General features: G+C 41.6%; 1 protein-coding gene across 3 annotated transcripts; it reads right to left on the bottom strand.

Annotated features, from left to right (window-relative positions):
* Positions 1-31,518: 31,518 nt before the first annotated feature.
* DCAF5 (DDB1 and CUL4 associated factor 5) lies at positions 31,519-125,251 on the bottom strand. Of its 3 annotated transcripts, none has more exons than XM_065872207.1 (9): positions 125,038-125,251; positions 100,047-100,190; positions 97,695-97,731; positions 96,675-96,814; positions 94,777-94,906; positions 74,598-74,811; positions 53,910-53,976; positions 39,544-39,671; positions 31,519-33,291 (listed from the first exon to the last, which is right to left on the bottom strand). In XM_065872207.1, the coding sequence occupies exons 1-9, from the start codon at positions 125,249-125,251 to the stop codon at positions 31,519-31,521; spliced, it is 2,847 nt and encodes a 948-aa protein (XP_065728279.1). The 3 variants fall into 3 exon arrangements, with proteins under 3 accessions (XP_065728279.1, XP_065728280.1, XP_065728281.1); XM_065872208.1 differs by having other exon boundaries at positions 96,675-96,811; XM_065872209.1 differs by lacking the exons at positions 31,519-33,291; positions 39,544-39,671; positions 53,910-53,976 and adding an exon at positions 74,067-74,099.
* Between the last annotated feature and the right edge of the window lie 18,928 nt (positions 125,252-144,179).

The raw sequence follows: 144,179 nt of genomic DNA, 5'->3' as shown, positions 1-144,179 counted from the left end.
CTACTCTTTGTTGTGGTGTGAGGGCTTCTCATTGCAGTGGCTTACTCTTGTTATGGAGCACGGGCCCTAGCTGAGTGGGCTTCAGTAGCAGTGGCATGGGGGCTCAGTAGTTGTGGCACATGGGCTTAGTTGCTCCGCGGCATGTGGAATCTTCCCGGACCAGGGCTCGAACCCGTGTCCCCTGCATTGGCAGGCAGATTCTTAACCACTATGCCACCAGGGAAGTCCCTGCATTATACTTCTGATGGATATTCTGTGTCTGCCCCTTCAGCTTCCTCCTTCCTGCTATGTGCTCCCTTGCTCTCCAAATTTCAACTGGATTGGCCAACAGGGGGCACTATGAAGAGATAAGAGGGCAGGAAGAGAGAGGTCAGGTATTTGCTCCCTGGCTCCTTTCTTGCTAGTCCAGTTTGTCAGTAGCTGCATTTCTCCACATAAGCCACAGCTTTTGTCAGGTGGCCCTCTCTTAGGACTCCAGTTCTGGTTGATTCAGGTTGTTCTCGCCACCTGCCCCTCTTGCTAGAGATTGGGGCTTTACCATTCCTTATCGGTTTCCCTGAATCATGCCCATACCTTGACTGAAGACTATCTTTAGTCACCTTTTTTGAGCCTGCATCTGGTTCCTGCAGGGACCCAACTGATGAAGGAATCTATGGTGTACATCAATCACACTTTACCCGTTTATTTCACTGAGACAGACCTTCCCACGCCCCTGGTTCTTCATCATCCTTAAACATTGCTATGTTGAACCACTTCATGCAGTTTTATACAAACTTCTGCAGCAGTTTCAGAATTTACATAGGGTACTTGTGCAGGAGCAGGTCCTAGGTAGGTCTCCACCTCGTTTAACTGGACACCGAGTGGTTATGCTTCAGTAGCAACGTCAGCTGATCTGCTCACCCAAATTTCATGGGAGTTCCCAGCCACCCATGTTGATACCAATGCTGGGTGTCACTCAGCTTTCTAATTTTGCCGGTTTATTAGGTGTAAAGGGAGATCTCATTGTTGTTTTAACTTGCATTTGTCTGATTACTCATGAGTTTCAGCATCTCTTCAAGTGCATTTTTAGTTTTTGGATTTTCTCTTTTGCACATTCCCCATTTGTACTCTATCATTTTCCTCAGGGATTTAAAATTTAAAACACCATGTAGGCAGCAGTGGGCAAGCTTGGCCTTTGGGGAAATCTGTTTGCAGTGTTTACACTTGGCAAATGTTTCCCCTGCCTTTCCTCTACCCCTTACTCCCAACGGATCCCCATTTGCTGCCCAAGCCTCTCCCCGCCCCTCAGCAGTGACCTTACCAGTACAGGTGCAGCCACTAGCTGAAAAGTCACTCAATCTCAGACACTCAGCTTTTTCATCTATAAAAATAGAAATTGACATAATTACCATGAGTAGGTCATTTATTCATTTAAATGAGCTGGACACTAGGCAGGCCTCCTGGTTACAGATACATGCCCTTGAGAAACTCATGGATAAGTATAATCCAGTGAAGCTAATACTACAAAGGCAATCTGGGCTAGATGTGGTAGGTACAGAGAGGTCATTGTGAGATACAGTATGTGAAGTCAATTTGAATAATAAACAGAACCGCTAGCATTTAAGCACTTGGAGTGTGCCAGGCACCATAGCAACTGCTTTACGTACATCGTTTTATCTAATTCTAACAACAACCCTTTAGCAGTGCTTCTGAAAGTGTATTTTGCTGGCCCCTGGGAGTCCCAAGACCCTTTCAAGGGATCCTGAAAGGTTCAGAGTATTTTCATTATAATACTAAGATATTATTTGCTTTTCTACTGTGTTGACATTTTCGTTGATGGCACAAAAGCTATGGTGGGCAAGACTGCTGATGCCTTAGCACAGATCAAGGCAGTGGCACCAAACTGTACTAATGGTCATTGTTTTCCTCACCACCACATAGCTGCAGCAAAAAGATTCCAGTTTCATTGAAGAATGCCCCTGATGAAGCGGTAAACATTACCCATCTTAGTAAATCTCCCCCAAGTACATGTTTTACTATTCTGTGCGACGGTGGGAAGTACACAGAAAGCACTTCTGCTGCCTTCCAACAACTGTCTCAGGGACTAGTACTCATATGACTGTTTGAGTTGTGAGCTAGCTTAGCCACCTTTTTCCTGGAATATCATTTTTATTCTAAGGAATGCTTGACAGACAAACCGTTGTTCTTCATATCTGGATGTTTGGCAGACATTTTGTTGAAAATAGACAAAATGAGCCCTCTACTTCAAGGAAAACAACAGTATGATAGAAGTTTGGAAAACTTGCGTCTGCCACTATGATCTTGACAGCTTCTCATGCTTAAAGACTTTTCTGATGAAATCGGCAGTGATATTAGGCATGTGATTTTTCTAGGTTGATAATGAGATGTGTCAACTTTCGGAAGATTTGCATATTCTATAAAAAATACTCTCCAGATGACTAATGCACAAAGTTATGAAATCATGCATAGGAAAAAGATCCGCTTAAAGTGTAAGATAGACCCATGGATTTTAATATGACAGACTATGAAAAGATTATCGAGTAGTTCAGATTTCATGCTGTAGGAGACCTTTAAGAAACTATCACGGGCTTCCCTGGTGGCACAGTGGCTGAGAGTCCGCCTGCCGATGCAGGGGACACGGGTTCGTGCCCCGGTCCGGGGAGATCCCACGTGCCGCGGAGCGGCTGGGCCCGTGAGCCATGGCCGCTGAGCCTGCGCGTCCGGAGCCTGTGCTCCTCAACGGGGGAGGCCGCGGCAGTGAGAGGCACGCGTACGGCAAAAAAAAAAAACAAAAAAACTATCACTTGTTGATTTTTGGTATAGTGTCGAAGAAGACTATCCACAATAATTTGAAAGGGCCACTAAAATATCAGTACCTCTCCCTTTTCCAACTACTTTTTGCATGAGGTTAGATTGTCTTCATATATTTCAACCAAAAGCACATATTGCAGCATAATGAAGGTAGAACAAATATGAGAATCCAGCTTGCAAAAATATAAAAGAACATTATTTTTTTCTCAGTAAATCTTTTGTTTTGGAAAGCACAAATAACTTTGAAAACTTAAAAATAACCATGTTAACATGTAATGGGTTGGATGTTTAAAATTTTTATTTTATTATTTTTTATTGAGGTTTAGGTGAGTTACAATATTAGTGTCAGGTGTACAACAAAGCTATTGTTATTTTTTAATTAATAAATAAAGATGTTTTAATTTCTCAGCTTGAATGTTTAATATGGTAAATCTATGAGTAAATAAATATATAGGTATAAATAATATGGTAAGTATGTGGATATCTAAATATACAGCTATATCCTACACACATAAAAGTTCTATGGTCTTTATACTCTGTGTTCATACTGTTGTTTCCTTGAAGTGGCAGGTCCTGAGACCAAAACTGCTGCCTTAGAGGTAAAGTTATTAACCAAAATCTGTGGCTGAGGAAACTGAGGTTTAGAGATTAAAGCGCTTGCCCGGGTCACATAGCCCCTAGGTGGTGACACCGAAGTCCAAGCTCTGTTCACTCCACCATCAGGGCTGCATTGCCATGTATTGACAAACAAGAGAAAGGCCTCCAGCAGCACAGAGAGCTCTAAAAGGAGAGACTGTGGGCCTCAAAAACAGCAGGTGCATCTGAGTTGGGGTGAAGGATCCACTCAAGGAACAGGGAAAGCCTCTCAGAACAGGTGACACCCAAGCTGGAATTTGAAAGAGTAGGATGTTGACAGTTCAAAAATTACGGGAAGACTCCATAAAATCAGTTTGTTTTATCTCAACAAAATCCAGACCTGGGATCAATGAGGACAGCCTGATGGACTTTGGTTATTTAAAGTTTCAAAGTCATGCCCCTGGCTTATATAAACTGTCTCCTTCCATTTGTATAGGCTCACAGCTTACTAATGAAGCACTTCTGCTCAGGTTGTTTAATTTAATTTCTATGAAAGCTTTGGGTGGGAGGTTGGGCAAACATCATTGTTTCCATTGTACAGAAGAGGAAATTGAGGCTCCAAAAGATTAAGTAAGAAACTGATCAGTGTGGGGACTGATGACATATGAGACAGGGGTAGGAGGATAATTATTTTTACTCTATATCTTTTTATGCCTATTGAATATTACACATGTGCATGGATTAGCTATTCAAACAAACACATTAAATGTTTTTTATAAATGAGGTCAAGCAACTTTCCGAAGGTCACAGAACTAATAAATGATGGAACACTGGGATTCCAGCTCCAGTCACTGGGTTCTGGAACCACATCTTAACCATAATGCTTTCTGGCCTCCTAGAATATGCTATTTTCTGGCTTTAAAAACTGGGAAGCACAGACAGAAATGGAAAATATTTTTATCATTATTAATAATAGCACTGGACAGAGGGCCTTTGAGAGGCTGAGACTTGGGCCTGTCAGGAGCTGCTTTTGTCTAGTGAATGGTGGTTAGTTAGGCCAGTTAAAAGGGGAGGGGGCACCATCCTTGGACACTAGGGAAGGACAGCTCTTCTCTCTAGCCCAATACTGATCAAGCAGAGAAAGCTGGTCCGCTGAGAGAGCAGGTGAGAGACGATGGACCACTGAGACCTATGGAGGCGGGTCACCCACTGACCTGCTGGTTCCCCAATCCAGATTCCCTTTTGTCCTATTAACCACCACCTAGAACCAACTAGGTGATGGATTTCTGCTCCTGGAAACTAACCCAGTCCTGACAGAGTTCATGCATTAGGCACTTGCTGGGCCATGCTCTTTGCTTTCACACTTGATATGCTTCTCTGGCCAGGATTATTACTATAGCCTCCCAGCTGGTCTTCCTATTTCAGGCCTTGCCCCTCGGTTTATTCTCCACACAGCAGCACACACAGGATGGTTCTGCTAAAATGTCAGTCACTCCTTTGAACAAAATGCTCTAGTGGCTCTATCTCACTCAGAGCAAAAGCCAAAATCCTCTCTACAGCCTGCAAGGCCCTGAACAATCCAGGTCTTGACTCCTCTGACCTCGTCTCCCACCACTCTTCTCTCACTCGACCACAGTTACATAGGCCAGAGAGAGTCCAGACATAAACTCATACACCTATGGTCAGCTGATTTTCTATAAGGTTGTCAAACCATTCAATGGGAAAGAACAGTCTTTAGAACAAATGGTGCTGGGACAACTGAATATCCACATGCAAAAGAATGAAGTTGGGTTCCTACCTCACACTATATTAAAAAATTAACTCAAAATGGATCAAAGATCTAAATAGAAGATAAAACTATAAAATTCTTGGATACAAATATTTGTGACCTTGAATTATGTAATAGTTTCTTAATTATGACACCAACAGTTCACAAGCAACCAAAGGGGGGAAGAGTAAATTAGACTATTATGCATCAAAGGACACCATCAAAAAGTGAAATGAAAAGCCACAGAATGGGATAATGTATTTACAAATCATGTACCTGATAATGGGCTAGTATCCAGAATTCATATTGAACTCTTAAGCTCAACAATAAAAAGACAAACACCCCAATTTAAAAATAGGCTTTGGGCTCCCCTGGTGGCGCAGTGGTTGAGAGTCCGCCTGCCGATGCAGGGAACACGGGTTCGTGCCCCGGTCCGGGAAGATCCCACATGCCGCGGAGCAGCTGGGCCCGAGAACCATGGCCGCTGAGCCTGCGCGTCTGGAACCTGTGCTCTGCAACGGGAGAGGCCACGACAGTGAGAGGCCCGCGTACCGAAAAAAAAAAAAAAAAAAAGGCTTTGAAGGGTTTGACTAGACATTTCTCCAAATAAGATATAAAAATCGCCAATGTCATTAATCATTAGGAAAATACAATTCAAAACCACAATGAGATACCACTTCACACCTACTAGAATGACTATAATATTCATTTTTTCTTTATAAATTTATTTTATTTTTGGCTGCGTTGGGTCTTCGTTGCTGAATGCGGACTTTCTCTAGTTGCTGTGAGCCAGGGCTACTCTTCGTTGCGGTGCGCGGGCTTCTCATTGCGGTGGCTTCTCTTGTTGGGAGCACTGGCTCTAGGCACATGGGCTTCAGTAGTTGTGGCACGTGGACTCAGTAGTTGTGGCTTGCAGGCTCCAGAGCACAGGCTCAGTAGTTGTGGCACACGGGCTTAGTTGCTCCGCGGCATGTGGGATCTTCCCGGATCAGGGCTCGAACCCGTGTCTCCTGCATTGGCAGGCGGATTCTTAACCACTGCACCACCAGGGAAGCCCACTCTTTTTTTTTTTTTCCCACTCTTTTTTAAAGAAACAATGAAAGTGGAAAATAACCAGTGTTGGCAAGGATATGAAAACTTCAGAAGCCTCATACTTTGTCGCTGGGAATGTAAAATGGTGCATGTGGCTACTTTGGAAAACAGCCCTTGCAGTTCCTCAAGAAATTAAAGAGAGTACCATATGACCTAGCAATTCCACAAGAGAATTGAAAACATACGTTCACACAAAAACATGTTCATAGTGGCATTATTTGTAATAGCCGAAAAGTCGAAATAACCCAAGTTTCCATCAACTGATGCCTGGATAAACAAAATGTGGTATGTCCATACAATGGAATATTACCCAGCAATAAAAAGGAATGAAGTATTGATACATGATACACATAGAGGTGCCTTGAGAATATTATGCTAAGTGAAAGAAACAAGACACAAAGGCCACATGGCGTACTACTGAATTTATATGAAATGTTCAGAATAGGCTAATCCATACAAACAGAAAATAGATTACTGGTCAACAGGGGATGGGGGAAAGAGGGAATTGAGAGGTGTGGGGTTTCTTTTTGGGGTGATGGAAATATTCTGGAATTAGGTAGTGGGAATGGTTGCACAATGTTGTGAGTATAGTAAAAACCCAATATATTATACACCTGAAAATGGTTTAAATGGTGAATTTTACGTTATGTGGAATTTATCTCAATATAAAAAATTTTAAGTAAATTGATTTTTTTAACATCTTTATTGGAGTATAATTGCTTTACAATGATGTGTTAGTTTCTGCTGTAAAACAAAGTGAATCAGCTATATGTATACATATATCCCCATTTCTCCTCCATCTTGCGTCTCCCTCCCACCCTCCCTATCCCACCCCTCTAGGTAGTCACAAACCACCAAGCTGACCTCCCTGTGCTATGCGGCTGCTTCCCACTAGCTATCTATTTTACATTTGGTAGTGTACATATGTCCATGCCACTCTTTCACTTCGTCTCAGCTTACATTTCCCCCTCCCCATGTCCTCAAGTCCATTCTCTACATCTGCGTGTTTACTCCTGTCCTGCCTCTAGGTTCTTCAGAATCATATATATATATTTTTAGATTCCATATATATGTGTTAGCATATGGTATTTGTTTTTCTCTTTCTGACTTACTTCACTCGGTACGACAGTCTCTAGGTCCAGCCACCTCACTAGAAATAACTGAATTTTGTTTCCTTTTTTTTTTTTTTTTCGGTACGTGGGCCTCTCACTGTTGTGGCCTCTCCCGTTGCGGAGCACAGGCTCCAGATGCGCAGGCTCAGTGGCCATGGCTCACGGGCCCAGCCGCTCCACAGCATGTGGGATCTTCCCGGACCGGGGCACGAACCCATATCCGCTGCATCGGCAGGCGGACTCTCAACCACCGTGCCACCAGGGAAGCCCTCGTTTCCTTTTATGGCTGAGTAATATTCGATTGTATATATGTGCCACATCTTCTTCATCCATTCATCTGTCAAAGGACACTTAGGTTGCTTCCATGTCCTGGCTATTGTAAATAGAGCTGCAATGAACATTGTGGTAAACGACTCTTTTTTTTTTGCTGGTAGATCTGTATAATTTTCTACACAATTTTCCCTAAAATTTCCCATAGTCTATGTTTTCATAATTTCTTTTTTTAAAAAACACCTTTATTGGAGTATAATTGCTTTACAATTGTGTGTTATTTTCTTCTTTATAACAGTGTATCAGCTATACATATACATATATCCCCATATCCCCTCCCTCTTGCGTCTCCCACCCTCCCTATCCCACCCCTCTAGGTGGTCACAAAGCACTGAGCTGATCTCCCTGTGCTATGCGGCTGCTTCCCACTAGCTATCTATTTTACATTTGGTAGTGTATATATATCCATGTCACTCTCTCACTTCGTCCCAGCTTACCTTTCCCCCTCCCTGTGTCCTCAAGTCCACTCTCTACATCTACATCTTTATTCCTGTCCTGGCCCTAGGTTCTTCAGAACCTTTTTTTTTTTTTAAGATTCCATATATATGTGTTAGCATACGGTATTTGTTTTTCTCTTTCTGACTTACTTCACTCTGTATGACAGGCTCTAGGTCCATCCACCTCACTACAAATAACTCAATTTCATTTCTTTTTATGGCTGAGTAATATTCCATTGTATATATGTGCCACAGCTTCTTTAACCATTCATCTGTCGATGGGCACATAGGTTGCTTCCATGTCCTGGCTATGGTAAATAGAGCTGCAATGAACTTTGTGGTACATGACTCTTTTTGAATTATGGTTTTCTCAGGGTATATGCCCAGTAGTGGGATTGCTGGGTCATATGGTAGTTCTATTTGTAGTTTTTTAAGGAACCTCCATACTGTTCTCCATAGTGGCTGCATCAATTTACATTCCCATCAACAGTTCAAGACTGTTCCCTTTTCTCCACACCCTCTCCAGCATTTACTGTTTGTAGAGTTTTTTATGACAGCCATTCTGACTGGTGTGAGGTGATACCTCATTGTAGTTTTGATTTGCATTTCTCTAATGTTTAGTGATGTTGAGCATCCTTTCATGTGTTTGTTGGCAATCTGCATATGTTCCTTGGAGATATGTCTATTTAGGTCTTCTACCCATTTTTGGATTGGGTTGTTTGTTTTTTTGATATTGAGCTGCATGAGCTGCTTGTATATTTTGGAGATTAATTCTTTGTTAGTTGTTTTGCTTGCAAATATTTTCTCCTATTCTGAGGATTGTCTTTTCATCTTGTTTATGGTTTCCTTTGCTGTGCAAAAGCTTTTAAGTTTCATTAGGTCCCATTTGTTTATTTTTGTTTTTATTTCCATTTCTCTAGGAGGTGGGTCCAAAAGGATCTTGCTGTGGTTTATGTCATAGAGTGTTCTGCCTATGTTTTCCTCTAAGAGTTTTATAGTGTCTGGCCTTACATTTAGGTCTCTAATTCATTTTGAATTTATTTTTGTGTACGGTTTAGGGAGCATTCTAATTTCATTCTTTTATATGTAGCTGTCCAATTTTCCCAGCATCACTTATTGAAGAGGCTGTCTTTTCTCCATTGCATATTCTTGCCTCCTTTATCAAAGATAAGGTGACATATGTGCATGGGTTTATCTCTGGGCTTTCTATCCGGTTCTATTGATCTATATTTCTGGTTTTGTGCCAGTACCATACTGTCTTGATTACTGTAGCTTTGTAGTATAGTCTGAGGTCAGGGAGCCTTCTTCCTCCATCTCTGTTTTTCTTTCTCAAGATTGCTTTGGCTTTGGGGTCTTTTGTGTTTCCATACAAATTGTGAAATTTTTTGTTCCAGCTCTGAAAAATGTCATTGGTAGCTTGATAGGGATTTCATTGAATCTGTAGATTGCTTTGGGTAGCAGTCATTTTCACAATGTTGATTCTTCCAATCCAAGAACATGGTATATCTCTCCATCTGTTTGTACCATCTTTAATTTCTTTCATCAGTGTCTTATAGTTTCTGTATACAGGTCTTTTGTGTCCTTAGGTAGGTTTATTCCTAGGTACTTTATTTTTTTGTTGCAATGGTAAATGGGAGTGTTTCCTTAATTTCACTTTCAGATTTTTCATCATTCATGTATAGGAATGCAAGAGATTTCTGTGCATTAATTTTGTATCCTGCTACTTTACCAAATTCATTGATTAGCTCTAGTAGTTTTCTGGTAACACCTTTGGATTCTTTATGTATAGTATCATGTCATCTGCAAACAGTGACAGTTTTACTTCTTCTTTTCTGATTTGGATTACTGTTATTTCTTTTTCTTCTCTGATTGCTGTGGCTAAAACTTCCAAAACTATGTTGAATAATAGTAGTGAGAGTGGGCAACCTAGTCTTTTTCCTGATCTTAGTGGAAATGGTTTCGTTTTTTCACCATTGAGAATGATGCTGGCTGTGGGTTTGTCATATATGGCATTTATTATGTTGAGGTAAGTTCCCTCTATGCCTACTTTCTAGAGGATTTTTATCATAAATCGGTGTTGAATTTTGTCAAATGCTTTTTCTGCATCTATTGAGATGATCATATGGTTCTTCTCCTTCAATTTGTTAATATGGTTTATCACATTGATTGATTTGTGTATATGGAAGAATCCTTGCATTCCTGGGATAAACGCCATTTGATTATGGTGTATGACCCTTTTAATGTGCTGTTGGATTCTCTTTGTTAGTATTTTGTTGAGGATTTTTGCATGTATGTTCATCAGTGATATTGGCCTGTAGTTTTCTTTCTTTGTGACATCTTTGTCTGGTTTGGTATCAGGGTGATGGTGGCCTCATAGAATGAGTTTGGGAGTGTTCCTCCCTCTGCTATATTCTGGAAGAGTTTGAGAAGAATAGGTGTTAGCTCTTCTCTAAACATTTGACAGAATTCACCTGTGAAGCCATCTGGTCCTGGGCTTTTATTTGTTGGAAGATATTTAATCACAGTTTCAATTTCAGTGCTTGTGATTGGTCTGTTTATATTTTCTGTTTCTTCCTGGTTCGGTCTTGGAAGGTTGTGCTTTTCTAAGAATTTATCCATTTCTCCCAGGTTGTCTTATTTTTTTTTAATTAATTAATTAATTAATTAATTAATTTTTGGCTGTGTTGGGTCTTTGTTGCTGCATGCGGGCTTTCCCTAGTTGCGGCGAGTGGGGGCTTCTCTTTGTTGTGGTGTGTGGGCTTCTCATTGCGGTGGCTTCTCTTGTTGTGGAGCATGGGCTCTAGGTGTGCGGGCTTCAGTAGTTGTGGCATGCGGGCTTCAGTAGTTGTGGCATGTGGGCTTCAGTAGTTCTGGCTCGCAGGTTCATTAGTTGTGGGACATGGGCTTAATCTGTCTGCCGCATGTGGTATCTTCTTGGACCAGGACTCGAACCCATGTCCCCCACATTGGCAGGCCGATTCCTAACCACTGCACCACCAGGGAAGTGCCTAGGTTGTCCATTTTAATGGCATGTAGTTGCTTGTAGTAATCTCTCATGATCCTTTGTATTTCTGCAGTGTCAGTTGTTACTTCTCCAGTTTCATTTCTAATTCTGTTGATTTGAGTGTTCTCCCTTTTTTTCTTGATGAGTCTGGTTAATGGTTTATCAATTTTGTTTATCTTCTCAAAGAACCAGCTTTTAGTTTTATTGATCTTTGCTATTGTTTCTTTCATTTCTTTTTCATTTATTTCTGCTCTGATCTTCATGATTTCTTTCCTTCTACTAACTTTGGGTTTTGTTTGTTCTTCTTTCTCTAGTTCCTTTAGGTGTAAGGTTAGATTGTTTATTTGAGATTTTTCTTGTTTCTTGAGGTAGGCTTGTATTGCTATAAACTTCCCTCTTAGAACTGCTTTTGCTGCATCCCATAGGTTTTGGGTCATCATGTTTTCATTGTTATTTGTTTCTAGGTATTTTTTGATTTCCTCTTTGATTTCTTCAGTGATCTCTTGGTTATTTAGTAGTCTATTGTTTAGCCTCCATGTGTTTGTACTTTTTACAGATTTTTTCCTGTAATTGACATCTAGTCTCATAGCATTGTGGTAGGAAAAGATACTTGATACGATTTCAATTTTTAAAAATTTACCAAGGCTTGATTTGTGACCCAAGATATGATCTATCCTGGAGAATGTTCCATGAGCACTTGAGATGAAAGTGTATTTTGTTTTTTTTGGATGGAATGTCGTATAAATATCAATTAAGTCCATCTTGTTTAATGTATCATTTAAAGCTTGTGTTTCCTTACTTATTTTCATTTTGGATGATCTGTCCATTGGTGAAAGTGGGGTGTTAAAGTCTCCTACTATTATTTTGTTACTGTCGATTTCCCCTTTCATGGCTGTTAGCATTTGCCTTATGTATTTATGTTATGCACCCTTATGTGTTGGGTGCATAAATATTCACAATTGTTATATTTTCTTCTTGGATCGATCCCTTGATCATTATATTGTGTCTTCCTTGTCTCTTGTATTAGTCTTTTTTTTTAAGTCTATTTTTTCTGATAGGAGAATTGCTACTCCAACTTTCTTTTGATTTCCATTTGCATGTAATATCTTTTTTCATACCCTCACTTCCAGTCTGTATGTGTCCCTAGGCCTGAAGTGGGTATCTTGTAGACAGCATATAGATGGGTCTTGTTTTTATATCCATTCAGCCAGTCTATGTCTTTGGGTTGGAGCATTTAATCCTCTTACATTTAAGGTAGTTATCGATATGTATGTTCCTATTACCATTTTCTTAATTGTCTTGGGTTTGTTATTGTAGGTCTTTTCCTTCTCTTGTGTTTCTTGCCTAGAGAAGTTCCTTTAGCATTTGTTGTAAAGCTGGTTTGTGGTGATGAATTCCCTCAGCTTTTGCTTGTCTGTGAAGGTTTTAATTTCTCCGTCGAATCTGAGTGAGATTCTTGCTGGGTAGAGTAATCTTGGTTGTAGGTTTTCCCCTTTCATCACTTTAAATATGTCTTGCCACACTCCCTTCTGGCTTGCAGAGTTTCTGCTGAAAGGTCAGCTGTTAACCTTATGGGGATTCCCTTGTATATTATTTGTTGCTTTTCCCTTGCTGTTTTTAATATTTTTTCTTTGTATTTACTTTTTGATAGTTTGATTAATATGTGTCTTGGCATGTTTTTCCTTGGATTTATCCTGTATGGGACTGTCTGCGTTTCCTGGACTTGACTATTTCTTTTCCCATATTAGGGAAATTTTCAACTATAATCTCTTCAAATATTTTCTTCATCCCTTTTTTTTCTCTTCTTCTTCTGGGACCCCTATAATTCGAATGTTGGTGCATTTAATGTTGTCCCAGAGGTCTCTGAGACTGTCCTCAATTCTTCCCATTATTTTTTCTTTATTCTGCTCTGCAGTAGTTATTTCCACTATTTTATCTTCCAGGTCACTTATCTGTTCTTCTGGCTCAGTTATTCTGCTACTGATTCCTTCTAGAGAATTTTTAATTTCATTTATTGTGTTGTTCATCATTGTTTGTTTGCTCTTTAGTTCTTCTAGGTCCTTGTTAAACATTTCTTGTATTTTCTCCATTCTATTTCCAAGATTTTGGATCATCTTTACTATCATTACTCTGAATTCTCTTTCAGGTATACTGCCTATTTCCTCTTCATTTGTTAGGTCTGGTGGGTTTTTACCTTGCTCCTTCATCTGCTGTGTACTTCTCTTTCTTCTCATTTTGCTTAATTTACAGTGTTTTGGGTCTCCTTTTCTCAGGTTGCAGGTTCGTAGTTCCTGTTGTTTTTGGTGTCTGCCCCCAGTGGGTAAGGTTGGTTCAGTGGGTTGTGCAGGCTTCCTGGTGGAGGGGATTGGTGCCTGTGTTCTGCTGCATGAGGCTGTATCTTGTCTTTCTGGTGGGCAGGTCCACATCTGGTGGTGTGTTTTCGGGTGTCTGTGACCTCGTTATGATTTTAGGCAGCCTTTCTGCTAATGGGTGGGGGTTGTGCTCCTGTCTTGCTAGTTGTTTGGCATAGGGTGTCTAGCACTGTAGCTCGCTGGTCACTGAGTGGATCTGGGTCTTAGCGTTGAGATGGAGATCTCTGGGAGAGCTTTCGTTGTTTGATATTACGTGGGGTTGGGAGGTCTCTGGTGGCCCAATGTCCTGAACTCGGCTCTCCCACCTCAGAGGCTCAGGCCTGAAACCTGGCAGGAGCACCAAGACCCTGTCAGCCACTTGGCTCAGTTTCCATCTCAGAGTCAGCCTCTTCAAGGAAGCTGAATTAAGTCAAGCAGCCATCGTATGGGCAGGGCACTGCTGTGGAGCAGGGTTGGCAAACTTCTTTTGTGGAAGGAAAGATAGTGCTTTTGGCTTTGGTGGACCATATGGTCTCTGTTGCATTTACTGAGCTCTGCCTTTCTAGTGTGAAAGCAGCCATAAACAATACATCAGTAAATTGATTTTTAAAAAAATCTTCCCATAAAGAAAATTCCAGGTCCAGATGGCTTTAATAGTAAATCAGACCTAACATTTAAGGAAGAAATTGAATCAATTCTACACAGAAAATGAAAAAAAAAAAAAAAAAAAAAGGAACACTTCCCAACTCATATTTTGAAGCCAGCACTACCCTGATACCCAAATCAGAAAAAAAGGTTTGATTATAAGATCACAAGAAAAAAAAATGAATCCCTAATGAACATAGACCCTTAACAAAATTTTAACAAATCAAATCTGGCAATAGGATAGAAAGGGAAATGAGGCATGACCAGTTTTATCCCAGGAATGAAAGGTTTTTTTACCACTTGAAAAATTAATCAATGTAATTCACCATACTAGCGCCACTGAAAAAAAAACCAAACAACTATATGATCATCTCACTTGAGTTAAAAAATTTTTTGACAAAATTCAAAAGCCATTCAGTAAACAATAAATAGACAGGAACTTTCTTAACTTGTTAAAGGACGTCTATGAATAATCTCCAGCCAATATAATACTTAATGGTGAAAGACTGAATGTTTTCCCCCAAAGATTGGGTAAAGAACAAAAATGACCACCTCACCACTTCTTTTCAACACTGTAGAGGAGGTCCTAGACAGTGCAATAAGGAAAGTAAAACAAGTAAAAGCTATACAGATTGAAAAGGAAACTACCCTTATTCAAAGACAACATGACTGTCTACTTTGGAAGTCCTAAGGTACCTACAAAAAGCTACCAAAACTAATAAATAAGTTTGGCAAGATCACATGATACAAAGTCAATATACAAAAATCAAATGTATCTCTATATATTAGCAATAAATAGAAATGAAAATATAAAAATACAATTTACAATAACACAAAAACTTGATTTCTCAGGGATAGATTTAACATAATATGTGAGGAACTCTCTACAGGAAACTATAAAATATTCCTTTGAAAATTTTAATAAGACCCAAGTAAATGAACATTAAATGGACAGATACACCATGTTTATGGATCGAAAGCCACAATATTGTTAAGATATCAATTCTCCTCAAATTAAGCTATTTTTCAATTGCAAATTGTTCAAAGCAATCCCAATAAGCTACTAGTTGGCTTTTTTCTTTTTTTTTTTTTTTTCCCATAGAAATTGACAAGCTGACTCCAAAATATATGTGGAAATTTACAAACTGCTATATATAAAATAAACAACAAGGTCCTACTTGTATAGCACAGAGAACTATATTTAATACCCTGTAATAAATCATAATGAAAAAGAATATATATATATATAAAAAACCTAATCTCTTTACTGTACACCAGAAGCTAACACAGCATTGTAAATCAACTATACTTCAATACAAAACTTTAAAAATTAAATAAAAAATAAAATGTATGTGGAAATAGAAAGTACCTAGAATAATTGAAACAATTTTATAAAAGAAGAACAGGGAATTCCCTGGCAGTCCAGTGGTTAGGACTCCACGCTTTCACTGCCGAGGGCCTAGGTTCAATTCCTGGTCAGGGAGCTAAGATCCCATAAGCTGTGCAATGTGGCCAGAAAACAAAGCTGGAAGACTTGTCTGATTTCAAGACTTATTACAAAGCTACATAATCAAGACAATGTGGTATTTCTATAAAGATAGACATATAGATCAATGGAACTTTATAGAGCCAGAAATAAGCCAATACATATATAGTCAGTGAAATTTTTTAGAAAAGTGCCAAGGTTATTTTATGGAGAAACAATAATGTTTTCAACAAATGGTGTTGGAACAACCTGATATCCATATGGAAACAACTAACTTCAACCCTTACCTCACACTTTATACAAATGTTAAGTCAAAATGAATCCTAAAATACAATTGATTTTTGTATATTGACTTTGTATCATGTGACCTTGTTGGAATCACTTGTTAGTTTTGGCTAAGGAGATGGGCAGTTAAGATCGGGGAAAGTGGGGTGGGGGTCATGTGTGAGGCTGGCTAATTTAGAACAGGTGGTCAGGGAAGACTTCCTGGGAGAGGTGACATCTGAATAGATTCAAAAGAGGCAGGGCCACCAGAAAGACAAAAGAGCCAGTCGTGGCGCTCTTTGAGAGGGGGAGTCGGTATCTCCCTGAGCTGCCCAGAATTTGCACTCATGACAATGTTGGGCAGCAGAAGCAGGGGGCTGAGCCCAGGTCTGACTGTGGAAACAGCCTAAGAGAAGAGGCTTCTTTGGGGCGGAGGCTGTAATTGTGGGCATCGACTGATTTAGGTAGCAGGCTGATGGCCTGGGGAAGCGGGTGCCTATTGTCTGGGTGGAGTGGTGCATGGAAAGTCATTTGTCACTTCCCTAGGGTGGCACTGACACCAGCACCCCAGCTGGGGTTCCTGTAGCCTCCCTGATGTCCACTGGGACAGAGCATGTCACAACATGATACTTTATATATTCATTTACTTATCTGTCATCTGTGTCATAAAAACATGAGCTCTGTGGGGACAGGGACCCTCAAAGAACAAGCAGGTGACTGCAGTTTCCAAGTGATGAGCAATCTGGCAATCCCTGCACAGCCCCACAACCCTGTGATTATCCTGGGATTCCTGGGGAGGAAGTCAAAGTGTAGGGCCAGATGGCCAGGCATAGAGGTGGTTCAGGCCCTTGGAAAATACTTGAGCCAGGGGTGATTAATAATTCCCATCCCACACAGTGAAATTGGAGACTAGGTTGCATATCCTTTACTTCATTTAATTCTCACAAATGTCCTCTAAGGTAGATTACACTCTCACCATTCCCAGATGAGGAAGCCCCTCAGCTCAGAGTTTAGATAACTTGTCCAAGGTCACGTAGCTGATAGGTGGCAAAGCTGCTTCTCTCCAGGGCCCAGGGTCTTTCTTTCCACCGAGCTACATACCTTCCATGATGCTTGGCAGGATGAGCTTTAGAATAGGGTTTGAAGCCACAGGTGGTTGATATGGTGATGGGGCGGGATGGTGAAGGTGAGCTCCAATGGGTGTCCTGAGTGGCTGCTGGCACCTGTTAGACACCAGGAACCCTTGGGCAGGAGAGGAGACTTGGGTCAGATCCTGCTTCACTCAGGCAGCCATCTGGCCCTGGAAACACTGAGGATCACGCGATCCTCGGATTTGGCCAAAGGTCCCAGGCCCAAGAGCAAATCCATTCAAATGGAGGGAGAATCATGTGACAAAGGGGATCATTAGCCAAGAGCCTCGCTGGGAGCACCTGTGAATTCACAAGTCTAACAGCGCACACACTGAGTCGTCAGATACAAAGCACCCGGTACTGTGTCTGACATGCAGCAGGTGCTCAATCTCTGGTTGTTATTATTATAATAAAGACAATTTCCTTATGCAGAAATTAAATTGGAAGCTGAAGTTTCTTCTGGGCTGAGAGCTGGAAAGCTCTTCAGGGCCAGGGCTGTGGGAACCAGATGAAATTTGTTCCTAATGAGGGTTCTGTGGAAGCTCAGCAAGTAGTTCTATCAAATTAACAGGCCCGATGGACACAAGGGAGGAGATTTCTTCCTGAGCCTGGGCCCTGCCATCCCTCGTCCCTTGGAAATCAGATTACTGGGCTGGCAGGGCCAGGGAAGAAGCTGAACTAACACAATTACCAGCCCCAGCTTGTCCCTCTCAACCTGGGAAAAGGGCAGGGAGGAGGGGAAGGCAGAGGGGAGTCAGCCTCTCTCAGGAAGTTACAAATCCAAGAAAGCGGACAGGATGAGCCCAGCCCTGCTGCAGAGCCCCATCTCCACTATCCCTTCCTGAGATTAGTTGTCTCATCCCCATGCTGTTCCCACGGAGCACCAGTAACAGAGGCCTCTGTCCTCCCTTGGAAATCAGTGTGGTAATTCCTTTTGTAGCTAGGATGCCATCAAGCCTCGCTCGGCTTGAATCTCCTTAGTGATGGGGTGTTTGCTTCCCATTAAGGTCTTCTATTATTATTGATTCAAAAGCAGCCAACTGTAGGCAAAACCACTGACATCTGGTTCTTAGATTTGCCACAAACCAGATGTGGAGCCTTGGGCAAGCTTTGGCCCCCATATCCTCTCCTGTAAACGAGATCTGTGACCCTGTGGGAAGCACTGTGTTCGTGTTCTCCATGTCCTTCCACGCTCTCCCACTGGGAAGTGAGCTGTGATTTTCCAGGTGGATTCTGACTCATAGAAGCACATCAGCCCATCACGGTCTCAGGAGTTGACATGGGCGTTGCCCAGGCCGTGGTGGTCCAGGCAGAGCCACCCTTTACAGACTTTCCTTCAGCGACTGCAGGAAGCTGCTCTTGCCTTATCCCCAGACGGGAACAAGGCAGTGTGTTGCTCTGACTCATGATGAGGGCTACCTCACCGCCATGGAGGCAGCCAGCCTGAGACAGAGCAGACACACATGGAGGGCAGAGCCGAGAGAACTGCAGGGAAGGGGACAGAGCCCTGATAAACCTTCAGGCCACTCTATCCCAGAACTTCTGAGTTACGGGAGAGCCAATAAGTCACCATCATTGTACCATGCAGTTTAAGCCCCATTTTCTGTCACTTGCCACTACTAGTCTCCTAATGGGCAGAGACTCCTTTCAGGCTTAAAAGTGTTGAGATTTTTCCTGATAGGATATCGGCTTCTCTGCATTTCCATTCGACTGTAGTTACAGCACTGGACATACCCACTCTGTTTCCAAAGGAAGGGAGACTAGGAATCTGCTGAAAGATTCTCTCATCTCCCACCTAGGTCAGTAAGCTAGGAGGGATAGGAATTTTTCTCGGACCATCCACAGAAAATGATGCAGAGGAGGAGAGGAGTCTCTACCACTCAGCTCATTTCTGAGCCACTGCATTCCCTTTTTCTGCTGCTGTCAGTTTAAGCTGGGTTTCTGTCATTTGTACCCAAGATACCTGACTCCTAAAACCATTCCACCCATCTTTGTTTCCCAGCACCCACCACTGTCTGGCACATAACAGACTCTCAATTAAGATTATGCTTTACTTCCCATGATCTGGAGCCTTCTACCAATTTTGCCAAATTCAAGACTGTATTAGTATATGTGGTTGTCTCTTTGGAGGAACGGGTCAAATTTTTGGAAGGCAGGTTCAGTTTACTATCCCAAACTGCTCTAGGTAATTATATGTCCATTTCTCAGAGAGAGAAACTGAGGCTCAGAGAAGTTAAGTATGACAAAGCCAGGAAGGAAAGATATGTCTTCTTAGAATTACACTGCTGACTGATGATAAACTTACTTTTAGTTAATAGAACACCAAAGGCCCTGAACGTCCCTTCCAACTTCCATTGTGAGGAAACCTTCCACCCCAGGCTGGCAGTGAGCCTCTTTGGGCAGTGGAGGACATGGTCTGCATGTAGCTGGTCAGTCCTGTCCTGGAGTCAGCTTTGACTCAGCTCCAGGGAGCCTTTGGCCAGTGCTGGGTTTTTGAGCCAGAAGGGCCAGAGGCAAATGCGCACATCTGAGGGCAATGGCCCATGGGCAGGGTTAAGGTAGGTGAACCTCACCCAGTTCCCTATGAAACCAGAAGCACAAAGAGGAAGGACCCACAGGCAACCACTTAAGCATACCCTCCCCCTCCTGTTTTTCTTTGTAAAAGTCTCTATTGAGATATAATTCACATACCATAAAACTTGCCCATTTAATGTGTAAAACAATGGTTTTTGATATATATACTGAGCTGTACATCCATCACTACAATCTAAGTTTAAAACATTTTCATCACCCCAGGAAGAAACCTTACACCCATTAGCAGTCACTCCCCATTTTCCCTCAACCCCCCCTGCCCCCTAGCGCTAGGCAACCATAATCTACTTTCTGTTTCTTTAGATTTGCTAATTCCGGACATTTCATAAAAATGGAGTCACACGATATGTGGTCTTCTGTGCAGGCTTCTTTCACTTAGCATAATGTTTTCAAAGGTCATCCACATTGTAGCATTAATTAGCACTTTATTCCTGTTTATGGCCAAATATTACCCCATTGTATGGATATACCACTTTCATGTATCCATCAGTTCAAGGACATTTGGGTTGTTTCCAATTTCTGGGTATTAGGAATCATTCTGATATGAACATTCGTGTACAAGTTTTAGTGTGGTCCTGGTTTATTTATATATTCACCTCTGTTCCCCATTCTCATGTTCCTTCCCACATAGGTAACTGTTCCAGTTTACATAATGCGTATCTTTTGTTTTATGCGTTTATGATAAATGTGTGTTCCTCTTGTGTGCGTGCATTTTTAATTTACACGTGGTTGTATTATGTTGCAGTCCTTATTCTGTACTTTCTTCACTCAGCTCTGTGGTTTTGGGATCCATCTATGTTGCCATGAGCAGTACATCTGGTCCATTGCGCCGTCTGCTGTAGGTCCTCGGGGGTGGGCTATTACCACATTTCGGACCTCCACTCCCACTTTATTGCCCACTTCCCTGGCACCACATGCAAACCCACAGTGGAATCTGGTATGTGTCCCCTTCGGAACCTGGGTGAGAATGTCTAGAACGTATGTCCAGGAGAGGATTGCTGGGACATATCAATAGAATATGTGCATACTTACTTTGAGTAGTGCCCGACTGTGAACAGTCTCCACTGCTGGCAGGCAACAAGACTGGGGCTGCAGGGAATCGGAATTGTTCTTTTTCTCCATTTTCCCCACATGGAAATAATAGCCAAAACAGATACTCGCCATCCTGATTTGCAAAGCCTCAGGACACCAGTACTGAGATGCACCGTGCCTACTGAAGGACAGAGATAGACACATCTTTTTATTTCATGTCTCACATCACTTTGCTAAGTTTCTAGGATACTGTCTTCATTTAAACATCCTGGTCTCATAAAGTAAGGTTGTTCTTTATCTATCCCTTGTGGATGAAAATTCTGAAGAAAAACTACTGTTCCAAAAACTTTCTTTTGTTCTTGGGATGCAAAGATCTTTGACCCTACAATGACCATTTTCATGTTTTGTAACTGGGGAGGAAATGCTGGGAGGGAATTGGCTCCTTAAACCCTCCCCAGCACTAGGAGTACCAAGGAACTGGGAAGAGAAGGGAGGATTCAAGGGATCAGCTGGGAATTTTCCCTTGGATTTCTGGTGACTTCCTAGAGAGAGATTAAAATCCTTATGGATAGTGGAAACTGTGAAATTTCTTCCCTGGGGAAACTTCCTACATTTTGGGAGGATCAACCATCTGGGCAAAGCTCAGGGTTAACACAACACTCTGGGTCTCCTGGGGGAGTGGTTTCTCTTTAAGGGACTCGCTCAGAGGTTACCCTACATCCCTACACCCAGGGGTGCCTCTTTTCACACAGCAGCATCATCCGAAGTCTTTTGCCAAGAATCCATTTGTATGTAACGTGAATCCCTTTGTCCTCATTTTGGTTTGCTAAGTTTGGATTTCTCATTATTGTCTTTTCCTAAGTGAAGGCCATACTCCTACCAGACAGATCAAAGCTCGGTTGGACAATCCCAGTAAGTCACTGGAAGCGTGGGGCGGACAGCGGGGAGGAGTCGCGGTGGCTGTGAAGGTCTAGGCTCCCTCTGCCTGTGGCCACTTCTTTCCCCTCACTGGCTTCTGGTTTTCAAATTCTAGCTCTGTGGAGCGGCTTCTGTGGCTGGCTCTATTTGGAAGTATTTAGGACAAAGAAAGAACCCAGCATTTCAAAACACTGAGCTTTATTTCCATGTCACTTTCTCATAAATGCTGAGAGGGAATAGATTAGGAAGAGGAGAGGACACAGTTGGAGAAATCACCAGGACTTCCTACTTCCATTTTTCCTTGACATTTCACTTAATACCGGCATGATGGACATGAAGCCAAAGGTCAGCAGGTCACTGGACCTGGAAGAAGACAAGATTATGATAATAATAGCAGCTCTCTTTACCCAGTGCCTACTTCACGATGGATGTTGTGCTAGATGAGATATATATATATATATATATATATATATATATATATACACACACACACACACACACACACACCCATATATATGTACATATGTATTTATATGTATGTGTGTATATATATATATATATATATTTTTTTTTCCCCCCCCCCACTAACCCAGACAGTAACATTGCAAGGTAAGCCTCATCTCTACTTTGTATAGCCTACAACCCCAGGCTACCCTGGACCCTCACAGTCCCCCCTACCATGGCCCTCATCTCTCCCTGACTCACTGTTCTGCTATTCTAAGGTGGCTGGGCTCTGACTGAGAGCATGGGGGAAGGAGGTTTCTTGGCACCAGCAAGGGACGCAGAGCTCAGGAGACAGTTGAGAGTTAGAATAAGCTTGTTAGTTCCCTCTCTGCTGGGACTGACGGGAAGCAGCAGCAGGAGAGAAATGCCCAGAAGTGGGCGGAAAGGGGCAAAGGAGGGTCTGATCACCAGAAGGCAGGGATGGTGTAGAAGCTGCTTCTCAAATCTCACCCTCTGATCTCACTGCCCCTCACAGAGCAGGACCCACAGCGTGTCCAAGTGGGGAGGACTGAATGTCAGAAGCAGCGTGGAAAACTGGGCAGCTGAAACTCTCCTGGGCCTTGAAGTCACACTGAGGACTGAGAAGACGAAAATCCCTGTGACCGTCAGCTCAGCAGGTGTCACAGATGTGTGCTGGGCTCAAGCTTTCCCTCCACACCCTCTCTGCAGTGACCTGGTCCTTGAGCTAAATGCTGCTCACAAGAGGGGGAAGGAAGGGAGACTGGGGAGGGGAACGCTCTGGGGAGGGAGCCCACAGTGCACTTGGTGTGGCGGCGAGGAGAGCATGAAGGAGGAGACCCCGGGGCTCACATGCCTCCTTTTCTGGACTGGGAGCTCCGCTGGACGGCGCCGGCAGGACCGCAGTGTGCAGCTGAGCAGGCGGCCCCTCCCATCGCGCTGGGAGGGGCCGGTCACGTGGGCCACAGTGTGAATAGCAGCCGCTAGGGTTAGGCACTCCACAGGCGGCAGGGTATAGTGGCCCTGCCCTCTGGGCCTAGAGAACACCTTAAAGAGGCTACCGGCTACTTCAGATTTTGAGGGTGGGAACACTTGGACTTGAGCACCGTCCAGGAATTGAAGAGGCCTCCTGAAGAGGCCGCCATCGGTCATAAGGTCAAGTGTTACTGGCAAGGGCCTGGCCGGAGAGCTTCCTGACTGCCAAGGCCTTGTCCCTGGCCCCAAAGGCACCCAGGGCTGAAATGGTAGAGTCCTTGATCTTTCCCTGCATCAGCAATCACAAGAGCCAATGCCCATTAAAAAGAGAAAATCTATGGACTTCCCTGGTGGCGCAGTGGTTAAGAATCCGCCTGCCAATGAAGGGAAAACGGGTTTGAACCCTGGTCCGGGAAGATCCCACATGCCGCAGAGGAACTAAGCCCGTGTGCCACAACTACTGAGGCTGCATGCTTCAACTACTGAAGCCCGCGTACCTAGAGCCCGTGCTCCGCAACAAGAGAAGCCACCACAATGAGAGGCCTGCGCACCACAATGAAGAGTAGCCCCCACTCACCGCGACTAGAGAAAGCCCGCGTGCAGCAACGAAGACCCAACACAGCCATACATAAAATAAATAAATAACTAGAAGGTCTAAGTGATCTCGGACACACATGAGCCAATCCTCTTGAGTGAAGTCAGAGCTTTGCCTCTTAAGCCTGCTGCTCCAACGGTTTCATCTATTTCCTAAGCTCGACTGTTTTCCAAAGGAGACCCCAGAGGCATGCTAACCAGTGGTCCTCTGTCTTTTCATGCCCCCATCCCTCTTCCTGGTTCCCCCTGGCTCCTGTTGTCCAGGGTACCAACATCAGGATCAACCCAGCCAACCATCCTCTTCCCTCCCTTCTGAGTGGAATCCAAGAACTGTCTTTTCCCCGAATTCTTCATACATATTGACCTGAGAGATGAAGAGGTAAAAATAGCGTGGATGTTTAGCGGGAAGGGGCTCCTAACCCCCACCCCTCTGGGATACCTCCAGTGTACTCTCCTGTCTTAGGGGGAAGCGAGGTTGCCGACTGGATCCCAAATTAGGGGAGAAGAGAAAGGAGGTCAGCAGGTCAGATGTAGCTGCTGACTGGACTCAACTGACCTCACGAGGGAGACACAGAGCACCCCGACTCAGTAGGAGCCCAAGCCTAGGACATCTTCTCTGGTCTCTCGGCAGAAAGACAAGCTGGGGAAGTTGTAGGATTTGGACACTGGCCTGAAGAGAAGGACAAATTTGCCTTTGTGTCAACTCTTGCCCCCATGGTCAGCCAGATCGGAATGAGGCAGAGTCTCTGCCAGCTCTTCCACCTACTGGGGCTGCCCAGCCTTCCCCAGTAAGGCTAAACTAGGTAGCACCTGCCCATGGAATTCCAACCTAGGCAGGTGCTTGAGGAACAAAGTGCTGGAATTTCCTTTGAGCAGGGAAGTTTAAGACTCAGATAAAGATGAAGGAGTCTGAACTGTAAGCTGCTTCTCAGAGCTGGTTTAGGAAAAAGATCTTACCAGGACCCAGGAGCCAAGAGGAACACAGCAATTTGAACCAGTCTTCTTTGGCCTGCAGCTGGGCAGATTCCATTTAAAATTTGTTCCTTTCTCTTCTGGTCCTTGGGTGCTTACAACTGGAAAAGTCTTCTCCCGTTGTTGAGCGCTGGTGTACCTAAAACCTAATGACCTCAGTTCCCACACTCCGGTCCCTTTGATCTTTTCTTCCAGTCTCCCAACATGTTTATTGCTCCCCTCTGAAATTCACCCAAGAGATTTGTTGACATTTCTTGGCGCTGAAACATCAAGACGGCATTCAGCAACCTAGGAGCCTCCAGAGTTGCTGAGAGGTGCAGGGACAAGTCACGTTAGTCTGAGTTTAAGGGCCCTGGTGCTGATTTTCTGGGGGTGAGGGTGGTCCAAGCTCAGCGGACCCTGGTTTCCCTTTGCACAAGGCTCTTCCCTCCTTGCGCTTCCTCCTTACAGGCCATCTTCAATCCCTTGCTACAGCTGCATATTGACATTAGAGCCCCCGCTGGAGTCACACTGGTTGAGGGTGGGAAGATCAAGGAAAGAAGGTAAGCGTCCCCTCCAACCAAAGAACCACCTCTAGAAATAGCAAGATGTGAGGAAAGCACCAGCCTCAGAGGCCAGGCCAAGCCACTCTCCATCTCAAAAACGAGGGCACTGGACGGGATGATACAGCTAAGCACCCCTACCTCCTTCAGGACCACTCTTCCCTACCCTTGTTCCAGCTTCTCTTCTGGCAGATGTGTTTTATTTGAAAAGCTTTCCCCCCCACAAGTATAATTCCACTGCCTCTTTTCCACCAGCAATTCAAACCCCTCCTCTCTCATATTCCTCTGTCTGCCCTCTCCAAGGCCGCACATGTGCTCTTAAATCTCTATTCCAGATCTGTCCTGAGGGTTTAGCGGGCCGGGACTGAACTCTTGACCCTTTTTCCCCTTGGCCTAGTCAGACTTCTGTTGGCTTTTTTACGGTTTAGCTTCTTCTTGAATCAGATGTTACAGAATATTTAACACACATACACATGCAAAACGGTCCTGCATGGAAAACTCCGGTCAAAACTTTTCTCGGGCACAAACACAGAACATTTCCATGGCTTGCCACTTTTCTGATTCTCTAGGGCTGGCCCAGTGCCAGATCGGGGAATTTTAACTCTGAAGGCCAGAGAGAAGTTTGCTGTCCCAGCTCCTGAGGTCTGGGTCATCTCCAGTACTACCATATTAAGACTGCAGTTTAATGAAATCTGCTAGTTCTCCCCCATCCCCTGAAGACTTGCTGTAGTAAGCAAGGATCTGTGGGCCCTGTCAGCCAAGGCTGGCTTTTTTTTTGAAGCTCTCAGACAGAGCCTTTAGACAGTTGGCTTCCCAAGTTGGAGGCGATGTCTAAGTCCCCAAACTCAGCTCCAGTCAGGTCTACTATAATGGGGATAATTTACTCTTTCCTGTGGTTTCAGAGTAAGGTTTGCTAATAACAGTAAGTTCTTTCTCTGTTTCTATATTCCTTGGCAGACCCCATTGAAAAAAGCCTTCTTTGTGGTGTGCACGTTGCTTTCAACAAGCACTGAGAGCAGAATAGAGAGGATATGCTAATGACAGCAAGCACTTTACTTCAGTGTTTTCCATACATCAGGCTCTGTTCTAAGCCACACACACACACACACACACACACACACACACACACACGTGTGCCCACATGTTTAACACTCTTAACAATGTGCTGAGACAGGTATTCTTCCCCCCATTTCACAAATGAGGAGCTTGAGGCTCCGAGCAGTTGTACACTTGCCAAAGATCTTGGCTCACAGACTGGTTCTGGTGGGCACTATAGGGATGGCTCAGGTATGAGAACTCATTGGAACAGGATGTAGACAGGCCATGAGATGGAAAGAATGAGATTTTAGACTTAAGAGGGACCTCCATTTCACAGTTCCAAAGAGTCTGAGTGATTTGCCCAAGGTTCATGAAGCTACTCCACTGAAGAAATCAGTACAGAATCCACTTCTTTTGCTACTTCAATGCCACTTCCATCCGACTCACAGGTCTCTCTTAAGAGGAAGAGAAAAGAACAGACATTAGCTTTAGCAATTTAAGGTGGGGTCTTGGAGAGACTAGAAATGTTAGAAAATACTGACTCTGAGACATGAAGGAAAAATAAGTTAAAAAAGTGGTAGGGGGAGGCCCCAAATAGTGTCACTAGCCATAGTGCCTAGGAATAGTCCAACAGGGAGATGTTTTCCCTTTGAAAGCCTATGCCAACTGCCAACAAACACACACTCACCTGTTTTAGGTACATGTTTAAGTGTGCTGGTGCTCAGGTCATTATATGATTGTTATTTCATGGAATTTATGCATTCCAGCAAAGGGAATTTCTCCCAAACCAATCCTGCAGTTTTATTGACTTCCATTTTAAACTTGGGATTTTACTTGGGGAGTTTTTTTTTTTTTTTTTTTTTTTGGCTGCACTGCACAGTTCTCAGGATCTTAGTTCCCCGACCAGGGATCGAACCCGGGCCCTCAGCAGTGAAAGAGAAGAGTCCTAACCACTGGACTGCCAGGGAATTCCCTTACTTAGGGATTTTCAAGAATCTTTATGACCTAGTGTTTTAAAGGCCAATCCATCGCATGTTCAATACTAGTTCTGTGGATCTGGAAAGCAGTTTGAAGGCACCTAGCATTTCATTCCTTCTATTGCAGTCTTCCTAACCTCCTTCCCTCCAAATGTCTTCCATGCCAGCTTCCCTAGACGTTCCCAAGAACGTCTCTCATGCTTAAGGATCTGGATTGGCACCCAGATATCTTAGTGTTTTATTGCCTTTCTCCAGCCTTGGTGGAGGTACTAACAAAGCCAGACACGGGGAGTCTTGAAAGCTAGCATTCTGTACTTCAGCTGGAATATTCCATTAGCTCATGGCTTTGGGTTCCAGAAAAGAGTCACTTCCCAATTTTAGTAATACGAAATACTAGATATCTGATTTCCTTACAACGTGACTGTCTTGTAGATAAGCACTGCAGGACCCTTCTGCACAGCTCAAGTAAACTCTGTTGAGTGAACAGAACTGAGCAACTCCTCCTGTTGTCCCTGGCCACATTAGTGCTGGCCCCAGTGAAGTTTATCTTTGCCTGTCAGCCTCCATTCTGAGAAGCATCTTATCACCTTTGTACTAACAGTGAATTGCAATCAGGGTGCAGATGGCTTAGATTTTCTTCTCATATACATCTTTCTTCTGCTGCATGTGGGAAGCACTCTGTTCTTTGAAGAATTTCAAATTTACTTCCAAGCCACTTAATGTTATTTTTACTCTAGTATGAGTGCTCAAGGACAAATGAGCGCTTAGACTGAAATACCCCACCTGAGAGAAACCACACAGCTTGTCCGAAGCCCTTATCCTGCTGCTGTGGGCAAGTCTGGACTCACCGAGCCTTACCTCACCTTAGTATTTCAACGCTGGCACATCGTCTTGCTTAGGTCCTAAGGGAAGGACAGTCTTCCTTTGGAAGCATAGATTTTCCTCACAAGAGTCTTGCTTGGCAAGAATTTTTCAGTTAACTGAAGGAGGCAGCTTTACAGACAGGATATATATATAAGGTGGGTTTTTTTTTTTTTTTTCTCTTAAGAAAAAAAGTTTGCAATGCATGTCTGGGACAGGACAGGAAAAGCAACTTGATATTTGGAAACATGAGAAAACATAATTCTTTGGAGGCTGTTTGTAATGTCATTTCACTGCCTCATTCCCTCAGTTCCAGCTAATAAGAGTCAATTCCAGGATTTCACTATCCTGAGTCCGTCTAAGTCTGGTGAAGGAGACCAGTTAGGTACCTCCTCCTACCCCAAATGTTGTTGCCCCAATGTAACCTTTGTCCCAACACCTAGAAGTGACAATGATCATTGGCATAGATGTAGTGCACCACAGTTTTTCTTCTAGTCTTCAGTGTGGCTCTGAATCAAGTTTTCAATTAGGCAAGAATTAAAACAGGAAAGAAATGAAGGAGGAGGGGTGTCTAAGCAACCAAGTCTTCCCTGGAAGAGAAGAGGAAGCCATTAGAAGTGAATAATAGGTTTATTTGCATATACACAAAGGAAGAGCTAGCGTTGCCGGGAGAGAGGCGGGGCTTGTGAGGAGGTAAGGCTTCAGCAGAGGAAGGCACCTTGACAAACAAGGGACTCCGGGCTTAGTAAATCAAGCGCAGTTGCAACCTTCTTTTGCCCCAAGCCCACTACTCATTTAACTCATTTACCTGTTGTCCTAGAGACATGGGAATCATTTACAAAACCAGGTGGAAAATAAAGTGGAGGGAAGGTTTTATAAATCTGGACCAGCCACTTAAAATTTTATGTACAGGATGCAGGAAAAAAACCGTAAGAGGCACTTTTGAATAGCTCATAACCTAATCAGTGCCATCTGCCCTGTTAGTAAAAATACCTATCATGGAAGAATCTGAGGATTAAATGTGCCTCCAAAGTTGGCGTCTCAAGTTTAGGCGAAGGGACCCTGGAAGTGGTAGTTCCTGACAAGTTTAGGCGAAGGGACCCTGGAAGTGGTAGTGGCAGGAACTACCACTTCTGATATCTCCATGATCAGAAAGGAGATTTCTGGAAATGAGAGTGGAATGGCTACAGAGACAAGCATTCCTCAGCCTGCTTCTGTGGGTATGCTGCGGGGCCTATCTCTTGGCAAGCTGAACCTGGGATGTCTCCCAAGGATGGAAGCCATCCTTGCTAAAAATGTCTTTCTTGGACACTAAAGCTGAACCAGAATGAACTTTGACTTCTCTTTTGAGTACCCAAATGAGATAACGGCTCTTAACATGAAAAGACCAAGTTCTGCATTTGGGAACAGTAACTACCAAGTGGCTAGTTCCCAGCGGAACTTTACTTCTTCTCCAGAAAGATATGCGGATTGTCCTTAGAGAAGTCAGAAGTGGCTAGCTACGGACTAGATTAAATAATATAAAACAAAAAGATTGGGAAGGGGAATGCTGACTAGGAAGGGGAAGAGAAACACACACTGAGTGATTGTATCTTTTTTTTTTTTTTGTATATAAAGGATTAAAAAATTCCAATTTAATAAATTTTGGAAAAGCAAATGTAAAATGACTTGGGCTTATAAAACCAGAATTTACAATTATCTGTGAATAGTCAAAGACAAATCATAGAACCGTTTTGATTACAGATTAAAGTAATTCTAATGGTTACAGAATCACTTTCCCACTCCCCGGTGAGATTACAGTTGTTAACTTGTAAGCATCCCCACTGCTACTCACACTCCTTGGTCTCCTTCTCCTAAGCCAATGTTGTTACACCCAAGTCACATCACACACACCAGGCACGTCTTGCTTTTAACAAAGCTTAGCAAGGTGATATCTCCTTTTGGCTTAGATCAACAACCTTCCTTTATAAATAACCCCCCTTCCCCCAGTGACTAAATTCACCCAAGTCATCATCCTCCACAGGCTGTCTCCCCTTGGTCCCAGTTCCAGTAGGACAGGTCCTTCCCTAAAAAGAACGCTGGATCAGTGAGGCCACACCAGTCACATGCTAGGTCCTCTCTAAGCCAGTGCCGCTGGTCTCCTAATTGTCTAGCACCTTCGTGCTCAAGAAAGTTGTAGTGTTCTCTCTCTCCCTCATTTCTTCCCAGTATTCTCCTGCCTTTTCATGACATCCACGCCAACAAGGTATCTGTCATCCTAGGTCTTCCCGTCTTGTACAGGCCTTCATTAATAACCAAGTGAGTATGACCACCACTGCAATGCTGAAAAGCTCCTGGTCTTTTCCTCTCTCAATCTTTACCTACCTTAATGAAACAGAGCCACTGACTCCTCTCTCCATACTCTCTGCCTCCTAACAGACCTACTCAATAAGAATCTGTTACTTTGAGATGCCTCCTGCTCTGCAAGATCCAGTCAGAACACCACAGTCTCTGTGGACAGCGGCAAGCCTGAGGGAAGATGCCAGTTCCACCAATTCTGACCATTTTGGGTTGAACTAAATGAAGGCAGTACCATACTCTGCTCTTTCCTATACTTCTTCATTAACGCACCTGTAACATTCACTTTAGTAGTCTGAGCACAAATCTCTTGAGAGCTGTCTTTCCCCTTCTTTCAATATGCCTAGATGCCACCACAGGAGTCAGGAAGAGCCTGCTGGCTTTCTGAGTGCCTCATAGGAACTAGCACCTAACTTGTTAAAGTGTTACCCACAACTAGTTATATTTTATGGCCTCCCTACAGTATGGTATTGCGCCATCGCTCAATTTGCAACCAGTGAAATTTATCAGGGGTCTATCTACGTTCTCTCAAATCTGATCTTAAGTGCTAACCTCTCATTAGCATTAAAAACGCTCCACTTTTAGTACATCTACATTAAATGATCAATGAAGAAGTGCTACTGAGAAAACATGGAAGATTTCTTTAAGAAAGGAACCATGCTTTCCTTTCCAGCACAGCCAGTGGGCTGAAGGCCTATTTCCATTCTCGTCTCCATTCTTTCCGCATAAATCCACTACTCACTGGCAACACAACCTGATTTAGCAGGCACTCATTATTAAGACCAGAACACCTATGGCATGTAAATGGGGTGAGATGGCAGAAAATACAGATCCATAGATCCTTTCTGATGGAGAAAAGAAAGAAAAGTCTGAGACAATGAGCTCACACATGCCAGCGCACACACACAAGAACAAGTCAAACATCTCAACGAGGATCTACTTTAACAGAATGTGCACAGGTACACTGTGCTCAAGTCTTACTAGAAAGGAGTCACTTGGATTTGTTTCCCTTTCTTAACACAGCACAGCCAGTGGCCAGCTAAACATCAGACCCATTGTTGAATAGAAGGGAGCAGCATCAGACACAAAGCTTCAGGCCCTGGTTTTATGTGCCTTTAATACTATTTTTCCTTTCCTCTGTGTTCACTAAACAGGATTTAAAAATTTTTATAAAGCTACTTTTCATAGCTTTTTGTTTTCCCTTTGTATTTATCATGTTTTTAATTTCTTCTCTGAGGAGGAATTCTCCGAATCTGTGTCTTCCAATTCGATTCGGTGCCTTTTGAGGCCACTATGGCCATGAACAGCCCTGCTGCTGTCTGTGTCTGGGGGGTCAGTGGGGTCCTCTCTCGTTCCAGCACTGGGGGTCTCACAGGCCATTTCAGACCCACAACAATCTTTGTGTAGGAGCATCGCTGTCAGGGACAAGTTATCATGATCAGTGTCCGAACGTCCTGGGGACGAGCAGGCCACCGCCTCCAGCTCCCCAAAGCTCTGCCCATTGCTGTGGGGATGAGGGGGCCGGGGGTGTAAGCGCCCATTGTTGTGGTTGGCACAGATGGTTTCGAGGCTCCTCTCCTCACTGTCATCAGACTGGGTCCTCAGACAGTTGCCAGACCCGCTGCTGAGAGCAGAGCCAGATGCCTTGGGGACAGGAGGGGAGGGTGGCTCCTCAGCCCGGCTGCTCAGGGCCTTGCTCAGGGCCTTTCCATTGAGCTTCTTGGTCTCAAAAGAGTGTTCTACAGAGCCACCAGTGTTACTCGTGTCCTGAGAGGTGTCCTCTGGTGCCTCAGCCCAAGGGTGACCGCTGGGCTCATGGCCTGGGCCATTGCTGGGATTTATGGCAGAAGTCCCTTCTTTAAAAGCGTCCTTGCTGTGGCCTGCGGGGGGCAGGTCCTGGCTCCTCTGGGCCATGGTCGTGTTTAGACAGGCTTCCTTACTGGAAGAAGGGGCTGGGTTGTCTTTGTGGCTGGTTCCTGCTCTCCCTTCATCTGCCTCCCCAGACACAAGCGAGCTCTCTCCCTCTTTGTTATTTGAGTAGGAGATATAGGAGTAGCGGAGCCACTTGTAAGCTTTATAAATCTTGCGCTCAACTGACTCTATGTCGGAAGTTGGCGATGCTCGGCTTGGCTGAATCTCCAGAGTGGACGTGCTCCGCTCAGGAGAGGAGGTGGGGGAAGAAGAGAGGTCATCTACTTTGATCTGGGGGTAATCATAGTTGTCTTCTCCAATGCAGGTGTCAGTGGGCTTGGTCGGGGCACCAGGCCTCTCCTCTCGAGGCATCTTCTGCCGGCGCCGCATGGCGTTCCGCTGCCGGGTGGACGCTCGCCGTTCATTCAGCTCCTCCTCATCCTCGGAGCTGCTGGGGCTGCCGGAGCTGCTGGACTCGTCTTCAGGGCTGGGAGACCGTGGCCGGGGGAAGAGATCTGTGTCCAGTTCAACCTCACAGGCATTCTCTTCTGAATCGGACTCGTTGGAAAGAGCCAGGAGGCGTTTGTCCTGGTAGCGCCGCAGGGCAGACAGGCGCTGCTGGCGAGTGGTGGCATCCTCGCATGTGGGCGGTGGCGGAGTTGAAGCCACCACATTTGTGGCAGTGACCCGCAGGGGCCCCAGGTGGAAGGCGCTGTCAGCAGACTCATCCACTGTGGGCGGAGGGGAGCGGGGCAGCGAGGCCGAGGACTCGGAGTCGGTGTAGCCCGAACGCTCACTGACCCCTGCGTGCAGCTGGAGGATGGTGCTTTCGCTGAGGTCGCTGTCTGAGTCGGAGCTCCAGCCCTCGATCTCGCGACGCACTAGGGAGTCAAAGAAGGCCATCATCCGGGGGTCTTCCTGCACAGACTGGTTGGCGTAGTCGTGGGACAGGCCACTCCCACTGTTCAGGACAAGGCTGATGTACTCTTCGTGGGTATAGAGACAGCGAGAATCATCCTCAATCCGACCATCCAGATCTCCGGTACATCCTGGCTGCTTGTATGGGCTCCAGATCTGCACAGAAGGCGAAAACAAAACCAATGAGGGCTGATTAGAATGTATTCTAAAGCTGTCGGCCATAAAGAACACTAAGGCAGATCTTCCCCAGACCCTCCCCGTCACTGAGCCAGGACTTGGTAACCAACTCTAAAAATATAATCCAGACTGGATTACGTGGGCCACATATGAAAATGGAAGCTTCCAGATTCAAATGTGGGACAAAGCACGGTCTAGGACACAGCATTAGCCTAGTTTCAGGAGACCCAAGTCCTGTCTCTAGGCCCAGGATAAACACACACCCTGTCTGCCACTACCCCTCTTCCCTTTAGCCTCTATTAGTAGCTTGGAAACTACAATAACCCCCTTCATAATCTCAGAGCACAAAGGATGACTTGAAGATGGGCCAATGTGTTCAAAGCTCTCAGAAGACTGGAGAGGTACCACTTTTCCAAAGTGAAAAGAGACCCAGCAGTCAGTCCTCTGCGACAGTTAATATTTCAGCCTATAACTCTACTTCTCCCCAACTGCAACATTTCTATTTTAAACTAATGGGAATTGCTTACTGGAGCTTGATAAGAATAGCCAGCTGCCTACACTGCAGTTCCCTCTTGGACGTGCAGGCATCAGTTACCCAGGAATCTGGGTTCTCTTAACCAGGGAGCTGCTGGCTTGCTCCCCAACTCTTCTGTTAGCTGCAGGAATAGGTAGGACACACCTTCCAAGACCACAGACCCATCCCTTAATACCCTTCCACTCCATGGTCAGAGACATGGGCGCATAGCCAAAAGGTGGCAGAACTAGGATTCAAACTAAGGTCTGTCTGAATGCAAAAGCCCAACTTTACAAGTTGAATAAGTTATGCAAAAACGATATCCAAGGTAATTAAGCTGTCACTGCAAATGAGAACGATGAGCTTCACCTGACTGCCAGACTGGTCCAGAGCAGCACAGAGAAGCTCAGTTACATCAGCTGGTAGTCATGGCAACTCAGATGCAATTCCAGATGATTTTCTTGCCTTGACAGGCTGGTGTCTATATTTAGATAGCACCCAACCCAGAAAACAGTGGCTCCTCATCCCCTATCCTCTATCAAGACAATGGCTTTGTTTCGGCAAAGCTGTCCAAGGACAAATTTGCCTTCTTGTAAGCACTGTTCCTGAGGCCCTTTCCTTCCGTGATTTACTTTGATCTCCTGGGAGACAGTGTTTCTTTGGAGGATCCCCAGTTCAAGAGGGGCTGAAGAAATCTTCTAGGCTAAGTGTCTTCACCAGTTCCCAACTCAGATTCATTCCTCCTTCAACTTTGTTCCCTGCCCACAACTCCTCAGGTGTTCTCCCATCTCCAGCTTCATAAACTTACCCAGGGGAGTTTTAAGGCAGTGGTTCTCAAACTTTGGCATGCACGTGAATTACCTGAAGAATAATTAAAATGCTGACTCCTGGGACATGCCTGGTGGCGCAGTAGTTAAGAATCTGCCTGCCAATGCAGGGGACATGGGTTTGATCCCTGGTCTGGGAAGATGCCACCATGGAGCAACTAAGCCCGTGTGCCACAAGTACTGAGCCTGTGCTCTAGAGCCTGCGATCCACAACTACTGAAGCCCGCGTGCCTAGAGCCCGTGCTCCACAACAAAGAGAAGCCACCGCAACGAGAAGCCCGAGCACTACAACGAACAGTAGCACTTGCTCGCCGCAACTAGAGGAAGCCTACACGCAGCAATGAAGACCCAATGCAGCCAAAAATAAATAAATAAATAAATAAATAAAGGTGTTTTATCTTAAAAAAAAAAAGCTGACTCCTGAGCCCCACCCTTAGAGATTCTGATTCAGTAAGTCATGGATAGGTTACCAGGGCTCTGCACTTTTACTTAGTACTCAAGGGGTAAATGGGGGGACCAACTTTTAAGAAACACTGGAATACAGTTAGCATAAAATAAGTAGCAGAAAATAAAGGCTTAGCCTGAAGCAATTCTCAAATTCTTTGTGAGACTCAATTTTCGGGAAACATTTAGACCCGGCCTTCAGCAATGGCCCAAGCTGTAAATGACTATCTCTCCCAACAGGTGTCTCTGGGAATAAAAGTTTGGTGGCTTAGAAAAAAACTGAGGGGGGGACTTCCCTGGTGGTCCAGTAGCTAAAACTCCACGCTCCCAATGCAGGGGGCCCGGGTTTGATCCCTGGTCAGGGACCTAGATCCCACATGCTGCAACTAAGAGTTCACATGCCACAACTAAAGACCCCGCATGTGGGAACAAAGATCCCGCCTGCTGCAACTAAGACTCAGCACAGCCAATTAATTAATTAATTAATTAATTAATTAAAAAAGAGAGAGACTGAGGGGTCCAATAGGCAAAGCCTTTAGGGTGTTTTGGGGTCTTAGTCTATATTCTGGGCTAAAGTTCTCACGCCCCCAGTTTAAAAATGGAAAATGTTACTAACCATGTTGCATAATATGAAATCTATATGTACTTCCCAGAAGCTCAGAATTTAACAGAATCACAAAATGTTAATGGTGAGATTCTTGCTGGCCCAACTATCCAACAAGCCTAGATTTTAATCTACTACCCAGCCTCCTATATCTTCACTTCAGGAATGAAAATCAAAATACTGAAAGTTGGCATTTATATGCGCTCTGGAATGTATTAAGCTGAGGTAGACTTTCATTCCTGAAGCTTGGAGTAATGGAACAAAACAACGCTGGATCAGGAGGCAAGAGTCTTGAATGTGGGTTCCCACACAGCTCTACTTCGCTGGTGACCGTGGGTGAAGCTCAGCTTCCTCATCTAAACAGTGAAATTAGATGGGTCTCATGCAATCCTAAGATTCAGAGCAAAACAAAACCCCTGTCCCAGACGGCGAGTCTTCAGTCCTCAAGGGACTTGCCACACAGCGCTGTGGGAACTAGGAGAACAGGTAGGAACCCGAGCCTCAACACTTCACGTGGCCCAGAGCAAATGACTTCATCCTTGAAACCTCTTTCTCAGCTGTAGAAATGAGAATGATAAAATGATATAACGTATACCAAAGCACCAATAACTGTGGTGCTTCCTCCTCCGCTTGGCAACTGAATACCTCAACTAGAAGGTCTGAGACTCATCCTCAAAGAGACTTTTGAACAGCAGAAGCATTGACCATCCCGATTATGTTAGTCCTTCCTCATCCCTAAAATATCAATTTCAAACATTTGTGAAATTGTTTGTTATTTTTCTTACACTGAAAGTCAACAACTCAGAAGTGAAGCAATGAAAACACAACTTCCTGTTGCATGTTAAGTGTGGCTAGATGTTTCTCTTCATGGGGGGGCAAAGTAGGAGGGATGAGAAAAGTAGGAGGGATGAGCAGCTTTCTCTTCAAGCCCAGTGAAAAGTTTAGCACAAGAGGCTGCTGAGGAAAAGGATGCAGTTCAATTCTTATTCAAAGCATCATCGAAATGGAAAGCAATTTAAGTAACAAGTGTTCTGATCTACACAGGTGACCATGACATGCTTGATGTAGCATCTCTAAGCCCTCTTCTCTCTTTGTGCTATCACACTAAATTTAGACATTTGCCCACCTACCAAGAAAAACTACACAGATAGAGACTTAAGCTGTTATTCAGGGATGCTCCACACTCTCTAATCCGGATTCCAAGACTTCCTGGGCCCACCTCTGGCCTACCATCCCTGCCTTACATCTTAGCCCTCCCTTTCTGTGCTCTTTACTTTGGCCAAATGATCATTTTCTAAACTGGTCCTACACTTTGCTGCATCTGAGCATTTATTCATGAACACACCGCCTGGAATGCAGTAGGTGATCAATAAATATTTATTGATTCAGTGAAATAATTAAATGTCCATTCTCTCTCCTTAGAATGGTCCTCCCATCTTACTCCTTTCTTTTCTTTTGCAGGCTTTTTCCTTCAAAATCTAGTTCAAGTATTACCTACACTGAGATTACCCCAGATGGGGAAAAAAATTTCCCCCTCCCCACACAGCACTGTTTCTATCTCTTATGTACTTATTGCATTTTTCATTACCTTTATTTCTTGTCTCTCCTACTGGGTCACCAATTCCCATGGGGACCTGCATTACCTTTCTTTCTTTGTGTTCCTCACAGGGCCTAGCACAAATTGCACACAGTAGGTATGGTTCACAAATACAGGGCGAGTAAATGAATATTGGTCTTTGAGGAAAAAAATGCCAGCATTTGCTCCATCTTGCTATCTCTTATACAAAATGAACCCCCTTTTTTGCTAAGTGTGGGCATTCAAGGGGATAGAAGACCTGTTATGGGTGAGAAGAGGCTGGCCCTGACAATAGGGACTCTTCTCCTCCAGGCCAGAAAGGCATCAGTAAAGGACAAGTCAGGGGGAAGGTGGAGTGAGTAGAGAGAGAGGTGGAGAGAGAAAAGCAGGCTGGACTAGAATATGGTGGAATGATGCTCTTTGAGCCATTGATCCTCTCAGAAACAGCAAACAAGAAAGTGACTTTTATTAAAATAGTCAGAAATTGTCAGGCACAGGTAACTTACAAGGCACTCTTAGGTGTCAAGTCACTGTTAGCGCCCTCACTTGACAGATGGGAGACAGACTCGAAGGGCTGCCCAAGGGTACTAACTGTACTGACTTAAGGTTTTAAATGGCTAAACATGCCTACTGGTGAGGCAATGTTCAGACCTCACTGGAACCTGAAAGCAGTGAGCTCCATAGTTTAGTCTGAATATTTTCACAGAGAAAATATTTTCTTCTCCTTCTTCTCTGAGAACTTGGCTAGTTTCCAACCTATGACCTTTCGGGTAAGGACTCCGGTTGATTAAACAATAATCGGGGAGACTTAGCACAGAAGCATCCCAGAGTGTACAGCCAAGCAGGAATCTCTGTTCTAAAGGAGATGCTCAAGCAGAGCTCCCTGAAAGAATGATGTCAATGGGCCTAGAGAGGACATGCTACTGTGCCAACCCATGAGTCACAGGCTGAAGGAGAAGGGAAAACAATGCAAGGGACAGGGGCAATTCAATGACTGCCCAAGTGAAGGACTACTGAGATGATCAAACCCAGCAGGGGCATCAGGCTGCCTGCTGTCTTCCCGCTAGCATGGTAAATGTGGCAGTATACTAGGAAGAACAAAGAACAGGGCTCTATGCTAGCCTTACCACTAATTAGCTGTATAATTAACCCCAGACAGTAAATTTACAATTTAAACCTCATCGTCTACAAAAGGAAAAGTCAGTAAAAATGATCTAGAAGTCCTGTTCTAGCCCTGTTTATTTATGGGTAAATAAATGTATGCAATCTTGAAAGTCAGCCCTGATCCACAGGACCAATAAAATCTAAATAAAGGAAGTTGGAATAAGGACAAATAAAAATATTGACCCATACTCCAACATTACATTTTTGATAGCTTCCTCTGCCTCAGATACAAGTTGTATAGTTTTTTGGGTTTTTTTAAAGAATGAAAGAAAATGAAAACTATCAATTTGTTACAAATCAATTTTTACTTTTCCCCTGAAACTCCCCTCAGGTTTTCAATGTCATTTTGGGGAAAAAAAAGAGGAGTTTTATGTTTTGCTGGGGAGGGGGGATATCATCTATCCTTATTTAATAGTCAAGTTATTACAGGGTCCTCAAGAATTTGTCATTTGCCCTGAACCCTCATTTTCTGAGATGTGGAAAAGGGTTACTAGCAACTGGAATGTGAGTGATGGGCAGCGGGCCATCCTTCCGTGGATGCAGGCCAGGCTGGGTCTCTCAGTTGCAAGCTCTAACAATATTCCTTGGCAGGGTTAAGTTCATTCAGTCAATGTGCAGCTGATGCAAGTGTTTAGCCTCAATCACAACCACACGCAGTGGCTGATATGCATGTGGTTGTGATATTTTGATATGTCCTGAGACAAGTGAGCTATGGTTCCGGTAGTCACTTAGTTATGAGGACGGCAATTAAGGAAAAGTGCACACAGAGTAACTTTGGGGATGATAGCTTCTTTACCTCCAGATGGGGTTTGGAAAGCAGAATTCATCAGACTCCAGATCAGAGACCATGGAAATGTAGTGGCATACAGGTAGTATCTAGTTTTAAAACCTAGTGATTATTTTTTAAAATGGCCCTGAAAGGAGGGTTTTAAAACCACCCTCTTTAACATCAAGTTTTCCATATTTTATAATATGTCAAAACAATTGAGAATTCTGATAGACCTTCAGTATGTTTAGCTATGAGGTCCTACATACATTCAGTTTTTTCCACTTACGAATTGCAATAATTTCTCTAAAAGGACAAGAGGGTAAGGTGCCTCACCTTGATGATCTTTTCTACACCAGAAGAGCAGATCATGTAGGTGTGGGGGTTAAATCGGACCTGGTTCACAATAGACCGATGCCCTTTCAGCACCATGAAGGCTCCGTTGACCACCCTACCAATGCCACCTGGGAAGACAGAAGGAAACAAAAATCAAATGACGAAACAGATGGCAGTAAACAGGTTCCAGTAATGGCAAACAAACAGCTCTGAACCAGAGCCGAGATATTTTATTAACTATACCACCAGCAGAATGCTTAATCTTACAGATAAAGATGCTATGGAAAGAAGGAAGATGAAATATCTCTCGGCATATGTGCTCTTACCAAGAGCCTTTATTTAGTCTTTAAGCATTGCCCACGCCCACCCACTGCAATTCCATTGTCAATGAAGCCACAGCCACTTAAAACATTTCTCAAGGTTTTGATCCCCAAGATAGAATCCAAGTGTTACCTTAAAAAAGGCCAGTCATAAGCAAAATGAGACTGAACTGCTTGAGAACAGGTGGCAGCTGAGCCAGGGACATGCAGAACCAAAAGCATGTAATTACTTAAACGTGCAAAAAAATCTCTGATCCAGTTGCCCTCATTTTCTATAATGAAAACAGCAAACAAACAAAAACCTCTGGGAAAATAATAGAGAAAATCCCTTCTTCACTCTGATGGCAGGGAGAACTAAGGATAAAGAAAGGAGATATGGGTCACTTTCATAATAAGCAGAGCCCAGGTATTGAGAATTAGAGAGTGTGGGCCTTAAATACACCATGTATGGAGGCCATTGATAGAAAAGCTGTATCTTAAGGACCATCCTGTAGGCTTTCTTCTTCAATGATGGCGAAAAGTACCAGAGGCCTAGAACTTATAGACGAAAATGTCATCATTTATGAACTCGGGACAATCTCAAAGGTTCAACTTCACTGGTAAGGGCATCACATTCACACAGAACAAATGCACCCAAGTTCTGAATAAGGTCGCTTCTGAGCAGCCATCAACAGCTCAGTACACACCAACTGGCAAAATGTGATGCATACAGACACAAACAAATGAGTGTTCATTTATTTAAGCAATGAGTGCCTTCTTAGACCCTACCAGGAGCATGGCACCACTAGGGCACAAAGTACCATCACGCACTATCTCAGCTCCACACGCCTCCATCCCAGTCCCAACTCCACCTTGTTTAAACATTTATTCCAAACGTTTCTCATCTCAGTATCTGGAGGGAAAACGGCCAGAACAACATCCCTTTTCCAGAAATAATCTGGTTCTGCAGAAGGTGTCTTCTGCTTTTGGCCTCCTGACAATTCCTCCTTCACCTCTTCTGCCTCATGAAAGATATCCCTCTTTATTGACGTGTACATATCTTTTTTTTTATGACAGCAAGAGGTTTCAGACTGTACTGATTTGCTCCTTGGTGGTGCCAACTTGGCTAGCACCAGGTGCTTACTCTACTTTGCGAGTGACAAAAATACCCTTTGCCTAAATTTTCCCCCATGTTTGACATTATTAATATTTGAATTATTCAGGATGGATAATGTATTTAGAGCCATTCATATTTCAGCCCAACATCATCATGTTTGTTAATAAACTATAAAGGAGAAGAAAAGTAACTAGGACATAGGTGTGTTTTTATGGAGACAAAGGATCAGGAAAGGTTTAAGCACCAAAGGTAGGCTGCCTTGATGGGAACCCCTAGGCAGCCTGAGTGCACTAGGTTCCTAGGGTGGAGTGGGAGGAGGGGAAGGTAACCTGAGCCTAGTCAAAGTACAAAGAAACTTGAGAGAATTAAGGAAAAGGGATCCATGGGAATCTAAAACAGTTGTCTCAATACAGTGATCTCACCACCCCAAGGAGTTCCTTTGGGTGAGTTTCTTTTCTACATATGGTTGATTCAACAAGTAGCAGTCCTGCTCATGGATCTCTTCTCAATTCTATGTTTCCAACATCCTACTCCTATTCATACCCACACTGGGGTGGTCACTAGCAAAGAAACTTATGGTTGAACCTAGTACCAATCTCTTGTTTAATCCTTCTGCCTCTAAGAAAAAGAATTTAAGTGACTCAGAGAATTTCAGTGACTTCTTCCAAGTAGCTAGTAAATGGCAGAGCCAGTATTTGAACCAGAGTCTGTTTGGTTATAATGCCTAATATCGTTCCCTCTGTAACAGTGGCATTTAAGAGATGAAAAGGTTTGAACAGGGGTGGAGTCAAAAGGTTATAACTGATTTCTAAATCCTTCTGGCAGTCATTGTACAAGTTGATTTTCTTTTTAAGTCCTAAATTTAAAAGAGGGGAAGAAGATTCTATCCAATGGTATTGTGATTGCAAGCTCTACAGTATCAGCACAGGACATTTCACCACATTGCCAACACTGAATAGTCTATGAGAGCAGAACTGGATCTCTTGTACACCCAGAACCTGGGGTGCAATGCCTGAACTAAAGCAGGAACTTAGTAAAACTAAAGCAGGTATCCATTGTTAAATGGATAGTGTTTCAGGAGAGGGCAATTCTAGAATAAGTACCACCAAAGGAGGACAGTTAGAAGGTCTCATGTCTTAAAGAATCAGCTACCAGAGAACTAAAGTTTATCAACTAAACCAATCTTTCTGTCAAAGATGACTTAGAATACAATTACGATAACTTTCATATCTAAGGAATAACTGAAGGGTATCAATGCTTGAAAATTCAAACCATGGAAAAACTGTTTCTAATGCTCTTTCAAGCACTGTGACTTCATCTGGTTTCTCTTCTTGGCAGCAATTTTAAAAAAAAATAAATTTATTTATTTTTGGTTGTGTTGGGTATTTGTTGTCGCACGCGGGCTTCCTCTAGTTGTGGCTAGTGGGGGCTACTCTTCATTGCGGTGCGTGGGCTTCTCATTGTGGTGGCTTCTCTTGTTGCGGAGCAACAAGGCTCTAGGCACGCAGGCTCAGTAGTTGTGGTGCGCGGGCTCTAGAGTGCAGGGTCAGTAGTTGTGGCACATGGGCTTAGCTGCTCTGCGGCATGTGGGATCTTCCCAGACCAGGGCTCAAACCCGTGTCCCCTGCACTGGCAGGCGGATTCTTAACCACTGTGCCACCAGGGAAGTCCCTTGGCAACAATTTTAATAAGAGATTATTTCTCCTTCTTCCTACCCAAATGTGTACCCAGAAAATCTGAAAATGAAGAGGAAGTCAATAGAGCCAAGAGACAGAAGGTGAAAACAGGTACAGGAAGTATTGCTGCCATCTGTATAAGGTAACCCAGGCTGCGTACAGAGAATCATAGCAATGAATGGGCTTCAGAGAGGTTCTCTATAGTCCCTCTCCTGGTTTCCAGGCTTCAAGTAATTGAATACAGCTGCTACTGTACAGTTTACATACAATGATTTTTAGAGAATAGATGTTTTATCAGTTCTGGAGATTTGTATATACCAGATAAATTTCTTTAGTCTGAAATGGCTAATGTCAAGATGCCAATACCAGTACGACCTTGGGGCCTCCTCTCCTCCATTATCTAACCAGAGCCTGCTCATCAACAGGAGAATCGAGTTGGAAAAAGTTAGGTGGGGAGTATTTTTGCCAAGAACTATATAACCGGGCTTCCCTGGTGGCGCAGTGGTTGAGAGTCCGCCTGCTGATGCAGGGGACACAGGTTTGTACCCCAGTCCGGGAAGATCCCACATGCCACAGAGTAGCTGCGCCCGTGAGCCATGGCCGCTGAGCCTGCGCGTCCAGAGCCTGTTGCTCTGCAACGGGAGAGGCCACAACAGTGAGAGGCCCGTGTACCGCAAAAAAAAAAAAAAAAAAAAAAAAAAAAAGACAGATATTGGTATAGGAAATGCTGGAAGCATGGGAAAACTTCATCTGGTAGCTCTAGACTCGAGTAGCAAACAAAAGCCTGCAGAACACACTGACAGGGCACAATGGGAAGCAAGGACATAAAGGAGTGGTACTACTTTGCAGGAAAAGAAGTAAAAAAATCAGGTAACAATGGTTATTGCCATGATGCAATGGACTTCAAATCTCTGTAATTACCTAGTCCTTCCCTAAGCAATAAGACTTGGGCTTGGTGATATTCACCAAAGAATCCAATGGTTAATTCAGTTCCCATCCTAACTCGTCTTATTTGACTTATTAGCAAGATTCAACAGAATTGCCTCCCCTTTGGCACGCTTTTTTCACTGCCCTCCTAGGATCACCCTCTTTTGGTTTTCCTGCTACCTCACTGGTGACTCCTTGTTGATTTCCCTTTTTGGCTCTTCTCCCTGGCTGTTTTTTGGGGGCTACTCAGCGCAGCATGCAGGATCTTATTTCCCCGACCAGGGATCGAACCCATGTCCCCTGCAGTGGAAGTGCAGAGTCTCAACCACTGGACCACCAGGGAAGTCCCCTCCCTGCCTTCTTAACATAAGAATGCCTTAGGGCTCAGTTTTTGGTCCTCTTCTCTTAAACTACCTATACTTCACTCACTGCTGATCTCAGTCACTGGTGTTCTCATCCAGTCTGTGGCTTTAGATACTACCTATATGATATCAAAAAAATTTTTATCTCTAGTCCAGGTCTTTCTTGAACTCCAGACCTCCATACCTCTAACATCCAAAGTGTTTATTCAACAACTCTACCTGGTTGTTTAAGAGAGATATTAAACTCTACCTGCTTTCCCTTTCTCCCCCAATCTAATCTATTAGGAAATCCTGATAGCTTTACTTTAAAAAAAAAAAATTTATTTATTTAGGCTGTGACAGGTTTTAGTTGCGGCATGCGGGCTTCTTAGTTGCAGCATGCATGTGGCATCTAGTTCCCCGACCAGGGATCGAACCCGGGCCCCTTGCATTGGGAGCGTGGAGTCTTAGCCACTGGACCACCAGGGAAGTACCCCCTCCCCCTTTTTTGGCTTTACTTTCAAAATATATCTAGACTTCAACCCCTATTACCTTGGTTCAAGCCACCACCACAGCTCACCTGTGTGAGAGAATCCTACTAGTTCTCCTCATTTCTACCGTTGGCAGCCCCACTCCCACTATCTACCCTCAACTCAGTAGTCAGAGTGATGCTGTTAAAATAAGTCAGATCATGTCAATCCTCTGCTCAAAATTCTCTAATGGCTCCCCACGTCACTCACAATAAAAGCCTACATGATTGGACACCCTATACCCCATTTACCTCTATGACTAAGCCCTACTATTCTCCCCTCAGGCACATTCTCACTTCAAAACCTTCACACTGGTTCTACCTGAAATGCACTTACCCCAGATTTCTGCAAGGCTCTCTCACCAATTTGAGGTTTTGTTCAAATGTGACCTTCTCAGTGAGGACTATACTGAATATCCTATCTAAAATTACATTTCCCTGACTCTGTTCCCATACCACTTTCTATCCCCCTTATTCTGCTCTATTTTTTCTTTTTCCAAAGCACTTCTAACCTTTTAAACATACTATATAATTTACTGTATCTATTGTTAATTGTCTGTTTCCCCTGCTAGAATGTAAGCTCCATGATGGCAGGGCTCTTTTGTTCTTCTGCTGTATCCTAAGCCTCTAGAATAGTCTCTACCTAGTACATGGTAAATTTTCAACAAGTATCTGATGAATGAACGAAAAGGTGTGAGTGTATTAGACTGCGGAATATAAGCATGCAGGAAAGAACCCAATCTCCATTAGTGGGCTTCACCATCCAACATGCGGATTACCCAAGTGTCTTTCTCCATCTTCCTGCTGTCAACTTTGTGTGTTTCTTTTATTGTGTTTTGACTATAGTTAAGAGCAGAGAAATAAAGTAGCTAAGATCCTACTTATCCTTCACAGTCCTCTGAAGGCTAATTCCATGAAAGCTTCACTGATGCCCCGAACCTCTTCAAGCCCTCCTTAATCATCGTTTTTATGGGCTTTGGATCCATTTTTAAATTTAGCGTGCCCATACACACATACCCTTTTCTCATCCCTCTTAGACTGGAAGTTCTTGGAAGGCAAGAAAGGATTCATTTTTCAATCACCCATAGGATTTGCATAATGTTTTATCTGAGGATACTCAGTAAGTGAACAAATTAAAGTAAATCTCATTATTTCCTCTGGAACAAGGCTTGAAGCAGAAGGCTAAAGCTGTTATCTACCAAAAGGAGGTTTGGTAAGTACCTGTCCAGGCAATTAATCTATTTCATTCCTGACTCCACTGGTAGAGTTAATGAGGAGCCATGAGGGGCAAGGGACTCTTTCTTTTCCTCACATATCTAAAAGAGTTGTCCAAACAACCTCTTAGTAATTCCAAAAGGCCCTAGTGAACACTCCCAGGGCTCCAAGTTTCAAACCATAAAGAGAAATACAATCAGGGTACTGACAATACAGAGAGAGCAGTGGCTGCCTCCTGAGGATCCTGTAACCACTTAAGAGTTAAGAAAAGCCAGATGGGACAGCCAGTGCTGTCAGTAAAGCTCAAAGAGCTCCACAGACAGCAATGCTTAATTGTACAAAAAAAGTCAATTACACTAAGTTCTTCTTTCATCTGTACTTCACATGTGTTTGCAACCAACTACTTGTGGCCAATTAAAAACAGCTGTTCTTCCTATTACATGGGAGGAAAAAGCAGATGCCCAGGCCTAACTCACTGAGAGTAAATGCATGTCTAGAAAAAGGAGTAGGCACACGTATGCAGGCCCATGGAAATACATTTACAGCTGTTTCCAGCCGACTTCAACAGCCTACTGTCAGTGGGGGGTGGCTGCAGTGACCTGGCAGTGAAGCTGCATGTTTTCCCCTCTATTCAGGGAAAAAACTGTCGTATAACTTCCCCCCTCTTAAACTACTGATGAGTCAAGAGCAGCCTTGATGCAAGAAAATCTCAACTGACCATTCAGGAGGGCACCAGATGAGCACCATGGCTTGGTCTCTAAGGAGTTTTTCAGAGGCAAGTTAAAAGGGAGAAAGCTTTTAAAATGAGGAACAGCAACATTTAGTAGCTACTGAGCACCCTCACAATATCCCTAAGAAAGCAGATATCATTACTACTGTTGTTATTGTTTGCATTGTTAATATTCTTATTTTACAGATGAAGAAAGTTTGGCAAGATTAAACCATTTTTCCAAAGCCTCCAACTAAGAGACGAATGCATCAGGAATTTAAACCCAGGCCTACCAACTCTATTACATTCTGCTTCTTTCCATAAATAGTAAGGTCTTAGTGTAGAGGCATATCTCAGGGGAAGCAATTCTATCAGTGAAAACCCTAAAGTCCTTTCCAACAAGAATTAGGGAAAAGGGAAGGAGAAGGCCGTATGAATATTTTCCAGAGACACCAACATCTACCAAATGTAAACCCATTACACGTCTATTACCTAGGTTACTAGGCAGCAATGCTCTGGAAATTATGGATCTATGGGCATTGATCTTACACACAGCAGTAACAATGTCTTACATTTGAAAGCACCTAGTTTTCAGAAAGCCTCCAAGGCTGTTAAGTCATCCACAATATGAGGTGGTAGGGCGGGGGGTGGAGGTAGCAATTTTACAGAAGAAACTGAGACTCAGACAACTGCTATTATATAACCTGCCTAGAATCACTCAATCATTTGGTTACTGGAAGTACTGCAGACTTTAATCCAGGTATGATCTTAAGCCTAACGCTCCTTCCCATACACCATACTGGCTCTATAGATAATGGCCAGCCTGTTAATTTTATCTTCAGAATTATCACATAGAAACAGATGCTCCTCCTACGTACTTCGTAGGTGTAAAATATATTCTGATGGGCTTCTTTGCTACAGCAAAATCCCCAGTTCCTTCCTCTGATTTTTAAAGAGGTTTTGAGAAATGAGTAATTATTTGACATCAACTAAAAAAATTGAGCCTAATCCTCCAGGTAGGAAGTTTTACAGTGGGTATTAGTTCTTACATCTTGAAATGATTGAGGAAGCCCTATGTGAATTACTTAGCCAACTGGCTAATTCTGTGTTGTTTATATAATAAATAAACTTCATCTCTTTGGAGTTTGTGTAGCAAAAAAATTTCTCCAGTGATTGTCAGTCTTTCTGAACAGGAGAATGGAGAAGAAAAAGATGCTCTTGCTTGTGGCTCACACTGAGAAGCACACAGCAGGTATTCAATAAATGCAGATTGTGTGTCATCTGATTATGCCATTAAGGCATATAACAACAAGCCAGCTTCCTCCCATAGCCTGCCTCAGTATCTTACTTTCAACTGGCATGAACAGAGAGAGCGAGCTCAGCCTTTTCCAGATTTGTTTAAGTCAAAATGGCAGTAGATTAGATGAGGAATTTCCTGACAGATTTTTCGTTATCTAAGCATTCAAAGCTAGAACACGAGGCCACATTTAGCCCTTTTATGTTTGGCTTGCTGAACCTTTCTAAATGTTTTTAAAAACTATGAACTGCCAACATTTAAAAATAGAGAGCCTACATATAAGAACTTTCTAATCACTGGAGTTGCCCTGGGGCAACAAGCACCCTATCATGGGGGGCAACCTAGCAGAGGGTTTAAGTTATTCCTAAATAAAAGTGTACTTTAATATATGTAAGTTATAACTCAAAAAAAAATTATTGTGGGGATATGTATGTGAACAGAAAATTCTACAGACCACTGATCTGGGCTAAAAACATGCAGCATGTGAATGCTTCTGCTGGGATATCATGTTTTCATTTTTATTCATTTAAGAAAATTTTCTTTTGTGATTTATTCTTTGTCCAATGTTTATTCACTAATTTTTTTCTTTTTCTTTTTTCATCAAGGAGTATAAAAAGGATACAGAAAACAGCATAAAAAGTATAGCTTAGGAGCTTCCCTGGTGGTGCAGTGGTTGGGAGTCCACCTGATGATGCGGGGGATGCGGGTTTGTGCCCTAGTCCGGGAGGGTCCCGCATGCCGCGGAGCGGCTGGGCCCGTGGGCCATGGCCGCTGGGCCTGCACGTCTGGAGCCTGTGCTCCGCGGCGGGAGAGGCCGCGGCAGTGAGAGGCCCGCGTACCGAAAAAAAAAAAAGCATAGCTTAATGAAGTTTTTTAAGGTGAACACCTGTATAACCCAGGTCTCAAGAAATGGAATTTTTCCTGGCCATTCAGAGGCCTCTATATGCTTCATTCCTATTACAGCCCCTTCCCTCCCCTAAAGAAATCATTATCCTGACTTGTACATTAATCGCTTCCCTGCTTTTAAAAATAATTTTATTCATCCAAGTATGCATTCCTAAATAGTTTATTTATTTATTTATTCTTGGGTCACACCGTGCAGCTTGTGGGATCTCAGTTCCCCGACCAGGGATCGAACCTGGGCCTTCGGCAGTGAAAACTCGGAGTCCTAACCATGGACTGCCAGGGAATTCCCTTCTAAATACTTTAGTTTTGCCTGTTTTTTGTTTTAATGTATCTTTTGGGTTTCTTATACAATAGATTTTCTCCTGTCCATCCTTCCTTTTCTCATCAAAATGTAAATACTTGTTGAAGAACACAGATCATTTGACCTATATCCTCACAACATAGTACAGAACACTCCTCTGTCCTCTGTGCTACCTGCAAATTGAAAGCTGGATCCTGAGGTCTCATTAGATTCAGGGTTATTTTATTTTGCAAGACCTTAGGCACCATCGTGTCCCTTCATCAGGAGACTCTTAATGTCTAGTTGCCTTTCTTTTTGTGATGTGAACAGCTGTAGATGCTCAATGTTTAGAGGCATTAATTCACTGAGGGCTGCTAAGTGATTATATTAAAATTCTATAATTTCTTTTTTCTAAAATGTCTTCTATTTTACCTATAATTTTGAAAGATATTTTCCCTGGATTCTAGGTTCCCTAGAATTCTAGGTTGGCAGGTTTTAATTCTTTAAGCACTTTAGGGTTATCATTCTACTATATTCTGGCTTCCATAATTTGACCATCAATCTTATTGTTGCTTACTTACAGGTAATTTGTCCATTTTCTCAGACTGCTTTTGGGCTTTTTCTCATTATCTTTCGTTTTCAATAGTCTGACATGATATGCCTAGGTGTGTTGTATTTATTTATTCCGCTTGTGGTTACTGAGTTTCTTGAATCTGAGAATTGGCATATTTCATTTGTTCTGGAAACTTTCAGTCATTATCTCTTCATATATTGCTCTGCTTCACTTTCTCTCTCTTATCCTTCTGGGATTCCAATTTCATATGTTAGATCACCTGTGTCCCACTTGTCTCTTACACTCTCTGCTTTGCTTTTTCCATTCTCCATTCTTATCGTCCTTCAGTTTGAATGTCTTTTATTGACCTGTCTTCTCTTCACCAAGCCTGTCCTCTCAAGGTTAAACAAATCCAAAAAATTCTTAGTTTTAGACATATTTTTCAATTCTACATGATTTTTTTTTCTAGGTAGATTCCAATTCTCTGTTGAAATTCTCCATCTTTTTATCCATTTTGTCCATTCATCATTTCTATTTTCTTTATCACATTTACAACATTTCAAGTTCCTGACTGTTTGACTTCAATATTTAGATAATATTGTGGGTTGGCTTCTTTTGATTACTGACCACATTTTCATGTCTCATAATTTTTTTATTGTATGCTGGACATTGAGGATAAAGAACCATGGAGACTGCTATGGACTGAACTGTGTCTCTTGCAAATTCGTATGTTGAAGCCCCAACTCCCAATGTGACTATTTGGAAAGAGGGGCTTTAAGGAGATAATTAAGGTTAAACAAAGTCATAAGGGAAGGATTCTAATCCAATAAGACTGACATCCTCATAAGAAGAGGAAGGGACACCAGCGATGTATGTACACAGAGAAAAGGCCATGTGAGAACACAATGAGGAGGCAGTCATCTGCAAGCCAAAGGAGAGAGGCCTCAGGAGAAATCGAACTTCTCAGAACCTTGATTTTGAACATCTAGCCTCCAAAACTGTGAGAAAACATGGTTCTGATGTTTACAGTCTGTGGGATTTTGTTATGGCAGCCCTAGCAAACTAATAGAGATGAAAGCTGTTTCCTCCATATGCATTTACCCATTCCACCCTTGAGAAAAGAAGGGGCTGATCACCCTCAATCCAATCAGAAGGAACCAGGTCAGCACTGGGTTGAATAAGTCTACTTCTTCTTTTTTTAAAAATATTTATTTGGCTGCATCTGTTCTTAGCTGTGGCATGTGCAATCTTCGTTGCGGCATGCAGGATCTTTCGTTGTGGCGCGAGGGCTTCTCTCTAGTTGTGGCACGGTGGCTCTTTAATTGTGGCGTGTGGGCTTAGTTGCCCCACGGCATGTGGGATCTTAGTTCTCTGAGCAGGGACTGAACCCGCGTCCCCTGCATTGGAAGGCAGATTCTCAACCACTGGACCACCAGGGAAGTCCCAAGTCTACTTCTGGTTTCAAATGTCTCAAAGGCGAGACCTGTGGCATGCTTGTTGCAGATCTCTTCCACTAATGGAAGTTCGTGTCCTACTTACGTACCAGGAGATTGTAGGATATTACACTCGGCCTTTCTGGCCCAGCTCCATCCTCAAGTGTAGTCCTTTTGGACTTTTGATGGAGAGCCTGTCAAACCTCTGTTCTCTGCTCTGAACATTCTGTTCTTTGGAGGTTTTAATCTTACCTCTTTATCATCCTTTCCCAAGTAGGTTCAAAATGCCCTGTGGAGCAGGACCTTCCCACTAGGGGAACTTGGTCTCCTAAGCACTGTATACTATGGGCATTTCATTCTGCTTTCCAGCCTAGCCCCCTAGCTCCCAGGGCAACCCCAGCACCCAGCAAATGTCCTATAGGGAAGACTGGTCATGTGTTTGGGGTTCCTCTAGAATCCAGTCTATCCTATCAACACATGTGGCCATCGAAAACTCTGATTTCTTTTGACCCTGGTAGAGTCTGTCCATGGCAGCCCAAACTACAGCCTGTACATAGATGCCCTCAGGAAAGAACATGGCCAGCACCTTCTGCTCAGTTAGGAAGGGCTCTTCCTTCTTCTGAACTTCAGTTCTCCTCGCAGACTTTGTAACCACAGCTCTCTGACATCTTTAAAAATATGCCTTTTGTAATTTGATTTTTGTACTTATTGCAATAGGAGCTACCTACTGCATCCTATGTGGAATCTGACGTCTTACAATTTATTTTTTAATAGAAATTTTATATCATTCCCTTTTCCTCCTGGAAATAATATTTCTACTTTACCTACCTCCCCCCAAATTTCAACCTAATATATTTTAATGAAAATCTATCATAGTTTCACCAATAAAAATATAATTACAAACTTAAAATTTTCTTTATTTACTGTGACTGTGTACTTAGAGACTGTAAGGCTCTAAGTGTTAACATTTCTGTATTGGATTTGAGTTACCATTACAATACTTACTGGAACACAATTGATCAAAACAGATATACTTTTAATGTTTTATAAAAACCAATTATTATAAAAAGGAGCAATTTATTGTAAGTGCCTAAGAAGATAAGGTAGAAGATGGTGGAGGGTTGGGTTATAGCCCTATGATTAAAGGATACTTCCGCTTTTTTGGCATCTTAGAGGTTTTTACACCTTAAGGGCAGTGCACCATGCCAAGGTTCAAGTGGCCAGAAATTTCTGGAGTACTTCCAATTTTCTGGTGTTTTTTGTTTGTCTGCTTATTTGTTTGTTTTTCTGTAAAATGGGGGAAGGACAAAGGGAAAAGGGGAGGTGGGAAAGGACAATACACATGGAATCTGAGAATCTAGAAATGGATTCCTTTAAACCAGCTGTGCCTATACAATCCTTGGAAGGTCCAGGCACCCATTTCCCAGTTTTGATACTGGAATCCTAAATCAGCTATGAGGGTCCCTGTCAACCCAGAGATTGCACACCCATCTACATATAAAGACAGCCTAACAGTGGCCTGTACCCTAAGTCAGTACAGAAATCATCAGGAGGTGAAAAAATCTACAATACTACTGCTAATTCTTTCCCCTTCTCTCAATACAAACATGAAAAAGATTCCAGAGGACAGTCCTGGGGGAGGGGATGATCCACTTTCTGTTTTAAAAGCCACACTGACTTAATAATGAAAAGCTTTTCAAGATCAGGTAAAAGATACAATTAAGCCCATAGATTATTTCTCAGCTAATCAATCTAGGACTTACGGGGGTAGGAGACTTAAAACAGAACTATCTCTAGTGCTGGAACATCACTTTCTGTTCAGATAGACTGTTGCTGTCCCATCTGGTAGTGCTTCAAAGGTAAGATGCTTCACTCATGCTTTCCAAATTCCAGAAGGGGAAAAAGGTCTTTTGTAACTTGTTTAGTAACCAGACCACAGCAACGGGATAGTTTCCAAAAGTAAGCCTCAACAAGTTTTGAAAGGCAGATGTTAGGTAACAATATTGTTAATTCAGCAATAGGCAAGCCAACAACTTTCCTAAACTCTGAGCACTAGACACATCTTGTGTAATATAATCAGCACAGTCCTCTATTACTTTCCTGATGGCCATTTTCCAGTTTGATGCCATGTATCACCTGGAGCAGACGGCTGTACTGAGCTGTCCTGAGAACAAAAAATAGACATTTTTCTACCAGTAGGAAGCAACCAGTGTAACACTCATCTGAGCACGTGAGGACACTATTATCAAGAATGAAGAGGGTTCCCTGGTGGTGCAGTGATTGAGAGTCCATCTGCCGATGCGGGGGACACAGGTTTGTGCCCCGGTCTGGGAAGATCCCACATGCCGCGGAGCGGCTGGGCCCGTGAGCCATGGCCACTGAGCCTGCGCGTCTGGAGCCTGTGCTCCGCGACGGGAGAGGCCACAACAGTGAGAGGCCCACGTATCGCAAAAAAAAAAAAAAAAAAGAATGAAGAATGGTCTGCACTGCCTGAAAGCTCAGATGGCCTAGATCCAAATTTATGGAAAGCAGCAGGCTCTTTTTCAGAATACATCTAGAGCAAAAGCAGAAATATTTCTTCCTAATTTCTCTCATGTCTGGGGTTAGCCAAACTCCAGGGAGTATATCTGTCCATCAACAAAGAAAGTTTCCCTTTACCTAACATCACCAGGGAGGCTAAAAGAAAGGCAGAGGCCCTACCAACTGTTTGTAGAGTCATAAGCAGGAATGTGCACATGAATAATAAAGGAAAAGCATGTAAAAAGCAAGGTAATAATACTCCAAGTGTGAAACAGGAGAGAGGAAAATGGACATAAAGGAGATCTATGAAGTCTAAAGAAAAGTTCTTAGGAGGAAAAAAATCTGAGCATGATTATGTCAGATAAGGGTATGCATGAAGGTTATAGCTAAATTTGGCTCCTAATTTTTATTTTAAAATTTACTTTGGTCACTTTCCAAAAAATTTTTTGTATTAAAAGAGAAATATCTTCCTCTACTGCTAAAGATCTGCCCTTTCAGGGCACAGCATGCAGGAGGTCAATAGAGCCAACATTAGCAGCAGGTTCACACTCGGGATACACTCACCTGCTTCTGGATCTGCAGGAATTCTCCACATGTACAGGTTGAAGTCATCAGAACCTGAAAGGATATACTGTTGGGACAAAAAAAAAACTATTTATTACTTATGCATTGACTGATTATCTACCTATCTATCTATACAGAAAAAGGTTTTTAAAAATAAACAAGATAAATGAACATATATTCATAAGGCACCACAGAGCAAACACTCTCTTAAAAGTATTTGCAAATCAAAAGGCTAATTGGCTAAAACTTGGCAACAACCAACCAACCTGATTTAAAAACGGGCAAAAATGGGCAAAGGACTTGAACAGACATTTCTCCAAAGAAAATATACAAATGGCCAATAATGTGAAAAGATGTTTAACATCACTGATCATTATGGCAATGAAAATGAAAACCACAATGAGGTACCACGTCACACCCATTAGGATGGCGATTACCAAAAGCAAACAAACAGAAAACAAGTGTTGGTGAGGAGGTGGAGAAGTTGGTACCCACTGCACATTGCTGGTGGGACTATATAATGGTGCACAAACTGTGGAACACAGTATAGAGATTCTTCAAAAAGTTAAACATAGAACTACCATATAACCCAGAAATTCTACTCCTAGGTATATGTCAAAGAATTGAAAGCAGGGACTACAGATATCTGTACACCAATGTTCAGAGCAGAAGGCTCACAACAGCCAAACAAACTAAATGTCCATCAATGGATGAACACATAAACAAAATGTGGTATATATCCATACAATGGAATACTATTTAGCCTTAAAAAGGAAATTCAGACACATGCTACAACATGGGTAAAACTTGAAGACATTATGCTAAGTGAAATAAGCCATATACAACAAGACAAACGTTGTATGATTCAACTTACATGAGGAACCAAGAGTAGTCAAATTCATAGAGACAGAAAGCAGAATGGTAGTTGCCAAGGACTGGGGGTAAGAGAGAAATGGGCAGCTACTCTTCAACGAGTACAGAGTTTCACTTTGGGAAGATGAAAAAGTTCTGGAGATGGACACTTGTGATAGTTACAAAACAATGTGAATGTACTTAATGCCACGAAGCTGTACACTTTAAAATGGTTTTAGTGGTAAGTTCCATGTTATGTATATTTTACCACAATTTTTCAAAAAAAATTTTTTGGATTTTATTTTATTTTTTTATACAGCAGGTTCTTATTATCCATTTTATACATATTAGCGTATATATGTCAATCCCAGTCTCCCAATTCATCACACCACGCCCCTCCCCCCAGCCCGCCACTTTCCCCCCTTGGTGTCCATGCGTTTGTTCTCTACATCTGTGTCTCAATTTATGCCCTGCAAACCATTCAACTGTATCATTTTTCTAGGTTCCACATATATGTGTTAATATATGATATTGGTTTTTCACCTTCTACCTTACTTCACTCTGTATGACAGTCCCTAGATCCATCCACGTCTCTACAAATGACCCAATCTCCTTCCTTTTTATGGCTGAGTAATATTCCACTGTATATATGTACAACTTCTTTATCCATTCCTCTGTTGAGGGGCATTTATGTTGCTTCCATGACCTGGCTACTGTAAATAGTGCTGCAATGAACACCAGGGTGCATGTGTCTTTTTGAATTATCAGTTTCTCTGGGTATATGCCCAGTAGTGGGATTGCTCGGTCATATGGTAATTCTATTTTTAGTTTTTTAAGGAACCTCCATACTGTTCTCCATAGTTGCTGTAACAATATACATTCCCACCAACAGTGGAAGACAGCTCCCTTTTCTCCACACCCTCTCCAGCATTTGTTGTTTGTAGCATTTCTGATGATGCCCATTCAAACTGGTGTGAGGTGATACCTCATTGTAGTTTTGATTTGCATTTCTCTAGTGATTAGTGATGTTGAGCAGCTTTTCATGTGCTTCTTGGCCATCTGTATGTCTTCTTTGGAGAAATGTCTATTTAGGTCTGTCTTCTGCCCATTTTTCGATTGGGTTGTCTGTCTTTTTAATATTGAGCTGCATGAGCTGTTTATATATTTTGGAGATTAACCTTTTGTCCATTGATTCTTTTGCAAATATTTTCTCCCATTCTGAAGGTAGTCTTTTCGTCTTGTTTTGTAGTCTCCTTCGCTGTGCAAAAGCTTTTAAATTTCATTACGTCCCATATGTTTATTTTTGTTTTTATTTCCATTACTCTAGGAGGCGGATCAAAAAAAGATCTGGCTGTGATTTATGTCAAAGAGTGTTCATCCTGTGTTTTCCTCTAAGAGTTTTATAGTGGCTGCTCTTACATTTAGGTCTCTAATCCATTTTGAGTTTATTTTTGTGTACGGTGTTAGGGAGTGTTCTAATTTCATTCTTTTACATGTAGCTGTCCAGTTTTCCCAGCACCACTTATTGAAGAGACTGTCTTTTCTCCAGTGTATATCCTTGCCTCCTCTGTGATAGATTAGTTGATCACAGGTGCGTGGGTTTACCTCTGTGCTTTCTATCCTGTTCCATTGATCTGTATTTCTGTTTTTGTGCCAGTACCATATTGTCTTGATTACAGTAGCTTTGTAGTATAGTCCGAAGTCAGGGAGTCTGATTCCTCCAGCTCTGCTGTTTTCCCTCAAGACTGCTTTGCCCATTCGGGGTCTTTTGTGTCTCCATACAAATTTTAAGATTTTTTGTTCTAGTTCTGTAAAAAATGCCATTGGTAATTTGACAGGGATTGCATTGAATCTGTAGATTGTTATGGATAGTATAGTCATTTTCAAAATATTGATTCTTCCAATCCAGGAACATGGTATATCTCCCCATCTGTTTGTATCATCTTTAATTTCTTTCCTCAGTGTCTTACAGTTTTCTGCATACAGGTCTTTTGTCTCCCTAGGTAGGTTTATTCCTAGGTATTTTATTCTTTTTGGTACAATGGTAAATGGGAGTGTTTCCTTGATTTCTCTTTCAGATTCTTCACCATTCGTGTATAGGAATGCAAGAGATTTCTGTGCATTAATTTTGTATCCTGCTACTTTACCAAATTCATTGATTAGCTCTAGTAGTTTTCTGGTGGCATCTCTAGGATTCTCTATGTATAGTATCATGTCATCTGCCAACAGTGACAGGTTTACTTCTTCTTTTCCAATTTGTATTCCTTTTATTTCTTTTTCTTCTCTGATTGCCGTGGCTAGGACTTCCAAAACTCTGTTGAATAACAGTGGCAAGAGTGGACATCCTTGTCTTGTTCCTGATCTTAGAGGAAATGCTTTCAGTTTTTCACCATTGAGAATGATGTTTGCTGTAGGTTTGTCATATATGGCTTTTATTATGTTGAGGTAGGTTCCCTCTATGCCCACATTCTGGAGAGTTTTTATCACAAATGGGTGAACTTTGTCAAACACTTTTTCTGCATCTATTGAGATGATCATATCGTTTTTCTTCTTCAATTTGTTAATATGGTGTATCACATCGATTGATTTGCTTATACTGAAGAATCCTTGTATCCCTGGGATAAATCCCACTTTATCATGGTATATGATCCTTTTAATGTGTTGTTGGATTCTGTTTCCTAGTATTTTGTTGAGGATTTTTGCATCTATATTCATCAGTGATATTGGTCTGTAATTGTCTTTTTTTGTAGTAACTTTGTCTGGTTTTGGTATCAGGGTGATGGTGGCCTCATAGAATGAGTTTGGGAGTGTTCCTTCCTCTGCAATGTTTTGGAAGAGTTTGAGAAGGATGGGTGTTAGCTCTTCTCTAAATGTTTGACAGAATTCACCTGTGAAGCCATCTGGTCCTAGACTTTTGTTTGTTAGAAGGTTTTTAATCACAGTTTCAATTTCATTACTTGTGACTGGTCTGTTCATATTTTCTACTTCTTCCTGGTTCAGTCTTGGAAGGATATAGCATTCCAAGAATTTGTCCATTTCTTCCAGGTTGTCCATTTTATTGGCATAGAGTTGCCTGTAGTAGTCTCTTAGGATGTTTTGTATTTCTGTGGTGTCTGTTGTAACTTCTCCTTTTTCATTTCTAATTTTCTTGATTTGATTCCTCTCCCTCTTTTTCTTGATGAGTCTGGCTAATGGTTTATCAATTTTGTTTATCTTCTCAGAGAAACAGCTTTTAGTTTTATTGATCTTTGCTACTGTTTTCTTTGTTTTTATTTCATTTATTTCTGCTCTGACCTTTATGATTTCTTTCTTTCTGCTAACTTTGGGTTTTGTTTGTTCTTCTTTCTCTAGTTCCTTTAGGTGTAAGGTTAGATTGTTTATTTGAGACTTTTCTTGTTTCTTGAGGTAGGATTGTATTGCTATAAACTTCCCTCTTAGAACTGCTTTTGCTGTATCCCAGAGGATTTGGATCGTCTTGTTTTCATTGTCATTTGTCTCTAGGTATTTTTTGATTTCCTCTTTGATTTCTTCAGTGATCTTTTGGTTATTTAGTAATGTGTTGTTTAGCCTCCATGTGTTTGTGTTTTTTACGTTATTTTTCCCGGTAACTGACTTCTAATCTCATAGCATTGTGGTCAGAACAGATGCTTGATATGATTTCAATTTTGTTAATTTACTGAGGCTTGATTTGTGACCCAAGATGTGATCTATCCTGGAGGATGTTCCGTGAGTGCTTGAGAAGAAGTGTAATCTGCTGTTTATGGATGGAATGTCCTATAAATATCAATTAAATCTACCTCGTCTACTGTGTCATTTAACGCTTGTGTTTCCTTATTAATTTTCTGTTTGCACAGAAATTTTCTGTCCATTGGTTTAAGTAAGGTGTTAAAGTCCCCCACTATTATTGTGTTATTGTTGATTTCCTCTTTTAAAGCTGTTAGCAGTTGCCTTATGTATTGAGGTGCTCCTATGTTGGGTGCATATAGATTTATAATTGTTATATCTTCTTCTTGGATTGATCCCTTGATCATTATGTAGTGTCCTTCCTTGTCTCTTGTAACAAGGAAATCTTTATTTTAAAGTCTGTTTTACCTGATATGAGTATTGCTACTCCAGCTTTCTTTTGATTTCCATTTGCATGGAATATCTTTTTCCATCTCCTCACTTTCAGTCTGTATGTGTTCCTAGGTCTGAGGCAGGTCTCTTGTGTACAGCATATAGATGGGTCTTGTCTTTGTATCCATTCAGCCAGCCTGTGTCTTTTGGTGGGAGCATTTAATCCATTCACTTTTAAGGTAATTATTGATATGTATGTTCCTATGACCATTTTCTTAATTGTTTTGGGTTTGTTTTTGTAGGTCCTTTTCTTCTCTTGTGTTTCCCACTTAGAGAAATTCCTTTAGCATTTGTTGTACAGCTGGTTTGGTGCTGCTGAATTCTCTTAGCTTTTGCTTGTCTGTAAAGCTTTTGATTTCTCTGTCGAATCTGAATGAGATCCTTGCCGGGTAGAGTAATCTTGGTTGTAGGTTCTTCCCTTTCATCACTTTAAATATGTCATGCCATTCCCTTCTGGCTTTTAGACTTTCTGCTGAGAAACCAGCTGTTAACCTTATGGGAGTTCCCTTGTATGTTATTTGTTGTTTTTCTCTTGCTGCTTTCAATAATTTTTCTTTGTCTTTAATTTTTGCCAATTTGATTACTATGTGTCTCGGCATGTTTCTCCTTGGGTTTATCCTGTCTGGGACTCTTCTGTGCTTCCTGGACTCTGGTGGCTATTTCCTTTCCCATGTAAGGGAAGTTTTCGACTATAATCTCTTCAAATATTTTCTCACGTCCTTTCTCTCTCTCTTCTGCTTCTGGGACCCCTGTAATGCGAATGTTCTTGCATTTAATGTTGTCCTAGAGGTCTCTTAGGCTGTCTTCATTTCTTTTCATTCTGTTTTCTTTATTCTGTCCACAGCAGTGAATCCCACCATTCTCTCTTCCAGGTCACTTATCTGTTTTTCTGCCTCAGTTATTCTGGTATTGATTCCCTCTAGTGTAGTTTTCATTTCAGTTATTGTATTGTTCATCTCTGTTTGTTTGTTCTTTAATTCTTCTAGGTCTTTGCTAAACATGTCTTACATCTTCTTGATCTTTGCCTCCATTGTTTTTCCGAGGTCCTGGATCATCTTCACTGTCATTATTCTGAATTCTTTTTCTGGAAGGTTGCCTATCTCCACTTCATTTAGTTGTTTTTCTGGGGTCTTATCTTTTTCCTTCATCTGGTACATAGCCCTCTGCCTTTTCATCTTGTCTATCTTTCTGTGAATGTGGTTTTTGTTCCACAGGCTGCAGGGTTGTAGTTCTTCTTGCTTCTGCTCTGTGCCCTCTGGTGGATGAGGCTATCTAAGAGGCTTGTGCAAGTTTCCTGATGGGAGGGACTGGTGGTGGGTAGAGCTGGCTGTTGCTCTGGTGGGCAGAGCTCAGTAAAACTTTAATCCACTTGTCTGCTGATGGGTGGGGCTGGGTTCCCTCCCTGTTGGTTGTTTGGCCTGAGGCAGCCCAACGCTGAAGCGTACCCCAGCTCTTTGCTGGGGCTAATGGAGGACTCTGGGAAGGCCCACGCCTAGGAATACTTCCCAGAACTTCTGCTGCCAGTGTCCTTGTCCTCAGGGTGAGACACAGCCACTCCCGCCTCTGCAGGAGAACCCCCAACGCTAGCAGGTAGGTCTGGTTCAGTCTCCAGACCTACCTATAGGGTCACTGCTCCTTCCCCTGGGTCCCGATGTGCACACTACTTTGTGTGTGCCCTCCAAGAGTGGAGTCTCTGTTTCCCCCAGTCCTGTCGAAGTCCTGCAGTCAAATCCCGCTAGCCTTCAAAGTCTGATTCTCTAGGAATTCCTCCTGCCGTTGCTGGGTCCCCAGGTTGGGAAGCCTGACGTGGGGCTCAGAACCTTCACTCCAGTGGGTGGACTTGTGTGGTATAAGTGTTCTCCAGTTTGTGAGTCACCCACCCAGCAGTTATGGGATTTGATTTTATTGTGATTGTGCCCCTCCTACCGTCTCATTGTGGCTTCTCCTTTGTCCTTGGATGTGGGGTATCTTTTTTGGTGAGTTTCAGTGTCTTCCTGTTGATGACTGTTCAGCAGTTAGTTGTGATTCTGCTGTTCTCGCAAGAGGGAGTGACAGCACGTCTTTCTGCTCTGCCATCTTGAACCAATCTCTCAAAAATTTTTTTTAAATTTAGGAGCTTCCCAGAGATCTATTATGCAAGCCCAAGCATCCTGAATTTCCCTGTTGTCATCCACATCTTTGAGCAGGAAGCCATTGCCAACCCAGCTATGAGTTAATGACAGAGACGTAAGCAATCCCCTTTTAGGAGGCAGCTTCAAACTGCCTGATCTCAGAAAGAGAGGACACTAAGCCAGATCTATTTTAATTAGGACTCATAAGAGCACTGTCTAATAGCAACCAGTGAGCAATTCTGAGAGTTCATTTATTTCCAAAGATTAACAAAAGTGCTTTAAGTTTAGGTCAGCATTACTTCCTACCTTTTGGTCCCATCTGCTTATTCCCCCAGAAAAATAAAGGCCTACAGTTTTCTAAAGAAAATTTCTGGGCTTCCCTGGTAGCACAGTGGTTGAGAATCTGCTTGCTAATGCAGGGGACACGGGTTCGAGCCCTGGTCTGGGAAGATCCCACATGCCGCGGAGCAACTAGGCCCATGAGCCACACCTACTGAGCCTGTGCTCCGCAACAAGAGATGCCGCAATAATGAGAGGCCTGCACACCGCGATGAATTGTGGCCCTCGCTTGCCACAAGTAGAGAAAGCCCTCGCACAGAAACAAAGACCTAACACAGCCAAAAGTAAAATAAAAGAAATAAAAGAAATGCATTTCCATTCTAAAAGTAAATTTCTGACTTAAAAATGAGACTGCAAATATCCAAAAAGTGTAAGTCCAACATATACACAACCTCATGCCTAATGAATACATTACTAAATACTTTGTAATCATTAAAAATCAATTTACTAGTCTTCAAAACACTAGTAATAACATGAGAAAGGAGGGGAAGAGACTCATGTTCAAAGATGAAGAAAGTGCTATCCACAGGGGTTAGGTGATTTGGCTCAGGGCACAGTGGAAAAAGAAGTGGGTTCAGTTTCCTCATCTGGTTGCTCATTGCTATGGTCTACATGTTTGTGTCCCCCCAAATTCACATGTTCAAATCCTAATGCCCAATGTGATAATATTAGGAGGTGGGGCCTTTGGGGGGTGATTGGGCCTTAAGGGTGGAGCCCTCATAAATGGGATTAGCACTCTTGTAAAAGAGACCTGGCAGAGCTCCCCAGCCCCTTCTGCCATGTGAGGAAACAGTGAGAAGTCAGCAGGCTGCAACCAGGAAGACGGCCTTCACCAGAACCCAATCAGGTTGGTACCCTGATCTTGGACTTCCAGCCTCCAGAACTGTGAGAAAGAAATTACTGAAATTATAAGCCACCGAGTCCATGGTATTTTGTTATGGCAGCCATAACAGACTAAGATACCCTCTGAGGCTCATTTAGTTCTAAGATTCTATGATTACTCTGTGAAGGAATGATGTAAGCCAGATCAGAGCTGAAAATCCCTAAACTGCTGGCTCACAGTTGCTTGACGAGTCACTACATAAGTATGTTGATAATAAGGAAACTCAAAGTCTAATCGTGTTACACTTCAATTTAAAAGTTTCCTCAACAACAGAAACCAAAGACCTCAGGATTTTAAAACTGGGCAAAGTATTTGAACAGACATTTTCCAAAGAAGAAATGTACAATGGCCATATACAAATGGCCAATAAGCACACAAAAAGATGCTCAACATCACTAATCATCAGGGAAATGAATATCAAAACCACAAGGAGATACCACCTCACACTCATTAGGATGGTTACTATCAAAAAAAACAGAAAATAGTTCCTCAAAAAATAAAAATAAAATCACTATATGATTCATCAATTCCACCTCTGGGTATATAGCTAAAAGAACTGAATGCAAGATCTCTTAGAGATATTTATATAACAATGTTCATAGCAGCTTTATTCACAACAGCCAAAGAGGGAAGCAACCCAAGTGTCCAGCAAGAGATGAATGTATAAACAAAACTCGGTGCATACACACGATGCAATAGTATTCAGATTTTAAAAGGAAGGAAATTCTGACACAAGCTACAACATGGATGAATCTTGAACCTTATGCGAAGTGAAATAAGCCAGTTGCAAAAAGACAAATACGGTATGATTCCACTTATGAGGTTCCTAGAGTAAGTGAGTAGTCAAAATTCATAAAGACAAAGTGGAATGGTGGTTACCAAGAGCTGGGGGCAGGGGAGTTAGTGTTTAATGGGTACAGAGTTTCACTTGTGCAAGATGAAAAACTTTTGGAGATAGATGCTCGTGATGGTTACACAACAATGTTAATGTACTTATCACTACAATTATACTTAAATATTTTCCCCTTAAAAATAGAAGAAAAAACGAAAAGATGAACCTTCATTGTCTTGACTTAGGGTCCATCCAGTAACTCCCTGCAGTTTAATGACACTACCTTGTTTGAAGTTAGGAAGTTGGAATTCAGGAGCCCAAAGGCTTTTCTCTTACAGCCTGTTTGGCAAAACTACCTACTATCAATAGTTAGGGGAAAAAATTCATTAATTACACACGAACCGAGCACTTATATGCCAGGCACTCTGGTGTTTACAAAGATATATAAGGTAATACCTGGGTTCTCAAGGAGCTTAAACCAAGTAGAAAATATACATGTAGGTACACAGCTACCCTGCCATGAAGTTGAGATCACTAGGTGACATTATGAGAAACAAGGTGCCTGTTGATTCACAAAAGTCAAGGCAAGATAGATTTGAGCCCTGAGCCACCCACAGGTAAAGATGTGGTAGAAAAAGGCAAAGGAAAGAGGAAAGATAAAGTGCTCATGTAGTCTACTGTTTTAACAGAAACAGGAAGCACAGGTAACTCACTCCTTCATACCCTGCTCAAGTCCCTCAGGCCTTACTGCTTAGTGTACCTGATCTCCAACTGCCAGTATCCATATCTCTTTGCCTAAGGGCTTCTCGAAAGCTCAGGAGGCTGCAGGGTACTCTAGGGAATGAACACTCCCTGTGAGCAGGCTCCAGCAATGACTCATATCCCAGCTGCCTAGATCCCAGGTAGAATAACCCTGAAGTGTGTGTTCTATACCCTTTCCCCTCAGAATCAAACTCCAATTGCCCACAGTTGTAGTTGGCTCACTAAATCATCCTTCTTTCCCCTATTTCACTTTTCCACTCCTCTGATATTTACTGCATTTCCAAATAAATTACTTGCACCTGAAACTTGAACCCAAATTAAGACACATGGGGGAGGGAACACAAAAGAACTGTGTACTAATAATTTATATATAAAACATATTTATTATTCAACAGCTCATCATTTCATGCCCTGTGTTTAAAAGAGGCTATAAAACTTCATATAGAGAATTCCTGTTACCCTGTGCACCCCCCTCCCCAATATCTTCCCCAAACTAGACAAACAAAAAATAAATATTAAAAAAAGAGTGGGGCTTCCCTGATGGCACAGTGGTTGGGAGTCCGCCTGCCAGTGCGGGGGATGAGGGTTCGTGCCCCGGTCCAGGAGGGTCCCACATGCCGCGGAGTGGCTGGGCCCGTGGGCCATGGCCACTGGGCCTGCGCATCCGGAGCCTGTGCTCTGCGGCGGGAGAGGCCGCAGCAGTGAGAGGCCCGCTACCGCAAAAAAAAAAAAAAAGAGTGAACCAAGGCTGGGCTTATCAGAGGTTTTACTATTTCATTGCAAAGGATCAGTGCTTTCCCATTTGCTCAACTATTCACCAGGGAAAGCCATGAAAAGGTAAAAGGGGACTCCCAGACAGAAAGCTGATGCACAAGGCTTCCTTAGAAGGAAAAAAACTCCCACAGAGTTGAAGCCTCTTGGATTTAGTATGACAGCTCCAGAAATAGGTGGAAAATGAGTACCACGTACAGGCTTCCTCTCAGAGACAAGGGCAACTCCTGACCCTTTCTTCCTCTTGCAGCCACCACAAGGGAACAGCTCAGGATAATTTCCAAGGAGGGGGTCTCGACCCACTGCCGGCTAGTCAGACTGTTTAACTGTTCACACACACCGGAATCACAAAACTGCCCTGAGGAATTCATTTATGGCATTTCTTGGTTGTCTGCTTGGCCCCTTCTAACATTAAAAGTTGGCTGCCTAGGATACCGCTGAGAGAGTGAAATAAAAATGAGTTCATCCATTTATTCATTAAACAAGTATTTACTGAATGTCTACTATGTCTACAGTGTTGGGCACTGTCCCAGAGAAAGGACTGATCAGAAAGACCCTGTCCCTACCTTCATGTGACTTACATTTTATTGGGTGGGGAGAGGAAAAGAATTTTATGCATATATAATGTGAGTGAAGAGTAAGGAGGGGAAAAAAAGTTAAAAAGAATATATGTATGTAATGTGTCCAGTGGTGGCGTTACAGAGAAAAATGAAACAGCAGGTTAGGGCATGTAGGGAGTGCTGGGGGTGGTTAGTTTCATTTTATACAGGGTAGTCACAGAAGGCCTCTCTGATAATATGGCATTTTGAGTACAGCCCTGAAGGAAATGAGGGAGCAAGTTATATGGCTATCTGGGAGAAGAACAGAAGAATATTCTAGAAGGGACAGAGCTCTGGGCTATTTTAAAATACAAGGTAGGGGCGGTCCATTGGTTAAGACTCTGTGCTTCCACTGCATGGGGCACGGGTTTGATCCCTGGTTGGGGAACTGAGGATCCTGCATGCGTGTGGCAGCAGCAAACAAACAAAACAAATACCACCACCAACAAAAAAACCACAAGGCAGCCAAAGGAGCTCTTTTTCTTTTCTTTTTTCTTTTCTTTTTTCCCTCTCTCCATCCCTCCCTTCCTCTCTTTCCTTCTTCATCTCTCTTTCTTTTTTTCTCTCCCTCCTCCCTTCCCTTCCCTTTCTTTCTTTTTAAACCTTTGCAGAAATAAACATCATTTCAAGTGGACTGAGTCCAGAGATACATTTAACATCATCAGAGCAGCTAGAAAGATTCCTCTCCTCCCAGTTGAAGGAGGCTGAAGCCTCTGACTGAGGGGTGAGTGAGTGACAAATTAAAAACTCACTTCAGGGGGTTTCCCTGGTGGTGCAGTGGTTAAGAATCCGCCTGCCAATGTAGGGGACAAGGGTTTGAACCCTGGTCCGGGAAGATCCCACATGCCGCGGAGCAACGAAGCCCATGCGCCACAACTACTGAGCCTGCGCTCTAGAGCCCATGAGCCACAACCACTGAAGCCGGCGTGCCTAGAGCCCGAGCTCCTCAACAGGAGAAGCCACCGCAATGAGAAGCCCGCACACCGCAACGAAGAGTAGCCCCCGCTCACCGCAACTAGAGAAAGCCCACATGCAGCAACAAAGACCCAACGCAGCCAAAAGTAAAATATAAATAAATTAATTAAAAAAAAAAAAACCAACTCACTTCACATGAGTGTTTCACCTTGTATCCTCACAGAGATAGATGGGGCAGGGCTCCAAATGAGAAAGAATGTTTTAGGGAGTCCATTATCTAGGCAATAGAAGCCCCATTTCCCCAAATGCTTTGAGGTATGGGGGATAGGAGACCCACAGCCTACTTCAGATCAGAGAGTGGAAGACATACTTAATTTTAACTTGGATTTGTGGGTAAGATGGGTGATACCAATGCAAAAATGAGCATAAGTTGTTGTGTGGATAGACACCATCCACAATCCTTCCCAGCTGGCCACAAAGGTTAAAGGTTGGTTACACTCTAACCCCATCTCTCACTGTCCATTCATTCCATAGCCCAAGAGGGCAGCCTGTTTACTGATCTTGATGCAGCCCAGTCATCTTAAGTAGAGCTAACCTAAAGCCAGTGCATTTTATCTAATCCACTGTCAGTATGGAGATATTAATTTGTTCAAGCACAGGGACAGAGCAACAACTGTTCCTCTTAATAGATTTCAAGGAACTACCACCATGACCAGCACCAACAACAACAACCAAAAAGAAAAAAAAAACCACCCCCCTCCATATTAGCACCCTGTCACTATCTTATTTGCCCACGTGTCCTCTGTCAATCTATTAACCTTTAGAGAAAACAGTCACTCACATAATACTCCCTACTCTGGTAGACTGCTGTAATGCCCAGTGTCCCCTCCAAGAACTCCTGAAACCAAAAAAATGCTTCCCACTTCTCACCCACCCAAAATCCACGTTAAAAAGAGGAAAAAGTTCTAGCATGCAGGAGGAACAGACCATCTACTGATATACTCCAAAAATAACCCAGAATATGTCTTAGGTTCTTTGCTAACAGAGAAATCTCTTTCTGCTCAATTTCTCCGCTCCACTTCTCTAAGTAAAATATATGTATATGCGATATGTGTGTAAGTGTAAAGTGTGTGTATGTGTGTGTGCACAGCAGTTAATATTCCCCAATATCTGCTGATGGAGAAAGAGATGTATCAATCAGCTATTATTCACTGAGTACCGATCAATTTACACAGTTCTAAGGTTCCTCCCATAGTAATTGATTAATTATTCTCCAGTAAATGGCACGCCTGTCTAATTAACTGTATTGAATAGGATAGAAAAACCAGATGGCTCTCTAGCCTGGATCAGCAACAGCAGAAACTGCTATTTAACATTTAAATCAAACACACCTCTCATTTCTCCCTGACCTTTGTCAGAAGGGGAAAAAAAAATGTGACTGAACCATTTTGTGATGTGCCCGCTATAAGATTATTTTCAGTAAAAGGTTTGCCAATTGGTATATAATATACCTTTGGTCATATCACTTATACCCAGAGCCTGTCACAAATACTATCCAAAGCAAACAGGAAAAGTTTTCTTTGGAAATGACCAAAGCCATAGGTTTATCTGATTTTATTTGTGGTCAGAGAAAATACAATTCCATTGGCTACCAATAAAAGCACACAAATATGCATACCCATAAGATTAACACTATTTTTTGCATGTGAAGTTTCACGTGATTTTTGCTTCTTTGGATCATTTGCCATTTCAGCTCCACTAGGCTCCTGGATTCTTTGGTTTATTAAAATAACTAACTTTTATGGGTTCTGAGTAGGAAAAATTCTATTAATAATAATAAAAAAGTTCCATAAAGACAGCCAATAACTGTCAAATAATCAGTAGGGAAGAAATTTAAAAAATGCTCTAAATCTCTAACAGCTGCTTGTAACAAAGTAGGCTGCATTACTTAAAGATGAATCTCTGTTTGGCAAAACTCTTTTGGAAACCTGGGCAAGATGAGGGGTCATCAACCAAACGGCCTTCAACAATCAATTTCTCCTCTGTGGGCCTTAGTTTTTATACTTGGGGACTGGGAAGTGGGGAGACGGCATCACTCATTTCAGTCTGCAAATATGTATTTATATTGTTTATTCAAGCAAAGGTCTCCAGTCTTTCAGAGGAAGGAATATTATTTCCCTTTTCCCTTCTTTTAAGATACCCAAAAATGAGGTAAAGCTACTTAAACACTACAAGGAGAATGGGGCAGGTAGAGCAGGTTATACTCTGTTCCCATCATTAATATCTACCAGGGATTTCCTAGTGAAGCCCAAACTCCTAGTCAGGAACTATATATTAAAGGAGCACTGCCATGTTGTATCACCAGATCACATCAATTCCATTTGTTCCTAAGAGGAAATCAGGTCACCTAGTGGCCCTTTTCAGCTTAACAATTAAAAACCAGACTATATCTAGCAGGTGTGCATATACTCCAAAACCCTGTAAGCTTTCTAAGTTCTACATCAGTAAATGAACTAAAAGATGGTTTAATCCTTGAGTAAAATCTTAATCCAGGATTGCTAATACCTGAAATCCCTAGTTTTCAGGAATTCCATAAACTCCTTAATATTACATGCAAAACGATGTGCATATGTACATTTTTCTGAAATGGTGTTCAAAGCTTTTAGACTTTCAAAGAGGTTCAGGAGTCAAAAAGATTTACAAATAGCTGATTTAATAAACAAGTCATTTTCATGCTACCTTCTCTTTATAAAGAGTCTCCTAAAATATTCACCTAAAAAATACATACAACAAGGAATTCCTCTGCCATGTGTTCAGCTCTTCCTCATCAGCCTATGGAAGAGGCTATTGCCACTTGATCTGAAAACACAGGTGGCAGCAGGTCTACGAGGAAGAGGGTACAATCACAGGCAATGGACTGAGCCTAGTCCTGGTTCAGCTACTGATTAGATCTGCAGTTTCAAACTACTCTAGACCTTAGTTTCACATGGAGATGAAACCTGTTCAACTATACCCAAAGGTTGCTGGGAGGATTAGTATGACATGAAAGTGCTTTAGAAGCTAAAGAGCAAAAAATATATAAAAGAAAGGCAAGGAGAAGAAGAAAAAGTTAGCTTAAAGATACAAAGCAAGTCAAAGGATAGAATCTGAGAGTTGAATCTCCCCTATTAAAGGTGTGCCTTTATTTCAGGAGAACATATGGCATGCCAGGCCCCCACGTGAGCTTAATCAGGGCTGCATGGAGTTTTTAGAAAAAAAAAAAAAGCGGAGTTATAACTTTCTAGGTTCCTTTACTGGCCTGGAGTGAACTTCCTGGTGAATTCCTACACCTCTATTATACCCGTATAATGTCAACACAGAAAGGTTGAGTGGTGACGTAATGTCTGAGGCCAAGCCATGTATTCAAGGCCGTTTTGTTGGATTCACAGTGTACAAGTCAGCTCTTTTCTCCAGGGGATGAGATATGATGATTTAATTATCATGATTTTAGGGGTCTGCCATCTGTCAAGTTCAAGAGAAAGACCTCTGTAAGTGATCCCAATGTTCAGACACTCCAGGGCTCAGCCCTTTCAAGAAAACTTTATTATTCTTTCTCCTTCCTTCCCTATCCCACTTTCGGCAAGATGTAGGGATTACCAGGCCAGGTGTTAGATGAGACTAACGAAAGAGAAGACTTAAATTACCACACTGTCCATTTCCAGGCCACACAAACCAGTTAGCCTGAAAGACTTATTTCCCAGAAGCCTGAGGTGCTCTGCTGGACTCTCGCAATCTAGGGCAAGAGCCATTTAAGGAATTGTGAAAGAAAGGGAACAAAAGCTGGGTGCTGTCTTACAAGTGTGTGCCAGAAAAGCTAGCAGGTGGAAAATTGGCCTTCTTTTTTAACCCTGTTAAGAGATTGGCTCACTAAGTATACAGAGGGGAGTGTGAAACTTGGGAGCCAGAATGTACCTAGTCAGGCTTCAGAGAGAAAATGAAAAACAAAAAAAATCCAAGTATGATACAAAAGCAAGGAGGAGAACCTTTGGGTTCAGGCAGCCTCGAGGAAGGAATGCTGTTTGTTGTTTTACTAAAAGATTCCTCACTATACTGCAAGATTAGAAGGTGGGCTGCCTTTAAAAAAAAAAAGTTAAGGCTTTATTTGGGGCTAATTGTTCCTGTTGATGCCCAATCAATCTGATGTCACTCATGTCACCTTATCTGATGATAGAAGTTATCGAACTTGAATAAGATTATACTAGCAATAAACAAACCATGTATTTTTAGCCAAAAGTGGGGATGACAGAGTGTATATACAGGGGTTTGAATGAAAATCTCAAAGAGGGTACAAACTGGCAGTCACGTGAATGTGTCTACCACAGCATCTGGCACACAGGAGATGCTCAGTAAATATCTGCTTTCTTATTTTATAAGATGGAGGGGATGAAAACGCATGAAGTTAGGAAGGGTTCAGTAGGAAACAGGAAAAAGGAACGTGTCTCCACTCACCTATGAATTAGTGACAGACCATGAAACTAAACATGACAGAAAAACATCCTGCTGAAGCACAGAGGTTTGAAACTGGTGGCTCTAATAAAGAATAGATGTTATGGTTCACAGGTTTGTTTAATTCATACAATGAAGTATGAATTTGCTGCAATACTTAAAAATCAGGAAACTTCACGTAACAAATCTTTACTTCTGGCTTCCCCCGAAAAAACCAAAGGCCCTCCTGGCAGCAATGGGCTGAAGCTGCGTCAAAGCTTCATTTATACGGCATTCACTTAGATTTAGGATGGGGTGGGCTCTCCAGCTGGCCACGGTCCCCACTACTCACGAAATGTTTACTTCTAGCCCAACTCACTCATTTTTGCTGCTTGCCTTGCTTAAGGCATTACGTTGTGACCTTCTGTATAGTGAAAAGGAGTCTCTACTGAGAGCTCAAAAATCTGGGTTCTAGTCCTACTCAAACTTGTACATGTCTTAACTTGTATACCTACCCTCTCTAATCCTGTTTTCTCATCTGTAAAAGGAGGGGTTGTACAAAATGATCTCTAATAGCTCCATAATTAGAATTGATCTACAATGGTGGCAATGTGTATGGGGAAGACACAAAGTAGGCTCAGTCGGTTTTATGCTTTATTCTGATCTTGAAATGTTAGTTTCATTTTGGGGCTAACGAATTACCTAGTGAACCTAGAACAGTCTTATAGGAAGTACAGGCTCTCTGGCATAATGGTTTGATTTGTGTGGACTGAGTAATAGTGTAATTAAAAGCCAGAAGACTGTCTCAGATAGATAGGTCGCTTACTGCCTTTCTTGACCATGTTCATTCCTATTATGGAAATTCGCAGATTCCTCTCTGGGATGGTTACTTACTCAGCCTATGACTAAATGAAGAGTTCCAGAGCACAGAGCCTCGGGCTGTGGGCGTACTCAAAGCATGCAAGAAAAGGATCAAATATAAAGACCGATATAAGGAAAGGGTAGGCTTTGGAATTTGAAAGCAGCTAAAAAGATCCTGTCTGAATCAGTCAAAGAATATACCTATCAGTCCTGCAGATCATACTATAACTGTGGCAGCTGCTGCTTTAGCCCTGAGTGTGGAAAGTCAGAGCCCATAAATCACCTTTGAGAGACATGTTTCAGGAATGAGACAATAATTTTGGCCTCCTATGCTACACTTAGAAAGTATAAGCTCAGTAGATTAGTTTCACTGAAAATCCATTATTTAATTCATCCTCTTAAAGCTCCTGGAAGTTGAGCAGGAAAACAGGTACTTATCAATCCTGACTTACAGTTATACAAGGCTTAGGCCTGGAAAGCTAAAAACCACACAGTGACCAAAGTACTCAAGATTCACTTCAACAAATATTTATTGTGCTCTCAGTGTGCCAGGCACTGGAGACAAGATAATGATGAATTAGCTACATTTCTTAGTCCCTAAGGAGTGAAGAAAACAGCCAAACATAAATCTCTGTACTTCCTATTCCCTAGGTTATATACTTCTGATAATCTATATAGGGAATATAAACAGACTTTAACTCTGAAATGGATTTGAAGTTAGACTCAATGACTTCCCATCCCCCTCTATCCATGGCAAACCACTTATCCCAACCAAAAAGCAGTCTAGTTTGTCAGAAAGGATATATTACCTGCAAACTTTTCCCATAGGACAAAAATCATACATAATAGTCAAATCTGAATAGAGAAAATCAAAAGCCATTCAATGTTTTTATCATTATATATGACCTGAAAGGCCAAAACAACTACATCTTGTCAATGTACATAACCAGGACCACCACAAAACACCTTGTGTGGCTCTGCCTATGGCAGTATCTGTACCTGTCCCCCCGTATCTCAAAGTGGGTAATTATAACCTAGGTCAAAAGTTCTCAATCAGGGGCAATGTCTGGGGACATTTTTGGTTGTCTGGGTGACAGCTGGGGGAGATGATACTGGCATCTAGTGGGGAGAGGCCAGGGATGCTGCTAATTATCCTACACTGCACAGGACAGCCCCACAAAATAAAGAATTATCTGACCAAAATGTTGACAGTGCCAAGGTGGAGAAACCATGGCCTATGTGCTCTTACATATTGGTTAGAGGCCTTTGTTCTGGGTCTTTTTTTTGTTTTTGTGGTACGCGGGCCTCTCACTGCTGTGGCCTCTCCCATTGTGGAGCACAGGCTCCAGACACGCAGGCTCGGCGGCCATGGCTCACGGGCCCAGCCGCTCCGTGGCATGTGGGATCTTCCTGGACCGGGGCACGAACCCGTGTCCCCTGCATCGGCAGGCGGCCTCTCAACCACTGCGCCACCAGGAAAGCCCTGTTCTGGGTCTTTTAAGGACTCCATGCAGGCAGGTTCTGGCTGCTAACATAGGAACTAAAAGAAAACACAACATCCATTCTCCTTCACCTCTTTCTCCTTTCTCTCAGGGCCTGTGTCTCCGGTAATAAAACCTAATAAACCACCTACATTTCCACATTTAGTGCCTGCTCTTTATTGTTCAATGAAATAAAATCACATGCATAAGAGGTTGACAGAAGATGGAAAATCAACAAAAGCAAGGAAGAAAGGTAGAGAGGGAGGCAGGGGCTTGGTTGTCATTTCCATACCTATATGAAACGAAATCAACCATTCTGCAGAGCAAAAAACTACCTATTCTATTGTGAGTCACATCATCTCTAGAAACTGCTTCTTTCCACCCAAGAAACAAACTGTCTATAAAAACTAAGTCTATCAGGCATTGTGGCCTCTCCAAGGAGATATCGCTTATATAACTGAAGCCACCTAGTGGTTTTAAGTGTAGATTGCAGCTAAGTAGGCCCTAGGACTCTGACAAATATAAATTCTGAATTTAGATATATATTCTCTATTTATAAAAGGAGAAATTCCTAGCCTGGACAACTTAAAAGATATTCTCAGTTTCTTTAACATGCAACTCAAGTAAAAAAGCATTTATTGTGCTCCTACTACATATGCTAATCTTTAAGCTATGATGTCGGGGGGCCTCTACCTCAGCTAGGGAGAAAAACCCCAGCTACTGCCTTCAAAAAGCAGGGTCTTCACAAGTTCTCAAAGAACTGTTTCTTTTATGCCCCTTGCCCACAAATAACTTTAAAGCAGTGGAGTACAGCATGTGAGAATTGTATGTCAAAGTTTAACACAGTTGATGGATCCAAAGCGAACACTAAGAATTAGCAAGACTAAGGTTTCTGTTTTTCCAATCTAGATGTGAAACGGCAATAAGATTTATTGTGTTTAAGAAAAAAAAATTTATCCATTTATTTGATCAATCTTTCTTTATATTTGTCTTTACTCAGCTTGATTACTCAGACCAGTCCAACTGATCCATTCACTGACACCCACTTCAGAACTCTAGGCCAAGAGAGACAGGTATAGCGAAGGTATAGGTATGTTTCTAAACTGCCAGCTCTAAGTCAACATCAGCATCTCGATTTCACAGCATCTTGATCTGTGAAAAGGCTGGAAACTCACAGCTTGGGTTCTCCTTCCCAGTTGTGATACTGGCAATAAAAAGGAAAAACGTCAGCATCTGGCTTCCTCTCAAACAAAGCTGCTCAGCCCATTTCATCCAAGAAAAAGGTGCCATTCAAAGGGGCTATTCAGGATGTATGTCTCTTGGAGGGTACTTACAGTGTTTCATACATCATTGTGTTTCACTGATACAAAAAAAAAAGGTGTCTTTTTTTGGCAGGCTAATTTTCCATGGACTTCCTCCTTTCTTTTGAAATGACACACTCTTAGAATCTTAAAGTCTGTTCACAAACTTGGCAGAGCTAGGTTGCTCAGAACCATATTGTGGTTTATGGTGTGTGCCTCATATTACCCAAAGGCAGCTCTGATGGAAAAACTCACTATTAAGCCAGAATGTCTCCAGACACTTACTGTTTCCCCTCAACTGTTTCTACCTGACATGGCTAAAGAGAAATAAAGACCAGTACAGAAAGAACAATCTGAGAGGAAAGCATGAGTGTGGGATGCAGGCGGCAGAAGGCACTTACCTGGTCACGATCTCCTGCAAAACAGCAGCTTTTCATGGTACATGAGTTGAAGTAACCCTGATTGTCAAACTGGAACACAGGCAGGCGGGAGTGGATGTCATAGAGCACAGGAGGCAGGCGACGTCTCAGGGCCAGGAGCTGGGTCCCGTTGCTGTTGAATCGCACACTCATGGCACTTTGGAGGGATAGGTTGCCCCCATAGCGCAGGAGAGAACTGGAAGGCAGAAAGCACAGGGATCAGGCATGAGGCAGGCTGGACAAGAGTCTGCAAAAAACACTGCATTTTGTACCAGGACCTCCTGTCAGGCTTGCACATCTGAATTTTGGCAGAGTTGTTTTTATGCAGTGGGCTAGAAGGTAATAAAGAGGACGGGGATGACTCCTTGATTATATTAAAGCAAGTTATTTAACCTGGTGGTTCCCCTCTTCAATCTCTGAAAGGCAAATTACCAGTAAATTTATAGGAAAAGGATAATACAAGCATCTTGAAAGAAGAGACATATTAAAATGATTAGTTCTTTTATTTACCAGAGCTACATACACAAATAGATACTTGTCAAGACCCTGGGAAGTCAGTGGTGTCCACACTAACTGGCTAATCATGGATGGTATTTAAGGAATATATTTGTCCTTTGAATTAGAGATACAAGAACCATCAGCCAAAAAAAGATATTCTAGTTTATTCTGGATTTTTAAAAAAATAATAATCACTTTATTGCTTACACATTTATTTTTGAATTTTCAATCTGCTTACAGAGAATTTTTATATTCCATATGGCACAACTCAAGAATAAATATTAAAGAAAAATTTTAAATTAAACACAGAGCAAGCAGTTACAACAATTAGAAAAGCAAGGTGACTTGTTTCCCTTTACAATTCCCGAAGAGTTTATATTTAGCTTTAAAATATACTTTGGCTAATATATATAATTCCATTTATCCACCTTCTACTAGAGAGTGGTATGATCTGGTTCACGCAGTATTCTTCTTTAGTTTCATAACGTTCATAACGTTTTTTAAAAGTCACACAGTATGGTTCCAAATAATTTACTTTGATGACTCAGAAGATACTTACAATGTGTTAACTAGGATGGCAGTGAACATTAACAATTATACAGTACTAAGTAACAAATGGTGTGTGTTTTAACTTTCTAGTAGTCAGGCTCCTTGATTATGATTACCCGGACACTATTTTATTATAGAGGGATGATGGTTCATTGTCCATGTCAACCAACTTTTCTTTCTTTAATTCTTGGAACACGAAATTACTGGTAAGAAAGTGAGATTAAGTATATGCACTGGAGGGACGTCCCTGGTGGTGCAGTGGTTAAGAATCTGCCTGCCAATGCAGGGGACGCAGGTTCGAGCCCTGGTCCAGGTAGATCCCACATGCCATGGAGCAACTAAGCCTGTGTACCACAACTACTGAGCCTGTGCTCTAGAGCCTGCAAGCCACAACTACTGAGCCCGCATGCCACAACTACTGAAGCCCGTGTGCCTAGAGCCTGTGCTCTGCAACAAGAGAAGCCACTGCAATGAGAAGCCCACACACTGCAATGAAGAGTAGCCCCCGCTCACCGCAACTAGAGAAAACCCATGCGCAGCAGTGAAGACCCAATGCAGCCAAAAATAAATAAACAAATTTATTTTTAAAAAAGTATATGCATTGGAGAATGCTATAGAAATGAGGGCCACATCAGTGCTATTAACTCACTCTGCTTCACAAGACACTGTGGTCATGAAAAGAGATTCTAGTAGTTTAAGAAAAAAAGTTTATAAATTTAGGGAATCAGAGCTGGAAAGGGCCTTGAGATACATAAATTAGAGCCTGCCAGATTTATTTGAAACATTTTTAAGGAAGAAGTTTTAATAGCATTTTACCAAGTGAAAACTTAAAGAACTATATGTTACCAGAAGAAATTTAACACTGAATGGATATAACACATTTTCTTTTATTTCTTTTCTGGCAAGAGAGTGATGGAGAAGTTTAAGGGGACAAGAAAGGAGATATCTCAAAAACAAAACTAAACTGAACCAAAAAACCCCCCAAAAAAACAAAACCTGTAAACAACCAAAAGAGGAAAAAAAAGGTTTATAAATGTGAAAAAAAGGAATTAAAAGTAATTTACAATTATAATAGTGTCTATAGGTTTTACAGAGAATAAATTACTCCTGCTATTAGTGTTAGCATGTTTGACCATTTGACATAACTGAATTCACAACTTTGGTTTTTTCAACATGCTGTTGTATTAACCATAAATCCAAGAAATCATCTTTTCTCTGAAACTCTGATATTAATTTTGGTTCTGAAGACTCTTTAATATACTCTTTATATACAGTTAAATTTATATCATTATACAGATACAATGAAATGATATGTGGTGTAAATCTTTATAACTGGCAAAGCGCTATACAAATTAAAGAGATTATTACTATAATGTTTTTTAAAAAAGAAAGCAGATATCCCATGGGAAAAGGAGGCCCTGGACCACAGTACAAAGGAAGCTGCCAACCTGGCCTAATCATAAAAACATTCTGCACCTCCACTAGCCACAGTGAGTCCTTGTGTCCCCCAAAGCAGTCTTCTCACCAGAGGGAAGAACGCTCTAGTACTGCAGGTATGTGTGGAAACAAGGCTTAGGCAAAACAGACTTTAATCCTCTTACGTTTGGAAGGGAAGTAAAGAGAGAAGTGACTTAGAAAACGGTCCCTAGAACTCTAAACATCAAGAAGAAGCCAGGTACTCCTGCAGTCCCCAAGCAATAAATAATCCCTGCAGAGCAATGTTCTTATAATGTCCTAAACACAGGCCACAGTCATTCACATACAGGGAATGAATGATGGGGCTGTTAGAGCCCAGGCATTTCCTTTACAGGGTGTCCTAGCTGCCACAGGCCTGTGGTGTTATCTAAACACTGATCTCAAAAACAATGAGAGCCTTTCAATTCAAGATCAGCATGGAGTGTGCAAATAAACCAGTATCTGTAGGACTGAAGAGGAGTTGGGGGTGGGAACAAGACTCAACAAAAAGAAACTTGGTCAGCCACAGCGGCAGGGCATTGCATCAGTTCAGGCATCCCTGACAGGAAAGCTGGGGCCTCTGGCAACACCCTTTCCATTTGTTAACAGGAACTTCCTCTGCAGATTCTAGTCAGGCCTGCAGGAGTCTGCCCAGGACAGGCATCTGGGCCCATCCCATTCCCACCCAAGCTCCTATGTCTGCAATCTGGCCGTCACTCTACAGGGGTCTGTTTGTGGGCTCCCAAGAGTCACTAACTTTTCTCTTAGTTTCTGGGCAGGGAACTCCTCTCTCTCACACAGGGAGGGTAGGTACATAGGAATCTTGCTCCTAGAGAGTTTAGGGGTGCAGCTACCAAAAAACTGTAGCAGCAGCTACTAAAACGGAATACTTCATGTTTGGGTGCAAAAATCCTTTCAGAGGGATAGACTGACACCTGAAATTCAGAAAGTGAGCTACATTAACTGTAATTTCTCAGCAGGGGTTCTGCAGCTGGCTCCTCCTGTTGAGAATGGTAAGAATGGTCTTGTCATCAGGAAGAAAAGGCTTAGGAGCAGTTTCCCCTCACAGTCAAGATATAAAGATAATGTCAAAGATCCTGTTGTTTATGATTCCAAGGGTAAGATGCATGATAAATCATCTGGGACTTTTAAAAAATGCAGATTGGGACTTCCCCAGCAGTCCAGTCGTTAAGTCCGCACTTCCACGGTAGGGGGCATGGTTCAATCCCTGGTCGGGGAAACCAAGACCCCACAAGCCACATGGGCAAAAAAAAAAAAACAAGGCAGATTCTCAGGATCCATCCCCAGATATTCTAATTCAGTCTGAGAAGTGGGCCCAGGAATCTGAATTTAACAAGCAACCTTAATTAATTATGATGCATGTGACTTTCAAACCACACTTTGAAAAATATGGTTCCATTTTGGAATTTGGGGCAGCAGGTGTAGAGGGGAAAATAAGGTGGAGAGAAAGCAGATTACTAGAGGCTCAGCGAAAAGCCAACCACACAATATGGCACTTTTTACAGCCCCATGTCTAACAGCAGAAAGGACTCTAATTCCTTTTAAGATCAGAGTTCCACTCTACCAACAATGCCTGAAATGTTTTTTTTCCTGCCCTCAACACATTCCCTGAAGGAGAAATTTCTTACTTCTTCTTGAAGAACTGATGGTACCTGTACATAAGAATGCCTCAATCTTGACAGCAGAGGTGCCACCATCTCCACTCCTCCAGAGAAATGGTCACCATTACACACCCAAATGAGATGAGCAGTATCTTGAAAGGACTAGCAACAAGTTAAAATGAGTTCAAATCAAAATATCCCTAGTGGGAAGCAGCTGCATAGCACAGGGATATCAGCTCGGTGCTTTGTGACCACCTAGAGGAGTGGGATAGGGAGGATGGAAGGGAGACGCAAGAGGGAGGGGATATGGGGATATATGTATACATATAGCTGATTCACTTTGTTATACAGCAGAAACTAACAACATTGTAAAGCAATTATACTCCAATAAAGATGTTAAAAAAATTAAAAAATAAAGAAGATAAAAGCAAGTAAAATGATTGTTAATAGATTTTAAAAAACCCCAAAATATCCTTGTAAGAAAAATAAAAGCAATCTATTCCCAGCCTATCTTCAACCAAGAATTTGTCATAAAATGCAACAAGAATGGGGTAGGAGGTGATCCAAGGGTCAGCATGCAGAAGACGCAGGACAAAAAGCAAGAGAACATCAGGAAAATATTCCTCACTAGTGTGTTCCCCTAGGTTTTTGCTTTTTGGCCCCTCAAAAATATTCAATTGGACTTCTTTATTGCTTTGGTGGGATAAAAAGAAAAATTTAAAAAGTCTTTGGCCAAGGCTAAAGTCTTGGAACAGAAGAGAAACAAGCCAAGGCTGTTTCCAGAAAAGTGACTAGGAGTATCAAGTACTGCACAAGATAGAGCATTGGTAAACGTTCCAAGATCTGGCTTCATGAACCTAGATTTCCATAAATCCATGATTAAGTAATTCATTGACAGTGCCAACAAGATTTTCCAAAGCCCACTGGCATGAATTTCTTCAGAGTTTCTATGTGAAAGTTTCCTAACACCTGTGAAACACTTGGAGTCAAGGCACTGCTACTCCAAATCACAGGCATCAGAGCTGGTATCAGACAACGAGAGAGGCAAATTCAATGTCCCACGGGTAGGGGAAAATCTCTCCCCTCCAGTTTCTGCTTTAGGACAGGATGACCTATAAGGAACACAGGGGCATTTTGTACTTCCTATAACACAACCCAGAGAACATGACAAATCCTAGAAGATACTAGAAAGAATTAAGTAAAAAGTGAAAAAGTTCAAAAAGTCACAGCCCACATCAGTTCCATTCAAGTGTGTTCAAGATCTTGGTGATCACTTAACCTTTTTCTTTCCTTTTTTTTTAAATTGAAATATAGCTGATTTACAACATTCTGTAAGTTTCTGGTGTACAGCAAAGTGATTCAGTTTTATATATATATATATTTTTTCATATTCTTTTCCATTATGGTTTATGACAGGATATTGAATATAGTCCCCTGTGCTATACAGTAGGACCTTGTTGTTTATCTATTTTATACATAGTAGTTTGTGTCTGCTAATCCCAAACTCCTAATTTATCCCTCCTCCACCCCCTTTCTCCTTTGGTAACCATAAGTTTGTTTTCCATGTCTGTGAGTGTGTTTCTGTTTTGTAAATAAGTTAATTTGTATCATATTTTAGATTCCACATATAAGTGATATCATATGGTTATGTTTTTCTCTTTCTGACTTACTTCGCTTGGTATGACAATCTCTAGGTCCATCCATGTCGCTGCAAATGGCATTATTTCATTCTTTCTTATGGCTATGTAGTATTCCATTGCATATATATACCACATCTTCCTTTGTTTTCAAATGGTTGTGCTGTGCGTGCACTTGTGGGATTTTACTTCCCCGACCAGGGATTGAACCTGTGGCCACGTTAGTCAAAGCATCGAGTCCTAACCGTGGGACCACCAGGGAAGTCCCTACCACATTTTCCTTAACCATTTCTTTTATGTGAGTTGGAAGGAGAAGAACCTGGGCTTTCTCTTTTGTTTTTTCTAATACAGTCCTCAGTTCCAAGATTGAGACTTCTCTAGAGGAAACCAGAACTATTGGACAATAAGCCTGAGAAAGACACATTGTCATCTGTGACTAAACAAACTTATTTTCTTCAGAACATGATCCACTGCCAAGCCTCTCTGGGTTGAAATATAGATACAGGTTCAGTGTCCATGGTAAAATTTCCTTCCCTTTTTGAACATCCAGAAATTTAAGTCTGAATGAGGTCAGCAAAAGTGCTAGACTAAATTTCTGATAAAAAGATCTTCAGGTAATCAAATGGCATATCTAGTCCCTCCATGAAGCAAACATGGATGGTAGGTATTGCAGTGCCTCTAATCATCACCTTCCAGAACAGGGACATACCCAGAGTTCAAGTGACATACAGTCCACGGTTTTGCCTTTGGCTGAGAGGATCCCAAAAGCCACATAAAACCAACCAAGATCTCAACCTTCTGCAAGATCTCAAAATGAATTAAGAAGCAGTGCCATAACAGTTTTGTTCTTGGACACTCATGACATTTCTACGGAATTAGGGACTCAGCATTTAGTCATCTCAGTTCATCAGATGACCTGCTTATTCAAAACCCCCCTTTACTCTGAGCTGTGGAAAAACAGAGAGGGGTTTTGTAAGCAGTCATTTAATCTTTATCTTAAGCTATTCTTGGCCCTACCGTCTGACAGATGTTACATAGCATCAGCCCTGACCTCACAGTGTAGAAAACTGGAGAGGAAGAGTTTAATGAATAGTGGTTGGCAGGAGGAAGAAAAAAGCCAGGGGAAGGGGGAGACTGAGATGGCAGTTGCTACAGCAACAGTAACAGTGCAGAAGGAGTGGGTGGGAATACAGGCAGATAAACAGGCAGACCCTGATGGCAGGAGGAGAAACTGGGTGCGTGTGCTGACTGCCAGGATACAAGGCCACAAAGCTAGAGGAATGTTAAAGGGGAAAGAGGCAAAGTCTAGAAAAAATCCTAAGCAGAAGAGGGTCTGAAAACAACAAATACAATTTGGTATCTTCTACAAGAACACTTATGCAAACAGTTGAAAACAAGAGAAGAGAGGAATGCAAAGGAAAGGGGAGAGAAGGCCAAAGTGCTGACCGATGAGACATGATTATAGGAAGATGGCTTATTTCATACAGGAGCCACTTACTGAGAATGTGTCCAAAAACCAAAGTCACCTCTAGTTGGCAACAGTATAAATGTCTTAGGATAATGGCTTTCAAACTTGTTTATCGTAAACCTTTGTAGTAAGTACATCTTATACTGCATTCCAGTACACTCACATTTATTTAGCATAAATTCATTAAACAACTTACTGTCTGCTGTGTGCAATGCACTGATTTTCTATTTTCCATTTTCTATCTAATAAATACTTGTGACCATCTAAATTAATTTCACGGCCCAATGGATTATTGAAAGAGCTTCCTATCTTATCTCCTTGCTTCCACTCTTGGCCCATGCTTCATTTCATCCTGAACAAGACAGCCAGTCATGCTGATCCATGAGTCAAGATCACATCATTCCTTTGCTGAAAACCTGCCAGTGGCTTCCCAGTTCAACCAGATTAAAACCCAAATTCTTTTTTTTCTTTTTAAGGTTTTAAATTTTATTTATTTATTTACTTACTTACTCATTTAACTTTCTGGCCGCGCCACGTGGCATGTGGCATCTTAGTTCCCTGACCAGGGATGGAACCCACGCCCCCTGCATTGGAAGCACAGAGTCTTAACCACTGGACCGCCAGGAAGTCCCCCAAACCCAAATTCTTTATAATGCCAACAATGCCCTAGACAGCCCCTCGATCCCTATGTCTCTGGCTCTGCCCCCTAGCTCTCATTTTACCTTATTCTGCTTCAACCACATGATGCCTCCTTCCTGCTCCTAGAATACGTCAGACATGTTTCTGCTTTAGGGCTTTTGCACTTGCAAATCCTGAGGGAACGTTCCTCCCCAGATATGAGCATGGTTCGTTCACTTAACTCTTTATTCAAATATCCTTCTCAATTAGCCTTTCCTGATATACCCTATGCAAAAATGCAACTTCCCCAATGCTCCCTCTCTCCCTTGCCTGCTTAGTTTTCTCTACTACATGAATCACCATCTTACATACCATATATTTTTACGTACTTATTTTTGTTTCTTATTTGTCCTTTTCCACTAGACTATTAACTTTTGTATCTTTTCCTGTGCATCCCAAGTGCCTAAACAGTGCCAGACACATAATAGGCATTCAATAAGTAGATGCTGCATGATCTAATGGATCATGAGTAGCAATCTGAAAAACCTGACTTAGAACATTAAACAAAACAGGCTCCACAAAGGTTCACCTGGCTCCTGACATTTGTCTGCCCACAAAGTCTAATCTTGAGAGGCAAGCAGAAGAGCAACATAAAAATCAGAGAAATAGCAGGAGGCTTGAAGATCATCGGAGTCAAAGTTTTCTTTCACAGGCAAAGGACTGTGGCCTAGAAAGTAAAATGATTTGCCAATGACCACTTAGGTCTTTTCCTCCTCACTGACACCACCACACGTCCTTCAAATGAGTTAAATTTATCTACCTGCTAATAAGCAGCTAACAAGAAGGAAGACTTTAACAGGTAAACAGGTATCATAATTTTATCTTGTATTTTAAAGCAAGTTTCTGATATTTGTAAAATAAAAGTTCAAAAGGAAAATTAATACTTAAACTTTAGGAAGTCAATTACAAGCTAAAAAAAGAAAATTTATCTATCAGGTTTCAGAAGGTAGACAGTGAATTCTACAGGCTTTGAATACATGCCCTATCCAATTATGTCTAAGGATAGATAGTGATAAACATTGGGATTGATGGATGTACTGAGACCAACAAGAAGATATGTTAATTAGACTACAGCATTTAGGTAATTTTTTTTATACCTTTCATTTTATTTTCCAAGTTTTCCTACAATGAACATGAACTTCTGTAATCAGAAGAAAATACATCATTCTAAAATGTCATCTCAAACATACTCCCTCTTTAATTAAGGGACCACAGAAGATAGCTTTGAGAAGAGTATGACAGTGGGGAATTTAAAGAGCTTCTTAACTGAAACTTCAAATAATATGCTGCCCCACAGGATTCTGGTGTAGATGCAAATCTGAAATTAAATCATTGTTTTAAATTCATATAATGATAGTTAAACAAAAATTTTCAAAGGACTCTGAAAATTTCAGTGTCCCTCACCATCCTTCTCAATGAAGGCAAATAATATCCCTCCTTTGAAAGGTTTTTAAGTACTAAACAGGCCTCCCTTGGTTAGCACTGGACATAGTACCAGGTCAGATCTGAAACTACACCTAGTTTGATTTCATTCTGCAGATCCACCATTCCACTTCCCAAGCACCCATAAATAAATGGCAAAGTTGTATTATTGGAATAAAAAACTGATTCAAAACACAAAGTTTTTAATGTAGAATTCAGAAACATTAGCAATGTTCTTGGAAAGTCTTCTATACGTGGGCAAATTCATGGATAAATGAAGCCAAGATTATTAAAGAGTGTATGAAGACATCCCCATCTAAAATACGTGACTCACACCAGATAAAATACAAGGGGTCAAACCTAAGGTCACAAAATAAAAAGTTCAAACTATGAAGAATTCACTGAAGGAATCAAATCACGATAGATACCCTTGAAGAAGCCACAAGTTCTTCATTAAATTTAATTTCCAAATATTACTCAGCCATAAAATGGAACGAAACTGAGTTACTTGCAGTGAGGTGGATGGACCTAGAGTCTGTCATACAGAGTGAAGTAAGTCAGAAACAGAAAAACAAATACCATATGCTAAATGCATATATATGGAATCAAGAAAAACGGTACTGATGAACCTAGTGGTAGGGCAGGAATAAAGATGCAGACGTTGAGAATAGACTTGAGGGGGATGGGGAGGCTTGGACGTAGTGAGAAAGTAGCACTGACATATATACACTGTCAAATGTAAAACAGATAGCTAGAGGGAAGCTGCTGCATAGCACAGGGAGATCAGCCCAGTGCTCTGTGACCACCTAGAGGGGTGAGATAGGGAAGGTGGGAGGGAGACGCAAGAGGGAGGGGATATGGGGATATATGTATACATATAGTTGATTCACTTTGTTATACAGCAGGAACGAACAAAACATTGTAAAGCAATTATACTTTAATAAAGATGTATAGGGACTTCCCTTGTGGCACAGTGGATAAGAATCTGCCTGCCAATGCAGGGGACACGGGTTCGAGCCCTGGTCCAGGAAAGATCCCACATGCCACAGAGCAACTAAGCCTGTGTGCCACAACTACTGAGCCTGCACTCTAGAGCCCACAAGCCACAAGTACTGAAGCCCACATGCCTAGAGCCTGTGCTCCACAACAAGAGAAGCCACCGCAATGAGACGCCCGCACACCACAACGAAGAGTAGCTCATGCTCGCCGCAACTAGGGAAAGCCTGTGCGCAGCAATGAAGACCCAATGCAGCCAAAAATAAATAAATAAATAAAATTTAAAAAATAAAGATGTATAAAAAATTAATTTCCAAGATGTTTGTTTGTAAATTGTATCATCTAATCCTTGTATTAATCCTGTAGGTGGACAGTGAAGGTAACATTATTCTCATCTCAAAGTGGAGGAGACCTAGGTCCTGAATGCTTATGTGACTTGGCTTTAACCATACAACAAATAAGCAGCAGAAATAGGGCCAACAAGTTGTTTTCTGCTTCTTGGTTCAACAAGATTTCACAGAATACACTCTGGAGATGGATTATTCCACCCAGCAAAAAAAAAAATAGCATCATATAACAATGCATCAGGGCCAGAAGGATTCATCTAAGTAATTCACTTCATACCCTTCCCTGTAGTTCAGTAACTCATATATTCAGGCATGCCTTTACTGAATAAACATTTATTGAATACCTGCTAACTATTCTAGACAATATGCTAGGCACATGAATTTAAAGATGAAATAAGATGAAAGGACACTTTCAAGAACTAATCAGGGACAAGAAAACCAACAGTTTCCTTCTGTAACATGAATAGTGTTCTAAGAAGGGGAATATGTGCTGTGAGAGACATAGGAAGAATATCTACCCTCCACTGGGTACACAGGAGGGGGAGCAGTCACAAAAGACTTCCTAGAAGAAAAATCTAAGCTGACTCTTAACAGAGAGAGTCAGAGAGTTGACTCAAATTCTTAACTGGCAAAAGAAATGAGATAAATCTGGATACGTTAGTATAGATAAATCCCCAACATACGCTGATGGGTGAAATAGTCAAGTTGTAGAATAACTGCAGAGTGGTACATCATTTGTGTGAAAAGCATACATGCATATAGAAACAAAAATCATATATTTTCTATGGGTACATGTATAAGCATATAAAAGCAAAGAAAAAGTTCTGGAAGCATATACTACAAACTCCTAACACTCATTACCCCCAGAGGAGGGGGCAGGGGACCAGGACTGGAAGAGGTAGTCAGAAGGAACTTTAGCCTTACTGACAGTTTTAAAAGGAGAATGTTATTATGTGGTACTTGCATTTACCTTTTTATTTTGAAATAATTATAGATTCAGAGGAATTTGCAAATAAATTTTCTTGTAAAAAGAATTTGCAAAGAATAAAAATCATATGGTCATCTCAACAGAGATGCAGAAAAAGCTTTTGACAAAATTCAACATCCATTTATGATAAAAACTCTCCAGAAAGTGGGCATAGAGGAAACATATCTCAACACAAAAATACAATAAAGCCCCAGCTAACATCATACTCAACAGTGAAAAGCTGAAAGTGTTTCCTCTAAGATCAGGGACAAGACAAGGATGCCCACTCTTGCCAATTTTATTCAACATAGTTTTGAAGTCCTAGCCACAGCAATCAGAGAAGAAAAAGAAATAAAAGGAACCCAAATTGGAAAGGAAAAAGTAAAACAGTCACTGTTTGCTGATGACGTGATACTATAAATAGAAAATCAACAAGGTTCTTTGAACCCTTTACCCAGACTCTCCCAATGTTACCACCTTGCATAACTACAGTATGATGTCAAAACAAGGAAATTTACATTGGTACAATCTATAGAGCTTACTCAGATTCTGTCAGTTATACATGCACTCATTTGTGTGTGTGTGTGTAGCTCTGTGCAATTCTATCACTTGTATAACTTCATGTAACCACAATACTTATCTGTACCATCACCACAAGACTTCCTTGTGCCACCCTTTTATAGTCACATCCACCCCCTCTACCTCTAACCCTAACACCTGGCAATGACTAATTTGTTCTCCACCTCTATAATTATATTCTCCCATGAATGTTATATAAATGGAATCATGCAGTATGTATCCTTTTGAGATTGGCTTTTTCATGTAGCATAATTCACTTACGGTTTATCCAAATTGTTGCATGTATCAATAGTTCACTGTTTTTTATTGCTGAGTAGTATTCTATGGTATAAATGTACTACAGTTTTTTCTGTTTTTAAACTATTCACCCATTGAAAAACATATGGGTAGCTTCCCGCTTTTGGCTATTATGAATAAAGCAGCTATGAACGTTCATGTTCAAGTTTCTGTATGAAAGTAAGTTTTCCTCTCTCTTGGATAAATGCCCGGATGCGCAGGCTCAGTGGCCACGGCTCACGGGCCCAGCCGCTCTGCGGCATGTGGGATCTTCCTGGACCAGGGCACGAACCCATGTCCCCTGCATCGGCAGGTGGACTCTCAACCACTGCGCCACCAGGGAAGCCCAAGTTTTCACTTTAAAATAGTTAATTTTATGTTATGTAAATTTTATCTCAATTTTTAGAAAAGAACATCTTTCAGAGATACATACTAAAGTATTTATAGAGGAAATGATATAATGCTACATGGAAATGGATCCAAAATAACTGGGAAGGGAGGTCACAGAGGAAGAATAAATGAAATAAGATTGTCAATGGGTTAATTGAAGCTGGGTGCTAGGTATAATGGAGTTTATTTTACAATTCTACATATATATATGTGTATGTGAATTTCTTAATATAAAAAGCTTTTTAAAAAGAAGAAAAAGTCAAGATTTGATTTTAAAATAAAGTGTATTTGATTTAGGAATTTGATATCACCTCCTCCTGAATAACAAGAGTTGGGGAGAATTAAAGGGAGGATATGAACTGGAACATGCTTCCACAACTCCCATCCGTTCACCAGGCATTCCCCAGATGCTCTGGTCTGAAGCTAAGTCTCTTTCTATAAAAAGGCACACTGGTGAGAATGAATGGACACAGGGAAGCTCTGGCCTAAAGCCCAAAGACCCTGGGTCCAAATGAACACAGCAGCAAATTCAACAGACCTCTGAATAATCACAGCTTCCACCTTGAAGGATAAGCAAAGTTGTCAGATCACCTGGGGTGTGTATTAAAAAATGGCAGATTCACAGGTTCTGCCCCAGATCAACAGTTCAATCTTTGGGTCTGTGCTTTAGGAAGCGGCACGTTAACAACCTCCCCAGGTGATTCTGATGCCCTCTAAAGTTTGAGAATCACTGGGTTAGGATACTGGGGCCCTGGTATCTTCTAGTGGCCAAAGCTGATTCTAGAGCTCCACCTTGTGGCCCAAAAGCCAGAAAGCAATTTTGCCAGAATCCTTGACTTCCATACATCACTAGTTGACAGGTGTCCAAAGCCCCAGAAGAACCCTTACAACCTCCTCTAAGGATTTATTCCCTACAGATGACATTTTGATCCATGCCATTACACTCAGGGAGTTAATGGAAACATTACAGAAAGCTAGCTTTGAGAATACATACTATTTGGGGATGATGTAACACTGTACTCATTCAATATTTACTAAGGGTCCAGAACATTCTAAGCACTGTGCTAGCTGATAGAGATTAAAAATAAATAAAACATGGCTCTGTCCTTAAAAATCCACAGAAAAACATGAGAATTAATAGTACAGATTAGGACAAGTGCTTCCTTCCTGAGAAGTAATTCCTGAGCACTGGAAGGAAATAACAGGCATAATACTGGTCTGTCTGGAGATAAAACAGTCACAGGAAAGATAATCAATGATGGCAAAAGCGGTGACTGAGACATGCAACATGAATGCCACAGGCCGTAAGCATTATACTTTACAGAGGCTCTAGGTAGAGCGATCCCTTCTGCTAGAAGTGAGGGCAAGCTTCATTCATTCAGCATGTACTCTGTGCCAAAACTGGGCTAGATGCTGGGGACACAGCGAGTAAAGTAAGCTTTAAGAGTATGTAACAGGGAGACATAGCAAGGACGTCTGCACTGATGGGCTTTCATTTGATCTTGGACCTTGAGGGGTAACTAGGATTTGAATAGGAAAAGAAAAATCAAGAAAAAAGGAGAAATTCTCTTCTATGTGTGTTTGTATGCAGAGGAGGAGTTACAAGGGGAGAAGGGACACTGGTACCCGCGAAGGGGTTGACTGCTTGCATAACGAGTTTTTGTTTCATCCAGTAAACTAGGTCATACATTCATTCCCAAAAAAACATTTTCTTGGAGCATCCTGCATAATTGGTTCAGGGGATATGGCCATGAAGAAAGATAAAAGGCAGCCACTAAAGCTCCTGGGTAGGGGAATGGCAGAAGTGATGTTTAAGGACATGTGCTATGTGCCAGAAGCAAGAGGCAGGTTAAGAAGCCAGTGTAGTCAACACCTTATGGAAACAGTGATATGGACCTGAAATAGGGCAGGGGCTTTAAGAACTGAAAATAGTGGCTAGGCACTAACACAGAGCAAGGCTGGTCATGGCAGAGGGAGGCAGAAACTGAAGAGTCAAACGGGACTCTAGGATTTTAGCCACGATGAGTACAAGAGTGATGGTGACATTAATAAAAATACAGAACTTAAAGATATACAGTCTTAGGGGAAAAAAACAAGCTTTTATTACAGGCTTCAATAGATGGGACATTTGCCTGAGTATTGGATATATACATATAAATAGTAAAGATGGGTGAGTGGGAGAGGAGAGAGAGAAAGCAGAGTATAAATGCCTTTTCGGGCCTTTGAAGTTGAACACTTGGGCTCTATTTTCCCATAATAGTATGAGTAGCCCTCAAATGCAATGTGGCAGAGATTGCCTAGCTGTTCAGAAGGCAAGGAGTTACACTTAACTTGGTCTCTACAGAAGTAAGATTGGTACAGGCCGAGAGAACATTTAGGCCCCAAAGCCAGGTGAGTTCCTAAAAGCAATTCCTTTCTGAGAGCAGGAATTTGCACTCATTACCCATGATCAAGTGTGTCATTTACACAATACGTAAAAGCACCAGCTTATAAGGTAAGTCTTTACAGGAATTCCTGGCTTGCCCTAGTTTTATTATTGAGTGGGAAAGAACCACTCTCTTTATTACCCTTGTCAAAGCAAGACATTGTTACCTGTCACAGAACTAACGGTTCCTGACAAAAACTGACAAACTAAAGATACGAGAAGGGAGAGAGGTGGTGAGTGAACAGACAGCTAAAACAGGCAATGAAAACGGTGAGACAAGGAGAGTAACAGCAGGGAAAACTTCACTCTTCCTGAACACTTTGGGTGTTCAAGGAGTTCAGTTTTGAAAACTGTTCAGAGGCCACTGCAATAGTCCAAGCAAGACATCATAACTGGGATGTTGGCAGTGATAAAGGAGAGGATGGTTGTGAAAAGACATCGGCAGAAATAATCTAAATGAAATAAACCAAACCTCGCCCAAACTTGCAATGTATACTTGTATATGTGAAGTTTTCTCTTATCCAGTTACTTATACTCAAGTTCCCCAGCTATGCCCCCCTCATTTCCACTAAAATCCCCAAAGCAGACCCTCAAGCTCCAATGACTACATGAGCAGGGAAGTAACATAAATGAGAGAAGCACACCCGGATTAAGACATCAAGGAGTGGTGGAACCTGTAACACATCCCAAAGGTTTAAAGAGGAACCCATGATTCAACTTCGGCTGACTGTTGCCATGTGAGAATAAAGATCCAATGATATCAGATCTTTTGAATTTTTCAAGAGATGTTAGAAAACTGTGATTTTTTTCTGTGTAATTTTCTAAACACTATTACATCATGTAGGCCAAGCAAAATATCTCCGTGGGTTGAATATGACCTATGGGCAACTAGTTTACAACCTCTGTTCTAAAGCTTTACAAAAGAAAAATTAAGAGCATGTGCGGGTTTCCAGGGTTAGGAGAGCGAGAAACATGGGAAGTCAGCATGAAGACTGGGGCTGGGCCAGAAGACAGTGAAAAGGGAGGCAGAAAGTCTAAAGGCCTCAGACTCTAAAGTTGGATAGGCCTGTATTAAAAAAATTTGAGAGGAATTCTGACAAAGTTTTATTTCAAGGAGGTATAGATGCAAGAAAACTAGAACATACAGGGGAGGATATAATACACATATATGCATGTTATTTCACCTCTCTGTACCTTGACTTCCTTATCATTAAAATAGGAATAATAGAATCTATTTCATAAGGGTGTCATAGGATTAAATAAGGAATTATTCATATAACTGTCATTATCCCCAGCATGTAATGCTTAATAAATGTTAGCTATTATTTATTATTATGAGGCACTGAGAGGTGAAGTAACATGCTCAAGATCACATGGCTATTAAGGTATACTACCTGGCTCTGTACCCAGGATGTACTTCAGATCCTACACTCTAAACCACCAAGCTCTTCTGCCTCCCTTTACAATCCGTACAATAGGAAGTCAGATCAGATGATAACTGAAGTCCCTTCTAGAGCTGACACTTTATTCTACCAGCCAGCCCTCTAGTCAGCTTATTTCAGGGCAGTAGTAGGACAAACATGAACCCGTTCACACTCCTATAGGCTACCTGCTGAAGTGGAGAGACACAGCTTAGGCTTGGGGTAGGGCAGGGAAACCGTTCCAGCATGGAACCACCCATAAGGTAAGGTAGGAAGGGAAAGATATTCAATGTGAGCCCCCCTTATTGTTCCACAGAGATATATTTGTTTCTAGGGAGCCAGTGGGCCACTTGAAAAGGCCCAGAATTCACACATGTGCCCAAGCTACTACAAGCTGGAAGTTACTTAGAAGCCTGCTAAGGAACCACAACAGGCTCCAAATCAAGAATCTTTAGAACACTGAGTGACTCATCCTCTTGGGGTTCAAAGGTCTCTATGAGAACCTGGTAAAAGCTCTCCTTGTCCCTAGAAAAAAATGCCACGTGTGCTCACTCAGATACACAAGCACACATGATTTTACCTGCAATTACAAGGGGTTCACAAATTCCCTAAAATCTTTCCCTAGACTTTAAGTATCCCTGAAATAGATCATCTCTCCTGTTCCAGGCTTGTCCTCCCAGGCAATTCAGAATTGTCCCAAGATCTGGGTTGGGGTTTCTAGGCAGCTGTGTTTAGGAGACAAATCATCCATTGCAACTCAGCATAATTAATCCTGCATGGAAAAGACAAAGGGCCGTCTCCTTCTCCCCATACCAACTTGCACTGAGAAAATTCAAACAGAAAAGATCTGCAGTTTAATCCCCAAACACTAGTGGATGTGAAAAACAGGACCTCAAGAATATTTCATACCCTTTTTCTGCCTCATAACCAAAAAACCTTAGAAAAGTTGAAAGAAACAGGTAAAAACATCCTAGTCTCCACAGCACTGTGCTCCTCCTTTCATTCTAAAAAAGGAATCAGTCAAGATTGCCAATTAGCTTTACTAGATGACTTTTCTCCCACATGGGCTTTGAAAACTATAGGTTACCAAAGAAACCACATAACCTCACCCATAAATGAAGAAGTAATCAAAACAAGAAGATATTTTTCCCCCATAAGACCTGCAACAGTTTAAGTGTTCATGACGGTCTGGAGATGCATGTAGTCTCATGCACAGTTGGTAGGTTTGTAAATCAGTGCAGCCTTTTGTGGTCGTGGGAAGATTTGACAATTTTAATAAAAAATGTAAAAACATACACTCTTTGTTTGATGCAGCAATTACCTAGATATTTTTGCAAAGGTAGGCCAAGATAGACATGTGATCAGGGTCAGTGAAGCATAGTTTATAATGGCCCAAACAGGAAACAAGAAGTCTGGATGCTGGGTACATCACATGAATGGAATACCATGTAGCCATTAACAGAATGTGCTAGATTTGCAAGTGCTTACATGAAAAAAGCTCCAAGACATATTATTAATTGGAAAAAGAAGCTGAGCACAGTGGTATTATTATGTGGTTCCTTTAGTCTAAATTCTTTTAAGGATATATATTCCTTATGTGAGTTACACACATTAAGTTATGTTCTGGACAGATACATAAGAAACTGTTTACTGTAGTTACTTTTGGAGATAGTGACTAGAGACCAGGAAAGAGAAGTACTGTATTGATGGAAAACATTTAAAAAACATACAAGCAACAGAGATAATCTTGAGATGGGATTTTCTTTTTCTATCTTTTTTTTCTATTCATTACACTTTTCTGGATATAGACCTTAAATCTAATAAATGTTACTATAAAAGTAAAGCAGAAATCTCAGAATTTTTTTAAAAAGAAAGAAGCCATGTTTAGTGAGGAGACAAGTAAAAAGGGGAGGAGGGCCCCAATATAATGCACAGTAAGAAGCTGGTAGGGGAAAATCAGGAGAAGCATTAACGTTCAACCCCCCTCTTCTCTCAAGACACTGCTAACATCATGAACTGCTCAAGCTTTCCACTGGGGATGAATAGCTCAGAGCTCACTCCAGTTGCCAGCTATTCATTCTCAGATGGGAGATAGCAGGTTGGGAGAAAGCTGGCATCTTTAGTCCAAATTCTGCCTTTTGTGATAAGGACAAGGCAGAACAGTTGTTCCTGAAGAGCCCAAAGTGGCAGAGGAGGCTTGGGCCGAACACAGGAGACTGTCTTCCTGGCAGAGAACAAGCCTCCCTCAGCACACAGCGTAAATGCACAACAGGGGTCCTGCTACTACACGCATTTCAGCCACATGGAAAAGGAAGAGCCAGGTGCATAGGCAACAGAGAGCAGGAGAAACCTCTGCTGCCCTATGGAGCCTCAGGGAGCCCTGCTCAACACCAGGGATCCCCTTCTGGGCTACACAGATCTGCCATAGATCCAACCTCACCAGACTGCCCCATGGAGAGAATTAGCTAGAATTAAAAATCACCAAGGAAGGTAATCCTCTGTACTCAATTGCCCCTTTCATCCGAGGCCCATGAAATAAGTCATAGCCTCGCTTACTTTCCATGATACTCTTCTGCAATAGTACCTTAAAGTGGGAAGTTAACTCCATGTAGAATTTTCAGAGGAGCTAGCAATGCATGCAAATCTTTCATAAAGCAAGGTTCGGCTTCATGCACAGATGCCATAAAAGGTCATCTCTCCCCCATGGGATTTAAGGAACATGAAAGAGGCTCCTACTTGCCCCATCCACATATTTCTCTTAATGATGTCTGAAATTCCCCCATTAGTGATTTGGATCATCAGCTCAGAATTGTCCTAAGTGTACTCTTTAATAATGCAAACAGAAGGGGAACACATTAGGTCCCTAACACTGTAGTGCAGTGGCTCTTAACCTTTACTGTTGCAGTCACTGGTCCTTTTGTGAAACTGAAAAAAACTAATCTCCCTTCTCAGAAAAACATACTTAGATGAATACACAATATAATTTCCATGCAGTTTGGGGGTTCACAGTCTTCCTGAAGCTCATATTCCCTTCAGCCCGGGGTTAAGAATCCCCAGTTCAGGGGCAATGCATTTAACAAATCACCATCACTCCTCCAGAAGACCTCCCATACATTTGGGGAACCCTGGACCTAAAGATAGAAGGTAGTGCTGAAGAGAGCTCTGCCATTGCAAAGTTTGCCTAGAACTGATCCTGTCTAGAGTCCAGATTACAATTTATGATTCCTCCTTAGCAAGGAGTGTGGATGTCTCACCCTGCCTGCCCCATGGAAATAGGGTCCCCCTGGCTTCAGAGACACTGGGATATGTTAGGAGATGTCCAGCTGAGATCAACTGCCAACCAGGTTCTCAAGACTGTTGCTGACTGATGACATTACCTGAGAGTTGAGTCAGGGGAAACTTTTAACAACTTCTGAATAAAGGGGGCTCACCTCTGAGGTTTTCGAATATCCCAGAGTCCCACTCCTTCCTTTGAATTGGCTGTGGCCAATAACCTGGGCTCCACAGGGTTGAACATGACACTGTGAAAGGCTGATGGGTAGTTGGCCAGGCAGAAGGGCTCTGTGAAGAGAGAAATTCTGATCAGTCCACTTCAGGCACTGCTGGGCCTGTGGCAGGCAGACAAGCAGGAATGTGAAAACAAGAGGAGCACAGCCGTTAACAATCACCCCAGTGGGCTGGAATCCAGTGTAGGACATCATTCCAGTAGCCACGCTTGTTCACAAGGTCCCAAGTCCTGGCACACACCCTTCTGCACCAGAAAGTCTGCAAACAGCAACTTAAACACATATACACAAATTTTAAACTATAATGCCGATAAATAAACATAGTACCTATTCAGATCCTGTAACAAAACAGAAATGGTCACTGTAAATGGGAAGTTAAGCTGTTTTACAGTAAGTAAAACTGAATTCCTCATGAGCTAAAAAAATTCACAATCAATTACTGGTAGGATTATACCTTAATCCAAATTTACTAGCTTTAGAAATTGAAAGTTTTAAAACTACACAAAGATTTAATGAAGACAAAATAAAACAATAGTGCAGTTTTTCCTTCTGGTAATATTGCTCCCTAAATTGAAAAGAAAATAGCCTCAGTCTAGAATTTTAAGATTTCATTTCATCTAGTACTTGAACTTCTCTTGCATCCAGCCAGTTTCTAATCAACTTCACCTAGAAACCCTGCAGCCTCTTGCATATACTAGCTGGCTCCAGGTGAGGAAGGAATCACTTTGCTGCCTGGGGGGACATACTCCTATGGAAGTTGTTTAGAAGCAATAGACAGAAAGCACTCCTCAGTCTATGATTTCCATATGTGATACTTCACAGGCCTCTGGGCACAGGGAGTGCTCAATAATCTCAGCCACGAGGCAGTTCAGACAAAGGAGAACTCGTTCACGTACCAAGCAAACCACTTCACTCAACCATAGCTGCTGCTTTTGGCTACCAAACCTGCCAGACTCTGAGAACAAACTTCTCTCATAGCCTGTACCTCAATAATGAGCACAGACCAGCATGTTAAACGTTCAGAATACAGAAGAATAAAAAGACTCAGAGCCTGCCAGACAAGGTAGGCAAGATAGTAACTCTATGTACATAGGTATGGTCATGACAAAGCTGTACCAAGAGTGGGGCTGGGGGTGGCACTGAGGGTATGCTGGAGGAAAGAGCCTTTGAAGATAGAGTGACAGAAGTCTCTCTGCAGGAAATGAGCTGAAAAGATGCATTTCCTGAAGAACTTCAGAGAAATTCAACAAGACAAATTCTTCATTTTACATTTCAGAGACCCAAAGAACACATTTGGAAGAGGAACTCACCCAGACAATCCCCCTTAAACAGAGGGTATCTGCTATCATTTTAAGTTCCTACGCACAGTGAAGGTGAGGTTCTGTGGTTCTTTCAGCAAAATAACAACCCTGGATCTAGGATGTAACAAAGTGCACAACACGCCCATTCTCTGTAAGTAACCAAGAATATGTGCATGTCAGCACCATGCACAAAGCTGGCCCTTGGTGGCTACTCTCTACAAATGAGGCACCACATGTTCTGCTCCTTGGGGCTACTACACAGCAAGATACTGTGGTATTTACTCCAGGTGCAAAGGTCTGTGGAGATTCACAAGTGTTGGAGGAGGACTGGTAGAGGTGCCTCACTTCTGAGTACTCAGGGGTAAGGTGGGACCTCCAGAGACACATTTATGTCCCTATGTGAGTTTCCTCTCCCTTTATAGCACTTCTACCCAGGCTACTCAAGTCATAGACTGGATCTGCTATGAAACTGACATCAAACTCTTCAACACAATCCAATCACCTTTTGCACAGTGACCCTACCTCCATGGGGAGATTCCCGGATGTCCCAGATGAGAACCCGACCATCATCTGAGGAGCTGGCAAAAATGTTGTCATTCACTGGGCTCACTGACAAGCCATACACCGCATCTTCATGAGCAAACACATCTAAGGTCTCACTGCTGAGAGACAGAGAGCAGAGAGAGGCACACAGGCACACACATACACACAAAAGTAGTGCAGAGTTAAAGCCCTCTAGTTCCTAGAATGGAGTTCTCTTTCATTTCCAGGAGAAAGTCAACCTAGCTAAACCCAAAGGATATTGCATTTACTAAAAAGTAGGTATTCGACTTCCAGGTTAAAAAAAAAGTATTACTAAAGAGATAAGACTTCACGACAAGTTTGCTTTTTGCACTAAATAAGCATATTTAAAGGTGATTCAAGGGAATTCCCTGAAGGTCCAGTGGTTAGGACTCAGCGCTTTTCACTGCTGGAGCCCGGGTTCAATCCCTGTTCGGGGAACTAACATCCCCACCCCCAAAAAAGTGACTCAACTGATGAGTTTCATGTTTTCACTTACTACAGAATGCATCTGCTTGTGTACAGTCTTAGGGGTGGTGCTGGATTTCCAAAAAGCGAGGGAAAGCTTTAAAGCAGCCCTGATGCCAGCAGGGGTAGAAGAGGGATTCCTGGCAGTCTGGCATGGTGAGTAAAAGCATGGCTCCAAAGCCAGGCTGCCTACGTTCAGATCCTAACATCATTTGACTTTAAGTTACCTAATATCTCTATGCCTCCGTTTCCTAATTGAGATCATAATAGTATTGCCTCATAAAATTATTGAGGGTTAAATATTATGTTTCCTTCCCTTACAACCTCTCCCTTTAAATTTTTACCTGAAAACTATAATTTTATATCAACTTTGTAAATCTTTTTCAGCAAAGGACAGTTGAGTTCACGTTATTTTCTTCAAAAAACAAGAACTATTTCGGTCTAAAGAGATACCTGCCTTTCTTCATACGAAAGACAGAGTTAATTACCTTCACATACCAACAATCTATTTACCTTTCAACATCATGGAGGATAACTTGCTCATCATTTCCTGCAAGGGAAAAAGCAGACATTTGGTAATTCCTGCAAAGTGATCCTGTTCATATTACAATTCAGTATTTTAAAGATTTCAGGAAAAACAAAGGAACAAAGTCAATGTTAATATTTACAAATTAGGAGTGTTAATTAGAAAAAGGTTTATAAAAATAGTGAAGAAGGATAGGATATTCTTATAGAGAATTTGAAAAAGCATAATAGCATGTAGATATAACATAATAAGTTTCCAAAATGCATTATCCAGTGGATGATTAAAAAAACAAAAAACTGTGGCTATTCAGGAAAAGAATAAATGATCATGGGCAAATCAATCCATTCATCCAAGCTAGCTTTTTTTTTTTTAAACAAAACATTCATTAACTGTGAGACCTGGAAAAATATCTGTAACTTTTCTATGTCTCAGCAAAATAGGAATAACAATTGTATCTACTTCATAGAGTTATCGTGAAGACAAGAATATAAAAGCATTTGGAGTAGGACTAAGCCCCTAACAAACATTTGCTACTATTCATACCCTCATCATCTTTTATAGCATTAAAATCTAATGATAGTGTGATCCTAAATAATGGGAAAGATTTTATCCACAACTTTTTTCTCTTGCATTTCTCAAGGAATCTAAAAACACTGCATCCACGATATGTGTAGTCCTGCCTTCAAATGGTTTATATAGCCAAAAAATAAAAATCCCAAAATGAAGACAGTAAAAAAATTTCCCACTCTATGCTAAAAGCATAAGCAGTAGAGATGTGGCCAGGTCATCTTAAAGTCCTCACTGTAACTCTATGGTGGGTTCATACCAAGTAAATCAAACCCATACTAATGCCTTTTAGGTAACAGGCACAGAGTGAGGTGCTGAGGATACGAGAGGAATGAATAAGATTGAGGAATTCACAGTCCACCTGCACAAACAACTAATAGTGACAAGACGGGTTATCTTATTGTAGCAATATGCTCTACAATGGGAACACAGATAAAGGAGCAATTATGTCCTTTATGAGCAGGGTGAAAGTACATGGCACAAAGGGGGAATATTTTTATGGGGAAGGAGACACTTGAATAGAAACTCAAGTAACTCAAAACTCTTACCGATGGAAGACTTATGGGAATTGGTGGGGTCTGGACAATTAATCATGGCCTATGGAGGAACAGTATGGGCAAAAGGCACAGAGCACTTAAGATGACAAGTGATTTAGTGAATTAGAGCACAAGATGCAGGGGAGGAAGATGAGGCCAGATAGGCAGACTGGATTGAGGCTTTATCCTGTGGATGGACATGTAGGGTCAGAGGTCCACATGGTTGAAGAAAACTCGTATAAGCAATGAATAAGGAGAGTTAGATACCGGTAGCAGAAATCACAGCAGGACACTGCAGTAGTCCAGGCCAAAGATGAGGACCTGAATCAGAGCAGTCGGTATAGCAAGAGAGCAGAAACTAAAGGATGGATATGAGGCTTCCAAAATAGATCTGACAGTGTAGTTGGTGACATACAAGATGTGAAAATGAAAGAAAGGCAGGTCTGAAGCTGACTTTGAGATTTCTATTAGACTGAACCATATGAAACTGTCATTTTTGTAAGCTGAAAATGCTCCAATGTCAGCAGTTTCTTAAAAGTTAAACCTAACAACTTACATAATTAGTTGAATGGTGATAATAACCAAGAAAGGGAAACCAGGAAACAAGAGGAAATATTGTGCAGGGGAGAAGGACTAATAATCTTAGTTTTAGATCTGCTGGATTTAAATTACTTTTGGAAAACAAAGGTAGATATTCAGTGGGGAAATCTGCAGTGCAGAAGAGAGGTCAGGGCTAGAAATGTAGTGGTCAGAAAGGAGTGTGACTGATGGATGCCATCATCAAGAGGCTGGCTTGAGCAAAAGCCATTCCAATTATATCCCAACACAACGTTTTTTCAAACAGGAGCCATCCATGGGTCATAACACCAATTTGAGTCACAACCTTTAAAATCTTTAAAAACAAAACAGAATAGAATAGAAAAAAAAAAAAAATCAGAGTGTACCACACATACTAAGGTTAAGTACTCTTTCTAACATGTTTCTGTGTACCAGACTGCAATGTGAAAAGTTTTCTACCAAAAAAGAGAGAAAGAACAAGAGCAAAGGAGAGAAAGGACAGACAGACATTAGTTTAATACATGTGTCTAAACTGCTGTAATACAGAGAAGACAAGCTATGGGAAAACAGTAATTCCACAACTCAATGAGATAAAGGAAGGAAAATCAAGGAATAATTTTAGCACTCCTTTATCTGAAATCCCAGCCACAATTTCCCAAGGGGAAATCTCCTTCTCACCTCCAGAGAATACTTTGGTGTTCCCACTGTTGAAAGCCAGGCAAAAAATGTTGGAATGATGCTCTCCTTTCAGCTGTATGGGCTTAACTCTGGAGTGGATAGCTTGTTCCATGTGCCATAGTAGAACCCGGCGATCATCTCCTCCTTGAGAGGTGAGTAAGAATCTAGAGTTAAAAGAGCTGACATTTCAAGGCTGACATTTGGTTTTGCCAGCCTGAATCCCATACTTTCCAAAACTGCATCTCCCCAACTCTGTGAGATTCTGATGGGACACATAAACCCAGAACTCTACCCCCTTAACCATCAGTAGACACATGGCCTCTAAGCCACTCACTTTTCCCCAGAAATTACATCTTGAACACATACAGAGAAATTTCTGAATTTCCAGAGACCCAGTTGTTTAAATATTTCTTCATTTGCTACCTAAAATCCTTCCACTAATGTCCCCCCACCTTTTTTTTGTCTAACAGAACCTGAGTTGGTTTCTACTGCTTGCAATCAAAGAACTCGAAATATGCTAGTATTTATACCACAATAGTTTCCAAAGCACTCTCCTTGATGTGATCTCACTGACTATGGGACACCAGACAAATGACAACTGAGGAGGAACTGCCTGTCACAGTAGCAGGATTAAGACAGAACTTGGCTCTCATGAAGCTCAGTCCAGCTCTTTCCTCTGCATAATTCTCAATAGTCTGAGTTGAATGAGCAATATTATACTGCATGAGCCAGCTCCTGGAGAATGAGAAGATACATGCTCTACATATTATTTATATTTGCAAACGCATTATACACATCTGGAAGGATGAACAATGGGCTGTAAACAGTGGTTACTACTTCCAGGGAATAGGATTAAAAGAGAGGTAGAGGACAGATTAAGAGGGTTTCTACTTTTACTTTATAGATTTGGCACTGCTTGACTCTTTTTTATTTTATTTTAATTAATTAATTAATTAATTTATTTATGGCTGTGTTGGGTCTTCATTGCTGCACGCGGGCTTTCTCTAGTTGCGGCAAGCGGGGGCTACTCTTCGTTGCGGTGCACGGGCTTCTCATTGCAGTGGCTTCTCTCATTGTGGAGCGTGGGCTCTAGGCGTGTGGGCTTCAGTAGTTGTGGCACGCAGGCTCAGTAGTTGTGGCTCACGGGCTCTAGAGCACAGGCTCAGTAGTTGTGGCACACGAGCTTAGTTGATCCGCAGCATGTGGGATCTTCCCGGGCCAGGGATCAAGCCCGCGTCCCCTGCATTGGCAGGCAGATTCTCAACCACTGCGCCACCGGGGAAGCCCTGCTTGACTCTTTACAACAAACCTATATTATATTCCGAATAAAAATTTAACTTACAACAGGAGCAAACATGGGCAGCAAGCCATAGTAAGCTCTATACCTCTGCCTCCCCTCCTCCATTCAATATAATAGCCACAAATTATATCACATCCATAACAAGGGCATACCACGCAACCATTCAATCAGTAGATCTCGAAGAACTAACTCAGAAAGATGACCAAAGGTCTTTGTTAGGGGAAAAAATGAGGTGTAAAACAGTATGCATACCAACATCCATTTGTGTAAAACAAATTTTTAAAAAGCTCCAATACAGCAGGAACCTTGTCAGTTTTGTTCACTGCAGAATTCCTAGCACCTAAATGAATGTCCCAAAGAGTAGACATTGAATGAATATGCTTATGCTTGCATATCTATGCTTGTATTTGCAAATCTAGATGGCTACAAAAGAAGTTTTTAGTGGACACCACCTCTAGGCTAGAATTGTTTGGAGACTTTACATTGTGGTAAAATATGAATAGCAGAAAATGCACCATTTTAACCATTTATAAGCATACAATTCAGTGGCATTAAGTATATTTGCAGTGTTGTACAACATCACCATTACCCATCTCCAGAACTTTTACATCATCCCAAACTGAAACTCTGTACCCAATAAACAATAACTCTCCCCAGTGCTCAGTAACCACCATTCTACTTTCTGCCTCCATGAATTTGATTACTCTAGGTACTCCCATATAAGTGAAATCATACATTTGTCCTTTTGTGTCTGGCTTGTTCACTTAGCATAATGTCTTCAAGGTTCATCCATATTGTAGCACTTATCAGAATTTCATTCTTTGTAAGGCTGAGTAATATTTCATTACACACATACCGTTATTTTTTTTAGTCCATTCATCCATCTATGGACATTTAGGTTGTTTCCATCTTTTGGCTATTGTGAATAACGTTGCTAAGAGCATATGGATGTACAAATATCTGTTCAAGTCCCTACTTTCAGTTCCTTTGGGTATATACCATTGGAAAATTTTATGTTTTAATTTATACCTTCCTTTACTACTTGACATTTTGCCATAAACGTATTTCCTCTTTTAGTAGAAAAAAAAATCAGTAGAAAACATAGTAGCCAAATCATACTTATTCTCCCTCCCCTAGAAAGAAGTTGCCTTCATTGCTTGAGTTCCTTTGTTTCTTGAGATCCTTCTTCCTTCCATTGTCCGTCAAAATCAAGTCCTGTGTCCTCCTCCAAAGTATTTCACTGTCAACCCTTAAGGGAATGATCCCTTAAGTATGGCCCACAATGTTCTGTGTTTATGATCTGCCTAATTCAACTATGAGTTCTCTGGCCTGGGATGGTTTTCTAAATTCTATGTCTCTTATAAGTTAAGGTCATGAAAATAAGCTTTGAGTTTTTGTTGTTTTATTTTCATGAAAAATGGCATAAAGGGGTTTTCCTCCCTATTAACAGATTTAGACAGGCCATGGGCACTTTAGTTCTACAGTCTCTACTCTTACTGTTTTTCCCCAACACTTGAGGCCACAGGTCAGGGACTTGGCACTGTTTTTGTTACTTTATATCTTATATTTAGAGAAATATTTCTCTGTGCCCACGTCTCTATCAAAAGTGAAAAATTAAAAGATAAAGAGGCCCACATGTTTCTTCAACTTACTCATGTTTCTAATCTAATCTCCCTGAGTCTGAGTTTCATCAAATACAAAACTGGGATCATAACAGCTCTACTCGCATGGGTTTTATAGATTATAAAGCCAAGTACAAGAGAGTTAAGTAATCTGCCAAGGTCACAACAGTAAGTAAAGTGGTTGAGCCAAGATTCAAAAGCAAGCAGTTAAGACTCCCCACTCTCTTAACCACTACTCTGGGTTGCTTGCCTTATAGAATGAAAAATAAACCGTAACTGACAAAGCAAATTCAGCTGATGGACAACTGAAAGGATTCTCTGACTTGGTAGCACAACTCAAAAATGAGTAGGTAAGAATAAAACAAAGGACCACAGGAATAAAAACAGAAACCAACTTAAGTGGAGTAAACGGAAGGAGCAGGGACAGGGACCAGGAAAGGCTTTCCTGAAATTATAAAGATTCTAGCAATGCACAAAACCGATAATGGCTTATTATAAAGAACACACAAAGAATTCCTACAAATCAACTTTGAAAACAACTAGGAAAAGAGGCAAATATGACAACTCACAGAAGAGGAAAACCAAATGGCCGGTTGAGATTATAGAGGACCTCAACCTCTGTAGTAATCAGGGAAATTAAATTATAATTTAGATACCTTCTTATAAAATGGCACAAAGAAATGTACAAAAGAATGTTCACTGCCTCACTGTTCATAATAGCAAAAAAAAAAGGTAGATAACATAAATATCCATCAATATATAAACTGATAAAACCGAATGGAATACAAACATGAATGAAGTCTAAGCACAATGGAACACTATACAGCATTTAAAATGAGCTACAGATACGTGTACTGAAATGAATACATCTTGAAAACCTAGTATTAAGTAATAAAAACAAGTTTCAGAAGGATATGTAAAGGAAAACATCAAGTATATAGTTTTAAATATGCAAAACAATACCATATTATTTATGAACACACAAATAACAAAAGGGGACTTCAAATGTACCTGTAAAGTTTTATTTCCTTTAAAAAAAAACAATAGATTGGAAGAAAATTTAACAAACTGTCAACACTTTGTCAAATCTGATTGATACTTCTCTTCTTTATGTTTAAATATTTCATGACATTGTTACATCTATGAGATATAGTAACAGTACTGTGGTCATGTTAAAAAAGAAAAAAGTTCTTATCAGTTAGGGGTGCATTCTGAAGTGGGTGAAATGGCAAAAATCTGTAATTTCCTTTAAAATATTCCAGAAAATAAAAAGTAGGGGGATAGGTGATTAATGAAATGTTGATAATTGTTGTAGATGGGTACACTACATTTTTGTATATGCTTGCACATTTCCATAAAATAAATAAATATATATTTTTTTAATGTTCATGATAGAAAAAGAAAATAAGACTCTCCAGGATGTGCTGGGATACCCATAGCAAAGAAATATAACTGAGGGCACCTCTGTGTTTGCTCATTAAGACCTATGCAGGCAGTACAACCTCTCTTGAACTGCAGCAGCTTAAAAAAAAAAAAAAAAAAAAATTCAATAAAAAAGAAAACAGAATATCTATACCTATGCACTCAAAGTCATAACCATTCTCAGCCAAAGGATCTTCCCCTATCATCCAGACAGCATTATCTTTAATGCTCATTCTAGATTTAATTTTGCCAAATAAATTCTTTCTGATTTTAAAAGAATGGTTATTTGTAGAGTGCCTTGAGATCATTTAAAATGATGTGTCCTGGGGCTTCCCTGGTGGCGCAGTGGTTAAGAATCTGCCTGCTAATGCAGGGGACACAGGTTCGAGCCCTGGTCCGGGAAGATTCCCACATGCTGCAGAGAAACTAAGCCCGTGCGCCACAACTACTGAGCCTGTGCTCTAGAGCCCGCGAGCCACAACTACTGAGGCCTGCGTGCCACAACTACTGAAGCCCGTGCACCTAGAGCCCGTGCTCCACAACAAGAGAAGCCACCAAAATGAGAAGCCTGCGCACCACAACAAAGAGTAGCCCCTGCTCTCAGCAGCTAGAGAAAACCCGTGTGCAGCAGCGAAGACCCAATGCAGCCAAAAATTAAATAAATGAATAATTAATTAAAAATAAAATAAAATGATTTGTCCTTAGTACCTAAAATGATGATGACAGCCCAAGTCCACAGAAGATTGGAATCACTGAGGCAGAAATTATCGCTATGGCAGGGCCTGCTTCCTCTGCTTTGCCCTCAAGGTCAGTGTCAGAAGATGGAAGGTGCACGTGCCCCTCCCACCCCCATTTCCTTAGGCAAGGTATTAAGAGCCCTGTGTAAAGATGACACTTTTCAACCACGTGTTGGCAAAAAACACCAACGGTGCAAACTGAGGCATAATCTGAAATTGCTGGGCTGCTTTTAAGCCAGTAGAGAGAGCAGAACAGCTGTGCCCAAAACTCTGACCCCACAAAGCAAAGGAGGGCTGGTGAAGCAAGGATAAATCAGTTTAGAACATGAAAAAAGCTCTACAGTTCTGTCTCTGTGAGTCACCTGGTCAGTTCAAAAAACCAAAGATGTATTGTAGAGTCCCACAGAGAGAGACTGTCTGACCTGCAAACAGTCCAAGTGAAGAGTATGATCCTTTAAGCCAGCTCCGTGAGTCTGGCAGCGGTTGGGTGCTTGTGGGGTTGGCCTCTCAGACACTTCAGGGGGAGCACCAGGACCTCTTAGGAAGGCAAGACCTTTCTGCTTAGTGTCAGTGCCAGGCAAGGGACAAGGAGAGGCCAGGCCTTCTAAGCCTGGTTTCCTCACAAACCAATGCTTAGCTTCAACCCAGTTGAGAATCCCAAGAGAATACAGCTACTTATGCTGGTCATCTTGGGTTGATTTAATTCTGTATCAAACTCACCAATTCATGCTAAAATGTACTATAATCACATTGTGGCAGCAGCTCTGTAGTTACAGAAAGACTTTATATTTAAATATTACTCTTTTCCAGTGGCTTGTGAGCTATAAGCAGAAAGTCTGCAAGCTCTCACACCGTGCTGTTAACAGAAGAAATTATTTAACATTCTTCTTAAAATAAGAAAAGTCCAGAAAAGCTGAGGCACAGAAGGAAAGAATTTGCTTTGGGTTTCCTCAAAGTCAGCCAAGCACAGGACAGATCTGAGAGAGCTCTGAAAGTCGGGATCAAACGCTCCTGCAGCACAACACTGTTTGTAGAGCAAAAGACATTTACATGTCCAGCAAACTCAGTCTCATCAAATAGTGTTCAGTGAAAACAGCCAAACACAAAAGGACAAAAACTGTATGATTCCACTCATATGAAGCACCTAGAGTAGTCAAATCATAGAGACATAAAGTAGAAATGGTGGGGGCCAGGGGCTGGGGGAGGAACAATGGGGAGCTGTTGTTTAATGGGTACAGAGTTTCTGTTCTGCAAAATGAAAAAGTTCTGGAGATGGATGGTGGTGATGGTTGTACAACAATGTCAATGTACTTAATGCTACTAAACAGTACACTTAAAAATGGTTAAAATGAAAAAAAAAAGAAAAAAAAAAAACTTAAAGGGCTTCCCTGGTGGCGCAGTGGTTGGGGGTCCGCCTGCTGATGTGGGGGACACGGGTTCGCACCCCGGTCCGGGAAGATCCCACATGCCGTGGAGTGGCTGGGCCCGTGAGCCATGGCCGCTGAGCCTGCGCGTCTGGAGCCTGTGCTCTGCAATGGGAGAGGCCACAACAGTGAGAGGCCCGCATACCGGAAAAAAAAAAAAAAAAAAAAAAAAAGAAAGAAAGAAAGAAAAAAAAATGGTTAAAACGGTAAATTAAAAAAAAGGAGTTCCGTGGTGGCCTAGTGGTGAGGATTCAGGGCTATCACTGAGGTGGCCTGGGTTCAATCCCTGGTCGGGGAACTGAGATCACACAAGCTGTGTGGCAGGGCCAAAAAATAAAAAATAAAATAAAATGGTAAATTTTGTATTATGTATATTGTACTACAATTTTAAAAATGCAAAAAGTTTACTGTTCATATATATACTATGTATTATGCAGGCAAAAAAAAAAAAGCATGAGGCAGCTCTGTCTCTTCTGATATGGCATAATCACTATGATGCAGTGTTAGTGACTGTGTTAACTATTCAAAACATTTTCTTTTAAAAAATGACACAGTGGGATTAGATTCAGGGTTTAGGGTTCCATCTTTGTAGGCAGCAAAGGTGGTACAGGAAGTGCAAGCTTTTGAATAAAAGTGTCTGGATTCAAATCCTGGTTTCACCACCCATGTGTCCTAGGTGAGTTATTCTACTACTCTAGCTTCAATTTTATGACTGTAAAATGAAGAAAATGCCAACTATCTCCCAGGGTTGTTATGTGTTTGGGTGAGATAATAAATATAAAAGCACTTATTAGCCCAGTGTGTCATTTATTAGGTATATACACTCCTTAAAACATCCTAGTTTCTCTTAAGTATCCTCCATGAATTTGTCCCAATCTTCCAAACTCTTGTTTTAGGTGGCATTAGAGTATGAACAGCATGATGTATTTTAATAAAACAAAAGAATACACAGGGCTTCCCTGGTGGCGCCGTGGTTGAGAATCTGCCTGCCAATGCAGGGGACACGGGTTCGAGCCCTGGTCTGGGAGGATCCCACATGCCGTGGAGCGACTGGGCCCGTGAGCCACAATTACTGAGCCTGCACATCTGGAGCCTGTGCTCCGCAACAAGAGAGGCCGCGATAGTGAGAGGCCCGTGCACCGTGATGAAGAGTGGCCCGCACTTGCCACAACTAGAGAAAGCCCTCGCACAGAAACGAAGACCCAACACAGCCATAAATAAATAAAATTAAAAAAAAAAAAAAAAAAAAGAATACACAAATTTGTACATGGAAGGGCAAATGTAAAATGGTTAACAGAAGTTACTCTTGGGGATAGGAATTTTACTTAATGCCCTTTTATACTGCTGCAGTTTTGTTTATTTTTTTAACCTGCAAAGATTTAAAGGAAATCAAGCAGCCTGGCTTTCTTCTCAGCCTATTTATTCCTTCTTCTCCATGTGTGTAATCGCCACTCTGCAGAGCCAAACCTCTTTTTGTGACAACCATACCTCTCCCTGAGCTCTAAGAAGAAGCATGGAGATATAGAGGTGCAGCCTATGTGCCATACAGCCCAGCTACATCAGTGTATGAGAAATAAGTCTGTTTTGTTATTTCCCCAAAGTTGAAAATAATTAACTTTTGTATAAAAGTTTATTCACATATATCTTCACTTGCGAGATAAGGATTATATAACCCTTTTTCCAGATGAGGATCAGAGAGACAAAATGACTTGCTAACAATCTAAGAAGCTAGGCCTGGAGCCTAAAACCAAGGTGTATCCTTTCTACCAAAGTGCAAGAGGCCAGAACACTACTTACAATTCCAAGTGAGGATGTTTCACAGCTTTACGCAGGGAAGAAAAGCACCATCCATCCAGAACTTTTCATCTTCCCAAACTGAAATTCCATATCCATTAAATATCAGCTGTTCATTCCTGCCTCCCCCCTCCCCTGGCAACCACCATTCAACCTCTACAGACACCATTTCTGTCTCTATAAATTTGACTGAGACTCTAGGTACCTCATATGAATGGACTCATACAATATTTGTTCTTTTATGACTAGCTTATTTCATTTAGCATAATGTCTTCAAGGTCTATCCATGTTGCTGCATGTACCAGAATTTCATTCCTTTTTTGAAAAAAAAGACTGGATTTAAAAAAAAAAATTAATTTGTTTGGCTGCATAGGGTCTTAGTTGCAGCATGCGGGATCTTTGTTGTGGTGCATGGGCTTCTCTCTAGTTGTGGCGCGTGGGCTCTAGAGCGCGCTGCTTAGCTGCCCCGCAACATGTGGGATCTTAGTTCCTTGACCAGGGATCAAACCCACGTCCCTGCATTGGAAGGCAGATTCTTAAGCACTGGACCACCAGGGAAGTCCCGAATTTCATTCCTTTTTTAAGGCTGAATAATATTCTTTTGGATGTATATTCCACATTTTATCAATTAATCTGTTGACAGACATTTAGATTGCTCCCACTTTTTTGGCAATTGTGAGTAATGCTATTATGAACATGGCTGTACAGATACCTGTTCAAGTTCCTGCTTTCAATTCTTTTGGGTATACACCCAAAAATGAAATTCCTGGATCATATGGTAACATTCTATGTTTAATTTTCTGAGGAACTGCCATACTGTTTTCCACAGCAGCTGTATCGTTTTACATTCCCACCAGCAATGCACAGGGTTCCAATTTTCCACGTCTCATCAACACTTGTTATTTTCTGCTTTTGATTTTTTGGTTTTTTGATAATAGCTATCCTAATGGGTATGAAATATTTGTTGGCCATTTCTACCTTCAAATAATAGACTAAAATGATTCTCTTACTGAATATCTTGGAGCACATCATTCTACAAACAGTCTGTTATTTTTCTTTATGTATTGTTTTATACTTACCTACCCTGAAATTCAGTTACCACTCTTCTGCTCACTCATTCCACCCAAAGAGTTGCCTGCAGTTTATTTCCATTGGTTTGGCATTCCACTACTTGAAGGAACTAATGTCATATATAAATTGGGGCTATTTATATGCATTCTCTCCTCAAATCACTTACAAAAACATTAAGAGCACTAATCTCCATTTACCCAAGCATGCCAATTCTGCAATTAAACCTACTTTAGAGATGGATGTAGTGTGAGGCAGCACAGCATAGCATTCAAAACCACAGGCTTAGCTTTGCTCTACAGTAGAAACTAACACAACATTGTAAAGCAAGTATACTCCAATAAAAATTAATTTAAAATAAATTAATTAAAAAAAACATAGGTTCAACTGTCAGTGTTGCTACCCACTTACTAGCCATGTACCTTTAGACAGGTTACTTAACCACTCTAAATTGTACCCTCTCATCTGCAAAACTGAAAAAATAACTCTCTATTCTATAGTGTTATGTTAGGATCAATGATAGATCTGTGTGAAGGGCTTGGCCCACTGCCTGATACACAATACAAGCTAGATAAATGTTAGCTAATTATTATGCTATTTGAACTCCAACAATAGCTAACATCAGCTAAATTTACTCTGGGTCAGGGACTATCCTAAGGGTTTTACATGTAGTGGCTCTTCAAATCCTCTTAACAGCCCTATGAAGCAGATAGTGTTATCCTTATTATACAGATGAAACTACAGAAAAACTAAATAACCTGAAGGTGCACAGCTACCAAGAATGGAAGTTGAGATCTGAATCCAGGTAATCTGTCTCTAGAGACAATGCTCCTTACCACAATACAATCCAGCCTCTCAAGTACAACAGGGGCCAGGTAGCAAAGCAAATGAGTGAAACCTGCCAGATTAAATAGCAGACTAGAGGTTACACAACCCTTTTTAAAGGAAAGCCACTACTCAGCTCCAGCCAGTTACTGCCACAGCAGAGTGCAGGCTTAAGTCAGCCAGATCTTCCAATTTTTTAAGAGAAGATAGCAACCTGATTTTTGCAGGCTGAATGCAGGCCTCAGTGCAGGCTGCAATTAGCCCATGGATAAGTTAAAATGGGGTGATTTGCCCAAGGTCACAAAACTGGGGTCCAATGGTACTTCCTAAATCAGGAAATAAAAAAAAAAAAATCAAATGGCAAGTGCAGGCAGGTATGGAGAGATAAGGAGAGGTGGTATCACACAAGTTTGCTCTTCACTACAGAAGTAGCCACAGGAGTGATATTTCTGCTAATAAGCTGCTCTTACCTAGTACCTTTTTCCTAAAAACTGATTCTACTCATCTACCTATTATTTCATTTTTCCACATGTCCAATTAGGCAAGTAAGGCAGAAACATTATCCCCATTTTAAGGATGTGAAGGGTGAGGCACTGGTGTGCCTCGATGATGGAAGCCTTGACTCCTTGCTTGAATCACCTGACATTAAATGAGAAGCAGAAATTAAAGTAGCAGCAACACCCTAAAGAGACAGCTAGAACCCTAGGAAATAAAATAGTTTCTCTAAAATTAAATGATTAGTAGCAGTGGGGTTTAACAGAACTAGGGTTTTTAAATCCTAAGCCAGCACACCAACCCCTAGACAATGTCTCAAATTCCTGAGCAGAAATAGAGAAAGGAATACACATCAGAATCACAGAGTAGAGTTGGAAGACACCTAACAGATCATCTTCTCCAACATCCCCTTTCTGCCAATGAAGAAACTAAGGCACAAAGAGGTAAACTCGCCTATCCAAGAGCACACCATCAGTTAGAGGCAAAGTGAGATTCAAATCCAAGATGTCTGATTCCAAAGCACCTGTTCTTCCTAAAGTGTAGTAAGCAGAGGCCACTGGATGATTTCAGAAAGTAGAGAAATGATTTTAACAATTATGTATTTTAATGTGTATTAGGAAAAAGAAACCTAGACCATTAAACCCATGATTTCATAGACATTATAATAATATAAAGTTTCCTTTCAAATATTGTTTTAAGGAGTCAATTTAGAAAAAAATGTTAAATAGCACAGATGATACCCCTTAAATGTGACAAAAGTCAAAAGGGTGGGGCTCAAACTTCTGAAATTTAGAGAATAGTTTACCAGGCACCTCTACTACCTATCTCCTTAAGAGGGGGACTCTAAACCTGAGGTTGTGATTTGACACACACTCAAACACAAACAGAGTAACTAGGGATTAATCTCTAAAGGCATTAGGAGAATGTGACCATTTTAACAAAGAAAGCTGCAATCTTATCAGTTACACTGTAATCAGCCTAAAGGAAGACTACAAAATGGCCAAAACTTAAGACAAAAATATTCAGCCTCACTAATAATCAAGTCCAGTTATATGAGAACTTCAGTAATAAAAAATTTTAATACCATCTTCACATATTGACTGAATAGCAAAGATTAAATGATGCCCAACAATAGCCATGATGCAGTCTAATAATACAGTGGTACAACTATAAATAAATTAATTCAACCATCTCAGAGGACAAATATATATCAAATGTATTTTATAAATTATAAAAAAACTTTGATCCAGAATCCCATTTCTAAGATTTTATTCTCAGGAAAAAAAAAAGTTTTTGCAAAGGTTTAGTTATAAGAATTGTGATAAAAGCAAAAAATAAATAGAATGAGAGGGAACTGGTTAAATCCTGATGTAGGCCCTTGACAGGATACAGTGCTGCCATAATATATCATACATTAGAACAGTTCTTGAAGTATGCTCCACAAACCCCAGGAAGCCTGCTAAGTCAAAACTACTTTCACAGTAACACTAAAATGTTATTTGTCTTTTTCACTGAAGCCAAAGAGTTTGAAAATTTTTGCTTTAGAATTGTGGTTCTCAACCAGGTGATATTGCCCCCGCCACGGAGTATTCAGCAATACCTGGAGACATTTTTGGTTGTCACAACTGGGGAGCTGCCACTGGTATACACATATAGTCTTAGGCCAGGGATGCTGCAAAATGTCCTACAATGCCCAGGACAGCCGCCTATAACAAAGAACCATTCGGCACAAAACATCAATAGTGTTGAGGTTGAGAGACTCTGCTTTTGAAAATACTCAATGACATATGAAAAAAAATGTCAATACTAAGAAAAAAAGATAAAACAGCAGAGATGGCCTAATTCCAATTTTATTTTTAAAATATGTACATTTAAATACAAAAAAGTCTAAACAAAATATGTCCCAGGTGTCTAAAATGGTCATCCTATGTAGGTGGGATACTTCTTTCTTTAAATATGTATTTTCCAAATTTCCCATAATTAATACATGACATTTTAAAAACTTAAGAATTAAGTGGGAAGTCTGTCTCATAAGTGCCATATTCTGATAACTTGTATGATTCAACAGGAAATTCTCAACAGTAAAGTATGGAATTCGTAAAATATCAAAGAACAAAAAGATCCTCAAATAGAGCTAGGGCTAAAAACAGATCCTCAACAACAGTAAGGATTTACAGGGAAGTTATGATAGTGGATGATGCATTTATTTTGAGGTACTCCCAGACCACAGACTGTCTTCATGTCCAGTCTCACTTCTTCTGCCCTACAGAACTAACCTCCACAATACACTCTCCTCATTAAAGCACAGATGCTCTTCATTCAATCTGAGAAGTTTCTGATTTTTAAGTTTTTCTTTTTTTAAATAAGAAGATTGCCTGCATAACTTCTGCAAAATTCCTTGCATAAGCAACAGTAACAACATAATAAAGCTTTCTTTTCTCTTCTTGGGCGATTTCTAAAAATTGAACCAAAGCAGGCACCAATGCTTAGTCCTTCCAGGAAGGTACACAATATCCACCCAAGAGTAGGTATAAACAGAGAGGTCAACTCTGAGACTAAAATCAAGGGCTGCTTGAACCTGGTTGCCAAACATGCCAATTTCAGTTGTTTCTTGCCAGTATGTCTAAGGCAAAACATGCTTCAGCCACCTACGGCAGCAAGCGATAAGATATCTGTACTAGGCCATCAAACATGGTTAAGACACCTAAAAGAAAGAAACAAATCCTCAGAGACTCCAATTAGTCACTTGGCTTTAAGGAGTAACATGAAAGATACAACCGGAATTTAGATACAAGACTTGAATGGAAATTCAGAATGAGGAAAGTTGTATAATAAGATTCTGACGGGTATCTGGATTTGCAAAAATTCCTTCTTCTGAGTAATGTTCTTGGAAAACCTTTTAAAGTAAGGAAGTATAGGCAGGCTAAGAACTAAAACTGGAAAGTCAGCCACAGTGACAGTCTGCCTCAACCCTGGAAAATCTCTACTACTCATCTGCAAAATAATGAGGCACTACCAACTTAATCAAAACAACCATGTTCAGAGACAATAAAACTGCAGACAGAATGTACTGGTGAAGTAAGCCACTTACTTGAGTAAGTCCTTTATAAATGCAGAACCTCATAATTTTCCGCACTGAGGGACCAGGTCAGAAGACCCAGATTTTAATCTTGCTTGTACCACTTACTAGTTGTGAGCTACTGGGAGTGGCATGATATATTTAAAGTGATGAAAGGGAAGAACCTACAACCAAGATTACTCTACCCAGCAAGGATCTCATTCAGATTTGACAGAAATCAAAAGCTTTACAGACAAGCAAAAGCTAAGACAATTTAGGACCACCAAACCAGCTCTACAACAAATGCTAAAGGAACTTCTCTAAGTGGGAAACACAAGAGAAGAAAAGGACCTAAAAAACAAACCCATAACAATTAAGAAAATGGTAATAGGAACATACATAACGATAATTTCCTTAAATGTGAATGGATTAAATGCTCCAACCAAAAGACACAGGCTGGCTGAATGGATACAAAAACAAGACCCATCTATATGCTGTCTACAAGAGACCCACTTCAGACCTAGGGACACATACGGACTGAAAGTGAGGGGATGGAAAAAGATATTCCATGCAAATGGAAATCAAAAGAAAGCTGGAGTAGCAATACTCATATCAGATAAAATAGACTTTAAAATAAAGAATGTTAAAAGAGACAAGGAAGGACACTATATAATGATGAAGGGATCTATCCAAGAAGAAGATATAGCAATTATAAATCTATATGCACCCAACATAGGAGCACCTCAATACATAAGGCAACTGCTAACAGCTATAAAAGAGGAAATCGACAGTAACACAATAATAGCGGGGGACTTTTAACACCTCACTTATACCAATGGACAGATCATCCAAACAAAAATTAATACGGAAACACAAGCTTTAAATGACACAGTAGACCAGATAGATTTAATTGATATTTATAGCACATTCCATCCAAAAAGAGCAGATTACACTTTCGTCTCAAGTGCACACGGAACATTCTCAAGGATACATCACATCTTGGGTCACAAATCAAGCCTCAGTAAACTTAACAAAACTGAAATCATATCAAGCATCTTTTCTGACCACAACGCTATGAGATTAGAAATCAATTACAGGGGAAAATAACGTAAAAAACACAAACACATGGAGGCTAAACAATACATTACTAAATAACCAAAAGATCACTGAAGAAATCAAAGAGGAAATTAAGAAACACCTAGAGACAAATGACAATGAAAACACGACGATCCACAACCTATGGGATGCAGCAAAAGCAGTTCTAAGAGGGAAGTTAATATCAATACAAGCCTACCTCAAGAAACAAGAAAAATCTCAAATAAACAATCTAACCTTACACCTAAAGGAACCAGAGAAAGAACAAACCAACCCGAAGTTAGCAGAAGGAAAGAAATCATAAAGATCAGACTAGAAATAAATGAAATAGAAACAAAGAAAATGGCAGGGGCTTCCCTGGTGGCGCAGTGGTTGAGAGTCCACCTGCCGATGCAGTGGACACGGGTTCGTGCCCCGGTCCGGGAAGATCCTGCATGCCGCGGAGCGGCTGGGCCCATGAGCCATGGCCGCTGAGCCTGCGTGTCCGGAGCCTGTGCTCCACAACGGGAGAGGCCACAACAGTGAGAGGCACGCGTACCGCAAAAAAAAAGAAAGAAAGAAAATGGCAAAGATCAATAAAACTGAAAGCTGGTTGTCTGAGAAGACAAAATTGACAAACCATTAGCCAGACTCATCAAGGAAAACAGGGAGAGGACTCAAATCAATAAAATTAGAAATGAAATAGGAGAAGCTACGACACCGCAGAAATACAAAGCATCCTAAGAGACTACTACAAGCAACTCGATGCCAATAAAATGGACAATCTGGAAGAAATGGACAAATTCTTAGAAAGGTATAACCTTCCAAGACTGAACCAGGAAGGAATACAAAACATGAACAGACCAATCACAAGTAATGAAATTGAAACTGTGATTTAAAATCTTCCAACAAACAGAAGTCCAGGGCCAGATGGCTTCAGAGATGAATTCTATCAAACATTCAGAGAAGAGCTAACACCCATCCTTCTCAAACTATTCCAAAAATTGCAGAGGAAGGAACACTCCCAAACTCATCCTATGAGGCCACCATCACCCTGATACCGAAACCAGACAAAGATACTACAAAAAAAGATAATTACAGAGCAATATCACTGATGAATATAGACGCAAAAATCCTCAGCAAACAGAATCCAACAACACCATGATCAAGTGGGATTTATCCCAGGGATGCAAGGATTCTTCAATATATGCAAATCAACCAAAGTGATATACCATATTACCAAATTGAAGAAAAAAAACCTTACAATCACCTCAATAGATGCAGAAAAAGCTTTTGACAAAATTCAACACCCATTTATGATAAAAACTCTCCAGAAAGTGGGCACAGAGGGAACCTACCTCAACATAATAAAGGCCATATACGAAAAACCCACAGCAAACATCATTCTCAATGGTGAAAAACTGAAAGCAATTCCTCTAAGATCAGGAACAAGACAAGGATGTCCACTCTCGCCATTATTATTCAACATAGTTTTGGAAGTCCTAGCCACAGCAATCAGAGAAGAAAAAGAAATAAAAGGAATACATATTGGAAAGGAAGAAGTAAAACTGTCACTGCTTGCAGATGACATGATACTATACACAGAGAATCCTAAAGATGCCACCAGAAAACTACTAGAGCTAATCAATGAATCTGGTAAAGTTGCAGGATACAAAATTAATGCACAGAAATCTCTTGCATTCCTATAAACTAACAACGAAAAATCTGAAAGAGAAATTAAGGAAACAATCCCATTCACCATTGCAACAAGAAGAATCAAATACCTAGGAATAAACGTACCTAAGGAGGTAAAAGACCTGTACTCAGAAAAGTATAAGACACTGATGAAAGAAATTAAAGATGATACAGACAGATGGAGAGATATACCATGTTCTTGGACTGGAAGAATCAAATTGTGAAAATGACTATACTACCCAAAGCAATCTACAGATTCAATGCAATCCATATCAAATTACCAATGGCATTTTTTACAGAACTAGAACAAAAAAATCTTAAAATTTGTATGGAGACACAAAAAACCCCAAATAGCCAAAGCAGTCTTGAGGGAAAAAAACGGAGCTGGAAGAATCGGACTCCCTGACTTCAGACTATACTACAAAGCTACAGTAATCAAGATAGTATGGTACTGGCCCAAAAACAGAAATATAGGTCAATGGAACAGGATAGAAAGCCCAGAGATAAACCCATGCACCTATGGTCAACTAATCTATGACAAAGGAGGCAAGGACATACAATGGAGAAAAGACAGTCTCTTCAATAAGTGGTGCTGGGAAAACTGGACAGCTACATGTAAAAGAATGAAATTAGAATACTGCATAACACCATACATAAAAATAAAGTCAAAATGGATTAGAGACCTAAATGTAAGACTGGACACTATAAAACTCTTAGAGAAAAACATAGGAAGAACACTCTTTGACATAAATCCCAGCAAGATCTTTTTTGATCCACCTCCTAGAGTAACGGAAATAAAAACAAAAATAAACAAATGGGACCTAATGAAACTTATAAGCTTTTGCAAAGCAAAGGAAACTACAAACAAGACAAAAAGACAACCCTCAGAATGGGAGAAAATATTTGCAAATGAATCAGCAGACAAAGGATTAATCTCCAAAATATATAAACAGCTCATGCAGCTCAACATTAAAAAAACAAACAACCCAATCGAAAAATGGGCAGAAGACCTAAATGGACATTTCTCCAAAGAAGATATACAGATGGCCAAGAAGCACATGAAAAACTGCTCAACATTACTGATTATTAGAGAAATGCAAATCAAAAGTACAATGAGGTATCACCTCACACCAGTTAGAAGGGGCATCATCAGAAAATCTACAAACAACAAATGCTGGAGAGGGTTTGGAGAAAGGGAACCCTCTTGCACCGTTGGTGGGAATGTAAACTGATACAGCCACTATGGAGAACAGTATGGAGGTTCCTTAAAAAAACTAAAAAGAGAACTACCATACAACCCAACAATCCCATTACTGGGTATATACCCAGAAAAAACCATAATTCAAAAAGACACATACACCCCAATGTTCACTGCAGCACTATTTACAATAGCCAGGGCATGGAAGCAACCTAAGTGTCCATCAACAGATGAATGGATAAAGAAGCTGTGGTACATATATACAATGGAATATTACTTAGCCATAAAATGAAACGAAATTGGGTCATTTGTTGAGATGTGGATGGATCTAGAGACTGTCATGCAGAGTGAAGTAAGTCAGAAAGAGAAAAACAAATATCGTATATTAACTCATATATGTGGAACCTAGAAAAATGGTACAGATGAACCGGTTTGCAGGGCAGAAATAGAGTCACAGATGTAGAGAACAAACGTATGGACACCAGGGGGGGAAAGTGGCAGGGGTGGGGGTTGGTGGTGTGATGAATTGGGAGAGTAGGATTGACATATATACGTTAATATGTATAAAATGGATAACATAACAACCTGCTGGGGCCTCCCTGGTGGCGCAGTGGTTGAGAGTCCACCTGCCAATGCAGGGGACACGGGATCGAGCCCTGGTCTGGGAAGATCCCACATGCCACGGAGCAACTGGGCCTGTGAGCCACAACTACAGAGCCTACGCGTCTGGAGCCTGTGCTCCACAACGGGAGAGGTCACAACAGTGAGAGGCCCGCGTGCCGCAAAAAAAAAAAACTATTAAAAAACAAACAAACAAAAAAAAACTATTTGTTCAACTAATAAATAGACCAACGAATAAAATTTAACACCTTCACAGCAATGCTTATCAGTAAACAGAAAAGCCCATTAGAAAATCCAAGAATTGATTCCCTAATCACCATGTCAAAATGTATGTACTGGGCTTCCCTCGTGGGGCAGTGGTTGAGAGTCCGCCTGCCGATGCAGGGGACACAGGTTCGTGCCCCGGTCCGGGAAAATCCCACATGCCACGGAGCGGCTGGGCCCGTGAGCCATGGCCGCTGAGCCTGTGCTCCGCAATGGGAGAGCCCACAACAGTGAGAGGCCCGCGTACCGCAAAAAAAAAAACAAAACAAAAAAAAACGTATGTACTACAAAAGCTTTTTTTTTTTTTTTTTTTGCGGTACGCGGGCCTCCGTGTTACTACTGTTACAGTAGTAACAGTTGCAGCAGCAGTAGCAACCAAAGCAACAGCATGGTCTAGGCCCTTGTGCTAAAAACTTTACAGGTGTTATTTCATTTAATCCTCACCACAACCCTGTGAGATGCATCACTGTCCTTATTATATGACTCAATCTCTCTATATAACTGTGGATACTTATATCCCATAAGAATATGGGAGACCCATATGAAATAGAAATAGGACTAAATAGTGAGTCCAATTATAAATATTATGCCCAAGTAATTTAATGCCTCTCCCCATTCACAACTCCGACTTAATTAACACTTTGAAACAGTATAGTTGCTGATGCTATCTGAAAAGCTTCTGAGGGTGCTTTTTCTACATTTAGTCATAAGCATTAAAAAAGAAATCATAATCTCTCACTGTAACTCAAAACTTCACACTATGGGCTATTAATCTGCTAGCGCTACAAGTTCCAATGCCTTAAACATCAATTCAGGGTAAATAATATTACAGCAACTCTTATCCCAAAGAGCTGAACATTTTTATTTACTGCTAAGATTCTATTTACCAAAACCATTTATAAGATATAAGAAAGCAGAGAGTTACATATACAGAGCTACACTCTTTTTATTGACTGTGCCTCACGTCTTGTGGGATCTTAGTTCCCAACCAGGGACTGAACCTGACCCCCGCAGTGAAAGCGCTGAGTCCTAACCACTGGACCGCCAAGGAATTCCCCCAGAGCTACATTCTGATTGGTCTAGCAGTCAGAATGCAAGAAGATGTTCATCTTCTTCCCCAAGAGAAAATAAAAAGACTTTTAAGCAAATATATTTCCATTCTGGGGAAAAGGAGAAACCTAAGAGGAGGCAATGGAGGCAATTTAAAGAAAGAATCAGATGCAACCAAAGACTTAAAAGGTAAACCCAGGCTATCCCCTAAATATGTGTACTAGCATAACCTCCTTGATGGTGTTACAATCTCTTGTAAGTAGCACTTAATTTTGTTCCTTATCTCTCAAAGAACTAACACCCATAAATATTCTAAGATACGACTGCATCAGGCATAAGCTGTCCTTTATAGAATAATGTTCACTCAAACCCATATAGTTCACAAAGTACCTTCACATATGACATTTCATTGAACAGACCTCACTGTTAGGTAGTGAGGGCAATTTGTTAATCCCGTTTACTGATGAGGAATGAAGGAACTTGCCTAAATTCGTACAATCTGTGACTGGTAGCACCTCCAACATATCACGTGACACCAAATCCCAGGCTCTTTCCCCACCATATTGTGCCTCCTCATTCCACATCAAAAAAATCACAAAACTATCCTGTCTGCCCCATTTGCATATGCCCATTACCATCACTGTAAGAACAAGTGTCAGCTAATAATGAAACCACAAGTTATTAAGTACAAGGGGAAAGAAAACAAACTCAGCATTTTTTCTGAGAGGCTGGGAACTCTGTTCAGTACCCAATCTAAACTTTGCCTAATGTAGCTGTCACAACAGCCCTTCAGGTGGGTGCTGGTATTCCCATTGCTTAAATTTGGAAAGAGAGGCTTAGCAACTTGACTAAAGTTACACATTAAATGACACAGCAGTGATTTTAACCATGTGTATGCTATACCACACTGCCTTACATGATATCACACTAATGCCCCTTTCAGCAATAAAGAAAAATACTTTTTAGGGCTTCCCTGGTGGCGCAGTGGTTGAGAGTCCGCCTGCTGATGCAGGGGACATGGGTTCGTGCCCCAGTCCGGGAAGATCCCACATGCCACAGAGCGGCTGGGCCCGTGAGCCATGGCCGCTGAGCCTGTGCTCCGCAGCGGGAGAGGCCACACAGTGAGAGGCCTGCGCACCGCAAAAAAAAAAAAAAAAAAGAAAAATACTTTTTAGGTTAAAATACTTCTGTATTTCAAAATGTCAAAAAACATCCTCCCACTTGTTGCTGTCACACACTCACTTCCCAGCTGAGCACCTTTTCTCCTTCCTGGTTTTCTCTGCTTTACTCTTAATATCTGCTGGCCTCATTGTGCCCTGGAAAAGGGGCTAGCTATTAGAACAAAAAAGCAATGATGTATCCTTAACAAACAGCATTTTATAAGGCCATAGGAATCATGCAAATATTATTTTTGGCCTAGGTCTAAGTTAGTTCTATCAAATAGTGTGTGTCACGGAATTCCCGGGCAGTCCAGTTGTTAGGACTCGACACTTTCACTGCTATGGCCCCGGGTTCAATCCCTGATCAGAGAACTAAGATCCCATAGGCCGAGCTGTGCAGCTAAGTAAATAAATAAAATTAAAAGAACAAAAAAAGACAAAAACAAAACAAAAAACCCCAAATAGTGTATCAGTTACAAGAAACGTGAGCCTGCCCAAACAATTAGAAAATGAAAACAGTGAGCAAACTATGAACAATCTATCGTTTTAAAAAACTGTTTTTCCTCCAGTTTTGATATATAACTGACATACAGCACTGTATAAGTTTAAGGTGTACAGTGTAATGATTTGGCTTACATACGTCACGGAATGACAGTCACAGTAAGTTCAGTCAATTCACTCTATCATATAGATAGAAAATTACAGAAATAGAAAAAAAATTTTCTTGTGATAAGAACGCGAAGGATTTACTCTCTTAACTTTCATATATAACATGCAGCAGTGTTAATGATATTTATCATGTTGTACATTATACATTTCATCCCTAGTACCTGTTTGTCTTATAACTGGAAGTTTGTACCTTCTGACTGCCTTCATCCAATTCCCCTGCCACCGGCCCAACTCCCCCGCCCCCTCCTCTGGTAACCACAAGTCTGATCTCCTTTTCTGTGGAACAAACTATCACTTTAATCACCACTTTCAAGAGCTTTAACCAATCCAGACAAGATACAAGCACTACAACAAAATGTATAAAAGTAATCTCATTACCATCCTAGAGTCTGGCCTCCCACCACATTTTTGATGAAACATTAGGGATTGATAGCATTAGCCTCAAAATACCATGTGCTCCTCCCCTCAGGTGTTAACTGCTAAAGAAGGACAATGATAAATAAGATGTAAACACCTTAAATAGGTTTAAATTTGGGAAGATTATTGAAGGACTTCCCAGAACAAAATTTAATTAGCTTTAACAAGTGTATTTATGACTCCCAGAGGGGGCTTCCTTATCTGAAGCGAACAGGAGGAACTTTCTGTTGCGTAAGTTGTACTCATACTAGATGGTGAATAAGCTAATTCTACCGTTCAGGGAACAAGTAAGAAAAGCTAACGCTAGCTGAGCTAAACTGGAGGGGCAGGTGAAAAAGCCTACTGGAAGACTAGGAACAAGGACATGAGTAGATAAAAAGGAAACAGGAAGAACTAAGCTAGAGGAAGCGTGCCGGGAAGGAGGAGGAGTAAGGGGCAAAGAAAGTTGGAACCCAGGAAGTACTGATGGAGATGGGCAACTCAGGCCTAGAAAAGAGGAAATGAATGACTAGAACCAGGTTTACCAGAGCCTGCTTGTGGAAAGGACCCTGCTCCTCTATAGACTAAAATTAAGATAAAGGAAATGAACTGGTCAAGTCTAGAGAAAATTGGGTTCATGGGGGAAGGTACTACACAAGGATTAACTGGTAGAAAATGGAGGCAACTTTTTAGCATCTTTAAAAAAGTGTTAATGGGGACTTCCCTGGTGGTCCAGTGGGTAAGACTCCACCATCCCAATGCAGGGGGCCGGGTTCATCCCTGGTCAGGGAACTAGAGGCGGCAACTGGGGCTCGGCGTAACCCAAATAAATAAATATATATATTTTAAAAGTGTTAATGAACTTTAAATGGATGAAATGTATGGCATGTGAATTATATCTTAATAAATCTGTTATTTTTAAAAAGCGTCGCAGACGTAGAGAACAGATTTGAGGACACGGGGAAGGGGAAGGGTAAGGTGGGACAAAGTGAAAGAGTGGCATGGACATATATACACTACCAAATGTAAAATAGCTAGTGGGAAGCAGCTGAATAGCACAGGGAGATCAGCATAGCACAAAGAGATCAGCTCGGTGCTTTGTGACCACCCAGAGGGGTGGGATAGGTAGGGTGGGAGGGAGATGCAAGAGGGAGGAGATATGGGGATATATGTATATGTATAGTTGATTCACTTTGTTATAAAGCAGAAACTAACACACCATTGTAAAGCAATTAAACTCCAATAAAGATGTTTAAAATAAATAAAAATCGTGTTAAATTGAGCAATGTATGACTACATTTATGATTTAATCAACACGATTAGCTCAGTCTGTAATAGCACCCCCCAATTCCCTCACCCTGTAGGGTGCATTTACTTGTGTCTGGGAACATGTCTGTTGGAATACATCAGTCTGGGAAGGAGACAGGAGTATGATGAATACCCAAGTAGCACCAGGGGAAAAAACTGGGAGCTCTGTAAAGAGCTCTTCCCCCATCTTTGCCCCTGGAATTTTTGGCCCTGTGGGGGAAGGAAGCTTTTGTTTGGGGTATGTCTCGAAGTGGAATATCAGATTTCTTCAGGAGATGATCTAGGACCAAAATCTACCTAGTCAAAGAGAAAACGATCTGAAGTGGAAAAGTCAAGTCAGTTCTGGAGAAACCCCAGAAGGTTTATCATGAAATGATCACAAGTCTTATCTCTGTTACCCCCAAACTGGACTGCACGCCCCGTGTCACTTCCGAATGTTACTCGCGAAGAAGACGGATGCTTTGCCCTGATCCCAGAAGTTTCTGGCGAGCTGCCCACTGACGTAAATTAGAAAACCATTCGGGGACCGGCCTGGGTGAAGCGAAGCGCCACGTCCAGCGCTGGGCTCCCCCTTCCTCCCTCTCGATATAGGAAAAGGGACGGGGTTGGGAGGGCAAAAGGCGAGCGGGAACGCCAGATCAGCCGTCTTCGCCCTCCTCGCCTGAACCGGGTTTCGGGGAGCCGCCCCCAGCGTAACCCATCCCCACTCGCCAGCCGTGGGCCCGCGACCCCCGTGATGAGGGCGGCGGCGGCGAGCGCCCCCACGGGCGGCAGGAGCACCTCCCCCGGAGCAGCTATCGCCGCCACCCGCCCGGCCCCGGCCTCCCCGGGAGCAATAGGCTATCGATTCAGCTGCCTGTCGCTAGGAGCCCCGGGAGAGCGAGGCCTACACCGCCCGGCCAGAGCGCCGGCCTCGATTTCGCCACTTACCCAACACCGGAGGGGGAGCCGGGGGGCAACCAAGCCCAGCTGGGCGGGAGGAGGAGGCGCGGAGACCACCTGCAACGGCAGGCGCGGGGAAAGGGGGTGCGGGCTCGGGGCTCCAGCCAACAAGTCTCCCGGGGTCGTCCACCCCCCCCACCCCCTGCCTCGCAAGTTGCGCATTCAAGTTCAGGCCGGTACCCCTTGGCCTCCAGAGCCCAAGGCACTCCCAAAGCCATAAGAAAAACAAGATACGGAAGAGGCCACTCCAGGACCCGAGGAGATGGCGCTGGGCCCCAGGGCGACGAGGGGGCGGCCCAAGGGGACCCGCTCGTTACCTCCCCTCCGTTCACCCGGAGTCGCAGCCCCGACCCCTCCGGGGGCCGGCCCTGTCACAGCCCGGCCCCCGGCCCCAAGGCCCCTTCCCGGGACGACGGAGACAGGAGCTCGAGCTCCCCCCCCCGCCGCCCCCGGCATCCGGCGTGCTTCGGCCTCCTCCCCACCAAATCGCTCAAATGCCCCCAGCACCTTTTAAAGTACGCGGAGGAAGAGTTTCCCATCAAACTTTGTCAAGCGGTAACCTCGCCCCCCTCCCCGACCCACACTTCCACCGCAGTCATCAGAAGAGATCACTTTACACTTGGGATAAAGCGAATTAAGGACCTGTCAACCATTTTAGGTCTTTTTTATAGAAGACATCCTCTCCTACCCCTCTCTCCCTCCCTCCCCCGCCAGGGTTTTAATTTGACACCCACCTTCCCACCGCCGAAGGGGGGGTTGAGGAGGGAGGGGGTGGGGACGGAGGGCAGGAGGAGGGTGGCGAGGGAAAACGGAAAGGGGAGGTTGGAAGGGGGCCGGGAGGCGCGGGGAGGGGAAGGGGGTTGATTTACCTGAGACCAGCCACTGGCCTCCATTGTTGGAGAATTCAATGGCATTGACACAGCCGAAGTGGCCCAGGAGGTCCTTCTTGTAGAGGTTTCTGCAGCCTCGCAGGCGTCTCCTCTGAAAGTCCTGAGTGAGCAGGGGGTCCCCATGCAAGCCCCGCTGGGACAAGAAGCCCACCACTGACCTCATGCTGTCCCCCAGGCCAGCTCTCCTCTTCATGCTGGAACCGCCGCCGCCGCCGCTCGCGCCGCCGCCCCTCCCTCGGCCTCACGCGCGGCCGGCGCTCTCCCCCCACCCGACCCTCCCCCCGCGCTGCGATCCGGATGGTTCTTTAACCAGCCATAGCAGACGGAGCGAGGTGTGCAGACACTCGGTGGCGTTCGCGGCTTCCTGACGGTCCCCTCCCTCCCCTTCCCCCTCCCCTAGGCTCCTCCCTCTCCTTCTCCGCCTCCTCCAGCAGCTGATCCTCAGCTGCGGCCGCGCTTCCGCGAAGCGCGCGGCCCTTCCGCCGGCGGCGACTGGGGCCAGGGAACGCGAGTGGCGGCGGCTCCTCCCCCGCCGCGGGCTGAGGGCCGGAAAAACTCGGGCGGGTGATCTCTAGACCGCGGGCGGCGGCTCGGCTTTCCCGCCGCAGCTCCTCCCCGCGCGAGGACCGGGGTCGCTCTGGGCGGAGGCCGGGCTGCACCCCCTGAGCGGTGCACTCTGTGAAGTTGGAGGCGCGCAACGATCAAAGTGGCCGCGGGGCTGCGGCCTCGCCTTCCTCCCACAGAGGCCGGCGGTCCATCGCCGCGGCGAGTGTGCTCCCGGCTCTTTTTTTTCCGGTCCGGAAAATGCAGCCCGAGGTGGCAAAGAGGTGGAGGGAGGACTGCGGGCAGAGAGGCTCCGGTTGTTCTACCTCAGTTCGCCTCATCCTTGGGCCGCCCGAGCCCTGTCCAAGGGAAAGGAACCAGGAGTTAGGACTGGACACTCGGGGTAAGGTTGCTTGGGGCCCCCCAAAGAAAGTTTTGACACTACCCCCGCCCCTTCCAGTTTCCTAATTTTCCCTTCTTCCAGCCATTCAGTGAAAAAGGCTAAACTGGGTTCCATCGGTTAGATGATGAAGTGGTATATGGGGAAAAAAGTGTGTGTGGGGGGGGGGGAGGAATTTTTAACTGAAAAGAAAATTGCCAAAACCGAGTTGAGAAAGCTCAGGTAAGCAGAAAGTACCTCTGTTCATTAGTTCCAGGTACATCTGCAAGACACAAGATGCGTTATTCGAAAATAGAAATATATGTTATTTAATTGGGTGCGGTGAGCCCCTCTTCAAGGCCTTGAGTGTGGAGCGCTGAGGCTGTACAGCTGTTAACTAGCAGCTGCGTTCCAGGCCAGAAGTAGCTGCACTGCAGTCGTCTGGGAGCCTCCGCGGTGACCCCAGTGAGGAGACAGGTGTTAAGTGCCTTGGAATATTAATGGAATATTATTTCCCTAAACAGGAAAATGTGTAATACTTTCTTTTAAAAAGTTTAATTCTTCGGATGCTTCATAGTGTTTCTTCATTATAATAGCACCGTAAAGATCAGTAGTGGTATACCATCTTGATTATAACCAACACCTTTTCTTCATAGCAACCAACATCTTTTCTTCATAGCAATGTCTTAATGTGTAATTAAACATGTATTTTCGTGATTATATCAGCATGTTCCCCCTATAAGTTCTCTGAGAGCAGGGACCATGCCTATTCTGCTCATGGGTATATGGCCAGAGCTAGCACATGCTGGAACTGAGTAGCCACTCAAATATTTGTTGAATACATGAATGAAGTCAGGGAAAGGGGAAGAATGAGGAGGGGAAGGTAATGCATCAGTGTCAGATGCATTGGGTTTGAGGTAACTGTGCTTCATTCCAGTGGAGATGATTTCAAAGCCAGTTTCCCATCTCACCGTTCGTTTGCTTGACGTACTCAATCCACACATTCAAAAACAGGGAGCCCTCTGGCTCCTTCCAATTAATAGGACATCATTTATACCTACTTTGTTTTGCCTGGGGCGGGGTGGATGTGCACAGTACTGATGTGGTTGAAGTGGCCTTTACTGTGGCAATATATGACACCCTCCCCTCCCCTCTCAAGCACATACTTCTTCACAATTTTAAATATGACTCGCTTTTCCCCAATCCCTGGAATAACTGTCCCATTTATCTCAGCCTAAAAATAGACCAGGATCCGATCACAAGCCAGCCCAATTCTAGGACTTTGCTGGATACTTCCTTAACTGTTCAGTGACCAGCCAGGACAGAAATGTAGGGACCTCTCAGTCTGTTTATAGCCTACTGCTAGTCTGGGCAGCTTTTTGTAAGGAGAGTGCAGAAAATCTCTCTTATTCATGTAATCAGAGTTGCCAGATAAAATGCAGGATGCCCAGTTCTGTATGAATTTCAGATAAACAATGAATAATTTTTTAGCATAAATATGTCCCATGTAGTATTTGAGATATACTGAAATTATTATTCATTGTTTATCTGAAATTCAAATTTAATTGGGCATCATGTATTTTTGTTTGCTAAATCTGGCAACCCTAGCTATAATATAACCCAACTTCAGAAGATCAAGCCCCACCATAGCTGTTTACTTTTATTACGAATTTGACATAGTCCCTTGTGTCATTTATTGCAGACTAATAATGTACATAACGATATAACACAAACAATTAACTTCAATGACCATATGAGCTTGGCCTTTTTGATATAGGCATTTATTGTAAAAAAAAAAGCCAGTGTACTTAGCTTAAAAATAGCAAATGAAATTGGACTCCTGAGTAATCTCTCCAGTACATAGACTGTGTGGAGGAAGAGGGAGAAAAAGTAAAAAATTCATATTTTTCTTACCTAGGCCAAGAAACTTCTGTATATTAACATTCACATTCAGAAAGCCTGGAAACACTGTTTTGAAAATTCATTCTGGAAAAACCAAGATATGGAAATTACTGAACATGGGAAGTCCTGCTTAATTGCTCCACCATGAGTTGAATACTGATTAAACATAGAATTGTCAGAAATTCATTTACTCTTTGACTTCTATTTTGCTTGGCCCTGATATCACTAAAGAAAAAGTAAAGAATCTTTAAAAGCACTAGATGCTAAGGAAATGTTCAAACATTAGAAATTGTTTGTTTAATAAAATAACCTAAGAAAATGCTAAGCCCTTTCTCGCACATTTACTAAATTTTAGCATATTAAGGGCTATGTATGGATAGTAGCATCTCAGAAATTTTTCACTTCAAAATATTTTCAACTTTAAAATAAACTGCTACTCATAGATAAGAGATATTAATTTAGACAATGATCAATGCGTCAAATATATGTATAATTTAACTGTAATGTCATTTTAAAGGATGAGTTATTGGTCATTTCAAACAGACAACAGTCAATTTTAATTTGGGGAAAAAAAAGAAATATGTATTTAAATGCAAATTCCTCCAACAAGATCTATAGGACATACATCCATTCTTTTTAAATGATAATTTAAGGGCTTTCCTGGTGGCGCAGTGGTTAAGAATCCGCCTGCCAATGCAGGGGACACGGGTTTGAGCCCTGGTCTGGGAAGATCCCACATGCCGTGGAGCAATTAAGCCTGTGCACCACAACTACTGAGCCTGCGCTCTAGAACCCGCAAGCCACAAGTACTGAGCCCGCATGCTGCAACTACTGAAGCCCGCGCACCTGTAACCGGTGCTCCACAACAAGAGAAGCCACTGCAATGAGAAGCCCGTGCACCGCAACGAAGAGTAGCCCCCACTTGCCGCAACTAGAGAAAGCCTGCATGCAGCAACGAAGATCCAACGCAGTCTAAAATAAATAAAATTTTAAAAATGATAATAATTTTATTAGATATAATTGATATACCATAAAATTCACGTTTTTAAAGTTCACAATTCAGTGGCTTTTTAGTATATTCACAAAGTGGTGCAACCATTACCACTATCTAATTTCAGAACATTTTCATTACCCCAAAGAGAAACCCCATTCACATTAGCAGTCACTCCCCATTCCTCCCTCCTCTTAGCTCCTGGCAACCACTAATCTATTTACTCTCTCTGGGTTTGCCTGTTCTGGACGTTACGTATGGGTAGAATCATATGTGGTCTTTGTGTCTGGCCTCATTCATTTAACAGTGTTTTCAAGGTTTATGTTTGTTGTAGCATGTGTCAGTACTCTATTTGTTTCTTAGACCAAATTATATTCAGTTGTATGGACAAAACCACGTTTTGTTTCTCCATTCTTCAGTTGATAGGCATTTGGGCTGGTTCCACTTTTTCACCATTATGAATAATGCTGCTATTAACATTTGTGTACAAATTTTTGTGTGGACATGTTTTCATTTATCTTGGGTATATATACCTAGTAGTGGAATTGCTGGGTTATATGGTAACTCTATGTTTAACTTTGTGAGGAACTTCCACACTGTTTTCCAAAGCAACTGACCATTTTACGTTTCCACCAGCAACGTAACATGGTTCCAGTTTTTTCATATCCTTGCCAATGCCTGCTTTTGCCTATCTTTTTTTTTTTTAATTATAGCCATACAAGTGGGTGAAATGGTTTCCCATTATGGTTTTGATTTACAATTCTGTGATGGCCTTTGATGTTGAGCATATTTTCATGTGCTTATTGGCCAGTTGTATATCTTCTTTGGAGAAATGTCTATTCAGATCCTTTGCCCATTTAAAAATTATTTGTCCTTTTATTGCTGAGTTGTAAGAGTTCTTTACATACTTTAGACACAAGTCCCTTATCAGATTATAATCTTTATATATGTTTTCTCATATTGTGAGTTGTCTTTTCATTTTCTTGATTGTATCCTTTGAATCACAAAAGTTTAAAAATTTTGTTAAGGTCTAATTACATATTTTTTCTTTTGTTACTTGTACTTTTGGTGCCATATCTGAGAAACCCACCTAATCCAAAGTTACAAAGATTTACTCCTGTACTAATTCTAAGAGCTTTATAGTCTTAACTCTTACATTTAGGTCTATGATCCATTTTGAGTTAATTTTTGTATATAGTGTGAGGTAAGGGTCCAACTTTATTCCTTTCCATGTGGACATCTAATCATCCCAACACCATTTTTTAAAAAGACTGTTCTTTCCTTCATTGAGTTGCTAGTGTATGGGCTTCCCTGGTGGCGCAGTGGTTAAGAATCCGCCTGTCAGTGCAAGGAACACGGGTTAGAGCCCTGGTCTGGGAAGATACCACATGCCGCGGAACAACTAAGCGCATGCGCCACAATACAGAGCCCGCGTACCACAACTACTGAAGCCAACGTGCCTAGAGCCCATGCTCTGCAACAAGAGAAGTCACCGCAATGAGAAGCCCGTGCACCACAACAAAGAGTAGCCCATGCTCGCCGCAACTAGAGAAAGCCTATGCGCAGCAACAAAGACCCAATGCAGCCAAAGATAAATAAATAAATTTTTAAAAATTGCTAGTGTATAGATACACAATACATTTTTGTATATTGACCTTGTATCCTGCAAATTTACTTAACTCATTTATTAGCTCTAATTGGTAGGTAGGTTTCTTAAAACTTTTATGTACAAAATCATGTCACGGGCTAATAGAAATACTTTTACATCTTCCTGTTCAATCCACGTTCCGTTTATTTCTCTTTTTTTTTTATCTAATTGCCTTGGCTAGAACCTCTAATACAGTGTTGAATAGAAGTAGTAAGAGCAGACATCTTGTCTTGTTCCTAATATTAGTCACCATTAAATATTGTGTAGGCTGTGGATTTTATGTGATTCTGTTATCAGGTTGCAGAACTTCCTTTTTATTCCTAGTCGTAGAATGTTTTTATCATGAAAGGATGTTGGACTTTGTCAAATGCTTTTTCTTTGTATGCTGAGATGATCATATGGTTTTTGTCCTTTATTAATATGATTTTCATATGTTAAACCAATCTTACATTCCTGAGATAAATTCTACTTGGTCATGGTGTTTAATCATTTTTATATGTTGCTGGATTCACTTTGCTAGTAATTTGTTGAGGATTTTTGTGACTATATTCATAGAAATGTTTGTTTTCAGTTTTCTTGTGATGTCTTTGGTTTTGGTATCAGGGTAATACTGGCCTTATAAAATGAGATGGAAGTCCATCGGCTATTTTTTGGAAAAGTTTGTGAAGGATTAGTGCTAATTCTTCTTTAAACATTTGGTAGGATTCACTAGGGAAGTTGCCTGGCCTGGGCTTTTCTTTGTGGGAAGGTTTTGATTACTGATTCAATCTCTTGTTATAGTTCTATTCAGATTTTCTATTTCTTCTTGATTTGGTTTTGGTAGTTTGGGTGTTTCTAGGAATTCATATTGCTTATCTAATTTGTTGGCATGTTGATAGTATTCCCTTATAATTCTTTTTATTTCTGTAAAGTTGTAATAGCACCTCTTTCATTCCTGATTTTAGTAATTTGAGTCTTCTCTATTTTCTTGGTCAGTCCAGCTGTCTTGTCAATTTTGTTGATATTTTCAAAGAACAAACTTGCGGTTTTTGTTTATTCTCTTTATTGTTTTTTGCTTCTCTATTTTATTTATTTCTGCTCTAGTCTTTATTTCCTTCCCTTTGCTTGCTTTGGGTTTAGTCTTTTCCTAATTTCTTAAATTGGAAGGTTATGTTACTGATTTTAGATCTTTCTTTTTAATATAGATATTCACAGCTATTAATTTCTTTCTAAGCACTGTGTTAGCTGCATCCTATAAGTTTTTGTATGTTGTGTGTTTTCATTCATCTCAAGGTATTTTCTGATTTCCCTTGTGATTTCTCCCATTAGTTAAGAGTATATTGTTTAATTTCCACATACTGTGAACTTTCTAAAATTCCTTCTGTTATTAATTTCTAATATCTTTTTTTTTTTTTGTCCACACCGTGCGGCTTGCGGGATTTTAGTTCCCCGACTGGGGATGGAACCTGTGCCCCCTGTAAGCACTGGACCGCCAGGGAATTCCCTCTAATACATTTTTTAAAAGGGGCATTTTTCACAGGTCTTGAAGTGAGTTTCCAGTCTGTGAAGTAATTGAATTCAGTAATTAAAGTCAGAGTATCATTTGTTACTAGAATTTTCAAATCACAATCCAACTTACTTTCCAGACATTTCGTTCAAGTTTTCCATGCATAATTTGTCTTTTGAAAAAAATTTTTAACATCTTTATTGGAGTATAATTGCTTTACAATGGTGTGTTAGTTTCTGCTTTATAACAAAGTGAATCAGCTATACATATACATATATCCCCATATCTCCTCCCTCTTGCATCTCCCTCCCACCCTCCCTATCCCACCCCTCTAGGTGGACACAAAGCACTGAGCTGATCTCCCTGTGCTATGCAGCTGCTTCCCACTAGCTAGCTATTTTACATTTGGTAGTGCATATAAGTCCATGCCACTCTCTCACGTCGTCCCAGCTTACCTTCCCCCTCCCCGTGTCCTCAAGTCCATTCTCTATGTCTGCGTCTTTATTCCTGTCCCGTCCCTAGGTTCTGCATAACCTTTTTTTTTAGATTCCGTATATATGTATTAACATATGGTATTTGTTTTTCTCTTTCTGACTTACTTCACTCTGTATGACAGACTCTAGGTCCATCCACCTCACTACAAATAACTCAATTTCGTTTCTTTTTATGGCTGAGTAATATTCCATTGTGTATATATGCCACATCTTCTTTTTTTTTTTTTTTTTTGTTTTGTTTTGTTTTTTTTTTTGGTACGCGGGCCTCTCACTGTTGTGGCCTCTCCCGTTGCGGAGCACAGGCTCCGGACGCGCAGGCTCAGCGGCCATGGCGCACGGGCCCAGCCGCTCCGCGGCATGTGGGATCCTCCCTGACTGGGGCACGAACCCGTGTCCCCTGCATTGGCAGGCGGACTCTCAACCACTGCGCCACCAGGGAAGCCCCCACATCTTCTTTATCCATTAGTCTGTCGATGGACACTTAGGTTGCTTCCATGTCCTGGCTATTGTAAATAGAGCTGCAATGAACATTGTGGTACATGACTGTTTTTGAGTTATGGTTTTCTCAGGGTATATGCCCAGTAGTGGGATTGCTGGGTCATATTGAAGTTCTATTTTTAGTTTCTTAAGGAACCTCCATACTGTTCTCCATAGTGGCTGTATCAATTTACATTCCCACCAACAGTGCAAGAGGGTTCCCTTTTCTCCACACCCTCTCCAGCATTTACTGTTTGTAGAGTTTTTGACGATGGCCATTCTGACTGGTGTGAGGTGATACCTCATTGTAGTTTTGATTTGCATTTCTCTAATGATTAGTGATGTTGAGCATTCTTTCATGTGTTTGTTGGCAATCTGTGTATCTTCTTTGGAGAAATGTCTGTTTAGGTCTTCTGCCCATTTTTGGATTGGGTTGTTTGTTTTTTTTGATATTGAGCTGCATGAGCTGCTTGTAAATATTGGAGATTAATCTTTTGTCAGTTTCCGTGCATAATTCTTTGTGATGAATAAAGAAATCCACTTTGAAATAACCTTTATGGAGTGAAAGTGAACAGAAATTCTCAATGGCCAGGATTATTCATTTGATATTTACTCAGTGGTATCTTCTGTGCTGTTCTATGCCAGCCATCTGGGTTTTGTATATTTGAAGTTTTCTTGACAAAATCATCATGAGCCAGCTGTTTTCACTTATTTTTAATTTTAGGTTTCCACATGAATTACCCCTGGTGAATGGGTTAAAACAGTTATTGTTTATTGCACTGGGTGTGTAGTCACATAGCCAAGATTTCTTTTCCAGAGATGGTTCCATGGATATATAATGTTTATTGAGCATCTTCAGTCTGCTAAACACCATTTAGAAAATAAAATTGGGCAATGCCCCTTCCCCAAAGTAAAATATACCGAAGGAGAAGCAAGAAGATTCTTTGATAAAGATGTCAAATAGAAATTGTCGTTGTGGGTTCAGTGGTAATCGAGGACAGGCTCCTGGAAAATGAACTGATCACAGCGTGTGTTTATAAACTTGTTTCCCCTCCCTTCTGAACAAACCACATGAACTCAAGATGTAAATAGTATCACCAGTATTCTTGACTATAGTATAGATCCCACTTAAGTTGGAGCTGGAAGTATGAGCTTGCTGAAAGATAATCATTATTCAAATCACAAAATGATAAAGCCCATGGGGTCTCAGAAATCACCTGGTTAAATCCCTTCACCATTCTTTTTTTTTTTTTAATTGGCATATGGTTGTTTTACAATGTTGGGTTAGTTTCTACTGTAGAGCGAAGTAAAGTAGAGTTCCCTGTGCTATACAGCAGGTTCTCATTAGTTATCTATTTTATACATATTACTGTATATATGTCAATCCCAATCTCCCAATTCGTCCCCCGCTCTTTCCCCCCTTGGTGTCCATACATTTGTCTCTACATCTGTGTCTCTATTTCATGGTTGTTTTTTTTTTTACATTAATTTATTTATATTTTACTTTGGGCTGTGTTGGATCTTCGTTGCTGTGCACGGGCTTTCTCTAGTTGCCGTGAGCAGGGGATTCTCTTTGTTGCAGTGCAGAGGCTTCTCATTGTGGTGGCTTCTCTTGTTGCAGGGCACAGGCTCTAGAGCGCAGGCTCAGCAGTTGTGGCGCACAGGCTTAGTTGCTCCGCGGCACGTGGGATCTTCCTGGACCAGGGCTCGAACCTATGTCCCCTGCATTGGCAGGTGGATTCTTAACCACTGTGCCACCAGGGAAGTCCCTCATGGTTTGTTTTGATTACCATTGAATCTACAGTATCAAGAAGAGGTCCTGGTCACTAGTTTTTAGGTGAACGAATCTTCCTGAAATGTCCCTGGTCAATACTCTCTTCTCTGTCATATCAGGTCCAGACTCCTTTATCTGCCTATCAAGTCCCTCCATGATTTGTCTCCACTGTATCTATAATTATATTTCCTGTTACTCCTCATCACACATCCACCAAGTAGGCTGGTAGCCCGTTCTTCCCTGCATACATATATGCTCACACTACTCTACTAAATCCTATACATATTTTGAGGTCCACTTCATCCATTCAAATCCTATATATACTTTGAAGTCCTCTTCTTCCACAAGCCTCTTTTCTAACAATTTTAGGCCACATTAGTTTTCCTTTCCTAAGATTCCTGTTATGGTTACAGTTACCATCACAGTTTACCATTTAAATGTTTAATATTTCTATATGTCTATGTAGTTTTAAAAAGTACTTCACATACTTTTTTTTAGCTTTGTAACAACCCTGCGTGGTTGGACACAAATTATTATTCATTAACTCCAGAAATGTTTTTGAGCATTTACAATGTACCAATGCCCTAGGAAGACACAAGGAATATAATAGTGGGTAAAAAAAGAAGACCCTGACCAATGTTCACAGTACTTATGAGACAGACTTTAATCAAGTAATCATGCAGTAAATGTAAGATTACAGTACTAACAATTGCTAATATTTACATTTATTGAGCATTTATTATGTGGCTGGCACTGTTCCAAGTCTTTTACACATATTAACTCATTTTATATTCTCAACCACCCTATGAAGAAAGTATTATTATTCTATGTTACACATGAGGAAAATTACAGTTATGGTACATAAAAGTGTGTGGTAACTCAGTTTCCATATATAACAAATTCTTATTGGTAGAGCCCTTAGATCAGTGACTGATGTGTAGTAAACATGTCTGAGTATTAGCTATTATGATGATGATGGTGAGAGATTAAAATGGGAGAATCCTATTAGAGACATTGAGGGGAGCTATGATCTGAAGGAAAGGCAGGTGTGAATGTGGCCAAGTGGGCAGTTGGGTGGCCGTGTTCCAAGCAAAGGCAACAGCCCATGCAAAGTCTCTGGGGGCAGAGGGGGTGGAGGGAGACCTAGAAGGCACTCATTGTGGCTGAAGCACAGCTGGAATGGAACATGATATCAGATGAGGATGCAGCCTAGATTATGCAGGGGCCTGGCCATGTTGAAGATTTTGGTCTTTAAGAGTCACCGAAGGGTTTTTAATAGGGGCTTATGTGATCAGATATGCATTATATAAGATTATTTTGGCTACTATGAGAAGAAAGGATGGAGGGGGCTGAGAGTGGATTAGAGTAGATGATTAGGAAGACTTTACAGGAGTACACAGGGAGAGAAGATGGTAGCTTGGACAAATCTAGTGAAAGTAGAGTTAGAAGTAAATGGATCTAATATAAAAAGATAGAATTTGGTGATGGATTGGAGAGATTAGGGGTTGAGGGACAAGAAATCAGGGCCTAGGTTTTTGTATAACTGTTCATTGAAATAAAACTCCTGGAAAAGGCTAAGTTTTGAGGGAGAAAATCATGACTTCAGTTATATATACATTGAATTTGAGATGCCTCTGAGACTTCCAAGAAGAATTGATAAGTAACCTGAGCTCAGATGCATGGTCAAGGCAGAGGTCATTGATAAAGAGGTGGTGGTAAAGTCCTAGGCATGGACAAGAATATTCAGAAGTATTAACTGGAAAGAAAAGAAAAGAAGGCCTAGAACCGAGCTTTGAGAGATGCTTGGGGTTAATGCATGGATAGAGGAGGATATACTTACAAGGAGTCAGAAGGAGTGGTCAGAAGGATAAGAAAAAAAACTGGGAGAGTACTGTCATGGAAGCTGGAAAAGAGAGCATTTCAAGAAGTGAGAGTGGTCAAATTGTGTCAGTTGTTGTTGGAAAGTCAATAAGATGACTGAAAAATGTTGGATTTGTTGACACTAAGATTTTATCAGTGAGACATAAGTGATCTCAATCAGAGGTCCTTCATGGGTGTGATAACGCAGGACCCCAGAGGAGAACTGGCTGAACAGTGAGTGGAAGGAAAGGAAATGAAGGCAGTTAGAGGAGTAGCTAGAAGGGAAGCTAAGATCCAGGAAAGGTTTTGTTTTGTTTTCTTTAACAGGAAAAAAAAAAAAAAAGAATGTTTAAAACCATTGAGGGTCCTATTCAGAGGAAAAAAAAAATTGAAAAAGATATATAGATGAAACCAGACTGCATAGTCCACAGGGAAGAGTTCTGAGGAGGCAGGGTTGCAGGAATCCAAAACACAGGAAAAGAATTTGGCCCTAATTAGGAGGAAAGACAGCCCCTCCATTAAAACAGGAGGGAAGGAAAACAGGATGGGTACTGGTGAAAGTAGGATTATATGTTTAGCACTAAGAAGGTGGAGAATGGGATAGTTTCTATTTTTTCAGGAAAGTCAATTGAGCTTCCACTGGACAGAATTTATTTTGCCTTGTTACCAGTTAAATACAGTTTACATAAGTTGTAAAATACCTCCAAAGCAATAAAAAGCTAGAATCAGATAACGTGGAAAGGTCTGCTCTAAAGAATGCATAGTTTTCCATTGGAAACACCAGTTATACTTTTTGCTTCTTCCAAATTTCAGTACACTCTCATCCCAGAGGTATGTGGAACCTGAGAGTATAAACAGCACCATTTGGGTGGGGCAACAGGAAAATAGTGTCCTCAAGGGAGAGTCAGATTTTAATAAAGGTAAGAAATTGAAGAGAAAGCTTGACAATGCGGGGGCTTTTGCAGGCTGTGGATAATAAGTTCTAGAGGGCACAGTGGAAGAGTTTGAAAGGTAGGGTGAGGCTGAGAGAAAGGCAAGGTAGTAGAGAGTAATATAGGCATAATAATACATTAGCACTTTGGTTCTCAGCGGGGGAGGTAGTTGCCCTCCCACCCTAAGGTTGTCAGATAAAACACCAGAAGCCAGTTAATTTTTTTTGTGTGTGTGTGGCTGCGTTGGATCTTCCTTGCTGCGCGGTCTTTCTCTAGTTGCGGTGGACGGGCTTCTCACTGTGGTGGATTCACTTGTTGCGGAGCACGGGCTCTAGGCACCCGGGCTTCAGTAGTTGTGGCTCGCAGGCTCTAGAGCGCAGGCTCAGTAGTTGTGGCACACGGGCCTCGTTGCTCCGCGGCATGTGGGATCTTCCCGGACCAAGGCTCCAACCCATGTCCCCTGCATTGGGAGACAGTTTTTTAACCACTGAGCCATCAGGGAAGCCCGAAGCCAGTTAATTTTTTAATTTCAGATAAATAAAGAATAGGGGATGAAAAATATATGTCCTGTTGTTTTTGTTTTTATTTTGCTTTTTTGTTTTGCTAAATCTAGTAACTCTACCCTAAGGGCACATTTGTCATCTCTGGAGAAGTTTTTTGATTGTCACAACTGTGGGGGGAAGGGTGCTATTGGGATCCGGTGGGTTGAAGCCAGAGATGCTGCCAAATATCTTACAATGCACAGGACAGCCCCCACAGAAAGCATTTTCCAGCCCAAAATGTCAATAGTGCTCAAGTTGAGAAACCATGATGTATTTGAACAATTATCTATAAATTTTTTATCACAGACTCTCATTTCAACATTTAACATACACCCATGTTATATGTATATAATGTAATACTGTTCTAATATATTTGTACATTTTTAAATCACAAAAAAGGTTTAAAAATTTAAAAACTAGGGCTTCCTCCTGGTGGCGCAGTGGTTGAGAGTCCGCCTGCCGATGCAGGGGACACGGGTTCATGCCCCGGTATGGGAAAATCCCACATGCCGTGGGGCGGCTGGGCCCCTGAGCCATGGCCACTGAGCGTGCGCGTCCGGAGTCTGTGCTCCGCAACGGGAGAGGCCACAACAGTGAGAGGCCTGCGTACCGCAAAAAAAAAATTTAAAAACTAAAGGATGAGATGAAGCTGAAATAAACACACTATTTTAAAATATAAGTTTTGTTTATTTTCTATACGAAAAGCGCTTTTTGCTCCCGTGAACTTTTTTTTTTAAGCAAGAGCAATCTGATTGACTTTGCTTTATTTTTGAAATGGTGGTTTAACACACTATGATCTTATGATTTCTGAAGTTTGCCTCTATGATCTGTTTACTTTATTACTTCGTTTTAATGGAAATGAAACTCACAAAAATACAAAGGATCCAAACGGAAAATAGCTGACTGGGCTTACTCAAACATGAAATTAATTTTTCAGTCCAGATGAATTTAACTGAAATTCATCTAGTTAATTTTTATCTTCTATATCAATCAGTTACACTTGCAAATTCATCAGAAGATGTCATATTTTTAGCAAATATATTTAAAATTCACTGAATCTCTTTTATTTGTAAGATTCTTAAACACAGTAGAAAACTATTTCCAAGGTTTTATGCATGCAAATATGAACATTTTATAAGTGACATACTTCTATGTTTTTTGGCAAAAAAACACCCCTACCAAAATAGAAAGACTTCTAAATATCATTTTTCAAAATATTCGTTTACAGTAGCTTTCAAAAAGCAGTTGTTTGTCACTCATTACACTATCAACTTTATCTTGAAGGAAAAGAGTTTAAAACATTGTTTATTAGTATCTATAGAGTTGCATACTACTGACGCCACCTTATCATCATTAACATCATCCACATTTGAAAAAGTTAGCAAATTCAAATGCTCATTTTTTTTGTAAAAGAAAAGTATACGTTATCCCTCACCACTGTCTTCCCCAGCAGAAAAAAAGAAAAGTGTGAGTTATTTGAAGGTTCTGACAACTATTTTAATACTCTGACAAGAAACACTTAGCAAATCTCTGAGCGAAGCCACATATCTTTGTCAGCAATCCCCTTTTCACCATAGACCACTGTATTATGAACACTCTGCTACATAAAAGTCTTGGTTCTATAAAAATGAACATACTGATGTCATCGCTTAAGCACAAGAAGTATAATATGGGTGAGGACTATCAATCCATTTGCACTGTGGAGCTCCTATGTCTCCCTGAAGATACCAAAATGACTCATAGCTAGCTGGCATCCAGACCAAATAAGGATGCCAGTGTCCAGCTGTATGTTAAATAGTAGCAAAGCTGAATTTCTTTATTATTGTTTTAGACTTAAAAAGTATAAATAGAAATCTAACATTTTTTGTTAATATCCCAGTATACCATCACGCACACCCAGGATGTGCCTATCCTATTCCACTGTGGGGACCATTACGTTAGAGGATGGTGTAGCTTGAGACCATTTCCACTTTGCTGAGGTATGTGAGGCCAAGACAGATTGAAGTCAGAGAGACCTGGGTTAGAGCTTCCTAAAATGGCTCCATCGTTCATCAGCTGTGCAGTCTTCTGCAAGTTACATAATTTCTGTGCTTCTGTTTCTGTATTTGTAAAATGGAATAATATTGTAAAGTGGAGATAATAATACCTCATGGGACTGATGTGAGGATTAAATAAAATAATGTTAACATAACCATGCCACCTCTCCTAAACACTCACAAATTGAGCCTACTCCCCAAGCCCTTGCCCTCAGCCTTGGCCTACCCATCTGTTTCACAAGGATCACGGAGGCTATCAGTTGAGAACTCCCTCAATTTCAGGCCTCCTCATGGAGGCCTCTTATCACTCCTCTTATCCAAACACAGTGCTTTCTCTGTGCAGTAGAACCATCTCACGTTACCTCCTCACATACTTTGCTCAATTAATTATCCTTTCTCCTATATATTAACCAAACCATCCAATTCTATTGGCTTTTCCCCCTAAGTTGACAAATATGTTCGTGTCTCCCAACATTGAAAAAAAATTTTAAACTTAGGTAATAAGTTAAAATCCATATTTATGCTCTCCCCAAATGTCTGAGAGGAAACCATGAATAACAGTTTTGTTTAGTATTTATAACTCTATCTCATTGTTTAAAATTCCTGCATAACATAATGTTGCATAGTCAACAAATATCTCTTGCATGTCTACATTGTTCTATGTACTGAGGGTATAGCAGTGAACAAGCTGGATAATATTCCCTGCCCTTCAAGAGCTTACTTTCTAAAGGGAGTGGAGCACAGAAAGTCAATAAGGTAAACAAGTAAATATATATAATATGTTAAATGATGATAACTACTTTGAGGTTTAAATAAGGTGGAAAGAGAAAGCATCGCTGAGAAAAGTGATATTTGAATAAAGATTAAAAGGTCAAGGAGAAGCCCTCAGGGATATCTGGGGAAAGAGCCTTCTAAGCAGAGAAAATAGCAAATGCAAATGTCCTGAGGCAGGAAGAATGCTTGCCATGGAGTTATAGTTACAGTGTCTTTATATAGGCAATGTTTTTTACTTCTCATATTCAGTCCAAGGTCCTATCTGCATATATTGAAACCAAAAGACTAAATTGTAGGGAATTCCCTGGCAGTCCAGTGGTTAGGATCTGTGCTTTCACTGCCGAGGGCAATGCGGCGCGGCCAAAAAAAAAAAAAAAAGACTAAATCGTAAAGTTAACAACCATCAGCAGTACTTATGTAAAATAATAAGGGAAAATCAGGAGAGAGATTCTTTTTATGTACACACATAAAAAGCTGGAAGAAAATATGCATAGCTATTACTGTGCTCATTTCTGTAAGTGGTCACAAGGCCATAACTGACATTTATAAATGTTGTCTTCCACTATCCATTCATTATTTCCTTTCCCTCACCCAGAACCTCTTTTTCTGGCCTGAGTTCTTTAGCTGCTGGGATGAACTAAATTTTCATTCCTGAAGAATCTAAATGCCCTTCAGGGTCCTGCTTTTTTCTGGTTGCTCTAATTTACCATTAATCTTTTTTATTAGATGTGGAAGTGCTGAAAGGCTTCCCAGAGAATCTCTTGGGTTCCAGAGAAACTCTTGGGTACCTGTGTAACAGAGACCCAATTCCCCCTTGTAATTAGGATCAATCACCTCACCCAGATGAGCAATCCTTTTACTTTTTTGGCTGTGCCCCTTTCGGAATCTTAGTTCCCCAACTGAGGATTGAACCTGGGACCCAGCAGTGAAAGCGCTGAGTCCTAACTGCTGGACCGCCAGGGAATTCCCTTGAGTAATCCTTTCTTGGCTGTTGGTTCTGTGACATGAGGAGCCCAAAATGGCTAGGGGGGCATCTAACTTCCCATTCAAAACAACTGTTATTGTGTTTCATGGTAGAAGTATTACTCTGTTGGGTACTAAGGCCTCCAAACCAACAGAACTCAAAGTTGCAGACATGGGAAGTAAAAATTCTGGAAGGGTATTATTAGGTGTAAGAATGAGAAAAGCCATTTCTACTTCCAACCCTTGATTTGTGGATACATGCATTCTGGCTGTAGAAGAAATAGCACTATATATTAAAGAATATATTGAATTTTATAAGATGATCCCAGTCTTTCAAGATGCTATCTCCCCACTGGCAAGGGTGCTGAAATCAAGCCATTAGTAGGCTATTCCAGCACTCCATCAGGCCACATGCTTTTGGATAATAAGGTATATGGAAAGATCAATGAATTTCATAGACATGAGCCCATTGTCACACTTCTTTTACAGTGAAATATGCTTCCCATTAGAAGCAACCCTGTATGAAACACCATTACAGTAAATAAGGCATTCTGTTCAAGTCTTGGATAGCGATGCCGACAGAAGCACCGTATGAGCAGGGAAGACAAATCCATACCCATAATATATGTCTATTCTGGGAAGGACAATTGCTGTTATATAAGGGGTCCAGTGTAATCAACTTGCTACCAGTTGGCTGACTGCTTCCCCTAGGAGTGTCGTATTGAGGGTCCAGTCTGTCTTTATCATAGGTGTGTTAGACTTGCTGAGGAGCTTACTTAGGTCAGACTTATTGAGGGGAAGTTGATGTTGCTGAGTTCACACAACTTGGCCACGTTGTACTTGAGCTCATTGAGCAAACACTATTGTGTCTGGAGAAAGAAATGAAGTGATATTCATACTAAGTGTCATCTTGTCCACCTGACTGACAGCCTCCTCTGCAGTGGATGCCCTTTTGTGAGCATTTTTATGAGACACGTATTACATTCTGCTTATCGGAGAGGTCCATTCACATGCCTCTTCCCCATACCTTATTTCTACTTATCTTCCAATGCCGCTGTTCCTTCCAATTCCCTAAGCGTATTGTGAAGCTGTAAGCAACTGCCCATTAGTCAGGGTAGGTGTGTTCTGGCCATTCTTCAGTTCAGATAAAGTGGACAACCAAGTGTATTTCTTGCAGATCTGCCTACTAGGAGGATTTACTTCACCACTGTCTTTTTTTTTTTTTTTTTTTTTTTGCGGTATGCAGGCCTCTCACTGTTGTGGCCTCTCCCGTTGTGGAGCACAGGCTCCGGACGCGCAGGCTCAGCGGCCATGGCTCACGGGCCCAGCCGCTCCGCGGCATGTGGGATCTTCCCGGACTGGGGCACGAACCCGTGTCCCCTGCATCGGCAGGCGGACTCTCAACCACTGCGCCACCAGGGAAGCCCCACCACTGTCTTTTAAGGATACTCCTATTGGGGGCTGTAATGCTACAGCTGTGTCTTCTGTTTGGCGCAGAATTTTCTGTAAATCAGGCATGATGTGGGTAAATTACATGGGTTGATTTTCAAATGTTAAGCCAACTTTAAACTCCTGAGATAATTTTTGTCCTCTCCCTTTTTTCTTTTCTTTTTTCTCTTTTTTTTCTTGATCAATCTGGCTAGAGGCTTGTGGTTCCTATTGATCAATTTTTTAAAATAGCCTTTGTTGGGCTTCCCTGGTGGTGCAGTGGTTGAGAATCTGCCTGCCAGTGCAGGGGACACGGGTTCGAGCCCTGGTCTGGGAAGATCCCCCATGCCGCGGAGCAACTGGGCCCGTGAGCCACAACTACTGAGCCTGCACATCTGGAGCCTGTGCTCCGCAATGGGAGAGGCCCGTGCACCGCGATGAAGAGTGGCCCCCGCTTGCCGCAACTAGAGAAAGCCCTTGCACAGAAACGAAGACCCAACACAGCCAAAAATAAATAAATAAATTTATTAAAAAAAATAAATAAAATAGCCTTTGTTTTCATGGATTATATGCCCATTTTCTATTTTGTTGATTTCTACTCTTATCTTGATTATTTCCTTCTATTTTCCTTGGGCTTAATTTGCTCTTGTTTTTCTAATTCCTCCTGGTGGAAACTTAGATTGTTGATTTTTGCTCTTTCTTCCTTTTGTGTGTTTTTTTCTTTTTTTAAAATATTTAATTTATTTTGGCTGCGCCAGGTCTTAGTTGCGACACATGGGCTTCTTAGTTGCGGCATGCACACAGGATCTAGTTCCTTGACCAGGGATTGAACCAGGCCCCCTGCATTGGGAGCATGGAGTCTTACCCACTGGACCACCAGGGAAGTCTCTCT

This window comes from Phocoena phocoena, chromosome 2, assembly GCF_963924675.1.
Source record: "Phocoena phocoena chromosome 2, mPhoPho1.1, whole genome shotgun sequence".
Classification (NCBI taxonomy): Eukaryota; Metazoa; Chordata; class Mammalia; order Artiodactyla; family Phocoenidae; genus Phocoena; species Phocoena phocoena.
This window is presented reverse-complemented; position numbering and strand designations above follow the sequence as displayed.

What these genes read in the sequence shown, in the direction of transcription:
- DCAF5 (XM_065872207.1), bottom strand. Translation starts at nt 125,251, where the DNA reads ATGAAGAGGAGAGCTGGCCTGGGGGACAGCATGAGGTCAGTGGTGGGC. An exon ending in GATATTCGAAAACCTCAGAG is followed by an intron (nt 74,812 to 94,776) that starts GTGAGCCCCCTT and finishes TCTGCCTTCCAG; the next exon opens with TTCTCTCCTGCGCTATGGGG. An exon ending in GTGTAGAAAAGATCATCAAG is followed by an intron (nt 33,292 to 39,543) that starts GTGAGGCACCTT and finishes CCTTCTGTGCAG; the next exon opens with ATCTGGAGCCCATACAAGCA.